The 126,483-nt window shown below is 40.0% G+C and overlaps 6 protein-coding genes across 14 annotated transcripts in view; 4 read left to right on the plus strand and 2 right to left on the minus strand.

Moving 5' to 3' along the window:
- adrb1 (adrenoceptor beta 1) overlaps positions 1 to 3,262 on the plus strand; it is a 5,217-nt gene extending 1,955 nt beyond the window's left edge. Inside the window, exon 1 of the mRNA XM_044177689.1 lies at positions 1 to 3,262. This exon is cut by the window's left edge and continues 1,955 nt beyond it. Coding sequence (XP_044033624.1) covers positions 1,166 to 2,338 — 1,173 coding nt within the window. The 5' untranslated portion in view covers positions 1 to 1,165 and the 3' untranslated portion in view covers positions 2,339 to 3,262.
- Positions 3,263 to 11,964: 8,702 nt separating this feature from the next.
- ccdc186 (coiled-coil domain-containing protein 186) lies at positions 11,965 to 42,056 on the minus strand. Of its 5 annotated transcripts, none has more exons than XM_044177692.1 (16): positions 41,907 to 42,056; positions 39,132 to 40,149; positions 38,534 to 38,660; positions 36,927 to 37,055; positions 33,542 to 33,754; positions 32,858 to 32,977; positions 31,632 to 31,736; positions 30,803 to 30,901; positions 29,467 to 29,553; positions 29,238 to 29,380; positions 27,019 to 27,274; positions 26,324 to 26,513; positions 25,015 to 25,113; positions 24,517 to 24,742; positions 17,954 to 18,173; positions 11,965 to 15,049 (listed from the first exon to the last, which is right to left on the minus strand). In XM_044177692.1, exons 2-16 carry the CDS (start codon positions 40,127 to 40,129, stop codon positions 14,966 to 14,968), a joined length of 3,096 nt encoding a protein of 1,031 aa, XP_044033627.1. In that variant the 5' UTR covers positions 40,130 to 40,149; positions 41,907 to 42,056; the 3' UTR covers positions 11,965 to 14,965. The 5 variants fall into 5 exon arrangements, with proteins under 5 accessions (XP_044033627.1, XP_044033625.1, XP_044033626.1 ...); XM_044177690.1 differs by lacking the exon at positions 41,907 to 42,056 and adding an exon at positions 41,659 to 41,814; XM_044177691.1 differs by lacking the exon at positions 41,907 to 42,056 and adding an exon at positions 41,659 to 41,813 and having other exon boundaries at positions 25,033 to 25,113.
- Positions 42,057 to 42,944: 888 nt separating this feature from the next.
- Positions 42,945 to 58,308, plus strand: tdrd1 (tudor domain containing 1). Of its 3 annotated transcripts, none has more exons than XM_044177696.1 (26): positions 42,945 to 43,088; positions 43,458 to 43,621; positions 43,846 to 43,883; positions 43,979 to 44,039; positions 45,672 to 45,786; positions 45,936 to 46,002; positions 46,135 to 46,215; positions 46,320 to 46,499; positions 46,612 to 46,755; positions 46,994 to 47,159; positions 47,300 to 47,383; positions 48,292 to 48,468; positions 48,558 to 48,665; positions 49,119 to 49,289; positions 50,657 to 50,917; positions 51,303 to 51,434; positions 51,972 to 52,079; positions 52,333 to 52,500; positions 52,863 to 53,222; positions 54,329 to 54,445; positions 54,547 to 54,675; positions 56,217 to 56,384; positions 56,493 to 56,903; positions 57,225 to 57,290; positions 57,441 to 57,484; positions 57,712 to 58,308. In XM_044177696.1, exons 1-26 carry the CDS (start codon positions 43,048 to 43,050, stop codon positions 57,781 to 57,783), a joined length of 3,633 nt encoding a protein of 1,210 aa, XP_044033631.1. In that variant the 5' UTR covers positions 42,945 to 43,047; the 3' UTR covers positions 57,784 to 58,308. The 3 variants fall into 3 exon arrangements, with proteins under 3 accessions (XP_044033631.1, XP_044033633.1, XP_044033632.1); XM_044177697.1 differs by lacking the exon at positions 42,945 to 43,088 and adding an exon at positions 43,140 to 43,371; XM_044177698.1 differs by lacking the exon at positions 57,225 to 57,290 and having other exon boundaries at positions 57,712 to 58,307.
- A 457-nt stretch (positions 58,309 to 58,765) lies between these two features.
- On the plus strand, positions 58,766 to 79,843 carry vwa2 (von Willebrand factor A domain containing 2). 2 transcript variants are annotated; one of them, XM_044177701.1, is made up of 14 exons: positions 58,766 to 58,967; positions 63,476 to 63,537; positions 66,991 to 67,065; positions 67,712 to 67,845; positions 67,989 to 68,098; positions 70,039 to 70,245; positions 74,171 to 74,304; positions 74,634 to 74,763; positions 75,428 to 75,483; positions 75,607 to 75,714; positions 75,840 to 76,418; positions 77,284 to 77,835; positions 78,038 to 78,160; positions 78,474 to 79,843. In XM_044177701.1, exons 2-14 carry the CDS (start codon positions 63,486 to 63,488, stop codon positions 78,602 to 78,604), a joined length of 2,391 nt encoding a protein of 796 aa, XP_044033636.1. In that variant the 5' UTR covers positions 58,766 to 58,967; positions 63,476 to 63,485; the 3' UTR covers positions 78,605 to 79,843. The 2 variants fall into 2 exon arrangements, with proteins under 2 accessions (XP_044033636.1, XP_044033637.1); XM_044177702.1 differs by having other exon boundaries at positions 58,768 to 58,967; positions 70,048 to 70,245.
- On the minus strand, positions 79,664 to 119,219 carry afap1l2 (actin filament associated protein 1-like 2). 2 transcript variants are annotated; one of them, XM_044177699.1, is made up of 20 exons: positions 118,868 to 119,219; positions 105,284 to 105,412; positions 101,373 to 101,438; positions 98,381 to 98,442; positions 90,410 to 90,521; positions 89,222 to 89,305; positions 88,514 to 88,725; positions 86,464 to 86,643; positions 86,231 to 86,317; positions 85,932 to 86,016; positions 85,280 to 85,384; positions 84,753 to 84,964; positions 83,337 to 83,482; positions 83,113 to 83,224; positions 82,152 to 82,385; positions 81,625 to 81,922; positions 81,044 to 81,217; positions 80,768 to 80,955; positions 80,397 to 80,567; positions 79,664 to 80,222 (listed from the first exon to the last, which is right to left on the minus strand). In XM_044177699.1, the coding sequence occupies exons 1-20, from the start codon at positions 118,881 to 118,883 to the stop codon at positions 80,184 to 80,186; spliced, it is 2,712 nt and encodes a 903-aa protein (XP_044033634.1). In that variant the 5' UTR covers positions 118,884 to 119,219; the 3' UTR covers positions 79,664 to 80,183. The 2 variants fall into 2 exon arrangements, with proteins under 2 accessions (XP_044033634.1, XP_044033635.1); XM_044177700.1 differs by lacking the exon at positions 89,222 to 89,305 and having other exon boundaries at positions 118,868 to 119,217.
- LOC122867215 (kelch repeat and BTB domain-containing protein 13) lies at positions 95,562 to 98,069 on the plus strand. The gene has a single exon (XM_044177703.1). It carries the CDS (start codon positions 96,008 to 96,010, stop codon positions 97,523 to 97,525), a length of 1,518 nt encoding a protein of 505 aa, XP_044033638.1. The 5' UTR covers positions 95,562 to 96,007; the 3' UTR covers positions 97,526 to 98,069.
- Positions 119,220 to 126,483: the final 7,264 nt, after the last annotated feature.

The raw sequence follows: 126,483 nt of genomic DNA on the forward strand, positions 1-126,483 counted from the left end.
GTCAATTCAGCAGAATTTCCCATATTACGTGAACATTAATGTTTAAATAAATGTAATCATTTAAATGTCGTGTTGTTTCCTGAGGAGCTCAGTTTGACGGCATAAGCACTGTGTCATCTTTTCAATCACTGCTCTAGACTTTCATTTACAGTCGTGCTTTAATGTAACAACATTTCTGTCTCCGCTGTTGTTTCTTTGTCTTTCAGGTCTTCTTTTCTTGTGTAACCTTGTTTTTGTTGCTGTGTATAAGGTCTTTGTCTGTCAGCCAGTTCACACCTGATGCTCCTCAGCCTCAGTGACTGCTTTGTTCAGTTTGTTGACATCACGATGTTGGGTGGTTCAAAGCACAGAAACCTTAAATTCCTATCTTATGCTGCAGATAATAAATCATCTTAATTTATGTTTTACATGGATTTTAACATGGAACTGACCTGGATACTTTGTTTAGTAATGTATATAAGGAATAGTTTGGCTGTTGGTCAAACCCTCTTAAATTGTGACTTAAGATAAGAGGTTTCATGTAATACAGCTGCTGTGAAGCAAAGAGCCATCTGTGGTTGGCCTGACCTCATGGCTGTGGAATGTATTCTTTGTGATAAAAATATAAAATGGACAAGTGGAAAAACAAATCTTGTTTGTGATGGCAAGTAATAAAAACAGGGAAATCCCTGTAGTTCATAATGCCATGGTGGATTTTGGATTTCCATATTTGGCTTCTCATGTTCCCAAAGATAACAATCACAGACAGTTTCAGGTAGGGGGCTGGATGTGGTTAAAGAGCTGCTTGCCAAAAATGTTGTCTTCCTTACTGAAAGTGTTGTCCATGTGCGCTAACTTATAAAGACACTGTACATGAAACTGAGACTGAATGTATAATTTTTGTTCAGGTTCAGGTGTTGTTTGCTTCCTCATCCTCATTGTTGGGACAATTTGTCCGCTGAGCAGCGTTGATTGGTCCTGAGAAGCAGTGATGTCACCGCCTGCTTTGAGGTCCCGGCCGGTGCAGCAGCTCGATCAGACTCAAGGCGAGAGAGGAGCTCCAGGTGGAGTTGGCGCGCGACGGGAGTAGAGCTGTGGCTCGTGCGACCGCGACAGACTGGGAGGGCTGCCTTTGCACTGCCTTGATGAACTCGACCTGGTCCCGCACACAGCGCAGCAGCCCGTCATGGGGGACGGTGGCGCGTCCATGCCGGTGAACTTCCAGAATGGCTCGGGAAGCACCGATCCAGCCGCGTCCGAGCAGTGGATGGCGGGGATGAGCGTGGTGATGGGTTTGATCGTCCTGTGTATTGTGTTCGGGAACATCCTGGTCATCGTGGCCATAGCCAAGACGCAGAGGCTGCAGACGCTCACCAACGTGTTCATCGTGTCGCTGGCGAGCGCGGACCTCATCATGGGGCTGCTGGTGGTGCCGTTTGGCGCCGCGCTCGAGGTGCGTGGCTCATGGCTGTACGGCTCCTTTTTCTGCGAGTTCTGGATCTCCGTGGATGTCCTGTGCGTCACCGCCAGCATCGAGACCCTGTGCGTTATCGCCATAGACAGGTACGTGGCCATCACCTCGCCTTTCCGCTACCAAAGCTTGTTAACCAAAGCTCGTGCCAAAGCGGTGGTGTGCATAGTCTGGGCTATCTCTGCGCTGGTCTCCTTCCTGCCCATCCTAATGCACTGGTCCCGGGACAGTGTGGACACAGCCTGCTACGAGGACCCTGAATGTTGCGACTTTGTCACCAACAGAGCATATGCCATCTCCTCATCCATCATATCTTTCTACATTCCTCTACTGGTAATGATATTTGTTTACGCCCGCGTGTATAGAGAGGCGAAAAAGCAGCTGAGGAAGATCGACAAGTGCGAGGGCAGGTTTCACAACACCTTAACCGGACTGACCTCCAAGTGCAAGAAGAGGCCGTCTAAAATCCTGGCGCTCAGGGAGCAAAAGGCGCTGAAAACGCTGGGCATCATCATGGGGACGTTCACCCTGTGCTGGTTGCCCTTCTTTATAGTCAACGTCGTGCGGGTGTTTTGCGCAGAGGCGGTGGACAAGGACCTTTTCGTGTTCCTAAACTGGCTGGGTTACGCGAACTCTGCGTTTAACCCCATCATTTACTGCCGGAGCCCGGACTTCAGGAAGGCTTTCAAGAGGCTGCTGTGCTGCCCGAGGCAAGCCGACCGCAGGCTGCACATCAGCTCCTGTGACCTGTCCCGGTGCTCCGGTGGATTCGTCTCCGCTCTGGAGCCCGGCACATTGGGGATGTGGTCGGATTGCGCCGGCTTGGACAACAGTGACAGCAGCCTGGTGGGGACCGCAAAACTGTCTCACTCTGAATCACAACTGTGAAGGAAAACATGAAACTTTTGCTGAGGTGGATTACAACAACCTGGTGACAAAAACGGGCGTTGACTCCTTGAGCATGGGTTTGTTTTTGGGAAAGGTATGCGCAGGAGCCGTACCTTCCCTAGTCTAAGTGGGTCCATTTTATATCCGCATCAGAAAAGTCAAACATCAGGCGAAATCACCAGAAATGTATTTGAAAGCCATATCGAGGCATCAGGACCAATGTTCTTTCCAAGATGCGCAAATCTCGCAGAGATGATCCAATTTGCCTAATAATATCGACCCTAAATTTGTAGGCCTAGTTAGGTGGATCTCATAAATTATAGTTGGTGCATGCACTTAAACAGGATTCAGTGAATTGACACCCTTGTCAAAGAGCGCACGAACGCTCCTGTGGTTTTTATTCATTATTCATTCATTATTTTTATTGGATCAGCAGTACAGTGCTATATTGAGGAGGATCATCTATTAAGGGGAAGTGGGTATCCTATAAGTTAACCCCAGGTTCGTGATGGGTCACAATCCTATTCTTAAAATAACCGCTCAGGCGCACTATATTAAACTAGTTGTTATTTAAAAGCACTGGACATGAGCGAGGCATTTGTCAGAGTGACTGTACTGTAGTCATGTAGTGCTCCACTCACCATGTGTTTTACCTCACAGCCAAGTGCAATTTGTACGACAGGTATTTGTTTATATTAAACATTTATGTAAAATAGACGTGTATTTATTCCGGCTGTCTTTTACAACTAAGAAAGTAAACGTGGGGCTGATTCCCACGCCCGTTGTACATATTGTAGTATGTGATGTTTAGTACTGAAGTGAGGAATTTGAGCCTAACTCTTTGTCTTTCTCCTTTAAGCTTTACATGCTGTTGTGAGGTGGTGTGTTGACTCCTGTGAAATAAAAAGGAACTTTCATTGTTAATTACTGTTTGAGCTTCATTTGGACTTTTATTCTATTAATGATTTAAAGTTTACTGACACAGCTTTTAGCCCACATCAAGCTACAGTAATTACTGAAAATGCTTGAGGGGAAATAATTTTATTTCTTTCCTACTGTTTCCCCCACTTCATTAACAAATAATTTAGGATGAAAATGAAACCTTCAACAAAATTGTGTTTTAACAACAGGACATCGATTTGCACCAATTGATGTGATGTTAAATGCATCTGTGCTGGGTGGGACTGCTGAGAGCAACTGGAATCTGATTGGCCTCTGGAGAGAGCCATGAAAATCAGATTGTTAAACAATGGATTTCATACACATTCATGCACAGTGTATTAATATGATTTTGTGTTAACATGTTTAACCTGCTTATTTCTCAGCCGTGCCCTGATAAAGGTTCATTCATACAGCACATCTGCATTATTTTAAGCACTCTGCACAGGCACTAGAGTACAAATCAAACACTGAAACAGCAGTATTATGGTCAGATTGAGATAATAATGAATCAGTTTCAGAAAAAATTCTATTATTTAAAATGTTTAAGCATTGTTGCTATTTCACATTCTAATTTAATTTGACTATGAGAGGAATGGATTTGTTAGCTGTTTAATGTGTTTTGACATGGTCATAAAGTGAAATGAGCAGAAGTTGCACGTGACTGTAATTTTCAACATCCCAGTTGACTAGTACTCCTTATGACAAGTAAACTGAACTTCATGTGTAAAATCTGTGTAGTCTTTTAAAACCTATTAAGATATGTATTATTTTGTTTATCATTATCATTATTAACTTAATTTTGTCAAACCTGTTGAAACGGTCCAAAATCCAAATAGGCCCAAATGTTATTTTTTTTAAACTCTTAACTGCATAAAGTCTCATTCAGGAGGTTAGATAGCCTACCTCTTGAGTATGCTGTTTGATTGTTGTATTCACCACGTGCCTCACTCTGAAAGCCTATAGAAAATGTTTTAGCAAATATCATGACAGCTGGCTCTTACAGGAGAGATTTCCAGTTCTTTCTGGGGAATATTAATTAGCCCTTAAGCTGGACGTCTTTAAAATGCATTAGCATGATGTGTTCGGGTAATGATGCTCTCCCAGTAGGGCTGAGCCGCACATTTCAATTAGACCAGGAAAACTGAATGGAACTGAGCTCAGCTGTTTTAGCTGATGAACATTGTTTAGATGTGATTGGCTGAACTAATGTGTGTGAATGAGACCCAGCTTTTAGAAAAAAACAACAACAACAGCAGTGCAGCCAGTATCATTGATGGCCTCCTGGCAAAGTCCCACTTCATTATTAAGCATTGTTTGTTTGGCAGGAAGTTTGTGTTTGGGTAGAATAGCAGTGGGCTCACAGATGGAGAAGCTAATCAGCGGCTTAAAGAATAATTGTTTGAAATCGCATGTGTATTAGTGGGCATTTTGGCTGCTCCAAGTCAAAGTAGATGAATTGATAACAACGTGACCTCTGCAGTAACGGAAGTTACTGTTTCAGAAATATGACTGGTCAGTGTTTTACCCCTGGTGCATTATTGCTAAGTGTTTTCTGGAGTATTTGACAATCAAGTTTAACTGTTATAGGCCAAGAAATTTGTTAAATGATACACTGAATAATATTCCTATACATTATTAACTCTATTTTATGCACTTCAAACTTGGTCATGTTTATTTATTATCTAAGGAATATGGGGACGTTTTACAAAACCAGGTGCAACCAAAGGTGCAGTCATTTCCCCCAAGAAAGTCCTCTATTCCCAAGTGTTACGGGAATAGTTCGACATTTTGTGAAGTATGCTCATTTGCTTTTTTGCTTTATGTTTACCAGAGTGGTATCAATCTTCTCATCTAACTCTCGGCTAGAAAGTGATTAAAGGTGGGGTATGCGTTCCAAACCAATACACGTCTTTTTGTCAAATTCAGCAAATATCTCATCACGGTACGCTAGCTGTCCGTTCAGTGTTTACGCCGAAAAAAACACTCCGGTGTTTGTACACAGCCCTGTCTCTGTAAATAGGAAATAAACAAAGTGGCCACACAACACTATTCTAGCCGTTATTTGTGTGTCAGGTAACATTACACGGACATTCAGCTTACTTTCTAGTTTGCCAAGATATGCTGTTGTTGTGATGTTAGCTATAGTAGCAGGAGAGTTGTGAGTATCGTTGTCTGGAGCTGCTGTGCTGGCTCGGGGAAACCGTCTCATCCTCTTTGGCTGTTAGCTTCACACCAGCAGCTGTAGGGACAGTTTTCTAACCCACAACCTAGCTAATGTTAGTTACATTACTTGCTGTGTTGTTGTTCACTCTATCATTTGTCATGGTATTGGATTTCTCTAGAATCGCATACCCCACCTTTAAGTGTATTTCCCAAAATGTATTGTATTTTATCCCATTCAAACTAGCACCTTTTGACTTCAAATTAACATGTTTTATCTCGTTTGTTTAATCCATACAAAAACTGAGGTGTAAAAACGACAATTCACTGTCTTACAAGGGGGTTACGTGCAGGTCTATTTCTTGGGTGGGAGCAGACACTCCAGGAAGTTACTGCGGTCAAGAAATAGAAGGTGGATTTTGTTACCTTTGAGCAGAGCCAGGCTAGCTGTTTCCAGTCTTTATGCTAAGCTAAGCTAACTGGCTCCAGCTTCATAATTACCGCACAGATATGAGAGTGGTATTAATCTTCTCATCTAACTGTCGGCAAGAAAGCGAGTACGTGTATTTCCCAAAATGTGGAACTGTTCCTTTAATTTTATTGCATTTGCTCCTGTTCAAACTCAGTCCAACATATTTATTGTCCATGGAATATGGGGACATTTTACAGGACCAGGTGTAACTCAAGGTGCAATCATTCCCCATTAAATTTCCATATTCCCAGGTGTCAATGCACCCATAAACGTATTTCAAACATGGTTTCACAGCAGAATTAAGTAATTTTCCATGACCTCCCAAAATCACTACATCCACACTGCACTGAAACTTTAAAGGAGTGTTTGGAGTTCTTTCAGATCCTCTCAGGCAACAGGTGTGAGGTTTCATTCAGTTATTACATGGACTGAACCTCCTCTCATCCAGATCATGAATATTGTCTCTCTCTGCCAACCACCTCCTACTGCCATCTGTACTAAGACCAACACAAACATCATAATCATCAAAGAGAATTAAAAACATTCAGACTATGAGACTGCTTTGTGAATCTTAATAATCTTATCTTTTTCCAAATGCTACTGTGATATTGATGCTAAGACACATTTGCTTCATTTTTCAGTGGACAAGCCTTTAAATAATGATTTGCCGGAAGAAGAAAACAACACTGTAAATCAAATTTAGTTGAAGGGGACAAATAGTACATGGCATTCACTGAGCTACTTTGGTGACGAAGGACTTAAAGAGGACCAAACAAAGGACAAAAAACAGGATTTTGACAACAGAGATGAGTAATCAGCTAATTACAGCAGAGATTCAACAGAAACGTAATTATGAAACATGATGCTGTAAAATGTCAAATACTGTAATTTTCTTCAGCAGGTGGTTGGAGGGGATCAAATGTAATTAAAGAATAGTTAACTACAAAAAATATTTATATGTAAAAAATGTATTTCTTTATCCTGTTAACTCCACCACTTTAAAACCAAGAGATGGATTTAGTGGACATTTTAAGAGAAATGTAGCTAATAGGGAAACAAAATTCAAAATCTTATTTATGAATGTACAATATAGCTAAATGACAAACATGAACTTGTGGAGACCCTGTAGCTGGCACACGCCTCTGATGCAAAACATTGATAAAACTCAATTTCCATTGGCAATTAAATGGCTTGTAACGCTGTAAGATAAAATTCCCCTGTGATTTTTTCCACTCTAAATCACGCTGCGAGTGTTGAAGTGCGGTGCCAAAAGCAGGTGCTACGCTTCATGTGTCCATCTGTTTGGATTCCCATGTGAACTTGGCGCTTAGCGGTCTCCATCTGCCGTGCTTTGGCTTGCTTTGATTGTGGCTCACGTAAAGATTGGGCGAATGTGGTCAGTCACGTTCATCATTTGTGTTCAGCTTTTATAATGTAAACTGATGTTGTACTTACAGAAATATGAACTAAGAAGCATAGCACACTCATGACTACACAGCTCCTTTTAGAAACATTCACAATCAGGATGCAGTGAAGTAAGCAATAGCAGACATAACTGAGGTCCATTTTTCCATTTATCAAACATATGCCTCAATATAGTAAAAATCCTTGCATGAGTACTGAACTGGGATCAGATTGTGTATCAGAAACGGATACAAAAAAGACTGCTGACAGATCGCAGCTTGGCATCTTGAAGGTATACACTACTTATATGTACAATGTAGAATTTGACAGTGAATGAAGACGTGATTATATTGCAAAGCAAGTCAAAGCAGCCTTTGAGTGTTGCGTGTTGTGATTTGTTGACTGAGTAGTGAGTTTGTCTCATGAGGGTCCAACACACACCCTTTTTTCCATGGAGTGTTGATTAGCATCTGCTTGAAAATGCAGAACTGATGGTGAGCAAACCAACCAGGTACAGCTGGATGTGCAGTATTCCTCTATTTTCTATTTTCGCACTTTCTCACTCCAAATTTGAAACCTTAGGCACAGTCAGAACATTGACGCACTGTGGCTCCAAAAGCCTTCTCTGACTTTGTTTCCAAATTGTACCTAGGGGTGCCGACCTCATGAGTCTTGACCTTTCAATAAGCTGATGATTCAACATCTGATGGTGCAGGGGTCCTTCTTGGGTTTTTGTGTACAGGATAATAATGTGTGTGTCAACAGAGATGGTCATTAAAGGAGTAGTTTGAATTTCTCTCTGAGAGGCAAATGAGAAGACACCAATCCCATATCTGTCTGTTAAATATGAAGCTACAGCCAGGAGCCACGATATGGTTAACTTAGTTTATCATAAAGACTGGAAACAGCTAGTCTGGCTCTGTCCAAAGGTAACAAAATCCCTCCACCAGCACCTCTAAAGCTCACTAATGAATATGTTTGTTGTTTGATCCATAGAAAAATCCATAAAAACAAAAAACCGCAGAGGATTATGTGCCAGACTATTCCTTGTCCGGGTGCAGTGACTTCCTGATTGTTGTTTTTTTCACCTTTGGACAGAGACATGCTAGCTGTTTTCCCCTGCTTCCAGTCTTTATGCTAAGCTACGCTAACCGTATCCTGGCCCCAGCCTCATATTAAATGGACAGATTTGAGAAAGGTATTGATCTTCTCATCTGACTCTCCTTTTTTTTGCAAAGGTAAGCAAAAAAAGCACATTTTCTTCACCAGCATCCTGTGGCAGACAGTGTGTCAAGAAGTGACTGAAAGCAGGCATTATTACTGAGTCCACTTCTAACCCATGGGTCTCTAACCTACTGAGAAAAGAGTAAGGTGTGCTATTCCAACAGTTGGCGAGTTATCGTCCTTTCACCCAGCTTGCAGAGATCTGACCGCCATCATCACACATGCAAACATTTTTAGATACAGATGTTTGCCATTTAGTCTTTCTGCAGCCCCTAATCCTTTTGAAAGCCTCTTTCTTGTAAAGGATCATGTTAACAGCCCTGGCTAGATTATCAGTCTTTCACAATAACATTGGGGTTCAAGAGGTAGACTTGCACACCCATGATGACTGGCTTCACAGAGTGTTCAAAGCCCTTTGACAGGCCAACCTGAGTCTAAAAGGGGAAAAGTGCCCTTTTGTAAGGCTGCCAGCTGACATTGGGGTTTTTTACCCCTCACAGTAAAGGCCACTGTGTCACACCAGTAAACATCAGTTGGTGCATTAGATCCCCGAGGCCTCCTCAGCTCCTCAATTGTTCATCTGAACTTCTGCTGACCACCTTAACATCCTGCAGCTTCAAATAGGCTTATCAAGAAGACAGAGCAAAAGTGGTGGAAGAAATCCTTTACTTAAAAGTACCAATACAAAATGTACAAATACTTCATTACCAGTAAAAGTCCTTTATTCAAACTCCTACATAAGTAAAAGAACATAAGTATTATTAGCAAAATATACTTAAAGTATCAAAAATAAAAGTGCTCATTCTGCAGAAAAATGAGCCCTATGACATATATTATTATATATTACACTATTAGATTTTTACTGATGCATCAATGCATACGCAGCATTTTACTGTTGTAGGTGGTCAAGGTGAAGCTATTTTTAACTACTGTACAGTTAAGTAGTTTAGTCCACTGGTTTCCAACCTCGAGGTCAGGCCCCTCCAAAGGGTCACCAGATAAATTGGAGGGGTCGTGAGATTATTAATGGGAGAGGAAAGAAGAAAACTAAAAGTTCACTTTTACACATATTTATTCATTTTGGGGGCATTTTTCTAATCTCTGATTTTTTTGAAAAATTCTCTAACAATTATATCAATGAAACCATCTGAGAAGTTTAGATGGGAAATCACTCAATGTTGGAACTGCAAACAACTCATAAACATGTCAAACGCGACTAGAGGCCTAGTAACTAGTGACTAAGAGAGTTTTTTTGTAAGGGGTCACAAGCCACAAAGGTTTTTTTCGGTAATATCTTAATCTGAACACTAGCTAGTAGCTACAGCCATTAAATAAATGTAATGTGTTTCCCTTTGAAATGTAGAGGAACAGAAGTAAAAAGTACCATTAAATGGGAATACTCAAGTAAAATACCGGTACATTTGCACTTAAGTACAATACTTGAGTAAATGTTCTTAGTTACTTTCCACCACTGCAGAGCAATGAAGCTGAACACCAGCCTGTTTAAAAGCCTTCATCCCTCTCAAGGCCCTTGTGCTACCTTTCTTGCTGACTCTTTGCACTCAGTACTGACCCGAGGCTTCGACTCTACTCTTATGTGCCTCCACCATAAAGATACAGAAGACAACAGCCAGACATATGTCATGGGGGCAAGGGGAGATCTGGTTCATGAACCAAAATAAATTTCATTCTCGAATCCATTCACATAGTGCACTCTGCTCAAACCTGCTGCTCTGCACTTTTCATTAATTACAAATCTGAATGAACACGCTAGCATTTTATTTTGTTAACGTATTGCAGCACTGTTGCAGAAAATGAATCCTCTCAATTTCCAGTGAATCATCTGAGGAGGCAGAGCAGGAGAGTGGCATACAATCAAAGCATTACTGAGAGCTTCCACACATAAGAGGGCTGATTTTTCTAATGGGATAGATGGATATATGATTATTCCCAATTAAAAAGGTCTATTTTTGTACACAGACTCACATTAACAGTGAAGTTAAAAGACAATAAGTGGACTGTAATAATACTCATTATAGAGACTCATTCATATTCAAATGTTTTTATCTTAATGTTGCAGCTGTAACTGCGCCTGTGTTGGGATGGAATATAGTAAACAAAAATAGACAGACAAGGACAGGACAGGCTTGGTATCTCTACACCTTGAGAGCTACTGTCATGGTTGCCGCTGCGTCTAAAGGACACAGGCAATGCTTTATGGATTCAAGGGTGGTCATCTAAGCTGATAGGAGAATCCATTATCAGTGAGCTAAAAATAGCCTGTCAGTAATCATTGGCTTGAATTGGATATTTGAACCTGCCCTGTGCCCCTGTGCCTGCAGAGAAAATGGAAAATTTCACCCATGCTTGACAAGAATGTCCAAGGAAGCAAATGTCTTATTTTCCTGCTAAATGACGTATTGTTTTGATGGCAGATGCGATCAGTTGGTCTGTAGGTGTTTTTCATTGTCTGTACATGTGCATGCGTGGGAAAGAATGATAGAGAAATCTCATGCATTTGATGTGTGCAGATTGACAGGGTGACTACTTCAACAAAACTGCTTTTATAACTGGTTTTGAAACAAAAGATAGGACATGGTGACTGCACTAAATTTTCCATGTGAACTAAAACTGAAACAATGAGTTAATTGACTAGTTCAGCACTAACTATTTTGATCACTGATTCGTCGTTTGAGTCATCAAGCAAAAATGCAAAACATTAAAAGAGCGTTCCACTGATTTAGCATTGCACTCCTATAACACTGACTCACAATGAACAATTTTTAAAAAGGGTTAAAAATCAGTGCAGCAGAACCAGAGATATGGTCTTTTCCCCCCAGGTATTATTCTGCCTGGTTAAAACTTGGTGCCTTCATTACCCATAATCCAACTTGAACAAAACAAGAAATTTTAAGATCACACATTGGACTTTGGGAAACTGATTTCTCACTATTTTCCAACATTTTATAGAGCAAACAATTAACTGATTAATCGACAATTCATTCATAGTGACTTTTGAGTTTTGTGACTCCAGTGCCTTTAATAAACTTGCACAAGAATTGTGCTTTCAGTTACACTAAACTGAGAGGCTGTGGAGGAAAGTTCACCCTTGACTTGTTTTCGTTTGTGGGAGTATTCCCAAAACGTTGGGTTTTAAATTATCTGAAAGGCTGCCTGGTTTGATTGACAGTGGTGCAGTGATATGCATGACCTCCAGCACTGCTGACAATTCTGCTTTTGAAGTAGGACGTAAAGCTGCATCCCACAAAGAGTCACTGTGTGAGAGGTTATCTGTGTGTTTCCCAGCTACCTTAATTATACTTCATTCCACTGTAACTGAAAAAACAGAAACCAGGACAACAGATGTTAGTGTCAACCTTATCTTTATGGCAAAAAAATGAAAACACGAGACAAGACCACTGTGGAACATTCAAGAGAAAGTTAAGACTCATCTCTTTTTATTCCCTGGAAACACCATATATACAAACATAATCCAGAATCAGTTTCATTTTTAAAAACATCTCATCATAATTTTACAGAATGACATATTTACAAATGTATATTATAATCACAGTTTGGATATTCCACAAAACAGAGCAGGGGGAAATCATTGCACAGCAGGAAGAAAACAGAAAAATGACAAACTTCTCATTTAATGTCACATTTTGACACTCACACATAATGAACACCATTTCTTCATATCCATATAGTGAAACACGAGGTTCTATTCATTCATCCACACAATGCTGCTGCACGGCTTCGTTTCAAGGCCGTGGAAACGTGTAAAATCTTCAATCAGGATGACTCTTACAGGTGACACACTGTGACCAAATCAGTAGAAGCGTATTAGCATAACTCCGAGAATTATGAAGAATTAATTAGGAAATCCCATGCATAGGTATTTTACTTCTGTACCAGAAACAAACTGCAAAACGAAAACAAAAACTGCTTTTTGTTTTTTCACCTATTCAGCAACAAGCAACTCCTTTTTGCATTGTTTAAGATGCATGAAAACATCCAGATGAATTGATTTTGAAATAATCAACTGGCTTGATAGAAAGAGAAAACAAACAAACCTAAATGTAATGTGATAAAGGGCAAAACTGCATCCCACGTCGCAAAGAAATCAGTTTGGATGAAGTAAAAGTAGAGGTACATCAAACAGCGAGCACCCACTGTGGCAACAGGGAGGCTTTAGACTGCATGACCTCAATCCTGGAAACTTTCATCTCTATTCATGTAGTGGGCCATTTCAACATAGCCTCAGGGTGTATGGGAAGGGCATCGGCCTGTAACCATTCATGACCCATAAAAGCCTGTTTCTGATGGGGATGGGGGGATGGATATTTATCTTTTCTGACAGCTTTTGCAATCAGATCAAATAAAGACCAAGGAAACTTTAGTATTGTTGAATCAAACTAGTTGCCTGCTCTATAGCCTTCATCCTGTGTGTTTGTGAGTGTGTGTTTGTACGATAGACCAAACAGCTGTGAATGAGAGACAGAAGCATAATTGTGTATGGCTGAGAGGTACTGAGCTTCAGGTGTTGCTGACACACTCTGGTGTAAATGCAAATCATGTTTACCCCTCTGGATGGAACAAACTTCATCGTAAAAGCCTATATGCCCTGACAGCTGAAGCATGTACACAAGGTGTAAACACAAAAGCTTGAGAGGTTAAAAAGGCACACGTGCAGCCATGCACACGCACAATTTGAACACTTAATTATTCAAACACCAGCACAGTTGCATGTTGTACATACACAAGCATAAAAACAGACATATAAAACAGTATACTGGCACATAAACACATTCAGAACAAAAAAAGACCAACAAAAAAAAGAAAAAGAAAAAGAAAAGAAATAAATGACAAGGAACAGAATTGCACTTTGTCCCTGGATATATTTCTGTAGGTTCCATTGGCTTTCCTGAGCTACAGCTACAGATCTCCTGTCCTCCCTCTGATTCTTCTACACTTGGTTTACTTCAACGGACTCAGTGACACCACAAAGAAAAAGAGTGTGATAGGAATACCTTAACATTTCTGTCCCCTCCCCCACCAGATTGTATTGTCCACACGGTGCAAAGACAGTTGGTAGCATGTCTGTGCCTGCTGTTTGAAATGAGGAATGATGATGATACTAACAAACCACTTTCAGGGAAGCTGAAACAAACATCTTTAGATGCTCATGTCTAACTTAGAGAAGTTGTTACCAGTTGGTACTAATGAAATGCCTGCATCAGGAACATTTAAACAGATTACAGTGAAGGAAAGGCAAAAGTGTTCAAGGTATTCATTATTTTAAATTAAGAGCAAAGACCAACAAATCTCAAAGAAAGCTTTAAGTGAAAATGCATAATAGAAAACAAAAATGGATAACCAGACATACTAAAATAAAAATTAAATTTTAAGCCAAAAATAAATTAAAAATCACATTCAAAATGGCTAAACCAAAGACCAGCTCTACATTTCAACCATAACATGATATCATAGTTGCCATAGATTTTCTTCAGTTTTACACAGCTTAACATTAGGATACTTCCATGCGTCATGTTGGCTGCATTGACACAGTCTGCTTCTTTAAGTCTAGCACCGGTGTCAAACAGATGGGTGGGTCTGCTGATGTTAGGCAGTTGCTTCCCCAGCTTGGTCATAAGTGCTGTGCAGAGCAAAAGATGAAGAAAAATGCGCAGGTGGCACGCAAGTTCCCCAACAAGCCAGGGCGGATCTGTTTTTCACTTTTGTTTCACATACGGAGTACGCTGTGTAGTAAAACTGAAGAAGCAGTCTTTCAAAAATACACTTGGCTTATTGGCAGACGGACATCAGGAGACAAGTGGAGAGAGCATGCTGAGCGATGATCATCTCATCTCACTTTACTTACTGTACGGTGGAAAGAGCTGTGAGTTGCTGTCAGGAGACAAATGTACCACAAGACAGTCCATTTTTTATAGGATGAATTCATTGGCAAATTAGTGTTTGTCATTTTTTGGACTATTTCCCCAGGTAGAATTTGCTATACATTCATAATTATGGCATCTTTAGTCAATTAGTTTACAAGGCAGTCAGAGTTTCAAGCTCGAAGCAACTGTCATGAAGAGTTTTTATCTTGGCAAGGCTCAGGGGAGACAGATTTAGCCAGAGGAAGAGTTGTTGTGCCGGAGGAGGAAACAGAGGTGGTACAATGTGGATGGAATAATGACAGTTCAAGTAAGTGCAGACATGTTCAGCAAATGGACAGAAAGTTCAAGATGTCCTCCACAAAGCAGCCTGACAACATTCAATTTGCTCCTTCATATGCTAGGAGAATGAGTGTGTGTGTGTGTATGAGTATCTCATTTTGCTGTTTCTTCAAAAATGGTGGGTTGGAGATTCCTCGAGTATTTCTTGGTCCTTCATTTCCTCTTTCCTGTGACATGGTTGTGTCACTTCTTCCTTACTCGGTCCTCAGGATCTCTCTGCTGTTTTATGAGCCTCTCGATCTCGCCCCCCAGCGTCTGCAGATTCTCCTGTTAAAGAGAGTAAAGGCTTTTAGACATTTAATAGGAAATGCATATGTGTGCTGTGTGTATATCAGCAAAATTAATAATAATTAAAAAAAAGTAAAATATGCTCAGGCATTTAAGAGTCAAAAAAGTGCATAGAAATAAAGTGATTCTATGAATACTACTAATAATGTTTTTTGTAGAGTGTGGGTGAAAATAGGACACATTGTTATACAGTATGAAAAAACAAAACAATCATCACAGGCTTGAAAATTGCCAAAGCTAGACTATCCATCAAAGCAATTGTGAAGTCTTAAATTTGGCTTTGTCAGAGTGTTTAGTTTTATTGTCATTTTATTGTGCCCATGTTGAGTGTTTTTATATCATAACTTCCTGCTAACTGCCAATCATCTTCCATCCACAGAAAGAAAAGTCGCTGCCAGAAAATACTCCCACATTACAATTTATTGTCTCATTTAGGTTTTTACGTAGGGTTTCTTTAAGATAAGACTGACACAATATAAAGACTGACACAATGTCCTGTTTGTTTGCAAAATATGAATATATTTATTAAAGCATCTAATGTGCCAACATAAACAAAAGTGCAAATAGAGCAAAAAAAACAACAACAAACAAACATCAAAGAGGCTGTAACAATAGGAGCGTTTGCCTTGTTTATGTGGGCGCATTAGAAGCTTTTAAAAAATACTTTTTTGCTTGCTATTATCTTTATTTTGTGTCACCCTGGGGCAATTTGGAAGCAGTCTTTCTCCCACTATATTTGACATGGATTCAAGATGCCTTTGACACTTTCCAGTATGTAGAAATGGTGAAAAATAAGATGAAATACATGTAAATATAAGTAATTCAAATCCAAAAATACCTCCATAAATACTAAGGACAATGTGGGACAAATGGAACACTGTGGTAAATGTATACATACTCCAGCTGGGTGCTTAATGTAAACTTTTAACAAGGTAAATCTGGGAAATGTGCATATTTCATTGAGTGGAAATAAACTAGTCACAACAGGCTGCTGCCGTCCTGGCGCTACATTTTCTTATGGGTACAGTCTATTATCTGGCCAAATCACCTCTTGAGACAGGCTGCTGTTGTAAACTGAGAGCTGAGAGGTGGAATGGATTCATTCATTTAACACATCAGAAAATTGGTTCAGCTGAAATCCTAATTCAATTAAACTATCAAAAGACCCTCAGGTGCAGAAGCTGGACTAAGCTCACACACACCGAATGAGGAAGAATACTGTGAATATAGGCTTCAATCAACTATTTCAGATCATGAACTAGTGAGGAGGAAAAACATGTCTCAGTCTTAGGGGCACAGTTTCCTTACTTAGCAATAACATCAATAATGCAGGTTAGAAATTAGACCACAATATCCAACATGTCATCTCTCTAAAAACATAGAGAGATAGTTGATAGACAACCTCACCAGCACACTTGTCCTGACAGGACTGTCAGCCTGTCAAATGTAACGAAAAGTCACATTACAGACAATGTGATAGATGCTATGGCTGACTTTAAAGGTTCAGGTGATACGACCTAAAAGGCAGACAAACATCACTAGACAAAAAGAAGCAGCTGGCTTGACATTCCCTGTGCCCTTTAATCCACCGCTACACTGTCATACAGTTAGTAGGGTATTTTATTACCGTCCCTGTACTGTTGTTATTTAAGTGAAGCTGTTAAGACGATATTAATTGACAATATTAATATTGATTTCACATTTTAACTGTGGTATTTCTTTTGTGCAGACTGGGCCTAATTTCTGTAAGCAAAACAAATCCCTATTTGTAAACTTGATGGTTTAATGTTTTATTTTTTTGCTCTTTGTGACCTTAAATCATTAGGATTTGTTGCAGTTAATGTATAAAGCCGTGAAATGATTTGTTTCAGGCCAGAGAAAGCAAGTGGTTGAAGACATTGACTTGACTTGTCAGATGCCTGGTCAAGAACACATATTTTCAGGTTAAAGTCAAATGGTGGATATCCCAGCATGGCAATATGAAGCTTTGCTTTCTAACATAAATGGCTTTGAGAGGAAGATTAGCAACTGCTTCTGCTCAAGGCAAGGTTGGCTATGAGACTTGAGCATGATCACTTTGCAGGGCCTAAGAACTAAATGAGGCTCCTGGCTCCCCATCAGTATCCTGCATGAGCAGAGCAAAGTGCTACAGTAGAGGCGTCCAGGGATCCTGCAGTCTTCTGGGCTGGTGTAGGTGTGAAGTTTTCAGTATGAAAAAAATCTAATTGCTAAAAAAGTCATTATCATTATGTAAGCATAAGCCTGGGACATTAATAGAATCATAAAATACTGAATTACAGTTAACTTTCAAATTCTCAGTTTATTTTAGATACATGCATGAAAATCTCCTACTAACTATAAATAATTTTTGTAAAAGGCACTGATGGGCAAAAAAGATTGATGGAAGTTCTTGAAAAAAATATCAGGGTTGAAAGTATTATACACCATTAAAAACATGAACACTATCGGTGCAATAAGAGCAAATAAACTGAACTGCCATCTCAAAGGAATGCTATATATTTTAGAAATACTGTTGTGCATAGTCTTTCTAATTTATGTGTATTCTAACATAACAAACTGTGACCTGACATTGACTCACAGCAAAGCTTTCTGTATTTGGATTTGACTAAACATGTTTTTTGTACTTTGATAGTCAAGTCACATCAGGCTGTGTGGCTCCAAGGGTGGAGCATGACACTGACACAGCCAATTAATTATCCACTCAGGTCATCTAAGCTTAAACAATTAAGACACTCACTGCAAACTAAGAGGCTTTGAAGGAAACTGCACGCATCATCAATATTACCAACACATGTAAATCAGTTTTTCTGCATTTGTAGCTCAGTACTTATGGAGTATGATGCCTGCTGGGGGAGAACTTACCTTCAGAGTAATGTTCTTCAGCAGTGTGTCCTCCAACACAGCCTGCAGCTTCCTGTTGATTTCCAGCGACAGGTCCAGGGTCAGCCCGCTGTCCGCCGGGTGAGAGGAATAAAGCGAAGCCATGATGCCTCCCCGCCGGCTCAGGTGGGCCTTGTTAATGTCCGACGCCTCAGACGAGAGGGCCCCTGACTCCTCTCTTAGCACATAGCTCTGGATAATTCTACGGGGAAGAAGGGGAGGAAAAGAGTCAAAGGGTGTACTTCAAAGGACGGGAAACGAAGTGAATGCATGGCATCGGGTGGAGACTGTTGAGCAAAGAAAATCGAGAAAGTCGGATTTATAAGTGGGAGCGTGGAGAGGTCCTGCAGAGCAATAAAACCGTTTCCAGCTGCAAAAAGCAGCAGACGTTTCTAGAATAGTAATTCCAGTGGGATGGCTTATTGAACTCATGTGCACGGGATACATTCAGTCATAGTTAGAAAGATTATTATTGTACCAGTCAGAGGAAGAAAGGTAATGAAGACGCGGCATTAAAATGGGTTGCCAGGTTCAATTAATCAACTGCATGCCTGTGTGAGTGTGTGTGGATGTGTGAAAGTGAGATAAATCTTCCTGTTCATAATACATTTTCATCTCAATAACAATACAGTGTTGAGGTAAAGCTATGTTTGTGTCAGAGAGAGGGAGAGAAGAGAATTAATTAGCTTAACAGCTCTAAACTTCCGGTTGTTCAATTTTCCCAGCGCAGCCCACAGAACACTGACAAGCAAGTGTGTTTCAGTTTAGAGGAAAACAGACCCAGAGAGAGCCGCCATGAGGATTCCAATTCATTACTGCCATATACATTATTATCTTTTTCTTAATAGGAGACCAAAGATAAGGGGAAATAATACAAAGCACTACTCAAGCTAAAGGAGAGGGTTAAGGAAACTCATTCATAACATTTTTTCTGTGCACTGCCATAAGAATGAGGATGCTCGGGCTAGACTCCAAGTAACAAAAGATAAACATGTAGAGAGTTACAAAGCTTTTGCAATTGCAGCTGTATTCTTAATTTTCTCTTAACACTTGGGGAGTGTGGGCAGGTGAAGAGGGTTGTGTACGGTCCTACAGACAAAGTCAACAACCACCTGTTAATCTCTTGAGACGGGTGAGTAATCAATATTTTTTTAACCTGCCTTGCTGTATACCTTAAGCACTAACCTGAAACATCAACAATATTCCAGCATTGTTCTACCAGCATTGTTAAATTCAAATTCAGTGTGTGTCTGAGAGTGATTTTTTGATGGTGGGTAACTGCAGGATGAGCTCTGAGCAAAGGGACGTTCCTGACCGTAAGTGAGATTTTGCAGTAAGATTTCTACTCAGTAAAAATCTGTACTTCTCTACAGTCAGATGACTGCCTGACTTGTAGAGCTGAAAGATTCTCATTAGAGGATTCTCAAGAAGATAATTGGAGTGTAGATTCACTGGAGGTACATACCTAAATGCTGCAATTTCTACTACAACTATTACTGCTGCTACTATTACTACTGATAATTATCTAGCTATAAAAAATTAAAAAACAGAAATTAAAACAAGACCATAACTACCACAAACGAAAATGAATGTAAAACGTTTTTTGTACTACATCCATGATATCCCCTTTGTGTGTTGTGATTGCCTCTATTCTTCATGTGTGGCGAATAGAACTGCTCTGTGCAGATACACAATATTACGGTCTATAACAAGTCAATAACTTTATGGATCCAATCTAGACAATTACACTGTCTTCAAGTGGTCGCTTTAAATGTTAAGTGGCCAAGATTTAACATGGGATAATCATTCATCAGGGACTAAGTGACTAAAAAAGAGCCTGCTGTTTAACTATTCCTGTTTAGGAAGTCATTTTATTCAAGTGAACATGTTGTGAAAGAGATCTTGGAAGGGTTGAAAGCATGCCAGTGACTTCTGTTAAAGACATTTCAGAACATACCATGCATTAATAGTGGTGGCCATTACCAATATAAAAACAGCTGAATTGTGTTGCACATACTACTGGGCATGCAGCAGCCTGGGACACTCAAACCTTCTTAAAATGCAAAAGCATTTATCAGCATTTTACCTGGAATGAAGATATTCAATTTGCCAACTGTGTTGGTTGGAGGCTAAACCCAGAAATAATGCATGCATTTTAAGCACTCATACTAGTACTCTATTGACTCTTACTTGCACTCTGTGTGGGAAAAAATAAGTCCAATCTTTTATTATACAGTGACTAAATGTGTTTTCTGGTATTGTAAGTCTTTCACAGACGTCAACCCAATATCTATGCACAACATAAAGCTAAAACTGTATGTTGCAGTATTAAGCATCACAAACTAACAAAGCAAATAAGTCTATGGTGCAAAAAAATGTATTTGATGCAGTAGCTATGTAAGCACTATAAAGACACCACCATCATAAATTATCTCAATCCACGTATGCGCACACACACGCGCACATGCACGCACGCACGCACGCACGCACGCGCGCGCACGCACGCACACACACACACACACACACACACACACCCCCCCCACCTGGGCTTGCACAGACATAAAATGAGACTTACCTCTGACTAGACTTGCAAGGGTCCATATTTGGACCCCAGTTCCATCACGACAGTGTTTAATAAAAACAAAAAAGTGACAGAAATTAAAGATGTGGCCACATGGTGTGCTGAATGGTAAACACAGGACAGCGGGGGGCAGGAATGTGAGCAATCGGAAATAAGCAAGACTATTAGATATTTTTAAATTTATGAGTAGTATGTCCTTTTTTCCCCAGCTCAGAGAGTGAGAGCAATGAGGGCGGCAAGTCAAGCATGCATGAAGTGAAGGTGGCAATTCTGTGTACAGTACAATTCTATGTTGTGTCGGATGGACCATACAACAAAGTCTAGTTCTTAAGGTGACTAAACCTTGTGCCCAAAAGTGGCATGAGAAGATGCAGAAAAAGAAAGATATGCCTGTGGTCTGAAACCCTTTCAATGTTTCAATGATCAAAGCCATCTTAATTGTGCTCAGAACTACACAGGTTAAACCATGAACTTAAAGTTAAAGGCAATTATCAGTTTAATGTTGAAGGCTTTTTGTTCCAGCAAGTACAACTGTATAAGCTCAACACATTTAGATACTTATGATCAAATCTTAATAAATCTAAATACATCCTCTGTATTATTTACAGAACATCACAGGCATCGGCTTACTGTACATATCAACTAAAATCAAAAGTATCAAGAAACTCCAAGCCTGGCTGGCAGTGGGACAGAAATCCCAGATAACCTTGACAAGATCCATAAATATATCTTACCACATTCAGCATGTGTAGATCCATAATAGCCTACAACAGAGCTCATGTTGCTCTGATTTGTAGCTACCAGAGTAAAAGGGATGCTCTCCAGATAAATAACAATCTACATCTCCTGAACAGAAGGCCTCTTCTTGCTTTGTTCTCAACTGGTTTGTATTAGCATAATTTTAATTCAAGTCACAGGACCATTTAGACTTAATAGTCATAAAGTAATAACCAGGTGTGGGTACTGAAGGATAGACATCATTGCCCTTGAAGGATGATGCTGCCGTTTCTGCATGTTTTAGCTCATTTACTACAAATCACATATACTGTATGAACATTGCAGCCAATGACCCGTCTTTGACTTCCTAGCAGCACATAAATATACCACTTAAATACAGCGTCATAGCTACCCAAATTGACCCAGAATACAAATGTTAATTGAAGTAAGCTGCAGATTATATTGTCAGTTTTCTCAACTGCGTAATAGGTGAAAGCTGAACGTAAGAGTTTTAAGCTCTGTGATTGGATGTTTCTTACCGAAATGTGGTCGTGTCTAGATGGTAACCCTGGATTTGCGAAACTCACGCGAGATTTGTACATGTTGTTTCTTCATTGTGTGTGTTCCTAAACTTAACCAAGTAGTTTTATTGCCTATACCTAGCGAGAGTTTCTGCAAATCCAGGGTTACCATTTAGACAGGCCCCCGAAATGCACCTTGGAACTTTTACTTCCTGAACCAGGGATACATGAAATATCTCCTCCCACTTCCCAACTTTATTCTTTGGAAAATAGTGGGTATACATGAGTAGTAAATGGTTACAATCCTTAATAGTAAATGAGCTTAAAGATGCAAAAACACTGCTATGATCATACAACAGAATGGTATCGATGTGGTAATGTAAATCAAACATTAGTCTATTGACTTTCTGCCACTAATTGTCCTTTGTCAGACCCACTAAGCTTCTGCTTCCACATCTCTTCCTTTCATCACCTGCTTCAGGCTTACAGTTAGCTTGTCAGTGCTCACCAGGCTGTCCTGGAGGGATAGGGACAGAAAGGCAAAGAGGACAAATTCACATCCACACATCCATCACATGGGTAGTGTAACACCCCCGCTTAGCAGAGATTTTATAGGGCTAAATTTAGCTCAGCAACCGTGGGATTTGTCCTCAATTTTAACTCTTGAATGTAGGTTGAGGCTAATGCATTCAATCCAAGTGTATAGCTGAGAAACAAATGAGAAGTGGGATGATCCAAGTAGAATCAAGTGAACTAACATATCATCTGTCAACAAGAGCCAAAAGGATGCAGAACTTTAATTAACAGTTTGGAGTGATCTATAGTGATTAGGGATGGGACAATATAAGATTGTATAGCGGATCGGGATTAAAAACACTCAAGATAAGTTGATCGTAGTTAATTTCCATAATCGGGATAATCGTAAATATCCTCATGAGTGACTTGAAAAAGCTGTCTAGCTCGCTAACGTACAGTCCTACATTGATTTCCTGATTTAATTTGAATTTCCTAGGTTTGGCACATCTCACTCTCTAGGAGACAAGGCTAGCAGTATTGCTTGGTGACAGAAAAGTGCCAGTGTTGTTCAGGGTTTTCTTTTTTTTTTACTAAAACGGGTCCAAAGTAGTACAGTTTGACTCTATGCCACAATACCAGTTGGACTTTATTTTTGTTAAATAAATTATATATACTGATGCAATTGATGAAATTGTTGTCTGTTCCATTTGACATCATGGTAGAGAAGGAACAAATAGAGCCCGATTTAAAAAATACAGGTATTATCATGTAACAAAGAACAGACTCACACTATGTTGCTATTATTTATTTATTTATCCTTTATTTATGCAGGGGGACCATATGATTTATGATTACCTTATTTAAGATTGTTTGTTTTTCACTAAAAGAGATGTGTCCTGTGATGCAATAAAAATAATTGTTTCTTATCAAAATAAGTAAGTAATAAAGTGATTCCAGTATATTTTAGTACCAATTTAAGAGTTTTAAGCATATTGTGATGATTATCAGGATAATATCGTGAATTGCAATTATTTTGGCCAGGATAAACGTGACATGAAATTGTCATATCATCCCTTGCCTAATACTGATCAATGAATAAGATTTCACTCATTTTACTCAAGTCCCTTTGGTTGTTATGTGGAAATCTCATATCCATACACCATTTTATCCTGGCACTGGCCCACAATCCACTTCAAGGCCTAACCTATACATGATTAAGGTAGCTCTAATGTCCTTCACACTGTCTCTTTAGTTTAGGTGATGACCATGAATATGGATGGAATGTCATTAAGGATCCATACTGATGCATTCTTATCCCCCGATCAGCTCGACTATGAATAACTGAGTGAAGTTTCTCGCGAATATGAAGTGCGGTGCATGAGTTAGAATCTAAAGATGAGAGAGAGACACAGAAGGAGGTAGGGGGCCATAAACTGTGTGTGTAAGCATATGCTGTCTGTCAAGGTCAGCGGAAGCACCGGTACACCAGGGAGTGAGGTATGGTGTGTCTAAATCTTTGGTTCAAATGTAAAGAAAATGTGTGTCAAACAAAAATATTACATTACACACACACACACACACACACACACACTTTTAACACTTCCGCACAGCTGCAAGAAAACTCCTCTCACTCCTGTGCTACACTGGACTAACATGAGGTGTTGCTACTTTTCTATCACAAATTGTGGCTGTGTTTCCACAGGATGTTTCAGGGTACCAGTATAGAAAGTATTTGTTATTTGAACAAGTGGTGGTGGAGCATCCTGAATCTGCCTGGGAGCATTCTCTTCTCATTAATGAGCAAATTTTTATATTTTGTTGACTCCTCTTGTACAGTTTAATGGCTGCTGGTTGTGGCTTGTTCTTGTGTATCTATTAAACAGGTCACAGTGCTGAGAGGTTGACAACCTTTAGCAAAACTGCATTATTACCGCACTACTGTTACATTAAAACTGCTGTAGGGTCTAAAACACTGTATCTGTTTCTAGTATTTGCATTGCGAGTGCTGTCAATTTCCAAACTTTAGCTGTCCATCAATATTGTTTGAGCACAATATACCACCATCCACTGCACCAGTAAAACTTGAACAGCCTGCATAAAAATGCTCCCAAAAAGTGTATTCAGGATTGTATATTGCAGTAAAAAAAAATTATGAAAATGTTCTGGCCATCTCTTTCTCTGCTCCCTGTACTTTGGTCCATGCCACTCACTTGGTCTTTTTGCGAATCTCCTCCACCAGTTGCTTGATATGATCCTCCATGAACTCAATTTTTTCCTGCTTGCGAGCCAGGGCCTTTTGCAGACGGACAATGCGATCCACAAGCACAGCCTTGTCGACCTCTGGGAAACTGTCCACGACCACCACTGAAGGACCTGACTGGCTTTCTGGTGACCGATCTTCAACACCACTCCCACCATGGCGTGCATTCAAGGAGCCTGAGGAGTGGAGGGAAAGGAGATCGAGATTAATTTAGAAAACTGTTTATTGATGTGACTTTGGTTATGTATCAACAAGCTATGAGCTATTATTTTCCATAAACAAAATAACAAATACTCCTTATATTGCCTTTTCACTGTGATTTCATTAGGTTTTGTAAATAAACACTACCTTTTCTGGAGGGCCATTTATTCCACCAGAGGAAAAACTTTATAGGACTACTATTGGAAAAACTAAAGTCTTTTATGATATGTATGTGTTAAATACTAACCAAATCCCGGAGTAGTACCTGAGGAACTTGAGCGACTGCCCATACTGCTGGCATCCCGGTCGCAGCCTCCATTCTCAACCTGTTCCAGTCTCTTACGAGCTGTAGAAGAAGAGAATGTAAAGAACTGTCAAACAGAGATTAACACCAATAAGTTTGTGTGATAGACATGATTTGAAGTTATCATGCTTTGACAAAATTATTACAGTCAAAAATTCCCCAAAATATTCAGTTCAGTCATATCAACAAAGACAAGCAAGCAAATCTTTGCATTTAATAGGCTATAACGAGGAAATAATTGGTACTTTCACTTAAGGAAACTGTCGATATCAAAAAATACATTTTCTGTTGATCGACAACTTATTGATTCCTCAACTAATCATTTCAACACTAGCCTTGTGTGAGCAAAGTAACAGACAATACTGACTGGGATTATGACATACTGAAAAAACATACTATAGCCATGCAAAAATGAACCGCGGATGATACTAACAAATTATTAGAGGCAGAAGCCCACAAAAAGGCACGATGAAAGTCAAAGCTAAGCATCATTGCTTGACTGAACTGAGTTTTCTTATGAGAAGGTGTCTACCTTAATAAATGTGATGCAGGTTGCTTCTGAAGAAGAGTGCATGCTCAGCAAACCTTCCATGCATAAACAAAGACTTAAAATGAGTGTACTGTAGTTAGAAAGTGCAACTGCAACACTGATGAATGATTACAGGCTGTCCTAAGAAGAATGTCCTCTCTGTCCCATATTCCAACTAAAAGTGAAAAGCTTGTGCATACAAGATAATAGCACTGAACCTCATGGCTTAGGGTTACTGTGTGTGCCCAGAGAAGCAAGTAGGGGAAACTGGCTCATTCTATTAAGTATAATCCCAGCATGAGAAGAACATTAGCTCTCTATACACCACACCTATCTGTACACTCCCATCTCCCTTGTTTCTAATCACCTTGCACTTTCTCCTCTTAATCTGCATGTGTGACCTGACATTAAATCCTGAGTACGGACAGTCTCTCAGTCGAGCCATTCTATATTAAAGATAAGACATCACAGTGAAGTGAAATTAGATGATGGACACAGTGGCCACTTTGAGAGGGCTGAAAATGATACAATGCTTTCGATACCTTGTAATTTAAATAAAATCCCTTTTACAGTAATTCTGACACGGGGTATGCTATTATCTATTAAAATATATGGCTCATAAAAAGGTGTAGTCCTCTTTATCTGCTAATGAAATAGTTACATTAAGTTGGGCACTGTACCATGAAGGAGCTACAGAAATATACTAGAAGGTGGTTTCCTCACCTTGTGTTAGTTGTTTCGTCAGGTCCTTGATGTTGGCAACTTGTTTCCTTTTCTGAGTCACCAGCTCATCCCTCAGCTCTTCAACTCTAGTTTTTAGTTGGGCCACCTCTGTCTGCAGTGCTGACCTCTCCTCCTGCAGTCCTTCCACCTCCTGCTGCCTCAGCACCTCTTCCTGTTTCAGATGCCGTGACTGCAGGATTAATGGAGACGGGGGGGGGGGACAACTGAGTAATAATGCAATAACAGCCATGATAGAGTGCTAAGGTATTGTGACGATGGCTGCTTGTTCCAAAAAGAAAATTCACAGTCTAGCAACCTGCAAATGAACTGAAAATAATGTGTGCAATACTTTTTAAAGATTTTCTCCTGAAGCCAGAAAATATCACTATTCAACGACATTGTATACTCTAGGTCAGACAACTCAGCTGTTACGGAGTATGTCAGAAGCAAAAATAATTTACTCTACAGTACATTTGTTCCATATGTTCCGTATGTTTGATTAATGTAAAAGACAAAAGAAAACCTTTAAACTGAGACTGACAATGGACACAAGAATCACTTCTGTGAAGGAGTTCAGGAAGGCATTCCTACAGGATTTTAGTGAATTGATTTCAGCCATTAAAACCAGGTTAGTTTCAGTCATTTATCACTTCCACATCTCACTCTATCACTCTGTGTGATCAAACTTCCCAGACCTTGTCATCTAGCAGCATGTTGGTCTCTTCCAGCCTTGCTTGGAGCTCTGTGAAGCTGCTGGCGAGTTGATCCAGCTGAGACTGTAGTGCGTTGCTTTCTGACTGGAGCTGGGCGTTCTTGCTGCTCAGCTTCTCAGTGAAGCCCAATAACTCAGCCTCACGCTCCCTGCTGCCTTGTACATCACGCTGGAGGTCAGCCATCTGGTTGGTCAGGCTGTCCACTTCCTCACGAAGAGACGTGATCTCCTGTTTATCACTGTGTGACAAAAAAATGATTGCCACGGTGTTAATAGAGACTCAAATTAAATGAGCATTCACTACAATCTTCCCTTCTTATATGTGTGAAATGTGTATTATTATGTCTATTAGGGATACAATTATATATGAGAATTGTATGACAAACAGAAAATTATACTTAATAAGATACAGAAAATGACATAAGACATATTATTGACACAAAGAGCCAATACAGAAATAAATAATTTTCAAAATTAAGATACAAACTATTGACTTGAAGGACAGAAATGCTTGAAACATGAGTACATTAGATTACATTAGATTTAACTGTTCACTCTTAATTCAATTATATGTCATCAATTATTTAATTCCAATAAGCCAATTCTTTTGCATTCATATGGACTACTGAAGCTACAGGCTAGCTAAAATGACCAGTGACAGTTTGATTCTGATTTACAAAATACCTGGCAAACATGAGCCATACATAATGTGTCAGAATGAATGTCACAATCTTCACTGGTAGTGAAGCTGTCTATGGACCAAAGAACTGGTGGCATCAAACCCTTTTTTTTTTTCTTGCCAACAACTAAAAATGTTGGTGCGAGTGGTGAAAAGAAACGTTCTGCTGCTCAAAAAGAAAAAAAGTAGAGAAGCTTTTGCATAAATCCATTTGGGTTGGCGCCACCGACTTATGGCACTCTGGCACGCACAGAAAGCATTTCAATAAGTGTTTCCACTTATTTAGTTTCTCTATCAAGTCATCTGCACATGGCCGGCAGAGCCACACACCCCACAGAGGGACCCGAGTCCTTTCCTGCCCTGTGTGCTATCTCTGTCCCCGGTCTATCTTTAAATCCTGTAACAAGGTACTTGAAAAAAAATGTATTAAAAAAAGGGACAAGAACTACATTACAACCTGCACAGTTATATCAAATCCAATTATGTTTGAATGGTAATACAGGTGCACAAGTCAAGAAGTGAAACTGGCCTGCAAGTACTTAAATGATACATTGATGATGTAATGCTTTTATTTTTATTTTAGCAAAGTCTAAAGGCCCCAATGTATCACTGTCTGAACTGTAAGATCTTCAGTAGGACAGTCACTGTATCCTACTGTTAATGTCCTACTAAAAATCAATTTAAAACAACTCTCATCATTTAAAAATACACATATGGTAATTAACTGCCTTGGTAAGCAACAAACGCATTTGACAGGACTACTTCCAATTCCTATGACCTTTCCCAAAATGGACTGGGGTTATAGGACAAGCCCATCACAATTCACTGTAGCCTACAGAACATAATATTTGCTTTAGCATTAAGCACGGCATTACCAACAAGATGTCTCACTTTTACGTTTACAGCAAGCAAAAACAGCAGCTATTATAGCTTAATAGCTGGCCTAGCTTATCATCATCTAGAGCGACTGCAGACATCCAGTTATCTTAACATTTTAGGACTTTGATTTCAGAGCTGTGGACATCACACAATGCTGACATTTATTACTGAAGCATAGTACATTTTAAAAATGCTAAACTAATGTCTCACATAGGCTTATTACAGTACATTGCAGTGTGTGAACTATATTCAGACTTCAAGCCAATGAATGTTGACATTTACAGCCAGCAAAGGCTATGCTCAATTAATTCAATATTGCAGCACACTGACTTAGAGGGAGTTAATTATTATTACAATTATTTGTGCAGTAAATACTTATGTTGGAAAAATTATTGTCAGAGTAAATTTGTTTTACACTCATGGCCATCTATATCTTCCAAAAGAAGCACTATATGATGGGGTTGTGATGGGGCAACACCTTAGAACAAAACACAGTATCCACAGCCTCTGTTAATGTATGTTAATTTATAGTCCTTTAGTCATTTCCTTTAGATGAATGACATGCATGCAATATTAGTTAAGTGTATTAACTTTTACTTTCAGTACTCTTCCTGTATGATCAGTGTGAGAGTGTGTGTTTGTACCGCTGATGCTGCTCCTGGAGCGCAGTGATCTCTTCCAGCTTTTCTCTCTGGCGGCCGATCTCAGCTTTCTGCCGATTGATGATCTCCCTGTACTTGCTCAGTTCGTCCTCCCAGCGTGGACGTTCGTCCTCTAGACACTTTAACTACAGAACAACACAAACTTATTAAGCTGAAGACCTGCTGATATCATGTGCACACACAGATGTTTGCACTTATCTGTATGACAAACCTTGGTGCGTAGAGTATTGAGCTCATCCATGCCCTCTTTGTAACTCCTTTTCAGCTCATCAAGCTCTTTGGCCTTCACTCGGTGCACCTGCCAGATGCATTAAGTTCTACATTAGATATTTATCCACTCTTATGGTTTTCAGTCTGCTCATATGAGCAATTTCCATTTCTCAACCTTTGAATCCTAATTCTAAAAAGGTTTCTCCTCTGCCACTTCCGATTGTGATTACTAAGATTTAATACACATTACCAATTCAGTTTCATGGTTTTACCCATCAACTTAACTCTCAGTCACACTTCATGGAATGTATTTTTTTCAGAATTTTTTTAATGAAAAATCTTACAGTAGCATCATTTCATTGCAGAAGGGCATTTCCTGGCAATCCAAGTGTGGAATTCATTAGTTATTTTGCTTATGCACTCATAGCGTATGTGAATGCAAGGCTTAATAATATTTCATCTCAACATACTGTACATCATCAATGGAAAAGTTTATTTATGACAGAATGTCTGATACCACAGAGTTTACGTTAATTCTATTAATCTTTTTATGACCAAATTCCTGACAAAAATGAAAAATAAGTAGGATTAAATAAAAACCTTCAGCTAAAATGAATACACCAAAATTCTAATTAAAAACCTTTAATGACTTCTAAGGCCTGATATTTGTAAAATTCAATTCAGACATGAAGACTTTTTAAGGACTTGTAAGCACCCTGGATAAATGAACCAGACTGTGGAATGATGACAAGAAATGGGTGATTTCTACTGGGTTGTTGTTGAAATGCACAGCTTCATATTGATTAGTTCTAGGCCATTTATTTTTAAAGTGTGATTCCCTTCAGAATGGGGCAGAAAAACAGGCCATGGTGTTTGGACTGAGTTCACGTCTGTGCCTTTGTGCATGTGCATCTGCCTGTTGAGCCTATGTGCCAGTTTGTTACTCATTCCTAGTTAAGGCAATTACACCTCTCAAAATGATGAAAACAGCTGAAAAAAAACCATTTTTACTAGAAGAGCTGGCATCAAGACCATCAATAAAAGGCTGAATAATGGCCTGGCAGAACAGAATTTTATTCAGAACTCTAATTTTGAATTAATAGCAAACCTGCATTACTGTTAATTTATTTTTGGTGGATCACCACATAGATACAAATAGAAACAAAATTCACAGACATGCAGCAAGCATATAAACTACTAATTTATAGGGTAATGCTGCTTAGCTTAACATTTTGTCCCACTCATTGGCCACCTTAAGCTCATGTATAAACACTGATGAGTTCTTGTGTATACATCTGTGTGAGAAAGTGTTTGTATGTGTGCACAGCGATTGTCACCTCTAATTGGTCTGTTTGTTCCTGCTTGTGTTTCTCCAGCTCTCCTTTGGTCTCCCTCAGTTTAGCATCCAGCTCATTAGACTTGAGTTCCTCTGATTCCTGGAGGAGAGAGGGGTAAAAGATTTGAAAACAAGACAATAAGCGGGGTGACAGAGAGAATGCAACGGCTGAAACAGTAAACGATGGGCTGACATAAATAGAGGGCTAGCCTGAAAGATAGAGCTATTTATGAAATATAAGACGTTGGAAAAAGGAAGCAACTGATAGTGACAATGATAAACAAGATATCTGGAGGTAATTCTGGTTTTAGTTCAATTCAACTCCTTTTCTGATCTTATTAGCTATATGGTATAAGTTGCGGTATACTTTCCCTTTTAAATATGCCAATAATTGTCTGTGTATGTTCTGATAACACACTGCTGATGAAAGAATACAGTAGCTCAAGCTCAACCTTTCCACCACAGAAAAAACGTAGGCAGCTCTTTACTACCATCATAAGGTATAAATGAAAATTGCCGTTCACCTCAATTAATCAAATAACATGCAAACAGTGTCATGATACAGCTGAAAGTTTTCCCATCTCATGTGTCACTGACCAATTCGATTTATAGATAAATTTAATCATTTGACCAATTGGTTCGTTCATTCAGAGAGCAGGATAACTGACTGCAGTCCCAGATTTTGATAAGCACACTAATTGTAACACTGCCAAAAAACATGCACTCTACATCCATTCCATGCACACAAATCCATGCACTTTGTTTCTCGAACACAGATATTTTACATTTGCTCAGCAAACCAATATTTCTATGTGATAAATATCACAGACCTGGTATGTTCGGATCATGTCCTGGCAGTTCTTGCGGATCTGTTCAGTCTCTTCTTTGGCCTGGGCCAATTTGGATGTGGTCTCTCTCAGTTTGTCTTTAGTTTCCTGCACACAAATTAACACGAACATGCTTTTGTAATTATAACTAAAAAAAAAAAAGGGGGCATTTCACTTCAAAGCAAAGCCTGTACTGTATAAAGCCATAACCATGATTTGTAAAACATTCCTGTTTTGTGACTTCTTTTACTGGCAAATGCATATATACATATGTACAGACTTACACACACACACACACACACACACACACACACACACACACACACACACACACACACACACACACACACACACACACACACACACACACACACACACACACACACACACACACACACACACCAAAGAGAAACACTAGTGGCTCAGTTCCTGTGGCCTTGGGCAACTACTGAGTTTTCGCTTTTCCCTCTGTTTATAGTTGCGTATTTGCTTGGAGGCAGTTAAAAATTTGTAATAGACATTTTCAAAAAATAGCAACAATGTTAATGATGATTTCCTTGCAGGATCATTACTGTACTATTTTCACCCCATTTCATTTCATCCCTGAATCAAAAGACACATCTAATCATGTTTTTTATGGAGTAGCTGCAGACAAAATGACTGAAGGGGATTCATTTCTATCCTACAAATACTTAGCAGGCGCACATCTTTGACAAACAACAGGGATGGTTTTTAGACTGAATGAAGAAAATCAACATTAACCAAAAATGTAAGTATGTTCTTTCAAACTGATATGGGCAACGTACTGACTTTATGTAGTCAACCATATTAGCCATGTAAATGTGTAAATTTTGCTATCTGTATTTAGTGTATCATTTAATTAAACTTTGACTGCAACATGTTCAGGTTCATACCCACGTCTACAATAGCATCCAAAGCACAATATTATGAACAAGTAAAATATATTTTAGCTCTTTTCTCCTTTTCTTCTGTTAGTTTTACGGTTGTAGACCAATCATAAGAAAAGCTCAACAGTTCTCAAAGATATTTTCCCCCCTTATGTTTGCCTATAAAATATTTTCCCCATTATAGATTACATTTGGACTGTGAATTGTTGTATTTTGTTTGACTACAATTCTGTTGAAAAAGTATACTTAATCTCAACATGACTGCTTGATAGGTAACAGGTTTAACATTAAATAAATACAAAAATAGCACAGTTACATTACCTTGTGTACATCCGCCTCGCTCTTTAATTTGTTCTGGGCCCATTTGACCTTGATGAGATGTGAGTTGATCTCCTCCTTCAACTTTTCCACCTCTCGAGTCAACCTGCCAACCTCGCCTTCCTGAGAACACAGAGATTGGTGAAGCAGGAACAATATCAGAGGCAGCAAACAGATCTTTGGCTGAGCTGAGATACTTATTAAATAACTAGTTTCGATGTTTTTCCCCTGCTAATTCCCCAATATTTACCAAAGTGGAAGATCCAACATACTGCCGAGATAAGACTAGCGTAATAAGGACTAGCAAGATAAAATCTGTATGCACCAAACAATGTTCGCTACATTTTTGAGAAACTGATATGAAGTATAAACACTGATGTGAAGTCAATTTCACTGTAAAGTACACCCATGAGTGGGACAGCTCTGTATGTCTTTAATGTGTCTAGTGTCAAATTATGCTAAAGTAAATCAATTTACCACATTAAACACACTGCAATAGTTCAAATGGATACATCAAAACAATTGTGTGATGTCTTTGCACCGTATATAAAATGTTTTATTTTTGTAAGAAGTTAACTTTCAAGCTAAATGCAAATAAAACCTGAGCAAGCAGAGCAGTTATTGAGTCTTTCTGTCCTGATGTAAACACTTTAACAAGGCACTTGTTGACACTGACACAGTATTTACCTTTACATCATACAGCTGCTGCAGCCGGCCTTTCTCCTGGGCCAGCTGGTTTCCTCGGAGGGCCTGGCGGTCTACCTCCTTGGTGGCTTCCCTCAGCCTCTTCTCCAAACCCTCCTTATCCCGCCTCAGGTCAAGGGCCTCTTTCTCCCCCCGCACATATTTCATCACCATGGCCTCTTTCTCTTGGCGTGCCTCGTCACACTTCTTGTTCACCTAAGATGATTGTTTATATCATGAGATGGGTTAATATATTTTCCCACACTTCAGTCACTGAGCTGCTTATACTGTTGGATCCTTAAGAGGATCAGAAGAAAGTGATGTCTCCCTTAGGAATTGCTAAAAGGAGATGGCTGGGGAGAAGATGTATGGACTACTCTACATAGCCTGCTGCCACTTCAACCTGGACTGGCACAAGTAATGAAAGCTTGTCAGTTGGATGGATAGATGGACCATCTTGCATTGTACTGTGGATGGAAGAGACAACTGCGGACTTAATGTATGTCAGCTTGTCAACCTTTTACAAATAGAGTCAACATGCTTCCACTGCAATATTATGCCAATTTTCTGTTGCCTTATTGCATTGTTTACACTGTGCAATAATAGTGTATTATTACTTTATTATTTAGTACAAAGAAAGCAATGCATCCAGACATTCTTGATCCTATGATTTGCAATTTTGTATACGAAGGCTGAAACCAACAATTATTCTCTTGATTAATTAATTAATTGTTTCATCAATAAAATTCAGAAAATAATGAAAAAAGTCACAATTTCATAACGATTATTTATCTAGGTCCACAAATGATATTCAAGCAGCAAACCCTCACATTACAGAAGCTGGAACCAACCAATTGCCATTTTGAATAAAAAGTGACTCAAATGATTAATCTATAATCAAAATAGTCAAAATAAATTGCTGATTTAATTGAATAACTTTCAATTTTCAACAAATTTTAAACAGTGCTGCTAAGACAATGGCAGACCAGGTTTTGCCGCTGACAAACACAAATTATGTAAAAAAATGTATATTTCTAGAATGTAAAAAACATTTTAGAAAGTTCATATTTTCACTGATTAAGTGCCAGTTTGTCTTTAACTGAAGCCCTCGATCAGCCTAGCACTTTAAAGTCCAGGGCACACTGTGGTACACCTACTATACCGACACCTCACTGTCAACCTAGTGGCTCACTCACAGCTTTCTCTACTCGTCTCACACCGGTCTGTTCATTCCTCATGCCAACTAGACGCACATGTGCCATTTCTTAGTTTGTCAGTTAACAGTTTTATGTTCGTGTCTTCACTTCATGAAAATAGATATAGCCCATTTTGTGCCTCAGGCATCACATTGTACATTTTAAATAAAAACCAACAACTTAAAAAAGAAAGAAATAATCAGTTATGTAGCACAGTTTCTAAAAAATGACATGACCAAATGTTTCAAACCTCAGGGGCTCACACTTGATTAGGAGTGGGTCATTATCTTAATACAAGGGAGTACTGATACAAGGGAAGGACTTAAAAGAGACGACTGAGTGCAAAATCTACCTCGTATTGTTCACTGAACAGTGAAATTAAAAATTGTCAAGTGTGACAAAACTGTCAAGAGAAAAGTACCCTACATGGTTTCAACCAGGTGTGCAAACTATTGGATGAAAAATGTGCTTTCCTGCACTATTCGCTTAACAAGTGATTAAATCTGCAATAACAAGGCTTTGGTGTGCAAAGACCTTGACCATTCAGCTGCTAGTTTTGTGCAAACGTCTTTGAAGAATTGTGGGATTTATTTTTGGCCAGTTGTCAGTAACCTTTACTTTAGCTATTTCAGCTTTTGCAATAATTTAGTTCTAAAGGTGAATACAACATTTTTTTATTTAAAGGTGGTACAAGTTACTTATTGGCAGTAATATTAATGCATAGGAATAAACTTAATTTATAGATAGAGATACTACAGACACTGTAGGAGGAGATACTCAGCCTGTAGTTTGTGTGATAGTGATGCAGCAAATGGGGCCAATAAACAAAAACATACTATACCACAACACAGCACAAAAAAATGTGCAAGTGAATGCAACATCTTAATATATTTCAGACAACTGATTCTTGTCTCAGAACTCTCTTAATTAAACATTGAAAATCCATTTTCTTGTATATGTACAGTATATACAAATACACTTTATTGACGTTATATGTGTTGCGGATGATTAACAGCACAAAGTGCTGTGTTGTGGTGTGAAATGTCTTCATTAACTGCTCAAGTTTGCTGCTGTTCATTTCTCTCTGACAAGCTGCTGCCTCAGTGGGATCTCTATGATCACAGGAGCTGTAGTCTGAGCTCATGTCAATACATTAATAATAAACAGTGTGCATCCCATCCCATCTTGTCAAAAATATATCCCAAAGTATCCTTAAACTGTTTGGTAGGGTTGGGCAATATGACGGTATATACCGTTAGTGTCACTACTATATATTTGGGGCAGGCTATGTAGCAAATCAGGGCTGGATTCTCGCGTGATCTCGCGCATCCTGCTGCCTCGCAAGTTAACGTGATTTGGGCAGCAGGACTGCTTACCACGTTCTCATAACATGAGAGCGACAGTTGGTGGCGGTAATGTACCTCTAAGCCTGTTTTGCAAACCGCCGCAGAAGAAGAGAGTGACAAGAAAACATGGAGGAGGACAGTGAAATAGTAAATACAGAGCAGGAGGCATTTAATTCAAGTGTTGTCTCATGTGAGGCAGTTATTTGTATGGAAGTTCCAAATAAAACAAGAAAATAATCAAATGTGATGAAGTACAGTACGGAATGGTTATTTTAAACCATTTCTTGATTGAATTTATTGTGTAAAATTTACATACAATATAACATGATAGAAGAATATTCTGGCCATATAGCCCACCCCTACTGTTTGGTAGTAATTTCTGTTGTTGCATCTTGTTAAGATAAGAGGATATTTATCTTCACTTCAGCCAAGTATCTCAAGTGTCTTTTCTCAACTAGTCAGGACAGGATAGAGCATCGCTATAATTTCCCTTTTTTTTTTTTTTTTTTTTTTTTTTTTTAAATCTATAGACATGTAAGGGATTCTGAAATTCACTTTAAACTACTTTAACCAATTTAAACATTAAACCAGTACAGAAGTGTAATTTTCTACCGTTGTCTAAAAAAACTAGAAAAAACTGCCCTATGTTGATTTTTTTTTTTTTTTTTTTAAGTAAAAACATTGTAAGTTAACTGACAAACTTGGCCTTAATTCAGCAAAAATAAAGATACTGTAGCAGCCTAAAATGGAACAAGGCCAGACATCCAAACAAGGGTCAGACTGGGGCAAAACTAAGTTGTGTGAGCAGCTTATCAAAGACTCACAGTATCTGAGTCCCAGTTATACCTGTTCTAGCCGGTAAGTCATCTCCTTCTGCATGTGCTGGAGAGCAGCTTTAGCTGCCTGGTCCTGGTGAATTAGTTTATCTCGCGACTCCTTCAGTTCTTTTAGCAGCTCCTCCACCCTGCCCTCCAACTGCAGAAACAGGGAGTATACGGGGTAAGCAACTTGTTGGGCAACATGTAAGCCTGGGCACACCTGGGCTAACCTGCTTCACAGGATGACAACTGATACAAAATGTTGGAGGCAAAATAAATTTAGACAGCACAGGAAGAGGAAGGCAGTTTGGCATTGTTCTATTCCTCGAAACCACATACTGTGACTGTAAAATACGACTGCAAGATAATCCAAAAATAATTACATATGAGAGAGAAGATCTCTGAAGATCTTCTTTTACCTTTTTGTCTGAAATATGATTAGTATTGATCTGACTAGTAATTCTTCTGACAAATGCTGCAGAATAGCCATTAGTACTAGACATTTAATCCATCAAGCCTAAATCTATGGTTGGGAAAAGAAAAGGATCAAAGCATACATTGGGTGTATGTCATAAAAATCCCTCCTACACCCTTTTGCTAGCACAATGCTTAAACAAACACTGTTACCTAGAAAGCATGAATCAATGATCGTTCCTTCTATGGCAACAGCGATGCTAGTGTCCAATGAATGGAGAAGTACTTGTGTTTTGGAGTGCTACGTAGATGGTAAGCTTTGTGTGTTTTTTAAACATCTTGTGTCTTTTTTGCGTGTGTGTCCTACCCTTTTATTTACAGACACAGAATTCACACAAATGAATACAGCCTTTGATGCACATATGGCATGTAGAATGCTAGTAATCAGAACTATGTGTCCTTTTCTTCTCTCCACCAGGCTGCTTTGTTTGACTTCCTTAATTACCAGCTGTACAGGGCTAGACTCCAGACTAAGTGTCACTGTGATTGGTGCTGCTGCACACCATTTGTCCTCTGGTTCGTCCTCTCATTGTACAACAATCAGCATAGATTAATTTCTCAAGCTATAATTGGTCCTTCAGTTTTCCATATATTAAAACGATGATTTTAATATTCTACCTATGTAACAGTTTAAAGTTTTTTTTAACCAAATTAAAACCATATGAATGTTGATTGTATATTAGTCTATATTTTGATTAGAAAATATTATAGTTACAGTTAGTATTAACACACATTTTTGGACACCAATACTTACCAGATAACATAAAGACAAGCTGATCGAGAGTAATGCTCTGATAAGCCATCAGTGTTCGTATACATTTTTAAGGCTACTATGGAGTAGTTTTTCCCCTTTCTTTGAACTGTAACAGTCCCTAACACTGAGCATTATACAGCAAAAATTAAAATATTTGCAAAAATGCAGGTGCTATGTGATCACAATTAGCAGAAATCAATGTTCAGCATAGACAGGAAGTCAGACAAAACATCACAGTGGAGAACTTCCTTGTTGATGAAAAACATATGATAAACAGGCTTCCATTGTTTTTAATTGATTACAAATAGCTTGAGACAGATATAGACCACATCACTTATGTTTGTGCTCCAAAAACAGTGCCATATGACCATGAACAACGTGAATATACCATAAAGAATGAAACTAACCTTTTTAATGGTGGCCATGTGCTGCTTTTCTGTCTCTGCCCTCTTTTTCAGCTCTTCCCTCATGTTGTCCTTCTCTGAACAGATACCCAGGATCAGCTCCTGATGCCTCTTGTTCTCCTCAAGCAGGCTACACACACACACACACACACACACACACACACACACTACCAATTCAGGTCAAGTCCAACAAAGTGCTCAAGAGTTTAGGCTGTTGTTATTAAGGCCAGAAGACAGAGCAGGATAAGCAAATATGTGGGTTATTCTTTGTCATTTACACAAGAAGTTCAGTTTTATTACTGCAAAAAACACTGCTTGGGCTTTAAAACATATATTTTTGTATGTCAGCTTAATCAAGACAGATTTAATACAACGAAGGCGAAAGAAAAACAATAGCAATTAGCAAGTAGGTTAATCGCTTGCTAATCTGACACATTACAATGGAAGCTAAGTACTGTACAAATAGCAGTTTAAAATGATGCAATGAAGGTGGCCTAGTAGATCATCAGCTACTCTAGGCCGCAGATAAATCCGAGACATGGATTACTCTAATAACTGACACCACAGTGCATCAATTGTAACTGATTAAATAACAGTTTACCTCTGAATAGCTTTCTCCTGCTGTGCATACTTGAATTGCACACACTTCTCAAAGACCACCATGCAGCCCTCTTGGTCTGTAGGGAGTCCATTGACAGGTGGGCTTCCTTTCCTCTCACCTCCACTTTTACCCTCAGGCAGCTGACAAGCCAACAGCTCTGACTCTAGTTCATCCAGCAGTGACTCCTGTGACAGCGAGCGCTGGATCTGGGAAATAAGCTTTCGGCTGCAATCAGTGTCATACGGACTTGACAAGGAATGTGAGGGGGCTGAAATGTTGGCACTGGTTTGTGGGCTGGAAGCAAGCGAGGAGCTGACAGTGTTGGAACTGGGGGTAGAAGGGCCATTGAAAATGCCAGATGTGGTTGTCGAGTCGGTAGGGGAGTTTTTGTTAGCGCTTTTAACGGAAGTGGATGATGGACTCTCAGCTGAACCACTATCATTAGCGGGCGATGGCTCTGTGGAACGATTTGTAACCAAGATTGATGGCTGCTCATTACTGTTTGGAGTGGTGGCATGAGAATCTTTCAGTTCATTAAAAGTCAATAAGGTTTCTATTGTCCCTTCAAGAACAGGAGGAGAGCCTTCTACCACATCATCCAAAGTGGTGACTGGGGCCACCAAAGCTCCACCATTCTCATTTGAAAGTGAAGGTATCCTACCTTCCATGGAAACTGTACTGCCATCACAGCCAGTATCAGCATCCAGCTCACTCCCTTCTACATGTTCCTGACTGCATGTTTGAGCTTCCGAATTCGTCTTTGTGTCCGTCTCAACATCTATCGTAGTCTTGATTAATTCACTGTCAAGCTGTGCTTCATCTTTGGCCTGACTGCACTTTTCTGCTTCATCTGAACTGTTGTGAGAGATTTGTTCCTTCTCTTCTACGCTAGATGTGCTGTTATGAAGCTGATTCACCAGCTGCGATCCCACCGACACAGATTCAACCTCGGATCCTTCCATCACGACTGTATCTGAAACAGGACCGGGCTGTTCCATGGTCCCTCTCTGGTTCAAATCTGGAAGAGACAGAGGGAGAAGCAGACACAGAGGAGAGAGAGGGAGTCTGAGTGGGACCAAAGACTAATAAACTGTTTGGGTTTTCATACATCGTGTGACTACAGTTTTTCTGTGAACAGCCTAAAATTCCTGTATGTCACCAATACAGCAGCCCTGTGCTTTTTGTATGTTGTGCCTTACTGGTCGTGAGACACAATCTTATCCTTGTGTTGAGCCAGGAAAAACCCTGACAATAAGCTTCAAATTTCCTCATGTTAGTTCTCTGGTGATTTGCAAGTTTACTAAAAGGAAGACATAACTCAAAGATATGTCCAACACACACACACACACACACACACACACACACACACACACACACTTGCTTTGACACACGCTAAGAGGTGTGGTCCTGTCAACACCTGTGACATAGTTACACTTGTGGGCATGTGGCACAGAACGTCATACAACTAAGACAGGTATTCAAGATTATTACACAGCCCTCACTGCATTTATCTTTCAAATGTATCAATGTCAATGTTTGACTTCAGTTTTGAAGTACACTTTTCTAACTGTGTCTAATATGAAGCAGGGTGAAAAACCATAAAGCATCTAAGGGCTGGTACATGACAGAACACATGATTCCATTCTCATGTTCAGAAGATTAAGAAATACAACTTTTATGGATTAGCTTGATAACACTTGTTCACTTTATTTTAGGGATATGAAGAAAATTAATTAACCAGCTGGCCACTGACCTGTAATGCTGAAACCACGGAAAAGGCTAAAGTAGCCCTGTTTCACTCTAAAACATTCAGTCATGACCCGAACTTCTTAAATAAAACATTCAGCAGTTACACATTATTCCCTTGGACGGAAAAAGGCTTTGTTAGCACTGTGTTATTAATCGCTGAGAGATGACTAAGAATTGCTGGAAGCCAGGTAAACTTTAATACAGCTCCCCGACTTTTTTGTCCATTATACGTAATGGTAGAGGCCCCTTCGTCTGTTAAACCATGTTTCCTGATCTAAAGTCCCTTCAGCATCATTTGTCATACTTCTTTCAATACCATCTTCTCACTACAGTTGTCCCCCTTCTGCCCTATTATCTACATTTTAAGTCTTACAATAAAACCTGGGAGCCCTGTTCTTACCACCATCCTATTGTGATAAATTGAACATAGCTATATACAGTATACAATCAAGTTTCTCATGTTGAGCCGTGAAAGCACAACAGCGAAAACACATGCAATGATGTTGATCCTCTTGTGACAGGTGTCATGCCATAACACTGTCAAAAGTAGTCAACGTAATGTCAATAGCCAGCCTTATTCAAACACACCCTTTAGGTGCCCATGCATATGGTTGGTTACTGTGTAGTTAGCAAGCAGCAGGCCAATGTGCCATTTGTATTTACAGCCGTTTTATTAACACTTCGGTTCATTTAACGTTAGCCCTACCAATGACTTTAGCTCGCTAATTAGCTGTTTAGTTTGCTACGACAAGGAATTAGGAAAACACATTAACATTACCTTGCGTAAAACACAGCATACGCTAAAACACAGCAAACTAACGATGGGTGGTTCAAATGGATTTAACGCTAAACCGCAGACTGACACTGTATGGAGGCACTGCTCACTTTAACTAGCTAAGCTAACGTTGATAAGACAGGCGTTAGCTAACGTTAGCTACAAGTACAGTCAGTTCACACTTCAGCTAGCGCAGCTAACGCTAGCATCTAGCATAAAGGACAAATAAAGATGGTTATATTTTCACCCACCGAAAGCGAAAAACCCATGTTGTAGTTCAATGCAGAGACAACCGAGATAAGAGTGAACTTTGAGCTTTCTGTCGAACCAGCTGATAGCCCCAACAAGTCACTTTGATATGACACATCAACAAATATGGCCACTGCAGGAGAAACGATGAGGTGATATAAACCAATGAGAGCCCAGTGAGGAATGACGTTAGTTTGACGTTAACACACGACAGGTACACCCACCTTATTTTTTTCCAGAAAATTAATTATTATAACAAATAACAAAAAAGTACACACACCAGTAAAGCACACTACCACACACATGTCTCATACCATTGATATGACATATTCATATTACTTGCAGCCCATATATGTTGTACTGACTGATAGAACATTGGTAAACTGGGTACGTTCTTGCCAATTTGATACCAAAGCCAAAATTAAACATGTCTCAAAACTATATATTGTTGAATCTAAACCTTCAGATTTTGAAACTTGCTTTTAAACAAATGGCTTGGGTGTTAAGAACATTTCCTTAATAAAATGCAGTACAAAATCAACATAAATATGAATTAATATCTGATCAGATAATAACTGAGCAAGACTGAGAGTCTGTGCCAACTTTCAGTACTTGATAGTTCTTGATGCTCAGTGTTCTGGTTGGTACACAGTAAGTATGGCTTTGATAACCAGCCCGTAAAATCATAAAACATAATTGTTTGTACTGGTTGACAGGTACAGTAGGATACATAGAGATTTTAATATAAGAATATATTATCTAATATAAGAATGTAGGCATGGAAATTATTTTAACAAATTAGTTTTGAGTATGTGGCTGAACACTCACTGAGAGGCACTCCACTGCATTGCATTTGGTTTTCTATGGTCTTAATAACCGTAAAGGACTTTTTTTTTATATTCATATATAAATAAATAATTAAGATAAGACAAGCCTTTATTGAGCCCCAGAAGGGAAATTCAGGAATTAGCAATAAAGACAGATACAATTTAACAATAAAATTTATGGATACTAATGTCACAACTTAATGTTGTAACACAATATAGAGTCGGTCTTAAAGAATTTGTCTTTATTCTTGACACAGAAGTAGGAAATTAATTTCATCCTGACCTCTTGACCTAGCTGCAATTGAGGCTATTGCGCATGTGCAACACTTTTACTTCTTTACAGACACGTGCACTCAGGTAAAATATTGACCGTGCAATATAAAAACCATAAAGTAGATATATTTATTTGTTTGGGTTTATATATTTAATTCTGTCTCGTAGCATAATATTATTTTAGTTTGTTGTCTTAAGTTTTGCTCAATTATCGCCGTTTGTATTAGCTTGCTAGTAGCTAACCTGACGTTCGTTAGCGAGCTAACTTGTCAGTCATAGACTGTATAACGTTAGTCATCCTGTAACTTACATAACGTTTGGTGTTTCACCGTTGATTAGCTAGCTAAGAATATAGTGCTTTTTAAATGTAAACGAAACTTTAGTGCACTTTTCATGCTCACATAATTTCTTAATAAACGGTCTGACTTTACATAACTTTTATGATGTTGACAGGGCCGCCATGTACCGCTCATATTCTCCAAACCTGGTTCGACCTAACCTGCCCTTGAGGAAACCATCTTCGAGCCCCGTGGCTCTTTCTGCATTGCCTCCTCCAAGACATCTCACCGTGCCCAATGCAACACCAGTGCGCCCCGTGTCAGACGCCATTGGAGACGGTAAATCAATGCCATCATTGTCAGACAACTAGCTAGACGGGCGTCCATTATCGGACACACCTGCCATACCCGTTGTTTTTCCTAATTTGGTCAACTATACACTGCGCACAGTAACTAAACAGCAATAAATGTTAATTCGTGAACATGGTAATATTGTTAGCTACTAAATAACGTTACCTTGAACATTATATTTCACCAGCTTCGTTCCTCTTTTCTTTTTGCAGGTCCTATAAATTCACCAGTCAGCAGGGATACATCTGCAGTATGTTGCAGTTCTTCATCATTGGCTATATCAATGTGTTCTGTTGAAATGAAAGTCCTTTCACAGTTTCCACAAAGTTTTTTCTGTCTTCATAGGTGTTAGGATCCATGCCACCAGCACTGACTGTATACTTCTGCAACTACTGTGGTCAACAAGGTAATATTGTCACCATTAAAGTCACAACTCAATGTGAAGGGGTATGTAAAGTTCCTGCAGCCTTGCACTATGAAGTGCCAACAGTATACAGGTGTTCGACAACCTGCCCTCCACAGATGAAAATCAGACTGAAGAACATTTACAATATGTGTATTAATGAGCAGTAATGCTTCTTAAAGCCACTGGAAATTTGGCTTGAAATAGTAAAAATGCATATATGATATCAAACTTGAGCATCTCATTAAGCGTCCACAAAAATCTGAGTGAAGATAAATGTTCATAACTATTAGAAAACCTAGTTCAAAAATCAGCTCATTTTGCTGTTTAGACCATTTCTCAAGACTGTGTAGGCAGCAGATCACATTTTGATCTCCCTTGGTATGACTGACATCTCCCTAGCTCCATCTGTATCAACAATCTTTCATGGCAGTAGTCAGTCACAGCAATGGCGCAAGCGATAATTAACTTAGTCCAGCCCTACATGTTTGTCTGATTCGGAATCAGATCAGGCCCTGCCATCTGAAAATTTTTCATTTCAGTTGGTCACTGAATGGTGAGTTACAAAATGCTTTGCTATCCATATTACTCCTGAGTAAAATAGTTGCATACACATGCAAAGTTAGCTAAGAAGCCTTTTATTTGTTCTGAATTAATGAATTAATTAATGAAATGCAATGCAATGCAAAATAATGGCTCTGTAGTATTAGCTAGTGCCATACAACGGCCGACAATAGATGCTCTGTGGGCAGCACTAAACCCCCACGGCCGAAAATAGATAACCGCGGACGATGCTCAACACCTGCGGCTGTCAGTAACCTCCCTCGGTTGACACTCAACACCCATGGCCTAAACTAAACACCCGCGACCATCAATAAGCACGTCAGGTGTAAATAGCTGAATGGCTGCCTGTGGTCATTCTCACCTGGGTGCAAATTCTCTGCAGGTTTTAACCCTCGTGAGGGTGGTGCTCCTCTACAAGCGGAGACCACCACAAAGAATGACACATTATCTTCACTGTTGGATGTGTGTGAAAGAGGAGAGAGAGAGATGGATAGATCAAATATAGGTGATATATGGTTAGCTAGCTAATTGCCAAAGGCTAAGTAGAGACAAGTTAGCTCAGACTTTGAGAGGCAGATTTTTATGATTGGATCGCAGAATTAATTGCGTAATTCTCATAATAAATATCAGAGCATAACCATGCCCGATTCAAAACAATATCAGGAAAGTTTACAAAAACTTAAAGGACAGTATTTCGAATTTGGATTGAAACTAATTTCTAATACTTTTTAGATACTATTATGTACATAAGACCATAAATTAATAGTTAGAAGGCTATTGTGGATTTGGGTTTTCAGTGGCTTTAATCAAAGTTTGCTTTTAAACATGTATTTTTAGTCAGAGGTCAGAGGCTTGACAATGTATAAAATATAAGTCCTGGAATGTGCCATGCCTTCATGTATTGATGTGAAATATATCCTGACACTGTGGTGCATAGTATGCAACACATTTCCTTATGGTTGTTTTGTGAATCTCAGCATTCTTGTCAGCACAGCTCGAGTGGCTCTTGTAGCTTTGTATTTAAATTTGGTGAAATTAACAGTTTCTAATTAACTAGTGTTCTCTTGACAGGAAATTTTCGGTGCAAGCGCTGCAAGAAGACACCTTACTGCTCTGTGGTGTGTCAGACAGAAGATTGGAAGGCACACAGACACATGTGCAAGTCTGTTGATCCAGAACCTGCAAAGTAAGCTGGATCAACCACTGGGTGCCACTGACTGTCAGCTGTGACGATTTTTTAATGCTAACAAAAAATTCAATTCCCCAGCAAAGAGTTGAATCATTATATAATGTCCAATAAATAATGTGCACTCACCTGTTTCTCTTAATCTAAAGAGAGAAACCAAAGGAAACCACAGCCTCGCCAGTGGCTGGAGACAGAACTGGCCTGCTTGAGTCTAAGGTAATTGCAGTGATTTGGAGATCTTCTAAAGCAAGTAAAAATTCAAGCTTAAAATTTTCATGATTTCAAATAACAGTATGTAAAAGATTTGTGATAATTTTTTTGTCTATGTTTAACCTCTGTTTATTGAAGCATGGTGATGTATCCAGCATCCAGAGGGTCTATTTTAAGGACTTGCATATGGCTAAAATCATAAAGGGAACTGACATCCAGGTACAATATACCCAGTTTGCCTCAACTGTAAAGACTGATCTAATCAATGTTCTTAAATACCAAAACGCAATGTCTCTTTGTTGTAATTGTGTGTGTGGTTTTAGGCATCTGTTGTTGAGTTCTACAACCCTGGCAGGTTTTTCCTTCTTGCCCAAAGCCCTGAGCTGCTGGAAGCTCTGCAAAGCATCAGCACAGAGCTTCAGAAAACTTATAGCTGCCCTTCAGTGACAACATATGTACCTCATGTTGGAGAGGTTTGCGCGGTTCAGTTCTCCTGTGACCTGGTGAGCAGAGGCCTTCTCAAGCAGTTTGACAAGAGACAGGACTTTTAGTATGTACATTAGCTCAGTCCTTGACTGTGCCACTTGTGTTTGCCTTTATTTTTTTTATGTGTAGAACTGGTATCGAGGCCTGGTCCAGACTTTGGCTACTAACCAGAAGATGGCTAAGATCCTTTACATTGACTTTGGCAATGAAGAGGATGTCCCCGTGGACAGGATCAAGCCCCTGGCTGCTAATATCCCGCCATTTTGTCCATGTGTGAGTGCATATTCACACCACTCAAATTAGTTATATTTTTTAAGCCTCCAATGTTGCCACGATGGGTGTCAAAATATATTTGATGATGATTTTGTTCCATGAATATTAATAATGCACAGACATCCGTCAAGGTCATTACTTTCCATAACACACAGTCTCCAACTACATAACATTCACCCGTTTTGTAGTGTCTTACAGCTGGCATGATGACACCAGCACTCACATCTATTACTTCCAGGCAATGGAGTGCTGTATCGCCGGGGTGGTGCCAGTGGCTGGCAACTGGTCAGGCGAGTGCTGTATTGCAGTGAGACAGCTGTTGGCTGGCAAGACTGTGACTGTTAGGCTGGAGGAAACACTAGAGTATGGTCGCATCCATGCTGTGGATATCCTACTTTCCATGGGTAGGTTATATAAAGTTGGGAAAGCTGAAAAACAAGATCTGTTTATGATGGGTGAAGTGTGATTTGTGATAGGGATACACAGGCAAAAGATTTGTCAAGGTTTATACCCATTAAGACGACTGACTCTCTGTGTCTTTTAGGAAAGCAGGTAAGCACATTCCTGCTTGAGCACGGTTATGCAGAACAGGAAGCAGTCAACGTGACACCAACTGAGCAAGAAATAAGTAAGCCAGCTTCATATGTAATTAACCATTCTATCTCAAATCAGCCCAGGGCAGACCAGGGCTGTGACATACGGGACAAAACTGGGGAGAATCATTAGATATCCCTGCTACACTGCACAGTTTGCTGACATATGTAATATACTCACACCTTTTGGAGGTATTAAAAGTCATGTAGGTCATTTAATTTATACTCCAAACTTTACCAGGTACCCTGGCTAGAATAAGACAATGCATTTAGATTCTGTCAACATGTAATGGGATTTCGTAGAAGAGGTTTCAGTCGTAGTCATCTGGACACTGTTTTCAGAATCAAGACGTTTCGGCCAGAAAACAATAGGCCTGATTACTGGGCCATCATGGAAACAAAAGAAGGGCAGTTTCAGGTGAAACTAGGCAGGGTAAACAGCAGACACTCAGGAAGACTCCTTCCTGAGGGCAGGGCTTAAGCAACACAGAGTAGCTTCAATTTCTGAGTTCGCAGACCATTTTCACAATTGAGAATGACTTGCGGATGGGACCCGAAACGTCTTGATTCTGAAAACAGTGTCCAGATGACTACGACTGGAACCTTTTCTACGATGGAACAGTCCTGGATGAATGAGGGACTACAGCGTCATGTAATGGGATTGTTCAGCATCTAGATTTGTTGTGAATTTACCAATTTAGAATATTTAGAGCAATGCAAGTGCTCTGTCTGTTAAGGCACCACATTTGTGCTTTAAGTCAGTACTGCATGTTTTATGCCATATGAAAATCCTGGACAAACAATACTGGCATAGCGAATTAAAAATAATATTAACCCATTTAGGGTGTGAAAGCCAATATATTATACTTTCAGAGTTCCATTAAAGGTCTTTATACATAAAATAGATTGTATAATTGTAAATATAATTTACAATTTTGTTCAGACGCCATGGTGAGTGCATCCTTGGAGAACTTCAGACGTCTCTCTGATGGGAAGGATGACAACACCTGGGCTCAGCCACCGGAGCCACTAACACAGGCAGTGGGTGACTCCTTCACTGTTGTGGTCACCCACCTCCAGTCACCCAATGAAATTATCGTACAGAAAGTGGAGAATGCTGGTAAGTAGCATTTGTTCTAGTACATGCAGCTTACAGTAAATTTCTGAAATTTTACATGTTCATTTAACTTGAGAGCTTTTGGTTTACAGGAGTAATTCAGGAGTTGCAGTTGAAGCTGAGGGAACACTGCTGTCAGGTCCCAGCCCGCCAGAACTTCAGACCAGCCCCTGGTACAGTTTGCTGTGCCCAGTTCTCAGGTACAACACATATGTACATATTGAGAATATATCACTTTATAATATATAACACTTTGCATTATAAGACAGTTCGGTTAATGAGAATGCGCGCGATGGGTTATGCCATCTACTAAAGAAACAGTGTGTCAGTATTGTAACTAAACAAGCTAATACAGGATGCATAAAATTTCAAACTGTTGACATTTCAACCAAGTTTCAGTTGAACAAAGATTTATATTTGCCAAGAGATTAGTGTATTCCTTTTTATTAAAAAAAAAAAAAGTTTTTATGATTTGAAAATTCCTTGAACCTGAAAGGTCCTCCAACTGACAAAATAGTCTCCTCTGATTTTAAAATGTTTCTACATTCTGTTCTCAAAAGATGATGTCATACAGTATTATATAAATATATACAAATTAGTAGTTTGCCTTGGTAGACCTGCTTTGTGAACCTAAGCTCTGACCTTTTTTCCAGAGGACAAGCAATGGTACAGGGCTAAAGTTCTGGCTTATTCATCAGAGGAACGAGTCTGCGTGGGCTACCTTGATTTTGGCAACTCTGAGGATGTGGATTTAGGCCATCTGCGGCCTATCAGCACTTCACTACTGGCCCTGCCCATGCAGGCTATGCCTTGTGGTTTAGCAGGTAGTATATCTGCTGTAAAGCACATTATAAATGGTTAAACTTTACCAAAGTGTGTTTAACTGTGTTTGATGGCTCTGTATTGAGTCACATGCCTAAATCAATCAAGGTCATTTATTTGTCATTTTACAACACAGGGTTGCACAATGAAATGTAAGTTGTACACACATAGAAGTATTTCAATTTATAATAGAATAAGATGAAATTAAGACAAATAATACAGTTATTTACATACATATATACCTATACACGTATACACCAAGAAAGTAATAGTTCTGTAGTGCATTTTTTGAATTTGCGTCTGGGGGAATGTAAAAAGCAGCAACAAGATAGTGTTGATAATATAGTCGCATCTTAACATTAAACTTGACATCTGGGAAACATTGTCCATCAACTTTGACTACATTTGAGCACCAAGCATCATTGATGTAAACACAGTCTGCCTCCCCTCGTCTTGCCAGAGTCTTGCATTTTGTTGGCGCAGAACTTGGTCCGTCTGCCGAGTGCAATAGCTTGATCCAGGTTGTTGTGATGGAGCCAGGTCTCTGTAAGATGTGGGCACAACAGTCTGATTTCCTGTTGCTGGGTTAGCCTGACTCCTATTTCGTCCATTCCATTTTCCTGCGACCGTACATTTACCAGGATTAGGCTGGGTAGTGGAGCAGCCTTAGGTTTAAGTTGATTTAGCTTAGCTCTTATCCCTGCTGTCTTCCCTCTTTTTCTGGGTCGGTCGCACCCCCTGTGGTGGCGCTTGGTCTAGCTGGAAATCTGGCTAGGTGGTCAAGATGCCGTGAGCAGTGATCATCTCAGTGTCTGCTACACTTAATCCTATCCTTGCGCTTCCTTTTCCAATGATGATGAGTGTATTTCTGTCATAGGTAGGCTAATACGTGCTTCAGCAATAGGTGAAAAAAATTTAAATTAAACAAAATGTAGCGAAGTGTGAAGGAGCTACTGGCCGCCGCATCTGCATGCGCCGCCATCACCATGGTAAAAGATTCTTTAATTATTTTCCTTTCCTTTATTCTGTAGTGTCACTCAATTTTTCATAAGAAATCTGTCTAAAAACGCATTTACCTTTTTAATAGTTATATTGGACAGTAACAGTCACCACAAGGTTGCCTTGCCTTTACTCTATATGCATTAAACATCTCCTTCTATTTAAGTACCTGAAAAATTTCATTGGAATCTCTGACAGTTGAAAATGTCTTGACATACTTTAAGTACTAAAAATTTGAATAAGAATTATATTTGAGAATGTGCTATAATTACTGTTTTTGAGGATTTTATAAAAACTTTTTTGCAAATTTTACAGAAACTTGAAAATGCACGTCTTTCTGAAACACATCTGTCTTTGGGCTGTTTTCCAGGGGTGCAGCCCGTTGGGGAAAGCTGGTCAGAGGACTGCCTTTTGGCCCTGCAGCGAAGGGTATCAAACAGAATACTGCGCATTGAGATCCAGGGAGCGCATGAGGGCAAGGCTTTAGTGGCCATGATTGATGAGGCCAGTGATCCTCAGGCCAATGTAGCCGAGCTACTAAGCTCTGCTGGTTTTGCTGCACCTGCTCCTGTTACCACCAGTAACGACCAGCAGGTTGACCAGACAGCAACTTCTGCTGCGGAACCACATGGTGGGAAGTGTCTGAAATTAATCTCAATTACTGTGATGTGAAAATGATGCCAAGTTCTATCTAAAACACATATTGAATAAACGATTGTTCCTTTTTTGAGAGTGTTTAACAGTAACAACCTTTTTTATAGGATTTTACAGGATATTGAATATTAGGGTAATGTTACTTTAACTGAATTGTCACCTGAGTGGCTGCTGTGCTATGCCATGTAACAGTCACAATTACTCTTCACTCATTGAAGCATATTTATGCAGCTGTTTGAACCACTGCTTTCAACTGAGAACTTTATAATTTTGTATTTCTGAAATATGTAGTGCAAGTGGGCTGACAGTTAGGCCTATATGTACAATAATATACATTTTTGTGCATTTAATGTGCTCTTCAGTGCCTACTCCAGTCTGTGAGCCTCTGGTGTGGTCTTGTACTGAGCTTCCCTGTGACGGCAAGACACTGGCACTGCTAGCCAGTGTTGTGGAGAACCCTGGAGAGTTTTACTGCCGCATCAACAATCCTACAGGTATTGTTGTTCCTTCAGCCTAGAGGGCCACCATTATTGGGTTTTGACAGCAAATGAAGCAAATGTTTGTTGATAGTGCCATTATGAGTACTCCCAATAACAATGCTTTTTAAAAAAAATCTTACCGTTGTATTTTGGAGGACGTTAATGTAGGTTAATCATTCATATATTTCAGCTGATTATCAGTGATATACAGTATGGTTGACTTTGTCTTTTGTCATGTATTTTATGACACAAAGTTGTACTGACTCCACAAAATTATTAGGGATGGGTACTGAAACCCGGTATTAAACAGGCCCCAGGGCTAAATTAATCAAAGACCGTAGTATTGATAAGGTTCTTTTATCAGTACTTTGTAACGTTTTGGTGTAATTTATTATCATGCTGCAGCCTCTCTCCTGCTCACTGTGTCAGGGCTGAGCTCCTCCACACACACACACACACACACAAATGGAGCAAAGTCAGCGATCAGCAGAGCAGAGAGGCCCCATTTTAACAGTTTATTTCATGCATTGTGTGTTTGTGTGTGTGTTTCAGACCATCGGCGGCTGATAGAGCTGGGGGCTGAGTTGAAACAGCATTGTGAGGCGAAGGCTTCACCTTTTGTGCCCAAAGTGGGAGAGCCCTGTTGTGCCATGTTTCCTGGTGAGACTATCTCCTGTACCACTGGTTGTAATAAACACTGTCAGCTCATCAGACAGACTGTCAAAACATGAAGGTTTGATATGTTGGCGTATGTGTCAGAACAGGCTATTTATTGGTTGTGAATCTCTAAGTTGAACACATGATCAGTTAACACATGAAACTGTTTACTAACATCCTTGATCAGATGACATTCAGAATGATCTTTTCTTTTTGTTTTGATTTAGTTGTACATAGTGTGCTTTTTACTCCCCAGGTGATGGAGCGTGGTATCGGGCTATGGTAAATGAGGTGTCTGAAGATAAGGTGTCTGTAAACTTTGTGGACTATGGTTATAGCATGAAAGTGGAAAAGAACCACCTTCGATCCATTACATCCCAACTCCTGACTCTACCCTTCCAGGCAATTCACTGCTGGCTCACAGGTAGTGTGTGTGTGTGAGTGAGAGAGAAGAAACTGTTAGTGTGAATAAGAAAGAGAGGGAGAATGAAAGTGTTTTCTCCAAGTAAATGACATTTAAGTAATTTTTGCAAATGAAATGCTTTCTTATTTACAAGTGAGTATCTTATAATTCTGTTTCTTTATTGGGCATTTGCTATCATTTAATATCACTTCTTTGCCATATTGATAGCCAAGTGATGATTGTTAGAGCATGACTGAATATTTGCACAAATTTGAATAATAAAAGATTTCTTGTTTGAATTTTTCTCCTGGGTTTGATTAAAAAGGGCATAAAACAAGGTTTTAACATTAGGTTTCTCACAAGGTGTGTATTTTGGGATTCAGGTGTGGAGCCCCTGGGATCAGAGTGGAGCAGTGAAGCCCAGCTGTGGTTCCAGACTCTGGTGGATGGCGAGCAGCTCTCTGCACGTGTCCTTTCAGTCACTGAACAAGGCTACGGTGTGGAGCTGGAGAGCAGAGGGCAGAATGTGGCAGCTGCCCTAATTTCTGAGCAACTAGCCAAAGCTCCTGGAGCAATTCCCAAAGAGACACATGCAACCACAGGCTCTGGAGCCAAACACCAAGAGGAAATAAAGGAAAATGAGCACAGCCAAATGCATGTGCAAGCCTCCAGCCAAACAAGAGACAGTTCCAAAGAGACACCAACTGAAGGGCCAACTGCAACACTATCAGGTCAGCTAGAAAGTAGGTGTCCTAAACAGGATCCCCACGGATCCTTTAAAAAGTCTTAAAACATCTTAAATTTAGTTTTTGACATTCATCTGGGGCAGAATGAAGGAGCATTTCTATATTTTTTTATTCAGTTTTTATGTTTTATTTTACCAGTATTTTATATCTCACAACAATGACTATTTCCGTCTACCTCTATTATCTATTTGTTTGTACATTAAATAGGTAGTGTACACTCAGCTGTAGGTTGTGGTAGTATGCCAGGCTGTGATCCGCATTTTAACCTAAAAGAAGAACATGTTTATCCAGCTTCCAATTTGGGGGCTGCAGCGGGGAAAAGGAAAACACCAAGAACGCGACGCCGCGAGCAAGTAATGCAGGCTCAGCCATGGGTAAATGCAAATTCACAGAGAAGTTCCAGAGATTCATAGGAGGCGCAATGTGAACTTTGTTGCAAAACATTTAAATTTGGGACAATGGTAAGCACGGATTCTCACATTAAATGAAACACTATGCTAGCACTCGAAAAAGTATTATGCCCATCGAGTCGTACGCCGCTACTGGTAGTTTGGCTGTACATACTAGAGATGATTTGTCTACTGCGAATATGTCCGCTCCGCAGTGGTGGAATATAAATATATAATATATAAAGTACATTTTCTCAAGTATTGTACTTAGGTACAAATCCGAGGTACTTCTACTTTACTTGAGTATTTTCTTTTCATGCCACTTTCTATTTCTACTCCGCTAGCGTTACATCTCAAGGGCAAATATGCCGCTCTGGCAAAGCCTTCAGGCCCCACTACCATTCATCAGACTACCACCATACAGTATAATTTTCGTTAATGAGAAGGTAGTTATGTTAGCTAATGTGCACTGAATATTTCAGTTAATCAAATTCAATAAAACTCAATAACGGTGTATACTGTAGTCTAGTTTGTCGATTTCTTTTGCTGTGGTAATAGTATTTTTTCCTTTTAGAGGTATTAAAAAGGTCTTAAAAGTAATTCAATTTGTACTTGAAAAATGTACAAAATGCAGATACCCTGCCTAAAGGTGAAATGCAATGGCTAATGATTTGAGGAGCCAAATTGAAATTACGTGTTGTAATCTTGTTTCAGCGCCATCTTTCCCAGTGGACTGGAAGACAGTTGAGCTGCCTCTCAACGAGACCTTTCAGCCTTACGTTGCAGCTGTCATTAGTCCTTCCCTCTTCTACCTGCTCGGTCCCAGCCAGGGTCAGAACACTCACTCTTGTCCCTGTCTGTCACAAGAAGATGCACAAATGGTTAAAATTTGATTCTCTCTCTTGTTGTAATTGCTGTATGTTGTTGTGCAGTGGACCAGCAGAAGCTTCAGGTGGTGATGATGGAGCTGGCTGCCTACTGCAGCAACAACATGGCCTCTTTATCCTCCGCCGTCCTGAGCAGACCAGCTCCTGGGGCTGCCTGCTGTGCCCAGTTCTCTGGTGGGGAACACTTATCATTCCATAAATATATTCTGTACATGATAAAATTATAAATCCAGAGATGAACTTTAATCTGTGGTCTTTCTATCACATTACCAGATAGACATAAGGTGCCTGCCCAAACTGTAACACACACTGCTATAGCATGCAGCTCTTCACAAGGAAGCCAAGAGCATTAGTGTTAGTCCTGGCCTCCATCCCCTCCTTTTTTCTGCCATGTCTAAAAGTAACTGGCATCTGTAAAACCATCACAGCTGTCGAAGAGGCAGGTAGTAAACATAACCAGTAACAAAGTTGCAGTGACAATAGAAGCAAAGCTCTCCACACTACTGTAGACTTGAATTGAGTGAGTGAGCAAGCCTTGTTCAGGGTTTGTAAGGTTTTGCATGACCCCTTAAAGCCACTAGGTGTCAGACATGTATATTATAAGTGAATAACTGAGAGCAAGTGCCTGAATCCATGATGGGTTTCACATCCTAACATGATATTAAGCAAAGTTTTTACAAGAGATAACACAATCAGAAAAAAAGTAATAAATGCAACTTCAAATCTAGCCATGCATAATAGTTAACAATAATAATGTTGAAACATCATATTGATATATCTAGACTTATAGTAAACACTTGTTTTGGCATAAAAGCAAAAAAAAAGGTCATTTTGTTTGAGAATTTTTATGTGACAAAAAATTACAGTTGAGTTCAATTAGGTGAATTAGTTTTCACATCATCATTTATGAGGAAATTGAATCCAGAGGTTTATAGATACTGTCAGCAGGGGAAACCCCCATCACTCAGGCAGCATCATTCTTACATGATTTAATGATTACAGGCAAGCGACCCTGTGAGGACAGACCAGCTGATCCATCATTGAGCTATTCCACTCAGAGACACACAAACACAATCTGCCGCTATGAATTCCCTTCTCTCATTCTCCCATCCAGTTTTTATGTTTGCTCTCTGACTCTGCTTGAGGCCCCACCTGCACTTGTTGCCCCTGCAGACCTAAGCTGGTAATTTGGTGTCTGCTAGTAGATATAATTACACAGCGTGTGCACAGTCGGACATAGGAGCAGATCTTCTTTAAACACAGTATGCAAGTAGTAGACTATAGCCTGGCATACATTCCACAGCTAACAACAGGGTCTGTTTTAATGGAGTTTTCAGTGCCGTCTGTAGGTTGTTTGCTGGTAAAGGCACATCGATTTTTAAGGACAGCTGTCTTCTTTGTCATCTCTTAAAGGCTGGTTTCAAGGCTTTTTTTGGATGCCTTGAGTTCTAATTATCGACAAAATACGGAAGATTAATTTGATTTTACTAAACAGTCCCATTTTTAGTAAATCATTTGTTGAAAATATTGCACATTTCATAGATGCATGAATACACAAGCAGATCAAGGCATTAAAATACACAAAAAACACCCTCTGATGGTAAACAGATACTCCTGTCAAAATATATAAATCTGGATCTGTTAGTGCTAACAAAACTGCCGATGTATAGAATTAAACACCCTGGTTGGACTTTTATTTAATTTATTTTTTTCAGCTGACAGTAACTGGTACCGTGCGGTGGTCCTGGAGGTCGGTGAGAATGAGATGAGTGTCATCTATGCAGATTACGGCAACAGTGAGAAGGTACCATTCTCCCGCATCTTGCCCATCCCCATGCACCTGCTGCAGCTTCCCTTTCAGATCACTCGGTGCACCCTCACTGGTAAGGCAAAAGGGCTGTCATTTTTGTTGACCACAAGTGTTCTTTGTAATTGCTCTGGGCTGTAGCATTTTACTCCCTCATACACCCCTTTTCCTCCTCTGTTTCTAGGTAAGGAGCACTTCCCTGCAGAGATTCCAGAGGAAGTGCAGCAGATGTTTCGAGGCCTGCTGTCGAATGGCGTCCTGGCCACTGTCCAGTCCTTCACTGGCTCTGCTAATGTGGTCTCACTCACTCTGCCCACTGAGAGGGGCGGAGGGAACCTCATAGCCATGATCTTGGATACACTACAGGCCCAGGCCAAGAGTAATCCTTGCCCATCCACCACTCAGAAAGATGACCAAACTGACAGCAGCACATCTACTGCCAGCACTACAGCTGTACCTGACTGCCCTCAGCCCAAATCTGAGACCCAAACGGGGCTGGAAAATCCAACAGCTACCACTGGCCTAACTGTAACCCCAGAGCTGACACCCCAGACTCCCCATCAGAAGAAAAACACTTCTGCGGTGTCAGTCAATGGTTGGTCAAGTCACACTTTTACGGTGTGATTTTTTTAATTAAGTTGCTAGTCTTTACTATTACATCATACATTTAACAAAATGTCCTAGCAAACCCAGTATTTTTTTTATATTGTCACAATTTATGGTATGCATCATATTGCATTGCTTAAAGTGCTTAATTAGGTTCAAATTAATGGAAAAAACAGCAGAGTAATGATTATTTATATCATTGATTTAATCTATTCATTTTTACTAATGAACTGATTCATCAATGAATCTAAAAAAATAAATGATCCAGGATGGCCTATGAGGTTTAGTAAGTGCTGAAATCAAACAGCAGAAAATCCAGTTCAGAAGATTATTGAGCAAATGGAGCCTCCATGTAAAATTGATGCAAAAACTAATGGTATGTATGCATTAAAACAAGAACATGATCTGTGACTACCTAACTGAAACTGTTTTTAAACTTTTATCACACTTTAAGCTTTGTCATACAATTAGTTTGACACTGTTCAAGATGGCATAGCATTCACTTGGCTTTCTATTTGAATCCCAGTTCCTCAGACCTCTGGCTGCTGCTGTCTGAGCCTGAAGACTAAGGTCAGAGCTGGTTTCACTATTTTTGGAAAGCATCTTTGAACTTGTTTGATTTTAATAGAACATTAGTTTTTAGTTTGTAAAGCAAGGAGTTAATGGCCACCTTGCACATACATTACTATGTCATACTTATTAAAACATTAGATAATATTGATAATGAGCAACCTGGAAAAAACTTGAAATTTGAAGTGCAAATGGATAATACTTTTTTTTTTTGTTTCCTTTCACAGATTGACCACCTGGAACAGTTGTTGGAGCTGCAGCTTTCTCTCATCAAGCAGTTAGTGGGACAGATGAAATAAGATTGACCAAGTACATAACTTTATAGTGTTGTTCGCCAACTTGTTGAAATCAAGGATGTTGAGTTTTTTCCGGACCATGTTTCTTTAAAGCAAGTTAACTCTGAATGTGGCCTCCAGAAGCGTCCACCCAATCTGTAATTTTAATTTTGTCACCATATTCCAGAAGTTGCCATCCAGATTTTAATTTTGCATTTTAATTTTATGTTTTTACCCAGTGGTTAAATTCCAGTCACTTTTTCACTTTTTAGGTGTTATAAATATTTGTGGAGGTTTTCGGAAACAAATGCTGACTGCACTTATTAGGTTTGTTAAAGTTGGCAACACACAAAATCAGCAAAAAAAGATGTTCAACCTCATTTATCCAAGTGTGTGTTTTTCTCTTAAGTGTGCTTGTAGGCATGCTGCCATCTGTTCCTTTGTTCATTCCTAATCACCTGTTAAGGTGGGATGTCCAGCCTGATTGATTTATGTTTGACATGTGTTTCAGTTTTTACATAAAGGTTTCTGTGACAAACAGAATAGAAAATTAATGCAGTAAAGCTTTTTTTTGTGATGTTTTGGAGGGCGGAATTTGGACAATTTGGCTTTGTGCAAAGCCAATGTAAAAAGTTGTATTACTTCATGAAACATTTCCCCAGTTCAGATAAGATGGACCTTTACCGCTGCAGCAAACTCGTGTGCCAAATATGAAGAAAAATATACATTTATAAATATTTTATCAAATTAAAATAAGAAAAAATATACATATAAAGAAAATTCGGAAAAGTGAATGGTTAAACCCATGAATCAAAGTACTTATAAATTATAAGCAGAAAGTTACGTCTGTGTCGCATTATTATGACTATATGACAATACGCCTTTTACAGTGTGAATTAATTTCTCTTGGAAATGAAGAAAAAAAATTCTTAACAAGTACCAATTGGAACCGTTTGCAATACGTCTCGGTCCCTCCCTGTCTCCACACTCGCCCTGTGCGGGATGAGAGGAGGACAAATTAGACTCCGCCGGTGCAGGTACATCAGAGGTGGGCATGGCGAGGAGGTGGGGTCGCTGCTCTCCTCCTGCCCGGAGCAGAAAGCCGCGGTAGATCAGCCCCAGAGCGGAAACAAAGAGGTGCGGGGAGCCGGTGAGGACCGCTTGCTGAAAGAAGAAGTTGAAGGATTGTGAGCACTGAACAGCGCATGGTAAGTGAAAAGATTTTGTCGCTTATAGAGAAAAAGCTGGAGTGCGTACATTTTACTACAGGCGTAACGCAGCATGTCATGGCTTCGGATGAACTGGGTTCTTAATTTTGGGTGTTGATTAATGATTTTCCCTGAGGTGTGACATGAAGCCGGCTTCTAGAAAATCAGATGAAAAGGTAACAGTGCAGGGTTGTAAACTAGTCGTTCGTCGACGGATTATCATACAGTCTTATTACATTTCTAAGTTGAAGGTCACACATTTATAACTATGCACCTACAGGTAGGCTACGGTTAACAGCTATAAGCTAAGCATTATATAGCTTAAGCTGTATAAGTTAAGTTATTACATCAGGCTTGAATACAAGTTTATAGGAAAATTGCAGTTAACAAGACCAACAGCAGCGGGTGTAAAAGCATTTCTGAAACTCCGTCTAACTACTTTACTGCTTAAGCAGGCTGTCACGCATAAATTTGTTTGGCTTCTTGAGTAAAACTCGTCTACTGTTGCATGTCCAAGTCATAACCTCTGTCCCATCGTAAACCTGCCTTGACCTTTGACCAGGTTAAGAGTGACCAGATGGAAGATGTCAGACTAGAAGTTAAGCAGCAAGCAAAATAAACGTGTTTAAATGTGATATTTTCATGTTGAAATGGTAGCTCAGGTTTGCCTTTTGTAAGAGCATGGCTGCCCGTGTGTTATCTGCATGACTTTGTCATCAATATCTGCACACAAGTCTTTTAATTTGGGGTGTTGTAATTTATATTACAGATAGGGAGCTTTTATAGATCATTGATCAACTGATAAGCCAGCACCAAAAGTTATTGTGAAGTTTTATTACATTAGATTGGGTTTGTTTTCAATTCAGTTTCCTAGTAGAGAAATGTAATTTCCCACTGGAAACTGGGGCTTTACCCCTGTTTGTGGTTGCCTGCTTGCTTGTGTAACACATTCCCATGCTTAAAAGCATACCAAGTCATTTTGAAATATACTTAGTTGTGGCAGGCAATTGTCACATTGGAAAAAAAGTTTACACATTTGTTCTTCAGTTTTTAAAAGTGGCTTTTTCAGGTGACTCACCCTGAAATAATTTAAACAGTTGTGGATGTTTCTCAAAGTGACACACCTCCAAGTACAGGTTAGGAGATCTTAGGATTTTGTATGAAGTTGGTCCAAAAACTAGTACTGCTTTGTAATTATACACTACAGAGTGGAGGCACTTTCCAGCCTGCCAACCAATTCAAAACAGATGGCACATCCGTGGCTTAGGCCTTCCTTCTTTAAAGGTGGTTACATTTTCAGGAATGTCCCAGTTTGCGGTTTTATTTTAAATGTTATCCCTGTAGATAAGGACTGATAGCCCAAAGTATTAGGTTAATCATCTCAAGTCAGAAATTATACCTTACAAAATGAACCTGCTTTGGCATCATTGTCATTGCTGATTTTGATTTTCAGTGACACATTTTGAGTCCTCAAAGCAAGGTAGGAACATACAGGACTTTGATTCGTGTGTTCTTTTAGGTTTGTTTAGTAGGACCAAACGTCCAGCCAGACGGAGCAGAAAGGTGTTCACTGACAGGCAGAAAGTGAGGAAAGCTGAAAGATGAGGGTTGGAAGGATCCAGAAGAATGCTTGTGAAGAGGGAGCCAATATTGAGACAGGTGTGTGCAGTGCACATGTTTGTGTAATGTGTGCCTTATATGTAGACATGCACGACTGCTTCCCCCTACAAGCGTGTGTGTGCGTGCGTGCAGTTCACGCATTCAACGCTGCTCCCTCCCTGGCAGTAATGAAATCTCTTGTCCTCGCGACGTACCAGCGAGTGCACAAATAGAGCATCAATCGCCCCTGGTGATGTTTATCATCCCTGGGCTTCTCAGACAGCCGCTGCATGTCAGGTCTGCAGATTTATATCGCAGACACACAGACTCTGTCCTGCATACAATTCTATCTCTGTCTTAGAAATACACACAGCTTTACCCGTAGGGATCTCTCTGGCAATCCGACCTCTTTAGCCCACCCCAACACACACACACACACACACACACACACACTACTTTTCAGCCACAGACAGGATATTATGGCCAAGCTTATCTGCAGCCTCTCAACTCCTTATGTGTACCCAGCAATGAATATTCAGAATAAGGCAGGTGGTGTTAATCCCTGATTTAGATGTCAGGCCAATGGAACGGTTAACATGCAGTTATATTGTTCACTCAATTAACAATTAATCAGGTACACTTGTGTAATTGAATATAATTATATGTAGCAGCCTTGCATTAAGTCCTATCTTTATGAAGCTTATAGTTGTTTTAGTTTCAATATTTTTTGCTACCACTGTCCACTGAATCTTTTACTTTTGGGGCCATACTTATGTACAAAAATACCAGATAAAACACCTAAGTCTAACTGTTAGGTGTTTTATCTGGTATTTTTTCTGTCCACCGTTATTAACACAGGAGGGGAACAGAATATTTAAAATGCATGTCAACATCCTTTACTGGAATCGAGCACAGCTGTAATCATTAATTGCGGCCCCAAATATGACAATAAAATTGACTCCACACCGTTGACAGTGTCAACAAAAATGTAACATTATAGATTTCACAGAGGTAGGGTTAGATTGTAGAGGTATATCGGAAAAAAACTGGTAACTCTGTGTATAAATGAATGATTTTCTTGAGGAACTCAGGGGCTATCTGTATTTTGTGGTAAGATCACTGTATTCCAGTCTGAAAGGACAATGACAAACTTTCAGCCTTTTCAGGTAACTTAATTTCAACTTCCAGCTTTGACAGTTTTACAATTTAGCTTCCAGCTTTTTTAGCAGCGTATTTCAGCTCTTAGCCTCTTTAGTGCAGTGCAGTGCGATGCATGATTTTTCAGGCATTTCATTTCAGACTTCTGGATTTTCAGCAGTGTTTTGCAAATTCATTTCAGCTTTCAGCATTCACATGCATTTTCTGCAGGAAATACAATTTGTAGGAATTGTATTAAAATGCAAAACACCAAAGTTTTGTCTTGCATGCTGCACACTTACTGTAGGTGGACCCCCTAAGTGTCTATTATAACCGACCATATATTAATGGGAAAATAAGGTGTATGTATTATATCCATTCTTTAATATTGTGGAAATCCACTTGTGTGATACAGAATGAACTCCAACGGACTTTTGCATGCTCAAGTTTTCATTGATTATAATCTCAAGCACAGTGGTTTTGAAAGGCAGGAAGGTTCTAGTTTTATAGAAATAACTGAATCTTGAAGGGGGGGTGTTGTCCTCAGGGTGGCATTTTTATAATTTGTCCGCATGCCCTTGCAATGATAAACCTTTACACTGGCAACTCACCTCCCAGGTGAACACACTAACAATCACGATGTAGACATAGAGGACGCATTCACACTTTTACAGCCCTCATTACATACATGTGGTCTGACACATTCCTGTTAAAAACATGCTTTCTTACAGGCTTCTTCACCACACACACATCAAAAGGAGATGAAATCTTCATATTGCTTATCTTTCTGACCTAGACAAAACACAGAATGGCCTGAATGCCGGTGTCAAGTCAGTGAAATGTGTGTCTGTGTGTGTGGACACCTTTTTGTATAGTAAAGTGTGTTTTGGTACATGCCAGTGGGTCGAGTTGAAGGAGGGTGCATTGTGGAAAAATTTGTGAAACTTGCTTAGAACAAACTGACATATTTCTCCCCTCTATTTGATTGGTCCGTGGGTTATAATAACCATTGCCAAATTATTCTGATGTGCAGAACTCTTACCAGACTTCAGCACTGAAAGTGTCATTGAAATGCAGATATAGCACAAGGTGCAGTTTTATTAACACCAGCATCTTGGTTGTCCCTCTATGGTAGCTGTCAGTCATCAAGTATCTCTTCATTGAGTTCTCTTTGAAAGGTCAGTGCCCGACCCACACTTTCACTTTCTGTGAAAACATGGTAAGGGTGTGCTCAGGTTACTACTACCGCTTGACTTACCTCGTCAAGTAGTAAATGTGGCCTATGGCTATTGACTTCTTTCATTAACTGTCTGGTAAGGCTACACTGAACTCACTTCTACCCTGTCCTTTTAGCTTTCCCTCCTGTACAACACTTGATTACAGGTCTTCCTATAGAAATAACACAAAAACAAGCATCCAAAATGGAAATAAAAATAGTACTTCAAGCTTCTTGGCTTCTGCACAATTGTCCATGCTCGACATTTTGTCTTTTTCTGGGGGGTCAGGACTCCCAAGGGTTACCAAGATAAATGTCAAGGGTGACAAGATGATTAAAGGGATAAGAAAGAAAAAAAGGTTGTGAATGATTGGATACTTTCACCTGTGAAAAAACCTTTAAATGAATATGAATGAAAACTCACCCTCATGTCCACACTAATGCCATAACCTCTGATTTTAAGGGGTCAACACACAATTTCTCCCACCTCTCCTCTGCTCTTTGGTGTATTTTGTTCCAACTTTTTAAGTGTGTGCCTTTTTGTTTATCATTCCAGGTGTACCGACATGCACCCTGATATCCGTCTCTCCCTACTCTTCACGCTGCTGCTTCTTCAAGGTCGGTTGATTGATTTTATTACTGTTTTGCATTCAGTTTCAGCTGAGGAGTACCTTCTGTACCTCTCTGGTATTCAGAGCCTTTGGATCAAGGACTGTTCTAATTACTGTTTTTGATGTAACCATATCATTACTAATATTTGGTCACTTAAACATTTTTCTTTAGTTATTTAACAAAATTGTTCAACATTTTGGGAAATAAGCTTGTTTGCTTTTTTGTTTGTGTTAATTAACCTCAGGACTTGAACAGGACAGGAAAATGGGCCATTTCAGGGTTAGTGATGAATTAAAGTTGAGATGAATGTTTATATTAGGCGTATATTGATGGGTATAAGTATTTTCTGAGAGAATGAATTCAGTGTAATGTCCTCACAAATACAGTGATGAAAATGTTCAGTGTGTTGGAATTTGTGAGAATATTTGAGGTGTAAGTTTGTACAGAAAATGTGTGAGGCTTCACTGATGCTCCTCTGGTCAACCTGAGATTCTTTACAAGATATTTTACTGCTTAAACCTGTCAAGTCTCCAGCACTGAAGAATTCCCATTATCTTCTCCTCAAAGTGATTTCCTGCCTCCCGTGCTTAAAATGCTGCTTGTTTTCAGGCAAGTCAAATTTTGCATCGCTTTTATAGCGTATTGCCAGGACCTGAGAGTATCGGCATTTGCCTGAGGGGAGAGGCGGGAGTTGTGGGGCAATATAATCTTTGAGTTGTTTTCAAAAATGACAGCTTTAGCACAATCTGAAGTATTTATTACTGGTCGTTTAAAGACTTTGAACTTAAGCAAACCAGACTGTTTCACCTTGTCCAGACGCCCCCCTTTCCTCCTGTTCTGACAACACAGATAACATGTTGCAGCGCTTCACCGGTTAAGATATCCACATAATCCACCCTGTCAAATTAAATTTCCCAGATAGGTAGAAGCTGATCCTAGTTTGAAGCTCTGATTTCAAGGGAATATTCCTTTATATCTACTGTGGGGTTAATGCTAATTAGACGTAGACATTTTCATTCACAGATATTAAATATACACAGTCATTTTGCTAGAGGCTGAACAGACAGACTTTTTGTTCAGAGCCGTGGGGCCCCGCTGACCATGAGAGAGCAGCTTGCCAAGACCCGAAACTTTCACTGTCAGGACGACTCTGGGGCTGGACTGACGGTGGAATTAGGGGCAGATGAAAGAGTCAGGACTGAGAAAAGGTTGGAGCTGAGGCCTCTGGGTTGCAGGTGGTACTTTTCTTTAACAATATGTGTTCTGTCGGATTTTACACTTTAATGTTTCCTGACCTAACGCAGTTTGCTCCTTTCCTCCAATGAATTGATGACGGAAGACATTTAAAGAGGGATGTGAAGTCAGTGGCTCTTTTTTCTCTGACATAAAATGTGTTTTGGTACAAATTACATAGACATAAACGTAACATTTTTTTTGTCAAACTTTAACAATAGAACTGTGAATTGGCTTTACTATTTAAATATTGGTGCTAACTGTATGGGGAGTGGGCCCTCAGGTTGGCTGGTGGCCCAGAAACCACCCAGATTAATTACCAACAAACCCCACCAGAGAAGGTTGTCTTCAACCTCCAGGCCAGAAGAGCAAGACCATGTTTGGTTCTTCCATTCCCTTGCATGATACATAAATAATTGTATGTTGTTTTTTAGGGCTTTTGTCTCATTATGTTTTCATGCGCATGAATATATTTTCTCTCAAATATGTTACTCTAATGCAGCTTTGCAAAATGCTTATAGCAATTTGCTGCATCTCCCTTGCTTTTATCGGTAGCTGTTGCCACCAAGGACCTCAAATGTAGTAATGAAAACACAGGAGCAGGTCGGTGGTGGTCTTTTTTTGAAAGGAAGACAAAGGACTTGTACCACTGCCCTGATGCCCTAACTGTAGTCATGCTTAGCAGAGAACCATCTCTCTGTCCATCAACTGAAGGGGAGACACCACCAGCTGAACATGACTCAGCAGGATGCGTCTGTCTCCTCTCCTGAGCAACACTCACCTCACTCCAACACGTGTGACATCCTCATGTTCATGGCAGATTAAAGGAAATGGCTGCATATGCACTTACTGCTGGAAAGATGTCACAGGTCTCATACTCTGTCACTGACAGCAGTTACCCTATTCCTTATGACAAATAAATCACTAAAAGATTAAAACTAGTCTCTTAAGTAGCAGCTGATGTTTTTCAGAATTAATCATTTAATGTCTTTACTGTCATTTTGTGTTACACTTTTTCCCCAAAACATATTGGATGCCATATTCCATGCCATATTTTTTCTCCCCATCCCTCACTGCACATCTTCAGTGACAGAATGATGAGCAGAGCAGGAGGACAAAGTCAATGTTAGCACTAAATTCTCTGTTGCAGACATGCCCTTATTTTTATTGAACTTTTGCACACCTTTCTTTGATGTGTCTGTCCTTTTGTTGTTTTGCTCTTCTGACACTTGAAGAAGTCACCATAAGACATATCACCTATTTCAGCTAATTAGCAGGCAATAAATCATCATGAGGCGGACAGCCTGAAGCATTACAGCAAAGTTGACGGGAACAAACCGACATTTTCCTCCTGTATTCTGCCTGATGAGAAGGACTGTGCTATTCAGAGAATGGAATCTGTTGTGGAGATGCATGTTTGTAAAATCACTCAAGTGCTCCGTTTAGAGGCATTTGTCAGTGCTGGACAAATGCCTCGGTGACCCGTCGGGGTTACCAGGGACAACAAGGCATGTTCACATGGGCTTTTCAGGAAATCACATGTCCCTTGCTCCTCTCGCTGTACGTGTGCCTGAATAGAGCAACGTCCTTTCAGTGAATGGAGTGAAAGAATGGTTTTCTTCACTTGTCCACTCACATTAGCATTGAATACTTAATTATCCCTCGCAGAAGGGGTCAAGTCAGAGTCAGTGAACTGTACTGGCTTCAGGGACAGCATCCCATTTATTATTTTGTTGTGCTTTTTCTGAAGGCTCTAATGATGGTTTTTGAACAACACTAAGTAGATACAATTAATATGGAAAAGAGTTTAGGTTTACAGATGTGTATAATTTTTTTGCTTAATTCTTTCCTATTTTCAAAGCAAATATGAGAGAACATTTTGAAAAAAATAAGCATAACTTTGTATTGCAGAGATTAGTTTTTTTTCTAGCTTCCTCTACTGTTAATCATCTTTCACCCCCTCAGATTTACCTTGTGGGGGTCCCGAGCCTCAGGTTCGGAAGCATTGCTTTAACGTGTCATATTAGAGTACAGGTAGCCTGGGCACGTTTGTGTCATAAATTATGTTTCTTTAATGTTATTCTTGAAAAACATCTGTGAAGGTTGTGTAGGATTTTGTTGGCCTAACTAGTGTATCTTAATGTCATATGTTGGAGCCATGCATGTGCATAATACTGGGTACGTATGTGTGGACATTTGACTGATCTCTTTGTTTGTTCCTCCTAGTCCAGCAGGGCACATCGGTGCAGGAGATCCAAACCAGCCATGAAAACATCGTAAAGATCAACTCAGCAGGAGAAAGTGAGTACCTTACCAAAACTATGTTCATCATGACAAGTGACAGAATGTGCAGGGTCTGATGTAGACAGAGTTGTACATGTAGTACAATGCAGTTACGTTATAGTAAACAGCTAATAAATTGTGAGGTAGAGTGACAAGACTTTTGAAGAATCCTTGGGTGGGTGGTCTTATTAGCCTGGTGTCTGTGTCACAGAAGAAAGTGTTTGGAGGTGACTTTCCCACAAGCATACAGAAGGAGTGATGGACAGACAGAAGGCACACTCTCCCTGTCTTTAATGACCCTCTTCATGATCAGCTGCACATTCTAACATGACAGCAACACTGCTGATTATTTATGCCACTAGCGAGTACAAACATGCTTGGGAAAGAGAAAGAGAGAGAAAGAGTTTTTGCTTGGTAATGGTTTTGTGAGTGTACTGGAAAAAGAAAATTGTGCTCTGGCATGCTAAGCTGTTTTTCTCTTATGTCAAGGTATTATTTTCATCTGCAACAGCCTATTTGATCACTAACCAGGATAATGCCCGTATAGAACAATGGAATAGGAGCTCTTTGCCAGAAATGCAATGAAGACAATAAATAAGTTTGGTACCTACGTCTTTATCTAGATATCCAATGTGTTTAACTGTGTGTGTGTTTTCATGGGAAGCGATGCAGTGCTCAGCAGCCATGGATGTCCTCTTCCTCATGGATGGTTCTTACAGCGTGGGGAAGGGCAGCTTTGAGAGGTCCAAACACTACGCAATCAAACTTTGTCAAGCACTAGACATTGGACCAGACAAGGTTTATTTTCTTTCTGTTCTCTCTCTCTCTCTCTCTCTCTCTCTCTCTCTCTCTCTCTCTCTCTCTCTCTCTCTCTCTCTCTCTCTCTCTCTCTCTCTCTCATATATGTCAATCATCATTCACATTATTCCACCCTTGTCCAGGTGCGAGTCGGCGTGATTCAGTTTGGTTCCACTCCTCGGCTGGAATTTGCCTTGGACTCATACACCACCAAACAAGAGCTGAAGAAGCACGTGAAGAAGATTTCTTACAGGTGTCTTTCTCCACTTATCTCACCCTCAGACAAGTAATGTTTTGGGAAGCAAAAGACTATAAAAGAGTTTTTATTGTTTTATGTTGATGACACCTGAGAAAGTTCCATTCACTTAAGAAGGCCATGAGATATGGTTGAAAGCTTAAAAAAAGCTAGTAAGTGAACCTTGAGAGAATATTTTATCACAGATATGTGTTCCCAAGGTCAAGAATAAATCTTCATGCTCAGGAGTTTTTATTTGCGCTAGAATGAAGAGTTCCTGTGATCTAAAAAGGTCATCTTTTGTCATCTTTGACAAAATGTTCTCAACTGAAAGAAGCCAGACTTTACCTCATTGTTGGTCAATGCACAGAGAAATAAGAAGTTAACATAAATCTGAAGTTTGGCATAAACAAGAGTAGAAATATTGTGTTACGGTGTTTTTAAGGATTGGTGTGTTCCACTTTTTAAACAGCGTTTTTAGAAACATTCGTCCTTAGAGATGTGTTCTAGGAACTTTATAGGGACAAAGTCATTGGGACAAGTGTACATTTTCATGAGCTTCTAATAAGCGGGAGTCTACTTTTTTTCTATTTTAATTTGAGCTATTTTTTACTTACTGATCTGGACTGGATTTAGTTCAAACTTATGCTGAAAGCAAAACACACATATATACACACACACATTCAGAGGCTAAGTAATACAAATGCTCACTGGAAAGGAAAACAAATTAATTTCAGATTAGACCACTGGATATTGGATAAGCGCATTAACCGAGAAAGAGGAAGGTAATTTGGCTGTGTGCGTGTGAGGTGTTCACAGTTTGGAAGTAACAGTTTGGCTTGCCATCTGGTTTGAAATGACTACCCATGTTTTGAACTTATTAGCTGTCACATCGCCTAAAATCAAACTAGTACCTTAGAGAGTTTAAGTGTGGCAATATACCTTAGGTGTATGTTTATTCATGCATTACTGGTAATGCACTATTTTTAATACATTTAGTGTAGTTTCCTTTCAGAACAATTCTTTATTACTCTACTCTGCTTTTGTAATATATATCTCTTCTTCTGACCAATCATATGAGCAAGTATAGGAATAAAACGAACAGCACTGCAGAAGATACCTCAAAAAGTTTAACATTAAAACGTGTACAAGAGACCGAATTTGACTAAAGACTCAAAAATGACCACAGTTGAATTTGTAGTCCAGTGGTAAAATCCAATTGCCAAAGTAGTTATCTGTGCTAAACTTGCTTTTGAATGTTTTGTGTGTAAGCTTTTAGAAAAAGATGGAATACATAAACCCAGTACTGAAATGGTATAAAAACTGCAAACAGCTGCAAAAGCTAATCATCAAATAATGAGTCTTTATCCATCATTGTTGTTAAAGTTTGCCTTTGCACTACTACTGCACTTTAAACACATATTCACCAGTGTCTAACATACAACTAGTCTAAAATGTGACTACAGTATGTGTTATGTATGATGTATTTTACAATACATTCAGTTGTTGATAGTAATCTACAAAAAGGGAGCTAAGATCTTAAAATCATGCCTGAGGGCCTTTGTGGTTTTGCTGTCACTGATTTTGTTTCAGCAGTCCTTTCTCCTAACAATCATGACACACTGTTAATCTGTTTCTTTGTGTCTAGTGGGAAGACTGAAAGCGGCTCCTGCTCTGAGTGACATGTCTGTCTTTTTGAAAAAATATAATAGGTTTTAAATGGGTTTCTTGAACCCTGGGGTGATGAAACTTAGCCAACACTCAGACAATTCCACGTACATTTTCAGTCCAAGAACTAAAAGAGGAATCCAACCAAAACTGATCTGTGGTTGACTTTGGCAGTGATATGCAGTACATTGTTGACTCTGCTGGCTTCTGTAGTACTGTACATATTCTCTAATTGTTCAGTTTCAGTATGGTTCCAACAGTAACATAAAAAAACACTATTCCAAACTCTGAACTCCCAGGGGAGGTGGCACCCAGACAAGCCTGGCTCTAAAGTACGTGCTGAGGAAGGGTTTCCCAGGCGGCCGTAACTCCTCCACTGCGGCCCGGATTGCCATCCTCTTATCAGATGGGAAGTCTCAGGGCAACACAGTGCAGGTGGCTGCACAGCTCAAAGAGACAGGTGTGGTTTTGTTTGCTGTGGGCCTTCGCTACCCCAGGTATGTTTGATGGTTGGTTGGAAAAGTCTGGACAGTTCACCCCAAAAATACATATTTCTCTCTATCTATCTATCTAGATTGTTTTGGTGTGAGTTGCTGATTTTTGCTGATATCGACCGTAGAGATGTCTGCCTTTTTTTTTAATATAATGGAACTACATGGCACTCGGCTTGTGGTGCCCAAAGCGCCAAAAAACATTTGAAAAACTGAACAGCAATGTCCCTTTCCAGAAATCATGACTGGGTTTCTCAAGATAATCCAGATTTGTTGTGAGTAGTTTCATGTAGGATCTATTGGTAGAAAGAAAATAGTCCTCAAACTCACACCAAAACAATCTAAATGGATAAATAGCACTACAGGTAAGAGGAAAAATATGTATTTTTGATTTTAGAGTGAACTGTCCCTTTTAAACTATCAGAATCAGAATCAGAATCAGAAATACTTTATTGATCCCCGTAGGGAAACTCTTTGTTCCAGTAGCTCTTCTTTACGTCAGTGCACACAGGAGAAAACGATAATTTAAACTATAAACAGGTCCGAAATAAATTAAGTAACATGTTGGTATAAGTATAAGATAAACTAAGTGTCGAGTACCAAGTGGGTTTACTGGTAGATGGTGAAGTACAGTATAAATACAATGTCACTAATTATGTAATAAATAATAGTAAAAGCGGAGGTGCATGTACTGTCGAGAGTAATTGAGGTATATCCGTAACAGTAATAAGAAAAACTAACAAGGGAAAACTAATATTGCACTTGAGTAGTAAACAGAATATTGCACAATTATTATTAAGATGTAATGCTCAATGTCCAGTTTAGTGACCTAGGGTCAAACAGACTAATCCTTAGAGGGAGGAGTTAAATAGTTTGATGGCCACAGGCAGGAATGACTTCCTGTGGCGCTCTGTGGTGCTCTTTGGTGGGATGAGTCTTCCACTGAAGGTGCTCCTTTGTTTAGCCAGCACGTCATGGAGCGGGTGGGAGACACTGTCCAAGATGGCGTGTAGTTTGGCCAGCATCCTCCTCTCTGACACCACCGCCAGAGAGTCCAGCTCCACCCCACAATGTTACTGGCCTTACGGATCAGTTTGTTCAGTCTGTTTGCGCGTCCGCTACCTTTAACCTGCTGCCCCAGCATGCAACAGCATACAGGATAGCACTGGCCACCACAGACTCATAGAACATCTTCAGCATTGTCCGGCAGATGTTGAAGGACCTCAGCCTCCTCAGAAAATAGAGGCGGCTCTGGCCCTTCCTGTAAACAGCCTGAGTGTTCCTGGTCCAGTCCAGTTTATTATCCAAGTGTACTCCCAGGTACTTGTAGTCCTCCACAATGTCCACACTGACCCCCTGGATGGAAACCGGGGTCGCCGGTGCCTTGGTCCTCCGTAGATCCACAATCAGCTCCTTTGACTTTGTTGCATTGAGCTGCAGATGGTTCTGCTCACACCATGAAACAAAGTTACCCACCACAGCCCTGTACTCCGTCTCATCACCACCGCTGACACATCCCACCACAGCAGAGTCATCAGAAAACTTCTGAAGGTGGCAGGACTCTGTGTGGTAGCTGAAGTCTGTGGTGTAGATGGTGAAGAGGAAGGGAGAGAGGACAGTCCCCTGAGGGGCCCCAGTGTTGCTGACCACGCTGTCTGACACACAGTGCTGCAGCCGCACATGCTGTGGTCTGCCAGTCAGGTAGTCCACAATCCAGGACACAAGGGGCGCCCACCTGCATCGCTGCCAGCTTCTCTCCAGCAGGGCAGGCCGGATGGTGTTGAAAGCACTGGAGAAGTCAAAAACATGATCCTCACCGTGCTTGCCGGCCTGTCCAGGTGGGTGTGGATGCGGTTAAGCAGGTAGATGATGGCGTCCTCAACTCCCAGTCGGGGCTGGTAGGCGAACTGAAGGGGATCCAGGAGGGGTCTGACCATGGGCCGCAGCTGTTCCAGCACTAGTCTCTCCAGGGTCTTCATTATGTGGGAGGTCAGTGCCACTGGTCTGTAGTCCTTGGAGCCACTGGGACGTGGCGTCTTCGGCACGGGAACGAGGCAAGATGTCTTCCACAGAATGGGGACCCTTTGAAGACTCAGGCTCAGGTTAAAGACGTGTTGAAGGACTCCACAAAGCTGGGGGGCACAGGCTTTTAGCACCCCGGGGCTAACGCCATCGGGCCTGCAGCCTTGTTCGAGTGGAGCCTCATCAGCTGTCCTCTCACCTGGTCAGCAGTCAGGCACACAGCAGAAGTTACAGGTGGGGAAGGGGGGGAGTCGTCGGTCTGGAGAGGGCCGTTAGCCTGATGGGGAGGGGGGAGCAGAGTACTCAGAGGAGATTGAGGGCCGACAGCAGCTGAGTTAGAGGGGGGATGAGCAGGAGCCGGTGTGTCGAATCTGTTAAAGAACAGATTCAGTTCGTTGGCCCTGTCCAAGCTGCCTTCAACTCCTCTGCTGCCAGTCGGTCTGAAGCCAGTGATGGTCTTCATGCCGCTCCAGACCTCCCTCATGTTGTTCTGCTGGAGTTTCCGCTCCAGCTTCCTCCTGTACTTCTCTTTGGCCTCCTGATTTTCACCTTCAGGTCGGCCTGGATTGCCCTCACCTCCTCCCTATTACCATCAGTAAAGGCCCTCCTCTTGGCATTTAGAATGTCCTTGATGTCTTTTGTTACCCACGGTTTGTTATTTGGGTAACAATGGACCGTCTTGGTTGGGACATTGCAGTCCACACAGAAGTTAATGTAGCCAGTGATGCACTCAGTGAGCCCGTCAATGTCCTCTCCATGAGGCTCACAGAGTGCATCCCAGTTTGTCACTTCGAAACATTCCTGCAGTGTCTCATAGGCCTCCCCTGACCATCTCCTCACTGTCCTTGTGGTCACAGGCTGCCTTTTAACCAGAGGCACATAGCAGGGTTTAAGATGAACCAGGTTGTGGTCTGACCTACCCAGAGGGGGGAGGGGGGAAGAGCTGTATGCGTCCTTAACGTTGGCATACAGCAGGTCCAGTGTCCTCTCCTCTCTAGTAGGACAGCTCACATACTGGGTGAAATTAGTCAGTGTTGTTGAAACACTGACATGGTTGAAGTCACCCGAGATTAATATGAGTGCACTCGGATGTTGAGTCTGTAGATGTGCTATGGCGGTGTGAGTGGCGTTGCACGCCGATGCCGGGTTAGCAGAGGGGGGGATGTAAACAGCCACAACAATGGCATGTGAAAATTCACGTGGCAGATAATATGGCCGGAGTCCCACAGCTAACAGTTCAATGTCCGGGGTACAGATACTCTGCTTGATAGTGACGTGACCAGGGTTACACCATCTGTTGTTGACCAGAACAGCAAGCCCGCCGCCTTTCCGCTTACCGCTCCCGGTGTGATCCCTGTCGGCCCGAACAGTCTGAAAGCCGTCGATGGAAACGTTATGATCCGGGATATCCTGGTGTAGCCATGTCTCTGAGAAGCACATCAAGCTACACTCACGGAACTCCGTCTGACTCGGGCTAACGCCGTTAGCTCGTCCATTTTATTCGCCAGCGATCTCACGTTGCCCATTACGACATCGGTTGTCCTGGGCGCCATGCTGCCCGGCTTCAGCGCGATCAGCTGTTCCCTGGTGTAAACAATGCGGCCAAACAGCTGATCTGCAGCGGTGCCCCGACCGAGTAGCAGAAGAAGAAATTCCACGGCGAAAAAAAGTACAAAAACACTTTCTACCCTCATTTTCGCAAAGAGCGTAGTTTAAATTACACTTACACACAAGTTACAAAAGTTTGGAAGAAAAAAGTAAAGTTAAAAGTTGGAAAAAGTAAGACGACGAGACGGAGCTACAGCAACAGGCAGCATGCGGGCTGGCGCATGCGCACTAATTAAACTACTAAACTACTATTTTTGTTTGCAGCGCAGTCTCTAAAAAAAGTCTGTTTTTCGTTTTCCAGGTGGGAGGAGCTACATGCTTTGGCCAGTGAACCAATAGAGAGCCATGTGTTCTTCGCTGAGCATTTCTACGATGCTGTGAATGGCCTGTACACCACACTGACCGCCTTCTCGATCTGCAATGCTACACCTGCAGGTAGGATTCCTTGACAACACCTTTTCACTGGAGTGCTACACATGTTAATTATCCACTTAAATTATTAGTTTGTTGTCATTGATTAGAAATAATGCATTGTGCAATAGAGGAACTTACATTCTTTTGTGTGTGAAAATTAGGAAATATTTGAGAATCTTAAACTCATCTTAGTTGTCTCCTTCATTGCATCTCTCTCCAAATTCCTTCTATTGTGTTGCTCTCTCTAACTTCTTCCAACTCTTGTCCCCACCTAACTTTCTTCATATCCCCACTTACCCCCTCCCTCTCTAACACCTATCCTTCCCCAATCCTCCCATCCTGTTCCCCAGGCTGTCAGGTGGAGTTGTTTCCCTGTGAGAGGAAGACACTGGAGACAGTGAAAGAGCTGCAGGGGAATTTCATGTGTTGGAAAGGCTCCAAGGGTTATTCCCCGTACACATCTCTCTGTCCGTACTACAGGCAAGTGTACATGAATGCATGAATAATGCAAATATTCTTGTTGTCTTTCTCACCTTAAAGTAAAAAATACAGTCTTTTATGAGAAGATGAATTTTGAATTTTGGCACTTTTTCCAAGAGAAAACTCATCCCCTTATTCACTGAAACCAGAGACACCATTTTAATAGCATAAATCAGGTATAATGGAACCACAGCAGTGTCTGGCAGGCCACAGAAACAGGTTTCTGATTAAGAAGGAGGCTGGTGTCATTCTGGGTCAGACTAGGGGGAAAAATCTGTGCATTGGAACCAAATGTGTAACACTTTGCTCAACTCATTTCTCAATGAACCACGAGTCTGTGGTTGTTCAGTAGGGAAACTCCCATGTGTTAATGTGCTGTGTCTGTGAGAGGGTGTTAATAAAAACATTAACAAAAGTGTTCTTGTGTTTGACCATCCCAGGGCAAATTAAAATGGCCTTAGACAAATTCAATTTCACAGCACATTGCAACTTTACCACAGTGAAATGGCTGAAGGCGAATAGAGCTCACTATCCACAGAACAATCGCAACTCTTCATTTGATCTTCCAAAGTGTTCCTTATTTCTCATTAATATACTCAAACTGCCGAGCAATTTTTTTTTTTTTCACAAAAGCCAAAGCAAGTGAATGTTGTGTATGTTTCAGGTACAACAAGGTGTACAAGAGACACCGGACAGTCTGCCATCGGACTATCTGTCCAGGTAACAACACTGTTCTTTCACTTTCTATCTCTCTTTTAGATATGTCTTTGTGTATGTGCACGTTCATATACATGTATGCAACCTACTTCCTGCCGTTCTCTCTCTCTCTCCACTGCACTGTAGATCCCTGTGACTCTCAGCCCTGTCTGAATGGTGGAACATGTGTATCAGAAGGTCCAGAGGGTTACCACTGCGTATGTCCACCTGGCTATGGAGGAGACCCACACTGTGGTCCGTACACTGTCTTTACTGAGATATTAGCATCGTCCCACTGGTTGCATATTATCTCTCTCTGAAATTTGGGTGAAGACTTTAATGCAGAGAACGAACTAACTTGACCCTCCATCCCTCCTCAGCTCCTGCATTATCACTGGACTGCTCTGTAGACTTACTGTTCCTGGTGGAGGGCTCTGCCACGCTCACCTTGGAAGGCTTCCTTCGCCTCAAGTCCTTCTTAAAGCGCTTCCTGCAGACTGTGATTGGGTCGGATAGTCCCAGTAAAGTCGGCCTGGCAGTGTTTGGTGGAGAGGCCAGAGTCGAGGCCCAGGTGGGCAAGTTCAAAGGGGACCTGAGGGGTCTGCTTAAGGCTGTGGAGGCACTTCAACCAATCGGCGGCGAGACCCGGACAGGCCAGGCACTTCGCTACGTCACACGTCACGGCTTCGTGAGCACGCCGGTCTTTGCAGACGTGGCGGACGATCTGCCCCGCGTGGTGGTGCTGCTCACTGCCACTCCTGCGGTTGACGACGTGATAGAGCCCTCTAAATACGCACGAGACAGAGAGATCTTTCTGATAGGGGTGGGACCAGACTACTTAAAGGGACAACTGAATAATATCACAGGAAATCCCCAGAGGACAATCACCTACACATCACCTGAGTTCAGTGCCAAGATCCCTGAACTCAAGGCTAAGATCTGCAGTGTGGATACACAAGGTACTGAATGACCAACAGAGTACTTTTACTTAAAGGGGCCCTGTGGATTATGTTTATGTTTACATTCAGTGTTATTCACCAAAATCCATTGTGTTTATCCTTGAGGTCTAACAAATGTGTTTAATATATTGTGTATATAATACATTTGCTAAGACAATTTTCCTTATAAGTTTGAAACCAGCATTGTTCATTGAAACATCCATGTTCACTAGCAAGCAGTCTTATTCCTCACTACCTTTGCTGGCACATTGCTACATATCTTGGCACATTACCACCACCTTTAGGTCAATGGAATAGTGTGAAACCATTGGCAGGAATGTGTATGCGTCACCCGTGCACATGCATGTGCATCATTGTGCGCGTGAGACAATCAAAACGAGGACCCACTCAAAAACTGCTCCATTGCGCCACTAGTGGTCAAAAACTGCACAGGGTACCTTTAACATTCAGTGCATATGCAGAATATTCTCACCAGGATGTATATTTTCCCTGATTGTAGATGAATACTTACTGTATACTTAATACCTAATATAATATCAAATTGCTATTAGGATCCAGTTGTTCCAAATGTGAATAACAATGTTATTTTATGGTCATTCATTTTGAGAGGGAGAAATGCATGCATATTCAAGAAATGCCCAAAATATCATTCAAAATCCATTAAAAATCCTTGGATCAGCACTTATTAAAAACCTTATTAAGATATAAAAGATAATATTTAATCTTTAAAATCGTCCCTTTCTGGCTGACATGTAGATTAATAAACCCTCTTGAAAAACTTTTAAATCATGTTTTGCATGTTTCAACTAGCATTAATTGTCTGTATCTTTTTACAGCTTAATCCGTTGTCTTTTTTGTTTTACAGGTTGTCTGGGACAAGCAGTAGACCTGGTGTTTGCCCTGGATGCCTCAGGTGGCGTCGGCCGTGATAACTTTGCCACCCTGCGCGACTTTGTGCGCAGCCTCACCGTCCAGTTCGACATCAACCGCGATGTGGCTCAAGTGGCACTTGTGGCCTTCAGTCGGAGAGCCACCACCGTCTTCAGCCTGGACACCCATGAGACCGGCTCTGCCATCCTCAAGGCTGTAGGTGACACCAGCTACATGGGTGGAGTGGCTTCAACGGGCGCAGCTTTACTTCACATCCACTCCAACGTCCTGACAGTGGCCAAAGGCGCACGGCCCGGAGTCAACAAGGCTGTGGTGGTGGTGACGGATGGTTCAGGCGGGGATGACGCTGTTGTTCCAGCTCAAAAGATAAGAGACAATGGAGTTTCCCTGTTTGTGATCGGTATTGGAGATGTACAGAGTGAAGGGCTGCTGCAGATTGCTGGTTCAGAGGAGCACATGATCTCTGTGCCATCTTACGAGGATCTCAAGTACTTTGAGGATGTGCTGGTACAGATGCTGTGTTCAGGTGAGAATGCAGGGAAATACCAAAACTTTCCAGGACAGCTTGTTCTCTCCTGTTCTATGGAATAAGGGGCTGATAAAGGGGGGGAAAAATGCAATCTCAATATATTGTTTGTGATTTTGTTTCTGTATTTCCTTTCACTAAAACGTCTTTGCAGCTTTTCCAAAAGAAAAAAGATGTTTTATGATACATTTCTTGCTATTAGAGGCTAAAATGCCGGTAAACCTGTGCAAGCCCAACCCATGTATGAATGATGGGATCTGCATCCTGACCGGAGGGAGCTTCCGTTGTCAGTGCCAAGGCTATGAAGGACCACACTGTGAAACAAGTCTGTGGCATTAATGAGTCTTCTTTATTTTTTGCTTTATTCCTTTGTTTCCACCCTCCTGTCTTCTTTCCCTTTTTATAATAATTTCACTATCCTTACTAGTTCCTATAGAACCTTTCTTCTTATCCAGTAATCAGTCAAAGCTTTTGATAATTTTAAACTTTAAACTTTCTCTTTCACTTATCTGGAGATGTGTGTTAAACTGGTTGACTGATCACTCTTGTTACTTGAGCTACTTGATTCTGTTTTAAAGTTGTGATTGCCACTGTCACAGTTACCAAAAAGTCAGGCTTTTTCTGTGGTGTGTCCATAGGAAGCAGCAGGCCTTCATCCAGAGGAGATCTTCCGAGGCCTGTTGGTCTCAGGAAGAAGAGCAGGCAGAAGAAGAGCCACCAAGAGCTCCTGCATCACTACAAACTGCACCGCAGGAGACATGCTGCCTGATACACCATGCACACATAAGCACATGCTGTACACAAAAACAAGTCACTTATGGACACTAAAGAACCAAGGATGTTTGCAGGTACACAATGGAGTAAAGGGAAAACTAATGTTACTGTTTCAATATTTAAACTTGCACTCGAACTTCAACAAGTGCCTTCAAACTATATGTATTTCTACTGCAGTGTCCATTTGTGTCCTAGTTTGTTTTTGTTGGATTTGTCAGCCATCACTGTACTCACTGTTGTGCAGTTGTCTCAACATGGTTCTCTTGTCCATTCAAAGATGTAGACTTTTATATTATAGTGTATATCTATGTCATGATTTTATTTTTATGTATAATCACCACAACCTTTTTTCCTCCTTCCAACCAAGACAAAAACATCAAATTTGTTCCAAGAAATGCTTTATACCAAGTGCCAAATATAATATTTTGACATTCTTCTTTACAATAGGCCCTTCCTAAATTCACTCAACTGATTGTAGTTTGTTAGATGTTAAAAAGATGATTGTTTATTCTCACTAATGAACAAAATTATTTTATAAATATATGTGTATATATGTATTTCCTATTAATTATATTAGTGCTGTATAACACTTAGAAAATATGGCTGGTTTTGTACTTAAACTTATCCTGTACTCTACTAATACCAGTTTTGGGGAAAAGAGAAAAAACTGCATAATGTATGATTTGTCAATCCAACTTTAGTAAAAAGTGTCTATATTTAAACAGTATAATTGTTCCAAATTGTACATTTGAAAGGGCTAGTCATTTAAATTAATTTAATTTAAAATGTAAACGCTTTGAACCTTCAAAAACGTTTTCCAGACGAACATCGTATTATCAAATGACTCCCCTTCATGAATGCTTTATTACTTCATTAATGAGAAGTGACTGAGTTGACTGTAATTACCCTGTTAAATTTTAATGCTGCAGGCTTACAGTGTCCTTTGCATTGTTACTACAGTGAACCTTGAGTCCATTTTCAGCAGACAAGCTGGACTGACAGATGTAACGTTAAAGGCTAAAGGAGACATTTTCATAAACAAATTTAAAGCCAGTATTGTCAGTACATTTTTATTTGAATAAAAAGTGCATTTTTAGCTAGCAATACAAGCCAAAAGGCTGAATAATGGTGTAAATATATTTACATCTTGGCTATCAGCATATATGAACCAAGCAATCTGGAGTGTACAAAATGGCCAATTTTCTGTCTTAAACTAAAGTGGTTTTCAAATGTTTGGCTGTTTTCTTTGTTGAATCCCATTTGTGCATCATTATCAATTGTTAGACTGGCCAAAATGCTACTACATCAATGTCCTCGCTTTAGCAAATGGAGAAAAACAACTTGAAAGTCATTGAAACTAACATTATCCAGTGGTATTTGAGAAGACTGCTCTCTGATTGATTGGCTCTTTATAGTCTTGGCAAAGAGGTGATGAGGATGAAGGACCCAGAGAACTGTGGGTGTTGATTTAACTCTGGTCCGTTAACTCGGCGGTTCCTTGCTAAAGCAGGAAAAGTTGCGTACAGCCGACACAGACCAAGAGAAACTTGTAGATTTGAGAGGTCAAAGGCCATTCAGGTTTCCTTGTAGGTGGAGGATTTCTTCTCCCACTCCTGTTAATACAAAAAAGGATGAAATTTAGGTATTTTAACAGTACTAAGTATATACAATGGAGCTTACAGATACTCAAACTAGGACTAAACTCTAATTCCTGATCCATGTTTCAAGACATATCTTGTTCCACTGAAGCATGTGTGCTTTCAGTATATATAAATCTCTAGTCTCACTTTAGCTTTCTGCAGGACGTTGCCTTTGTTGCCCATGATGGAGGCAGGTCTGTTCTTTAGCGCAGAGGCAGAGTTGACTGGGGAGGCTGGGTCTGCGGTGAAGTTGCTGTTGGAGGGTTGGGATGATGGCGATGATGATGTCTGGGGAGCAGGCAGGGTTGCTGCTTTAGGCTAAAGGTAAAACAGCAGAGAGGTAGTAAGGGAGTGAAGCAAACAGCAGGTCTGACTAGAGAGTGGAAGGCTTGGATGTCAAATATTTCATATATATTCATTTCCTGTGTTCACCCTTATGATTAAGCTCAAGAGTTAATAGATTCTGCTGATGGGGCTCTGACATTCTACATTTATACCAATAAAACCAGTACACTAACCGTGGGTGTGTCCTGGAGGCTGCTGTCCAGTGTGGTTCCCAGTGTGAAAGGCCCTGACTCCACCTTCTTCAGACATTCCTTCACTTCTACCAGGCGTAGCTCAACCTCTACCCTGCGGTGCTCCGCCTCCCGACACGCCTCCTCCTTCTGCTTCAAACGAGCTTCTAATGAGGCCTGCTGCTTGGGATCTGAGGATAACGGACAGCTGTCAGTCACACAGATCAGTGTAAACCTGGTAATCAGAGCACTGATGTGCCACAGGAAGTGCAGGTGTACCTTGGCAGGCATTGAGCTCTTCTTTGCTTTCCCTCCTCTCCTTCTTCAGGTTTGCCAGACTGCTCCTCACCTCCTCCCTCTCTTTCTCCAAGCGGTCGCGCTCATCGATGTAGCGCCGCAGGTCTGCCTCTGTGCGGTTTTTGCCCAGTTTCCCTTCGACTGCACCAGGACATCCTGGGAAATAAAATGGAATTAAAGATTGTAACTTTTGTACATTTTAGCTCATACACAAGTAAAACAATATCCAATATTTATCATGATGAAAATATGCATTCATTTCCTCACTTTGACTGTAGAGGATGCAGCTTTTCACTAGAGGGAGCCATGGTAATGTAAGATTACAGAGAAAGGGAAGCAGTTAAATCTAAGTGCTCATTTCTGCTTTATGTTGAAAATGTACTTTCCAAATATCTTTTTTTTTTTAAAGTGTGTGTGGAGGTGGTGATAGTGATACCAATGGGTTTGACATGCTCACAACACTGCAAGTATAGTGTAGTGTTGAGTAGTAACAAATTGTCTTCTACTTCTCGCTTTTAACACAGGACCCAGCAAACCCAATGTCGCTGTTTATTTGTCCTCACCAATGGTATGTGCTTTGGGCCGCAGGGGTTGAGGACTGTGAGGGAGCCCGGAAGCACTCTGAAACGTTGGGCCTTTGTGGATCTGTACCCCAGAGGAGATGAAGGCCTGTGGGATTCCCAGGCTGGTCCTCTTGGGGCTCTCCTGGCTTTGGGATGAGGTCTTGACTGGCTGAGTTTGTGGCTGCGGTGGAGTAGGAGTCAGGGGGCACTCTTGTTCTGGTTTGCTGGTAGCAGAGGTCGAACTTGTTCCATTTAACACCGGTGTTGAGTCTGGCTCAGTAAGGTTAGATGAAATGACCTGGAATGAACAAATAAAATATAGAATTAAAGCACAAAATATAACATAAATGTAATGTTTTCCACAAAAAATTTAAAACGTAATTTAGTATAATAATACTGTTCTGGTATAGTGAATATGTGAAGCAGTGATCTTTTGGGTTTTTAAACAGCCGTTTTCTCCAAATACAGCAAATATGATTGATAAATATATATATATGTATATGTTTCAATACATCCCTGTTACCTACCTCTTTCATTTGAGATGAGGGGTCCTTCTGGTCCTCTACTGGGACTGGCGAATGTCTAGTTTCTTTGGCAGGGGGCGCTTTACCCCCAATGGACGTATGGAGGAAGGAGTGTACAGGGATTAGGTCCAGGTAAATCCTGCTTTCAGAGTCCTGTTCTGTTCCCACTGAGCATGTTTCCTTATGTTTCTGCAGACTGTTGTTTTCACTGTCTGGCAGGCCGCTCTCTTCAGCATCCTGTGTTACAGGGGAGTAGGAAGTTATGAGATGGAAAGTAGCCAGATGAAGTGAATCCATGTAAAAATGAAACCAAAATTGAAAGTTGATTACAAAACAACAGAGAGGCGGCAGGTTTTATTCCAAAAGAGCACCACACTAGATGATTTTACTGATCGTGTTTTTCTGTTTGAAGGAGTGTTACACCAATCAACATGGATGCCAGGTGTAGAGTTTGACTGAAATAAAAACCTGCACTTTTTCTGACCCCTGTGCACATGATTTGACATGCCTTAATCAGAAAAATCAGTTATCCCATCAAACATGTTTTGCATAAATATTTTTTAACCATTCATTTATTAAATGTTTTTATGTGAACATATATTACTATACATATTCATGGAAACCATTGATTAATCGATTAGTTGATTGACAGAAAATTAATTTGCAATTATTTTGATATCAATTAGCATTTATGTCATTTTTAATGCAAAAATCACTGGTTCCAGCTTCTTAACTGTGAATATTTTACGATTTTCTTAGTCTTCTACGAGAGTAAACTGAGTATCTTTGGGTTTTGGACTGTTGGTCGGACACAGAAAATAATTAATGAAACAAAATGTAACAGCTGGTTTTCCAAAACTAAACAGATGTACAGGAATACTGTATTGATACTGGAAGAAGATCAAGTGTCTCAGTTTTTTTTGGTTCTAGATAACTTGATAGTGCATTTTAATCATGGACATACCTCTGGATCAGCTATTGACGCCACATCGTCATACAGTTCGTCAGAGTTGTGAGGAATGGAGCGTGGGGTGTCTATGTAGGTGTTTGGCTCTGAATACCTCCTCTCCATAAAGCTAGAGAGACACACAAATACGCAGAGAGGCCTCGCTTTAATATTGTGCCTAAGTATGCATACACCAGTGGGGACCAGCGTCCCTTAAAAGTAGACAGAAGTGAGGATCTTACTATAAGGAAGTCTTGGCAGCACTGACGATGCTGGAGATCCTCTCAGCGTTGACGTAGTCGTACGTCAGCTCCTCGGGGTCCGTCTTGATCCCTGTCTGTGACAGCAAGAGGCCCAGCCAATGGCCCATGTCTTCGGACGTCTTAGCCTGAGAGAGGAAAGGAAAGGGTGGAACAAAGTGCATTCAGAACATACCATGCACTTGCAACATCATGAGTTTAAACCCATCTCATGGTTTATGTTGCATGCCATGTGTCACTTTGTAAGCCTTTTAAGAAGTGAAATGTTTATCCTCAGCTGAGCTGTTCTACCCATCTAAGAAATGCTGCAAAAAACAGCAAGACATAGTGAGCATGAGTGTAAATGAGCAATGTCACATGATGAAGTGGTAACACTCTGAGAACAGACAAGTTTTCAGTGTCACTGATGCATATAAAACAGCTCTTTTCAATAACCTAAATTACACCCATAACACAACAGTTACAGAAACAGCCTATTATTAGTATATATTCAAACAGCTCATCTAATAGAACCATATGAAGTGTTTTCAACACATGCTGGTTTTACAAAAAATTCTCAGAATTTAAATAGGTGATAACCTTGTTGAGGTTTTTGTTTGTTTTGGTTAATACTGGTCCAGGGAAGTTTCAATTTGTGAAATAAGAAAAAATAAAAAACCATTATAAGAAAAACAAACAAACAAATGTGTCAGATAGAGCCCTCAAAACTAAACATTCATTTCCATTGCCTATGACCAAATATGCACTGCAGCAGAGTGGTACTGGAAACCTAATGAAAAAGGGCGTAGCATTGGTCCCTAGAATCCCAGTACATCCACACCCTTCACACACACTCACAAGCACACAAACATGCAGACCACCCTTGTGCGCACACATATATTACATAGGCTAAGTTTGATGTCAGCAGAAAGTGATTTCCAAATGAGAACATTTTGAGAAATGCTGACGTTCGTTTTTTTATACAGACATTTTGCCATTCCAGACATGTAAGACTGGTTATTTCTCGGAACGACAGTGACCCGTCCTCTCCTACAGGGTGATGCCGAAATAAGAAAAAAGTCTCACTGAGATTAAAATATCTTTTTCAAGAGTGACCTGGCCAAGAGGAGGCAAACATGAACTGAGTATGTATTGCATCACACCAGATATCATGGTCTACCATCTTCGGTTAACACTAAGTTTGACATCCCTAACCAACAGACACCTTTCACTTTGGTGAAACCATATATTTAGCAATGGTTGGAGAAATATTTGTATCACTAAACAACTATAATTTTATCCAGCTTTTATGGTCATAGCACAGTGAAACTGTTGGATTCAGCTCTTATATTGAATTTCCTTATAAATGTAAATCCAAAACATTTGCAGGGATGTTGCAAAGCAGCAGTGGTTGTCTACCTCTAGTGTTGCCAGCTGTGTGCCGTCCATGTCAATCCTAAAGGAGTACAGGTGCTCAGGGCTGGGGTCGGGCAAAACACTGCAGCCCTCCAGGGTCACAGCTGGCTGGCTCATTTTGTTTTTGCCTTTGTCCTGGTAAAACCATAGCTGACCGTTCTTTATAAGACACCAGCAGGTCCGCCATTGGCTGTTCACCAACACGTTGAGGTAGCCTGACAGAGGAAAGAGGACGTAACTTAATCATGAGGTACCTGTTTCTCTCCCTAGTTACTAATACTGTACATTCATTCTTTAGTATCTAGAGTATTTACTTCGCAGCATCTCATACTGTTTTATGTTACCCAAAACAAGTTTCATGGTCATTAGACCTCACCAATTTTTTTATTCAAGTCTGTTTAATATCATAAAGCCATTTATTATTATTGGTTTTTGCTTAAATCAGAGCTAACAAATTGTTGTGGTGGTGCTATCTTGGTGGCTGAAAATGATCAAATGTACTGTGGCCAAGACAGTAGATCTCTGCTCACCTGAGGTGTCCACACATTTCTCGGGGCTCTCTAATGAGGAGGGTTTTTTCTTGCCAATGTTCATGAGGTTGCTGAACTTCAAACCTGCACTACTTTTTTTCTTCACTGAGGAGGGGAAGAGAATGTTATTAAAACATTTTCCGATACAGCACCATGTTTTGAAATGACTCAAGTCTGCATAGAAACTGAAAAATAAAAATCTAAGGAGCAGTGGTGGAAAGTAACTAAGTACATTTACTCAAGTACTCTACTTAAGTAGAAGTTCGATGTACTTGTACTTTACTTGAGTATTTCCATTTTATGCTATTTTATACTTCTACACCACTACAATTCAGAGCAAAATAGTGTACTTTTTACTCCACTACATTTATTTTATACCTTTTCAGATTATGATTAATAATACAAAATATAATCAACAAATAAATGATGGTGTATTATTATGAATAGATAAGATAGATAAGGCTTTATTGATCCCAAAAAGTAAGCCCCACCTTTACCAGCTGCAACATTAAAGTGATGAACACATTAATGCATCAAAAATATAATATATTATTCAGAACAGTAACAGAGTATTTTTACACTGTTGTGTTGCTACTTTTACTTAAGTAAAAGATCGGAGTACTTCTTCCACCACTGCTGAGGAGTGACTCACCATCTTTGATTTCGGGAGTCTCAGCATGGCTGTCATTGCTGCTGCTGCTCTCTGAAGCCACCGAGTATCTCTCACTCAGCTCTCCCTGGAAGTTCATATTAACATTTTAGTCATTTAGTAGGCATGTTCATCAGAAATACAAATTATGACAAAGGTAGAAAAAATTAAAACTGTTACTGAGCCCTATGGTTCCTATGGTTTAGGTAGAGCCCATCAAAAACTCCTCAGACCTCTTCCACAGGTTGTCTGATCATAGAACGACAGGTACTCTAAAGCACAAAAGTACGAAGTAAGTGTACCTTTGTACAAATGAGCCTTGGGGAGTCAGACACAGAGTGTTGGGGGTCACAGTTATCAGTTGGCTTGGGACTGATCTCCTGAATCACCTAATGAACAAAGAGGAGGTAGATTAATGTCATCATCAAAACTGCAGAATTAATTTTTAAAAAATCATATTATTGTAAAATTAGTCCTTCAGCATATTAACACAGCAACAAGTTGAGTAATGAGAGCTATTTAGAACAAGGTGTACCCTCAGCCACTGCTCTGTCTGCTCCTTGCTCTGTAGGCCCAGCACGATGGCCTCCCCTCCCACTGGAATGATCTTCAGCTTGTGCTCTTTTCTCTTCAGCTGCTTCTCCTTGTAGACAACACTGCAGCCAGACAGACTCACATCCAGCAGAGGTGTCTGCTCCTTGGAGCTCTTATAGCACTGAGAGAGGCAGAGATAACACTGACTTTGTGATTGATTGTAACATATGAGTACATACAGTATTGCAGGGCAGCATGTTTGTGGTGGTGTACAGTATCTTTAGAATGAATTATTTGCCATTTAACAAATATCAGCCATAAATGAAGCAAAAGAGTGCTGAAAAAGATTCCACTCTGATATAACACTATTCCAAAATCCATGCTGTTGGATACCATCCACGTTTTAAAAAGAGGTCATAATCCCTAAATGATTTAGCACAATAGACTTGTTAATCACAGGCTCAAATGATTCCAAACTGACCCTCATGTGGTTTTCTACTGTGACATATTCAGGGGAATTTTCATACAAGTCTATAAATATTTAGACATCCTCACTTAATATGCTCATAGCTCATGGACCACACTTTAAACCAGTGGGTCACCAGCTACTGTGTTATTAATTATTGAAAGGCTTTTGATGATGGGGAAGTGAATCCAGCAAATCACAGTCAAACTGAAATTTAAGTTGAAATTAGTCATACTTTTCCTGGTTTGATACTTTTTAAAGCAGTGAGGTCAATCCAGAGTAATCCTTTTTCACGACAGACATTTGATATGTGAAAGCAAGAAAACCACAGGTGTGATTAATAACATTAAAAGAACAGTTCAACATTATACCACTCTCATGTCTGTGCGTTAAGTATGGAGTTACATTCGGGAGTTGATTAGGCAATTAGCATAATTGCCTGGCAACCTCACTGTGATGACGAGACTGAAAAGTAACTATGCCTGGCTAATGTTCGCCAAGAAATAGTATATTTTTCTTATTATAGTTACAGCATGTAACTCCTTCAAACCACAATTTTTAGTCAGTTTTACACTGTGCTCTAATGGAGATAGTAATTGTTAATTTGTGAGCTTTAGAGGTGCAGTATTTTTTAACTTTGAAGAGAGCCGGGCTAGCTGTTTTACCTTGCTTCTAGTCTTTGTGCTAGGCCATGCTAACTGCCTTAGAGCTCTAGCTCTGTAACGTTATTTAAATCTGCATTAACTGGCCACTTTGGCGCAGCATGACAAACTGTAATCACAACACTGACGTATTATTATCTAATAAAGGTAATATATGTTAGCAAACAGTTGCCTTACAGATCCAGCGGACACAGAGCAACATTAGCATTCATTCTGGTTGGTGTTTGTATCTACCTGAAAAATTGCCCAATATTCCCTCTCCTTTTAGCTCTGTTTTGGTCTCCACCAACTCATGGGAAAAAAACTTTTTTGTTCCACTTTCTTCACCACCAAGTTGCTAACTTTGTCTGCCACTTAGTGCTGGGCCACTTGTGTACAGTGGGTTTATATTAGAGATTTGCACCGATTTGTCCAGAAACAACGCTGATAAGAGTGGTGAAATGCTCCGTAGAGCTGGGGGCCCCTTTAAATGCATGTAGTTATTTGCTTCACTGTTAATATAAAAGTATTGATTAAATCTAGCTTTAACGCACAGTTAAAGTTACAGAGTTGTATTGATCTTTTCTTCTAACTCTTTCAAAGAAAGCAAATTAGTGTATTCCTCAAAATGGTAATGGCTCCTTGGCTTTCTCATCATTCTCAGCCCAAATGAGGAGAGAAACATGATATACTATCCTACTACTACATTGTTTTAAAGGTTGATTTATTGGACTAATATTTTCCATTCTAAAAATAAGTGGCAAAACAAGGACAGCATGTGACAGCTAAACATGGAGTTTAAATATATTTTGAGGGCTTGCTTACTTTAACATAATCTTTTTCCATGTTGAGTTACATTGAACTGTTGTACAAGGAGAATATAAACAAACCCTACCCTTCATAAAACTGACCGTAATTGTTGTACACAAAATTCTTTTACCCACCAGCAGGCGATGGTCTTTGATGACACACAGCTGTTTGGCCCACTGGCCCAGCCACTTCTTCCTCCACAGGAAAGCACAGATCCGAGCGTCCTTCATCAGCTCAATGGACGCCTCCGCTGACGGCCACTGGTGCTGTGCGGACGGTGACTTTCCTCTGGTCACTTCCTCCTCATCATAAGACTCGTATGAACTGCTAACTGCCTCCCCATCATCTAAGAAACAAAAATCAGTGACTAGATGCTATAACTAAAGAAACTATAACAAAGAGGACCAAGGGGGCTGGGGGGTGAAAAGGCATGAGTAGCAGCAATACACATTACACTGTTAAATGAGTTTGAAGGACCAAATGATCAATGGTCTGATTTCTTGATCTTGATAACCTTCTTTAATAGAAGAGGATTTCCTTGCAACAGTCAGGCTGCAAATAAGCTGTTAAAATGTTGATGAAAGATGGTGACAGGAAAAAGATATGAAGATATGATCAAAAGGAAAACAATGAATTGAGGAAATTGAAAAGATGAGACTGATTAATGACTCTTGTCACAAGTCTTGACATGAAATTGTTTGCAAGACGCTGCTCATGCCGGACAATGAGGACTGAGGGCATGCTGATTGGCCTGTGCACATTCTGGCTTATGCCTCAAACAACTGCAAGACCAAGACATGCCATACATAAACACACACATCCAGTGATAGAGAGGTAGGTACCCCTGTTGATAACAGCATAGACCACACTGTCAGAGCTCTGCACTCGCATCCAGGGCCCTGAGAGGAGGCCAAAACAGTCCAGATCTACACAACATCAAAAGAAACAGGAAGAAGAAGAACAACAAGAAGAACAAGAAAGTGGCAAGATTGGAAAAAAATTGTGAGGGAAAATGCCTTTAAAAAATATCTGTAGAAATTGCAGTACATGACAACAAAAGAAGCTCATTGCTTAATTAAAACCTTTTTTAAGCATTTCAGCATTAACCTACATCCATAACAAAAACTTTAAATTAGTCCACTGTGCCAAAGTACATAAGGGAAACTCTATGACAGGTTGTCTTCTGGCTATTGAAAAATTATGCATTAAGTGTTCCTAATTAACCTTATTAACCTTTGTGAATATATCATAATATCATCATCATAACTTGCCAATAATTAAAAGCATTGTTTATTGCTTACATCAGAGATGGTCAGATGAGATAGTTTCAACAATAGCATGCACCCTCTAGCCAATCAGAATCGAATATTCTCCACGGTTGTGGTATGTATTTAACCAATGCAGCAATTCTAAAGATATACCTTAAGTATTTTAGCTTTCAGCATTAGCTGGTGTGAAGGTGTCTAAGTGCATGACATATTATGGCATTGGTCTTGCACTACGTGAAACCACTTTCTCAGACTTTACCACACATTTTTCCTGTGTAGAGTTCATAAGAGTGTCACTATTGTGTCAGTCTGTTTCCATTATGGTTAACAGCACAAGCTTCAGGTTTTCTAAAGAACAACAAACACAACAAAGCAGATGACTGTCCTGATACATTTATAACTGAAACAACTAATTGGTTTGGGTTGGAAAATACAGCTAAAATATATATGAACAGCAAAACATCACCCATTTTATTATTCAAGAAAGGATTCCAAGGTTTAATGACCTCACGATGGTGAGCTAGCAGTACTTCCATGATGAAACAGCCTCAAATGAGGTGGGGCAAATGCTCTTTCACGGTCAAATTTGAGGTATTCCTCTTCACAGGAATGTCTCTTTCACAGTACTATACTGCAGATATCTTTTGCAGTAGTATTGCAGAAAGGAGAGTATCAAGTATTGAATCAAACAATCCTTCAGCTGGGCCTTGCTTTGGGAAGGCCTTGGGAAGAAGAAATATAACACTGAACCTGAGTGCTTACCATTGAAAGTTTCCTCATAGGGCTGAGCCTCCTCATAGTAACTCTCTGAGGTGTCTATACAGGCTGGAGAAGGAACTGCAGGTAAAGGGAACGGCTCCCGACCCACCACACCCTGACAGATGAGAGAAGGATGGGGGAAAAGAGAAAGGGGTGAGGAAATATAAAATGTAACATTTTTATCTAGCAACTTCATTTCAGTGATATGCCCAAGAACCATATAGCCTCCATACAAGTATGTTCAATGAATGCCCCGAAGAAGTAAATATCCTGGTTAACAGCAACAGCAACACACACTCACACACATACACACACACATTAGCAACATGTGTTCTTCCCCCCAGGCTGAACATGTGACTAATCCAGCTGTCACTTCAGGAGTAAGTAGGGAATTCCTCATGTAACCAATCCTCATCTGACCCTGTGCACTAGAGAGTTACATGCTTGCCTTCAGGGAAGAGTGTATGTGTGTGAGCATGGAAAAGAGAGGGAGAGCAGAGCATGTGTGTGTGTGTGTGTGTGTGTGTGTGTGTGTGTGTGTGTGTGTGTGTGTGTGGGCCCTGTGGCTTTCCTGAAATCAATCAGCAGTCTGGATCCACTTCTGTCTTTCTTCTCATCTCCTGTGTGGTAAAGACTGTCTGTCTCTCCCTTCCCATTCTGCTGGAAAGCACCAGACTCTCTGCTGCTTGGCTGCTTTAAATGAGTCTCAATTCATTTAGAATATCTCCATTACTTATATACTCAAACTAAAGTTGGGAGACATCTGTCATCACTGGAGTTGGTTAGGGATGGTAAGTTGTGAATCTTGAAGAATGTCTTTGAATACACCCTACACCCTTTAAACTGTTAAACAAACCATATGTTTAAATTCAGTTTGTCAAATTTAAATGTTAAAAATGTAGAAATTAAAAATGCCTGTTGGCATTTCTCAGCATAGACTCAGCATTAATGATATATTTTTAGTTTATACTACCTAATACACACAACAAATTAATATACACAGCTATGTAGCTATGTGGATTGGGTGACAATATGGCTTTTCTTTAGAATGCAAACAATACTGTAAGCATCATAAATGATAGGAGGGACATGGCATGATCTAGACTATTAAACTAAAAGGTACTTTGAAGGTTTGTGTTTCATCATCTATCAAATGGCAGCCAGTTTTGCTGATCATTTTAGGGTGTTATACATCCACACATCTGCTGAAAATACTGGAGAAATTTAGGAGAAAGCCACGTCATGGTAGTCAGAAGATGGAAGATATGCAAGTTTTGTCTTGATACATACTAGAACTAAGATGACATACCAGCTTTAAAAAATCAGTAGCTAACAGTGAAGATGAAATCTATGTAGTCTTTCCAGTATAAAGATAGAAACATCATAAAGCAAAGAGATGGATGATGGAGACAGACTTCTCCATCATCCATCTCACAGAGGGCGGATTCTTTTGAGGGCGGATTCTTTTGAGGGCGGATTCTTTTGAGGCCAAAGATGTTATGTTATGTAATTGTGCACAGTTTAAGGACCCAAATGCGGAACACATATGCTGAAAATACTGGAGAAATTTAGGAGAAAGCCACATCAGATCCAGCTATTTAGTAGGCAAACACAGATTTTTTCTTGGGAATTGTGAAATTTGGCCAATGGCTATTCTGTAGCCAATTATAAAATGATACATGTCTATTCTTCAAACCCACTTTTGACCCCTCTTTCACATTGGAATTGCATCATCAGATGTCATATTTCAGGCATATTTCAGGCATTGTAAGCTCACTTTGTGTTGAAACAAAAACTTCCCACCAGTAGGAATTTCACTGGAAAACACTCTTGATCTCCTCATCTTGTGACTACAAGTCTCAACTATCACATATCTATGGTGGTAGTCAGAAGATGGGAGATATGCAAGTTTTGTCTTGATACATACTAGAACTAAGATGACATACCAGCTTTAAAAAATCAGTAGCTAACAGTGAAGATGAAATCTATGTAGTCTTTCCAGTATAAAGATAGAAACATCATAAAGCAAAGAGATGGATGATGGAGACAGACTTCCCACAGAGGGCGGATTCTTTTGAGGCCAAAGAAAGTAAAGTTGTTTAAGGTACACTTATCCCTCTTACAGATTATTATGTAAATGTGGCACAAAGGCAAAACTTTGTGCCACACTTTGTGCCTCAGCTGACTTATATAGGATAAGTCAGCTGAGGACACAGCCCACACATACATGTTGCAGAAGTCTGATGGTGCTGGATATATTTTTAAAAGTTTTTTTCTCAAATGAACTCTGTGAAACCCTATGAGTTGAATGACAAAAAGTGATTTCTTAACTATGTTTAATGTTTCCTCCCACTACTGATGTGAACACGCTGTCTGTATTCCTTCATTTTCACTTTATTTTCCCCCAAGGCTGTCGCATTCTCTGTAAGATCACAGAAATATGAAATATTACCCTTAAGCAGAGGAGCTGCATTTATCATGCAAACCATGCCTAAGGGAGGCTGGCTCTGTGGAAAAGTATGAGCCTTCAAAAAGTTGAAGATCTTAAAGTATCTCATAAGATCAGAGTTTGTTTAATTAAGGAGATCAGTTGGTCAAATCTGCTTCGTTTCCCTTCGATGTGGCAATGTTTGATACAGCAAAAGCTATTCCCTTCCTGCAATATAACTCTGAAATCAACTTTGGGAGGCAATGACAAAAATGACAATTAAAGAGAAAAGAGGCAGTAATATAATGTGTTTGGTGGTTACCAGCCTGTGGTGGGTCTTCAGATACCACAGGATAGTGGTAATAGAGTTACTGGCTTAGCTTAGATTTACAAACAAACAGAAAAACAAATCATATTTGTCTGTTTGTTTAAAAATCACAAAATGTCTGATGTGGGCTACTAAAGACAGTCAGATCCCAGTAAACAGAGAATCTCCTGCTCCTGAGCTCTTTTCCCACCATATCGCATCAGTGAACTAACACATTTCCAGTAATATATAACAGATGCAGTAAGCTGTCATAACAACTGGCGTCATGTCATGGGCCACATACAGTCATTGTGACGAAGACGTTGTTTGTGTGATTAGCCTGCATGCCGGGAAGTGGAGAAAAGGATCCACAAAGAAATGTGTGGGACAGAGATGTTATCACTGCAGTTTAAGGAGGGTAACGTCAGTTATACATTATGGAGGTGTTGAAGATTTTTCATAATGCAAGTATCAGCAAATACAAACATCAGAATGAGATATGAGTTACAATTTCCCCTCCTCAAAATGATGCAATCCTAAGCAATTATTTAAAAAAAAAGTAATATGACCAAATATAAACTGAGAAGGCGACACTTATTTGACTGGGTACGAACAGACTTACACAGGTGTAACTTATAACATTAATAATGGCTGCATTCCATTTAGTTATGCCAGTGCAGAGCAGAACCATCGTTAATGATATTAATTACACTTGTGCTTTTCATGCTATGACTATGTCTGCCAAGAGAAAGGTCTCTACCTACTCGTAGAAAAGGTTTCAGTCGTAGTCATCTGGACACTGTTTTCAGAATCAAGACGTTTCGGCTCCCATCCGGAAGTCATTCTCAATTGAGTTCTCTACCTACTATATTTACATCCAAGCATTTCAGCTAACACAGCCTACACAACTGAGCTCCATAAATATTATAAATAAGAGTAATTGGCCTTTTTAGAGGCAGGCCTGGTCTAAGCCTTGATACAGAACAAGATGGACGATGCCACAAATCACAGAGGAACAGAGTGGAATTAGGCCAGTTTCCCAATGATGGAAATAAACAAGCCCTTCGATCTAGAGATCCAATAGAATACATGTCTGACGTTAACATAATACTTGCAGATTAATACACTTTTTTATTTATAGAGTGCTTTTTTTTAAACGATAAATGAGTTCATTTAAATGACAAAATATGAAAAAACTCAACTTAATCACAATAATTAGGGAATAGGGAACATAATAATTAAAATACAGTATGTTATGTCATTTTGTGGTTTTGATACAACCAAAAACTAGACTTAATCTATTTAAATGACCATAAAAGAGATTTTTTTGAGATTATATGACCCCAGAAGTAAGAGAGATAGCTACAAAAGCTCAAGAGCTGACAGGAACTTCATAGGAAAAAGTGATTTTTCTGGGAAAAAGAGTAGAGTTTAGTGCATGCACACACACAACAGCATTAACAGTGAAAACTGCTCCACTGTGAAAAAAACAGCATTTCAGGCATCTGTTATTAATTAAAACAAAGAGCCAGGCATTCCAGAGCAGCAGCAGCCCCCGGACCGCCCACCTACCCACCCATATCTCTATCTTTTTTCATTTTCTATCTCTATTTCACTCATCTCTAAAAATCTAAATCTGCCTGTTGTTTGGGCCAAGGCTAAAGAGGAGTGTAGTGAGCCATTCCAAAGACCAGCTGGACTGATATTAAACAGGGAAGGGAAGGGAACATGCCAGGTCTGTGTCTGTAAGTGTGTTTTTTCTCCCAGACGTCTTTGCAATCACTCCAGTCACTTTAGCCCCTTCTCACACACACATACACACACACATCCTCACCACAGAAACACTGGGTAGAAGGAATGGATCAAGGAGTCAGAGCATAAATAACAAAGCAAGGAGAGGGGCGGCAGAGGAGGAATAGGGGTGTGGTGAAGGGGCTTTGAGTAAAGAGTGGGAAAAAGAGTCCAAAAAACGAACAGTCAGAGGAACATGGAAAATCCCTGGTTCCCATGCCAAGAATCCAGCACAGTGAAAACACACAGACACACACACAGAGAGCATATCTGGGAGCCTGCTGGGAGCTCAGAGCAGAGGAGAAGGTAGTGATAAAAATAATCAGTGTAGAACGACAGTTTCAGGAGAACTCTCTGGGCCTTTGCTATCTCCTCTCCACTTGTAACATAGTATCTTTTTGGTTAGAAACACTTACATAAAATGAAAACTATTCGACTTATATTTGAAGCACGAATGAAAATGGGCGGAAAAAACTGCTCCATTGCATGCTGGGAGGCAGAAAAAATTCACATGACACAGATTTTGCACATACTGTATTTATTTTTCCATTATTTTTTCTTCTTGGGAACACTTTAACCTCCTCTAAACCTTTCATACTTTTGGTTCCAGATTTTGGTTCCCCCCCCATTTGTATGAATAAATGTTTATGAGTAACCAACTTGAAATGTATAAATAAAGAAAATATACATGTATAAAATTTAAATAGTCTTGTAAAACAAAAGTGGATTTAAAGGGGCAATGCTGGCAGATAACGTAATCATGAATAATTCAGCAAATACTTACGCTAGCCAATTACATTGTGGTTATGATAATCACCAGTTGCTGGGAGCCACATTACAGCTTACTGTGCATGTCAACAGTTTTCCTTTCCCTGACTGACGCTTGCGAGTGGCACAGCTGCTATCTATGGTACAACTCTATTTTCAGACCATGCTGACAGGACGCTATGGAACTCTCACAAACCTTTATTTACCGTCCAGTTCTGAGGAAAAAATGGCTAATCTACACTGGAGTCACACACTTTATCCCTTGAGAGCCTGTTGTAGGAAGAGAAAGATCCGGGTTTAAGAGATCATGGAAGTGCCTGAAGGCCTGGGAGTCAACCAGGATATTCATGCCGAGAATGCGACCCTTGATCTGGAGCACAGAGAGCACCATGCGGGCTGGGTGAGAGTGCGGGTAGAGGAGAGCTGGTTCACTGTGGAGCGGGCCTTGTTAGCGACGTGCAGCAACTACTTCTGTGCTCTCTTTCATTCTGGGATGATAGAAAGTCACCAGGACGAGCTCTACCTGAAGGGAGGAGTGCATGCAAGGGGTTTCCTCATTGCCCTTGCTGTCTGCAGGGGAGAGGTCCCCACTATCAGTGACCCGGATGAGCTTGTAGACGCTGTAGAGTGTGCTGCTTTCCTGCAGGTTGCGTGTTTGGTGCAGCATCTTAGTGACATTATTGACTCAGACAACTGTCTCTTGCTTTACCATGCAGCCTCCATCTTTGGGGTGCATATACTCTTTCACAATGCTGCTCTCTTCCTTTGTGATGCTTTTGATGATTTGAAGGAAGCAGCAGTGAGTACAATTCCTGAAGACCTTCTTCAATATTCTCAATCATTGTCTCCTGCTTCTTATATTGCTATAGGCACACACTCTCCTTCAATGGAACTGCTACATGACTCCTTTAGGATTGTTTGCTATCTTGATGAAAAAGAGGGCGAGTGGAAGCATCTGACAAACCTCCCAACTCACTGTAGCACCTCCATGGCTGGAGTGGCAGTGCTTGACAATCGCTTGTACATTGTGGGGGGAGTTTACGGTTATGGTAAGGACACAGTCGACAGCAGCTTCTGCTACCACCCTGAGTCAGGTGTTTGGACTGCTCTTCCAGGTCCCCAGCAACCAAGATATGACTTCACCCTGCTGGGGCACGAGGGGCAACTCTACGCAATTGGCGGCGAATTCCAAAAACGGATAATTTCCACAGCAGAGAGTTACAACATTGAGAAGGGAGAGTGGACATTTATACAACACGCACCAAGACCTGTAGCATCCGCAGCTTGTGCTGTTGCAAGACGGCGGATATTTGTTTGCTTCTGGAAACCACCAGACACCACAGATATCTATGAATACATACCAGTGAAAGACGAGTGGAAACTTGCAACCACCATGATTAAACCTCAAAGCTATGGCCACTGTATGGTAGCCCACAGGGACAATTTGTATGTGATGCGCAACGGGCCTTGTGACGACTTTCTGCGCTGTCTCATGGACTGCTACAACATCACGACAGGCCAGTGGACAGCCATGCCCGGACACTACATAAACAGCAAGGGGGCGCTGTTTACTGCAATGATAAGGGGCGACTCCGTGTTCACAGTGAAACACATGCTAACTCTTGAATACACCATCACTGGAAATGGATGGAAACCCCGTAGGCAGATGAAGGGATTTCCAAAGAGTGGTTCACTGTGGACGTGTTTACTCAGGCTTCCCAAGACGGGACCAGTTACACCACAGCTGGATACAGAAGGGAAGGAAGAAGAAATGTCTTTGCCAGACCCATCTGAGGGATTTGTGGACGCTATACCACAACTGTGAAATTGTGGTATAGCATAGTGGTCTCTAAACTGGAATATAAGTCTAACAAACATGATTCTGGAGATTGCATAGAGACACAAATGTTCTTCATTTAAATGCATTCACTTTCACTTGTACACACACACATGCACACGTGCTGACACTAAGCATTTGTTCTGATTAGCAACAGCTGCTACTGTAGTTTATAATAGGGGAGGCCACTGTGCATGTGTGTGTGTGTGTGTGTGCAAAGTTCAAAGGTATTGACAGGATGTTCTAAACCTCTCATTCTCTGCGTTTTTCCTGAAGTCACACTGGGCCAATTCAGAAGCCACTGGCCTCCCAGTCAACATAAAACACAGCACAGCTCTCACACACTCTCACTTCCCCATGTTTGTTACCCCATGAGTGATTAAATACCTGATTCTGTGGGAGAATATATTTCACATAGCCTCAGGCCTGTGACTCTGAGGGTTGTGGGAAATGTTTTTGGCTTGTACCACAGTGTGCATTTGTTTTAGTATATTAAAAACCAATGCAAGTTCCTGGCAACATGTGACATCAATCGATAGTGCTTTATTTTTAATACTTAAGGTGCTTAGTGATAGTAATGTTCTTGTACTAAAACAAAAGCCTGAAATTCTGTCAATTGCATTTGAAGTTGGAATTTGTCTTTGGGCTCCTTTTGCATACCGTTGAATATCATGATTTCCACTGAACTTTCCCATGTACTTTGTTGTGTTCAGCAGTCCTACTGGGGTCAATTATGCTATTACCATTCCTACCACAGTGGCAGAGGCTCAAAAAGCTGTGTGTTAAGTCAAATCATTTCACATGTTAATGAACTCTGATGGAATCGAGCTGGTAATCACTTACTGCTCTGGGGGGTGGCAGGTTGGGAAGGCTCTTCTGTGGGACCTGGGCATCTGATCTGCCATCTAGGTCATGAAGATGAAGAGTGGGAGATCAGTGAAAAACAGAAATCTTAACTCTTACATTTACATTGACTGTGAAATGAATGTACAGGAATTAAGTACAAATGTTAAGAACTGCCGCAACATTTTTTATTCCACACTATTTCCAGATGTCCCACTTGTCTTTTGTACATATCAGTCCTGGTATCCCTAACCCTCGCTGTGAGCACAGACCCTTCATTGTTAGATTACAGTGACCACATAATCCAAATCAAGGGGAAGCATTTGTATGGTAGCAACAACCCTATTATGCAAAACACACACCACAGTACAGGATCAAGAAAATTGAAGAAGACTTTGCATGAGAGATTAAAGAATTATGGTTTTCAGTGGATTTGACCTTTCATTATCAATGGTCAGTGCTTAATGAACATTAGTGATTCCCAACCTTTCTGGCTTGTGACCTCCTTAAAGAAGTAGTTTGACATTTAAGGAAAATAATGATAAAAAAATAATTATTCACTTTCTTGTAAAGAGTTAGATGAGCAGATCGATACCACTCTCATGTCTATCCGTTAAATATATAGCTACAGCTAGGAGACAGTTAGCTTAGTTTAGCATGAAGACAGGAAGCGGGGGGAAACAGCTAACCTATTTTCAGACCATGCTGGTGTAATGTGTTAATCATTGAGCTTTAGAGGTGCTGGTAATCAGATTTTGTTACCTTTGGACAAAGTCAGACTAGTTGTTTTCCCATGCTGCCAGTCTTTCTGCTAAACTAAGCTAACATTCTGCTGGCTTAATATTTAGCGAAGAGAAATTAGAGTGGTATCAATCTTCTCATCCAAGTCTCTGCAAGAAAGCAAATAAGCTTATTTCTCAAAATGCCTAACTGTTCCCTTAAAACAAAGTTATGTCCACTTGTGAAGAGTTAAAATAATCCATTAGTAGTAAAAAAAAAAAAAAAAAAAAAAAAAAAAACAAGAATAGAACAAAGTCTGAAAATAAACCAGATCTTGTGTGGCAGAAAAAATGTTTTGATCCCCAGTTTGGAATGATGAGTACATCTCTGCCAATACTATGATTGACTAGGCCATTGTGTACTACTTCCGCCATCCTCAAACCTTTCACCTAGTTTCTATTTGAATAGTGATATGGGGATCAACATAAAAATACAAAGGCAGAGCTTTGACCTGATCACTTTAAACATCTTCTCTTTAAATGTCTCTAAGGGTAAGTTTCTCTGTATCAAACTTGAACTGCAGAACATCCTTAAGCATTAGACAGGGAAAAGAAAAGGGCTTGGGCATGTGCACCTCATAACTTTATTGCTCAGGACATTAAGCAAAATTTCCATTCATGTACCTTTGCTGCAAATCAAAGCCTTTTTGCATCATCATGAGTGGTGGGCAAGCTGAACTGAATTACAGCAAAAACAATCTGTAAGTATTCCCACATATTGTGCATACAATAGCAATGAAATAACTATAGCTAAGATAACTGATAACTTGCTCTTTAACTGAAAGAAAAAGTTCAGGTTTATACCACATGATCAATAATTAAGAAACCTCAACTCTCACATCTCAGCCCCTGCTTTCCATCAGTCTCTGTGAAAGAAAAGTTGTGGCTTTGCTAGCATCGCTGCTGAAAATATGTGTTATATCTAGTGCTCACTGAAACCACATTCTTCAATACTGTCCAAACAAAACAGGTCAGTCTCAAATGGTGAGTTACGACGAAATAGACAGGAAATGGGGTGGGGGGTGGGGTGGGGGTTGCTGCTTGTGGCAGTTTGTTCTCATCATCTCCTTCATGTCAAACTGAGTATGAGGTGCAATCACATAACAATTATGCACTGACGTTTGACCAACTTGGACAACCTCAAAATACCAGAAAGAAGATTTGTTTTAAAAAAGTGTAGTTTCAGGTTGCATTTAATTTCACAACGAACATCCTTTACAGAGATAATGCATTCCAATGCTTTGAAATGGTGAGATTTCAGTTATCATAACTAGATTAATGCAGTATAGGTAAATGGATACTCCTAGCAGTAACATAAAGAGTGTCAAACTGAACATGTAGCCTACTTACTTATTTCAAGTATCATATACGATAGAATGTGAAAGAGCTTTGCCAGAGAACTCTCTGAATGTTTTTGGGTTTGTGTGTAATTCTGTTTGTGAACTATGATGACTGATTAAGAAATATGTCCCTAAGCTAAACCTAAACTTAATAATTTTATGAAAATGTAATGCTAACTAAATGCATTAATGTCTTCTAACAAGCTATGCCTGTGGCTCTTTGAGGCTGTACTTAGGCTCAGCTAACATGCTGATAATTAGCAGGTATAATGTTTACCATGTTCACCACCTTAGTTTAGCATGTTAGCATGCTAACATTTGCTAATTAGCACCAAACACGAGGTACAGCTGAGGCTGATAGGAATGTCTTTAGTTTTGCAGGTATATGGTCATAAACCAAAATATTGGACAAATAAAAATTTTGACCTGCTGGTGGCGCAAGACGAAGTTAAGGGATCACCAAAGTCATTAGGATTCACCATGTCTGCACCATGAATATCTGTACAAAATGTCATGACAACCCATCCAATAGCTGTTGAGACAAAAAACAAAAATGTCAACCGCATGTTGAGAAAAAAGTCAGAGGATCACCAAAGTCACACATTCATACCCACTGGGAAACATGAATGTGTGTATACAATTTCATGGCAATCCATCCAACAGTTGTTGAATTATTTCAGTCTGGACCAAAGTGGTCAAACCACCAACATTGGAATTCATAGAGACATGCCGCTAGCATGGCTAAAAATGCTATATTGTGTCATGATCCCTAGTTTTCAATAGGAAGAATAAAATCCTTTTCTTTATAGATTATATTTCAGCTCTGTTTCAGTATCAATATCACTTTGGAGAGGAACCTTTTGAAAACCACACCTTTGTCATCTTTGTCCTTCCCGGTAACAATGACTTTGTTCATGTAGATATACTCCTCGTCAGCACCTGCACAGAGACAGCAAAAGGTGGTTAACAGTTGACTTCAGCATACTTCAGTACAGACAGTTTTACTCTGTGAGTCATTACCACAATCATAATCATTATCTTTAACTAAACAAACTAGAAAAAGCTATTCTAATACCACTAGACAAAACACTAGACAAACACGTGCCATAAGTTATACATGCACATTTTGCATCAGTAGTATAACACATTATTCTTACAAATATTCTGCTACAGTCTCTACATTTGATAATAGTAATAAAAGGAGGAAGGTTGTCCAAATTGCTGCACCTCTTCAGCCCATGAACAGTTATTCTACAGGACAGAGCTCCATGCATGGTTCTCCTATGTAGGAATTACTATAGCTTTAATCAAACTTAACAGACAGTTTGTGCCTGTCAAAAACACAAAAGAACAGTCGTCTCAGTAAAACCCTTGGTGGGACAGGTGAGGACCCAGCTGTTGAAACCTCAAGGGCTCCCCAGACTCATTTGTTTGACTTTAAGTGTTCTCTGACTCCCAGAAAAATATTTTATTGTGAAAAGTTGCCCACCTCGACTATACTATACAATCAGGCTAGTGCATGCTCCTATATTCTGCCAGAGACAAATTTGTTGCCTTAGAATGATTAGTCATCAAGAAGAACATGCATATTTTGCTTCCGATGGAATTTACTTGTAGCACCGATGGGAAAATCTCCTCCTCCTTAGTGCCAAACAAACTTTCATCATGTTTGTCAAAAGTCCAGGATTAAAAGGGAACTTGACCCAAACAAGTGGCCTATTGTGCAGACAGATGGGCCCATTATTGACACCCACCCTCACCGTGGCTGGCATTCATCGGACATTAGTCAGACAACTCCTTGCCTGCACAGATAGAGCACTGTGTCACTTCTATCTTTGAAGTTTTGAAGATCGTACAGCTAAATATCCGATGGAGCTCCTGAGCATGGTCCATTTGCTAAGACCAGTCAAAACATCCAGAGAGTGTACATTATAACCAAAAGTATACTTTAGACTCAATATTTGCATGGCATTTATATTCACAAACAAGAATTAGGAGTGGTCCAAAAGAAACTGTTTCTTTTAATCAAATCAGTTTTTCGTTTTATAGGTATAAAAAGTCAGAAAGTCAGAAAGGGTAATATTTAATTAACGTGAAAAACTTAGAGTCAGTTGTGGTTTCCTGTGACAACAATAAAAGCACAGTGATTAGGAATTTAAGTGCTTGATCAGGTCTGTCATTAGAGACTGAATTTGACTTCTTTTTGCACTCATATGTAAATATTTATGGTCAGTGTGAGCAATGGTATCATTTAGGCAATAAGCGGAGATGATGAAACCTCATGTCATACACCAATGCTGAAGTCAGCTTAGTGAGAAAAGGACTGTGTTTGGTTTAACGTTGGTCTTAAAGTGGTGGAGTAATTACAAGCTGGCAAAGACATCGCCATAACATTGCCACACATAGCAGGCTCCAGCTGTTTAACCTGGTTAGCTGTAACCTGTTATGGGAATTTGTTCCGGAGCTGCAGCACAGTTTTGAGTAACGTTCTTTCATTGAATTAAATATTTTAGCTGACTAAGATTATACCCTGAGAGGAAATCAAACAAAACTCTAACTCTGGGTGATGCTCTGAAGAAGGTTTCTCCTTTGAAATAGATATCATGAGGTGAAACCAAACAACAGCAGAATGAAACAATGTTTTGCCTGTACAGTGAAAACAGATTTTCAGGGAACAGAGTTGAAATGCTATTTATAAACTTCTGCTCAAAGGAAGTGAACATCCCCAGAGGATAAATGCAGCTTCGGAAAAATGATACAGCTTGGAGCCAGGAGAGGAAGTACGGAGAGACGAGTCCAGGACCTGAACATGGAAAAGCATGACTGCTGGTGTGTGTTGGTGAATGGTTGTGTGTGTCAGTGTGTGAGAGACAGAAAAAGACAGAGGGGGAGTAGCAGAACCCATATTGGTTTTTTCAATCCAAAAGTGACAGTGAATGTTAAGAATTGGGTCACTAAAACAAAATGGCGAGTGTGTTGTTAAAAGAGATCTTGAGCCAGTGAGGGTTCTGGACATTTTTACTGTCTAATGTTTTCATAGCTCAAAGTATGCAACTTTTCCCTACATCACACAAAGCTAAGATTTCTGAAGGAGCAGTAGTGTGTCATTCATTATCCCCAATTAATCACACACCTAGGGGCTGAGGCTTGGATGAGGCTCAGTGTAGCACTGGTTCACATCGTAACTAACTGACTTCCAGGCACCGTAAATCACATCAGCCCAACAGCAGTTGCCACATTTTCATGTTGTGTGTCAAGAAAAACAAACTTGTCTTTAGCTGTTTGACAGAAAAGTTAACAGGCCATGCATCATCTTATGATGAAGCAAGAGGTACTTTGTTTGATTATAGCTCGCTTGTGAGCGTAAAACTAATAACCACAAAATAAAAAAATGTCAATCTGATAATTTTGCAAAGGAAGTAGAAATGCAGGGACAAATATTTAATTCAGCCATTATGTGGTTTTCAGCTACCAAAATGGGATAAAAGTGCCCAAATGTATTTGTTAATAGAAGCCTGCAAAAGTATAATTATTACATGGTGGTTACTGAGAGTTTAAAAAAGCAAAATAATACCAGAGTGGGTTGCTTGATAGCTTCTCTTAGGCCAAATGGCCGACAATGTAAGCTCATTGAATTGTGGGAAATGCAGGGCATGACCACATGTTACATAAGGTGCTTTGCATGAAGTCGGACTAACTGCCAGTCAAAAGCTTTTGAATGACCTATATTTATTTGTGGTTAAACCGCAGCCAGTTTAACTGTCATGTAATGACAAATACCACAACATTAGGAAATATAAATAAGGAATACTGAGGAAATGTTTGAGACAGCTTTTTTTTTTTTTTTTTTTTAGAAATGACCAAGCTCTCGTTGGAAATAACCTTCATCTTGATACCTCTAATAAGGCGCCTTTAGCAGATAACATACCTGTTTATTTGACCTATTTGACAATTGACCATGCCTTAGTCAACTAAAAGTACCATTACAATCTGAGAGCTTGCCAATAAATATGTTATCAAATACAAAAATTTACTCATATTTCTTGGAGTTGGAACTCTCCAATAACTTTTCAGCAGCCTTCATGGGAGGTAAATGTCAACTCATAACACAGAGCAGGCAAGATTGTATCTCTCTGAGGAATGAAAGATTGTCTTACAGTGAAATAACCAAAGGGAAAAAAAAGTCTAGTGTCTTTGAGCATTGTGGTTTACACAATCAAACAACATTCTGGGACAACTCACAGACCTTTTCTCAGTTCACTTTTCTAATTTCTAATTTTGGGGTATTTGACACACAGGAAGTAGGCTGCTGTATAAGCCTGCCATCTACATTTCAGTCAGAATTCTCCTCCCCTTTCGCTATCTACGTATTACTGTTTTGTAAGGACACCATCACTGCATCCTGGGCTTAGCGCCGCCCAAGACGATTGGGAGTGTTTTTTTTCCCCTCTACCTGAATGATAATGGCAAGACTAGGGTATTTGCAGTTGCAGTTACAGTTACATTGTGTGAGATTTAACAAAAAAATAGAAGGTGTGCAAAACAGTCTGCCTACTGACTGGTCTGGCACAAGCTATCTGCTGAGCTCAGGCTGATTCAGTGCATGTTTTCCTGACTGAAATGTTTAGAAAACTAAGCCAGTGAGCCTATTAATCAACATTTTTTTAATGCAAATAAGTACTCTACTGCACATATAGCCACTACACTTTGAAAAGTCTTGTCCGTAGTACATTCCACTCTCTGTTCAACAACCAATACTTTTATTCTGAGTTTTTTCTTCATACCATTGGAGGCTTTGTAGGACTGGAGGAGATCGGAGAGCAAGCCCTTCTGGATGGTAGCATTCCCACTCAGGGTCTCCTTGTCCAGGATGAGCAGGAAGCGGTGGAGCTCCATCAGGAGCTGGTCCAGCACTGGAAGCACAAACAGACAAGAGGGTCTCAGAGGTATAGCAAAATAAAAATTCCTTTATGATAAATGGTACTACACATTTCTTGGTGTGAAAATATATAGGAGTATTATTCAAACAATGGCTTTAGACCAGAGCTGTCACAGTTCCCACTGGCAAGAAAAAGAAGAGCCACAAGCAATATAAAGCCTGTGAAGTTTCCAGGCAGAAATATTCAGAATATTATACTTTAATTTATGGCTGAAAACAGGGAGTTCAACTCAATGACTTGTCTTTTAACACAGTGAATTCAGCTGCTAGTTTGTTAGGTATTTCACTCTCACGTCTTGGCTTTTGTGCTTCAAGCTGTGTGCTGTATGCCAACATTTGACATGGGAGAGACTCTTCAGAGGTTTTTAGCTGGCAACAGTCCATAACCATTCAGACTTTATGTCATTCAGTCATTACTCTCATCCAGTTGCTATTGACAGCTGCAAGTCTGTTTGAGGTTGTTTTGGGAGTTACATGGGTTTAGTGAAAGGTCAAGTCCAGCGCAGGGAGGAGTCTGGGCCCGAGTCGGCGGGGGCCACTGTCTGGGTGCAGCCCACACACATCCTTCAGGGGTCAGCGCTGAGCTCACAGCCCTCTCCACTGTGTGGGGAGCTCTTTGTGTTTCCCTTCACTGTTTCTTGGCCTCATGAATAGGCCCCTTGCTACAGTGGGCCTCTGTGTGTGAGCACTTCACCAAAAGACGAGACAGAAGGGGGATAAAGACGAGAGCCTATTAAAGTAAAAGGTGGGGTAATATCAGAGAGGGTATCATACTGTTCTTAAATACTGGAATGTATGAAATCCCCCAGAATGTAGGCCATTACCTTTTGATATTTTTTAGAGGGGTCTCTGTATTATAATCAGCTTTACCATCGCTTGTTTCCACTTGGCTGATGTTACAAATAGACACAAATTTAACCCCAGAAGACAGTCATGCATACATACAATTAAGGTAAAATGTTATTAGTAATGTAAATAAGTGAACTGTTGCAGTACTATCCTCAATTAGCATCAAAAAAGATTCCTTCAATCAGCAGTGTAAGATAGTTTACTGAGAAATTTAGCTCACTATTTATAAATCCCTTGACTCGTCTAATTTCTTTTTTAAACTAAACCTGAAACCAAGTTTGACATTTTAGAAATACACCTTTTCGCTTGCTGAGAGTTAGATGAGAAAATCGATGCCACACTCATGTTTGTGCGTATGTATAGGAGACAAATAGCTTAGCTTAGCATAAAGACTGGAAACAGGTGGAAACATCAGCTAGCCTAGCTCTCTCTAAGGGTTAAAAATACGCCTTCATTTCTGTTGTGCTATTGTGAACGGGCTGGGTTTGCAGGTAGGAAGCTAGTTAGCTGGACGTGCTAACATTTGCAGCTCATGTTGGAGCAGACAAACACACTTAATCCATGCTTAATCCATTCCTTATGCTTTTGTTTTTGTATTTCATAATAATTAATTGTTAATTGTAGATCTCACAATAAAGTTGTTCTTTATATGATATATATATGTGTGTGTGTGTGTTGACCCTCAATGACTGTTTCCCTTTTCTATGCACCATTGCAAGTATCACTGTCTGTGAGTATCACACATAGCTCTATATAGTAATTTATAAAAAACAAACTGCTGTAACTAAAACTGAAATAAACAAAGTTAAAAGTAAAATCAAACTTTTTTGTAAAACAGAAACAAAAACTACCAATTATATGTGAAAATCATCCCTACTCAAGAATGTAACTCTACTCTCCAAAAAATAAAAACAAATCACAAATCATAAAGATAGTAAACTGCTCTTCTCTGAACTCTTTTAAAACTGTCAGCTACTCTGTTTTAGTGGCTCCTTCCGGCTCAAACTGATGGGGGAGTACATATTAATGCCCTCTCCCCTCCTTCCTACACTCCAAAACATCAAAGAACCTCTGCAAAGGGGGAATTTTCTGCAAAGTAAGGTGTCAGAATCCGGTAAACGTTGCCTTTCGGAGATGACGAGAGACTTTCCCAAAGCTCCAGTAAGCTGGGTTGTTTTTAATGACTCCTACTCAAGCTGAGTCAACTTCTGCTGAGAGGCCCCCGTGGTAGGAGGACCTGCACCATGGAAAACATCACTGGTTTGGACACATATAGACCCACACACACACACATAGGGGATGTAAAGTAATTAAAATCAGCTTAAACAATGCTAAAGATCCTTAGAAACTGTTACTGACTCCTCTATGTGTTGAAATGTTACTATAATGATTAAAACCACACACATTCACTTTCATTACATTTCCAGTAGTTGTGTGTTTGCAGAGATTGACTTTGATGGCCTTTTGGATTGGGGGACCCTGGGAAACGGAGTCAGCTGACAGGACAGGGAGGTCTGTAGCAGGCCGTCTCTGTGGGCTACAGGTTGGCCAGATGCCCACTGCACATTCAGTGAGTGACTGCAGCCTCCGCAGCATAAACATTTCACTTCTGTAGAATGGCCAAAAGGAATCTAAGAAGCCATCAGCCAGCCAGAGTGCTATGGTATTTTCAAAGAAATATATTTAGTAAAAAGGGCAGGTAAGAATAAAATAAAAGAATACACTTTACAACATAGAATTTGGATCAATAATCAGTTGAATTTGAGGTTTTCAAACACCTACATCATGCATAAGGGGAATTTCTCTTCCTCATGCCTGAGGTTGTACTTCCTGCTTTGCTTCATTAACAAGAATGTTTTTGTTTGATGTCTCCACTCATATTGTGTTCGATATAGTGCTTTGACAAGTTGGCAGATCAGTAAGATGTGTTTGCAACATCTGATTAGGTGAAGACTGAAACTGAAAAGGAAGGCTGACACTTAAACTGGGAATTTGATCTGATTTATCAGTTCAGATATTATACATAAATGCTTTCTGCAATATTAGAAAGCTACTGAAGTCAGTGCTCATCCCCATCTGTTTACCTCGTCTGACTCTGGCTGCGATAGAAAAGGGCAAATTTGTTCAATTTGGCGGAAATCATTAGCCCTCCAAAAATAACCAACAGAAACTATGAATGTCTTTGCATGCATGTCTATCTATGTCCATCTGTGCATCTGGACTACAAATGATAGTTTCTTTTTAATCTTTAACTGCCTTCAAGCACAGCTGCTAACCTCCTGTCTGTCCTGTGAGGAGGAGGATGATAACAAGGTCTTACTAGAACAAAATGTTTTAATGTTAGCTGTGCATGAAAAATGTGTTCGTGCATCTTAAAACAGTACAAAATTGAAGTTATATCAAATCTTTATTGGATCACATAAAAGGGTAAAACATTATTAAGACTCATAAGGGAATCTTAGGGCTATCCTAAACCAAAACTAACTGAAACAAGTCCTACAATAGGTCAGCTAATGAAATTGACAAAAATAGAACTGCTTTCAAAAAGTCCATGTCAAAGTCATTTCTGAGTAAGGGCTTTTCATTCAAAGAAGAGAAGGAATTGGCCTTGGATCTGTACCACCATTCTCCTTGTTAAATTTGAACAAATATTCTGCTGAACAAGGGGGTCTTGTCAGGATCCTGGCAGCATTTCTTATACTTAGAGGCTTGAGTGAGGTCCTGCATCAACACTGACGGGCCACATCTTAGCAGAGGCAAGCGCAAGCATTTCATTTTATTAAATTAACAAGGCACGCATTGGCTTCCCATTCCAATCAGACTGCTTCCAGGTTAAATGGGGTTGCTGATATGTATTCTACTTTAGTCTCAAAAAATGCTGGGCGAATATATAATCTGACAAGACTCTAATTAGCTTTCCCTCCAAGTGTAGTCTCTATACTGAACAATAACGGGTGTTTGGAACAACACTTGAGCCCTAAAAAGAGTCAGGCATTTCTCTTGTACTCAGTTGACCCAAGTTCTCTAGATAGCAAAAACAAACTCAAACCTTTATTACTTTGCCATCTCTTTCTTTTTTAACGTGTGATTGGTGTGTACTTCTACTTGTCTTTTCTCATTTCTAAAATCAAACTGGCCTCATTTTCATGTTTCCTCTCATCTTTACTTCATCTCCCTTCATCTGTCCTACTTTCAAAACAACTCTTCAAATGCCAGCATATCAATTCATGCTTCAGGAAATATACAGTTTTCACTGATGCAATATTTGTGTTGCTTTCAAGCGTGTTTATGTCTTTGATCAATGGTGGACAAGTCCAACTCTATCTTACAGTGTATCAGTGTGTCTTTCTTACAGCTTAGTGCAGTGAATGGCTGAGTTATGTTATATAACATGCTATCAGCGGGCACACTAGTTAAAAACCTATGTTTAATCACTTTATAACAGTCAGTAAAACAGATAATTCTTAGTTATTTGGGAAAATTAAAAATGCATAATGTAGAACTGCTGACTTTGCGCTGGCAACCAACCAATCACCACAGTGTTTACTTGTTAAACATGAAGTAATGAAGGGACATTAAATCAGACTTAACTGGCTTAGCTAACTGCAAAACTATCGTTCTCTTTCTTGAGCAAGCATTTTGTAAACTCATAAAACTTGTTTACAACACCAGCTATCACCATTACTCATGACAGAGATTAACTGGTAATTTGTTTGAATGTGATTTCATCTGATTGGCACCCTAGTCAAGTAGCTGCTCCAGTATCCTCTATAGAGGAGACAGCAGTTTCAGCCTATTGAACATTGATTGTAATTTCAATTTGCAAACATGCTCAACATCTTAACAAAATTTACCAATGAACAAAGGTGTTTAATGTCCTTCACACTAAAAATCACTGGGTCAAAACTGACTCAACATAGCACCATCACAATACTGGGCAAATTTTACCCAATGGGTTGATTTGACCTAGTGTTAGACACAACAAGCTCAAGTTTGAACATAAAACTGTCACAAATGTACTAGTTAGTTCGCCAAACAATGTGCATATGGCATTCAAAACTGCAAAGGATAAACATATTATTAATAATCAGTAACAAATAGTGACATGAAAGTTTAAAAAGAGCGAAAGTAGATTCTAACAGTTCGCAACCATATACCATATTTTAGTTTGTGTAAATAACCCAAAAGCAATATAAATAACACAAACAACCCACTGTCTTGCTTGGTTTTCTACCCATGGGTACTGGGTAAAGTTAACCCAGTATTGAATTGGTGCTATATTGACCCAAATTGGTTTGTTGGGTTGGTAAACTGTACTTGTATGTTGCCTATTTGTATACTCATCTAAATAAATTAAATTAAAGGTAAAATTAAACAATTCATCATTAAAATTCATGCTCTGAAAAATATTTCTTATGAATAAGACACTTACAAAATTTAAAAGAAACCAATGATTGGTAGATGTAGACTGAAGTTACATCAAATGATACACAGCACTGAGCCTATCTAGTGTCATCTTGTGACTGACAACGACAGAGCTGCATCCCCACCCAAAAGGGAAGTGGTGGAAAGAAGGAGAATTGAAATCAGTGACCAAACGCAACAGTAAAATGTTTTGACGATAGCATGGTTTATACACTGTCGCAGATTCAAGAAAAAACTGACAGAAGCAGAGCAGATTCTTTTCTTATCATTTGTCTCTTAGACACCAAATTTCCAGGGGAAAACACACGAACAACATTGACCTTTGGGTCAGTTTCAATGTACACAACTGGAAGAAGGTGCCACGTATGACTGGATTGTTCCAGCCTGGCCTTTCTCTGGTGAGAGTGGCAGATAATTGGCTAATGGCAGGGGCTGAATAAAGGATCAAACACAGATTTGATTGGTGTTTGATCACTATTGGCAGGCACTGGTCTAACTCCCTGCAACATGCTGGGTTCAGCTGTGGGGCAGGGACTGCGTGGACATGGCTGGATTAATCCAAGCTGTGTTTTGGTGTTATTGCCATAGAAACCTGAATTTAAAAAAGTGGGTGACAACTTGATGATTTCAGAAAAGGGGCTGCCTATGTCTGATAGCAGCACTGAAGGAACTTGGGAAGGAAGTGGATAAAGTGACTCATGAGAGTAGTGAAAAGTGAAAGAATACATTGAAGCTAGAAGCAAGATGGTACATTAAACATTACAGGTAAAAGCACATAAGTCAAACTAAAAGAAACCTAACCTATAACGAGAGTTAGCAAATACTGTTATCACAGGTTTATCTGGAACATACAGCATGTGCAATTAAACAAAATACTTTGCCCTTGTAAAAAGTAAGAAGACATTGAGAAATCTCAAAGGAAAATGTTGATCTTCCTAGCAATCTCAATCTTACTTATTTCACTTTAGGTTATTGTTTTGTGGCCATACAGTTACAGAGTTTTTCTTGTCTGACTTGTCTTGACACATTCACTGCAAACAAAGAGTCATTTTAGATTCCTTGACACACAACACTATGATCAACTCTACTCATCAATCTCTCTAGTCTACAGCATTCATCACGTCAAAGGCGAGCCTCTGTTTTTCCCTATCTTTGACACTTTTCCTTTTCATTCTCTGTTTTAAGAAAGATTCGTATTCATGCAATACATAATCTACTGAAGGAGAAGTAAGTTAATCAGTTGGATTTACTGTTTTAGACTTATCAAGTCTGCAGAGTGAGAGACAACCTGAGTGAAATACAGCATGGTTTAACATAATGATCCTCAGAGCTGAACTCAGAGCCTGCAGGTTTTGGTTCTATCTAGTTAGAAACTAGCTGGAAGGATAGAAACAGCAGCAGCAATCTTAAGTCCAAGGACTCATTCATTCATAAACAATGGGGAGGCAAAACTGACTCAAAATTTGCAATTTTCCTCCATTATACAAATTATGTAAACAGCTTTGTCATGGTTAAAATGTTAACGTGGTTCAAAATAAGATCTGTGCCAGTCTTGAAGTCACTTGAAGTCAGAAAGGAGGTCATGGCTGAGATCTAGTGATATATTGGCTGCGAATGAGTCAGCTCTATGAGACGGCTCCTTTAAGTGAACACCCCCCACCATACTGTATGTGTCTGTATAGAGTTGTGTAATTATTTATTAACCATACTATTTCATATTTCACTATGCTTTTTCTTTTTGGCAGATGAAAAATAACATTTCCCTATAAAATATGCTTGAGGCACGCTGCTATGGCACAACTGAATATTAACCAGGTTTGATCGATGTGAGTAGAACATGAGAAGAAACATAAGCCAGATGTCAGAATCACAATCAGAAATACTTTATTGGGGAAACTCTTTTGTTACAGGAATAGAAGTACTAAGCAAAAAAATATAATACACTATAATACAGGTAAGATAAATTAAGTACCAAGTGGGTATGAGTATAAAATTAAAATAGGTGTAAAGTACAAAGTGGATTACCGGTTGATGATAAGTATGTACGGTATAATAAAACATATGATCCTAAAACATATGTTAAAACATTAGCACTAGGCTCACTGGAGCGATTCACCCTAAGGTGCTGAGCCACAGATTGAAGTGTTAACTTTTACAAAGGTACAAATACTGAAGACAGAAGCTGTAAAGAAGGAGTCACTTATAAAGTGTACTTTCTTTTTCAAGCTTCTTCTCCTTCATCTTCCCTCTGCCTCAACTATTGAATCTTGCCTTTTTTTTTATCTCACGCTTTATCTTTCCCAACACCCTTTTCTTTTTTCCAGTCTTTAGATCTGTGCTGTCTCAGTTATATCGAGGATTACAGCTCGGCCCTTGGAGAAATCAGACAGTTTTTATAGCTGAAACATGCTAATGGGATCTGAAAATCCAAGTAAATCTTTTTTTCTTTTTTCTTTTTTTTTAGGAAGGGGGCCTGGTCTACTTGAGCAACTTCATCTCATCATTAGGATGCAGTGCATGTTACTGTAGTCCCTGCAGATAAAGGCTTGAGCTGAACCAACATTCTGGCTTAAAGCGTTGATGACATGAAGTTTGTGTTTGTGTGTGTGTGTGTGAGAGAGAGAGAGAGAGTGTGTGTGTATTGAGCAAATTCAAAGATGTGGAAGTTTCTTTAACACATTTTTAGAAACTTCTGAGGAACTTCTGTAGCCTGTTGCTGGCTCATTTTAATGACAAATGAAATGTTTACAATGTTAGCAGTTATAATTTAGACAAATGAAACAAGCTGTAAGACAGTTTGTATTACAGTGTTAATGTACTGGAATGTTAATAATGCTGAAAAAAGCCCTTTTAAGACAGCTATGGGTCAAAAGCCAATCACTTTTCTTTAATGATGTATAATGGTGACATAAATGGAAAGTGAAAGTTTAAAGTACCATCTCTTAAAGATGCTCTAATATTTTTATATTAACAGTGGATCAAATGAGGTGTTGATCGTGGTGACGAACCCACAGAGGAATATCACCAGACTCTGCAGTTTCCCTCAGCTCTATGGAGTGTTTTAGCCTCTTTCTTATTTATTTTAGTTTTGGTTTTACAGCCAGCAACTTCATTGTTTTGGTTGAGTTTCTCAACGGCAGGCAGCTGTTTTGCACAAAAAGGCTCAGATAAACCCACTGTACGCTCCATGCTCAGCACCAAATGACAGACAGACAAAGTTAGCGACTAGCTGGTGAACAGAGTGGAGCTTTTAGCCGCTAAAGAGCCAGATAGTTCCCTCAGGAGTTGGTGGAGACCAAAAACAAAGCTAAATGGAGAGTGAATATGGGAATTACATTTGGACAGGTGGACAAATGAATGAATGCTAATGTTGCTCTATATATGTTGGATGTGCAAGTAAGCAACTGCTTGCTAACATTAGCTATATCAACTTCATAAGGTGACGATATGTCAATGTTGTGTTTACAGCTTTTTGCGCTGCCCTCAAGAGGATCAATTAATGCAGGTTTAAAGATACTTTTACATCCAAACCAAGTTTATATCCAAACAGCATTAACTGATCTGTGCAGAGCAGGACAACATGTAGAAAACTCAATGTATGCTAGCTACCAATTATGTTAGATATCTATTTTGCCAGGGATTTACAGTATAACACACAACTCTATAACTCTCTCTCTCCCATTGGGTTTTCTCACAAACACACACAGAGATGAAAAATCTGTCAGTCCTGGGCCATGAGGCAGAAAAGGCTCAGTGTTAATTTTCAATTAACATATGGTGATAAACAGATTCATATTTTAGAGACCATGTTTTTGAGCTTTACAAGGCTCCGGTCTTGGCTTGATGAGAAAGAAAGCAACAGACTAGAAGCAGCTGCTGACAAATAAAAACTAACTAGCAATGCCGCCTCAGAGTCACCCACATAAAAGCTTCTTTGCTTAGTTATTATCCCACAGATAAGTGGCCAGGAGGGCTGCAGGGAAAGTAAGACCTAGCGAGTGTGCATATGTGTGTGATTACAAGTGAGTAAGCTCCTGTTCTCCTGTTCTAAGTAACATTTCCTTCAAAAGAGTACCTGGTGAGAAAAGCACACAATACAGGTCTGATCCAGAGCTCCTGTATCCAATAAACAAAGCCACGATTGATGTGTTGTAAATGAACAAGAGCAAGACCCAGAGGGCAAAAAGGGCCAAACTCACAGCACTGCACTGCCACAGATCAGGAAGACGGTCTTTCTTTTCATCATTTTTATAGCCCAGTCCAGCTTCCTGAATTACCCGCACTCCACTCGCTCCCCGTTGGCAAGTATAGCCCATGACACACATACATGTGAACCGGCAGGCCCCATGCCGGCCCTGACGGCCTACATCTTAGTCTGCCTCTGCTGAGCTTATGGGAGGTCAAACCCACTAAACCCACTGACTCACTACACTGAAAAGTACCTATGAAACTCTAATTTTCAAATCATATTAGTCAAACTGCGCAATTGAGAGTAATTTTGATTGACATGATAACTACAGTTGACAGAGTGTAGGCTATTACAACAGCATCTCTGAAAGCACCACCAGTACTGGGATACACAGGTTAATAAAAAAATAAAAAAATTACTTTCAGCAACAAGCAGTTTTTAACATTGTATACTACATAAAATAATATAGCACACACAAACATATTATGTTTAAAAACTATAGCCATAAAAATTGTGCTGATGGTTACAAGCTGTATTTGAACAATATTTTGTTCATGCTTAAGATGCTGTGTGAATCCGGGCCTTCCTGCCACAACAGATCAACAGGTCTACAGACAAATTACTACAGGACACTATACAAAATATTATAGGAAACCATCTGGAAAGCCTGTGCTGCTCGCAATAATTAAAAGAAAAAGACATCTCAGGTGACAGAGAGGTGGGGTATAATGTGACAGAAAAACCCCCCACACAATTTACCTCCCTCACCTGGGGATGGAGGAGTGCTGCAGCCCCCAGTCTCATTTTTTTCTTCTTTTTACTTGAAAATGTACCCAGGGGTGTGTAATGGGGGGCACACAATGCACTATGGGTGGGCATTGCCCCCCCCCCCCGCTGTGCCCACAACCTCACATAGCCGCTAGCATGGCTGTAGCCTCACGTCTCGTTTTACTACATCAAAAAGTACACACAATGCTGTGCACATAAAGATTTTATTGTAAAAAAAGAAAAGAAAATTAGATCTTCTGCCTTTTCTCTAATAGTCCGTCAACTTTTAAACTAATCCACTGATTCAAAAAGGTCCTTCAATAATGTGTCAGTTTGCCTCCATTTGTCTTACATTTTATTTTGGCAGTGCTTATAGAATCAGATCATTGTTGGAGAAGACAGCTGGTGCTGGAGGCAAGAAAAGGAGCCATCGTCATAGATCTCAGCGCTTCTCTGGGTGAAACCCAGCTGCAAAGAACATGAAGCCATCAGTGAATTCAACACACGCTTTACCCAGAAACCGGTCCACAATAACATGGAAAGCAAAACAAACAAGGGCATGAGGTGGAAGGCACTGATTGACAAGGAAGATAATAAATACTTGCAAAAAAATATAAATATATAAACAAACATATCCATTCCATTTATGGGAATATTTAGGGAAATTACGCTTTTAATTATTTCTATATATGTACTTGTATATTATTTAGGTAATGTTGATTTTACAGGGTATCGTTCTCAAAATATGCATGTATGTAATTCTGTCACTAATTTGTCGGCTGATCAAGATACAGTCAGGACAGTTGGTGTACACAAAGCCAGGTGAGAAAATTATGAATATTTGTGACAATATGATTATTTAAAATGTGGTGGGCTGAAACATTAGCATGTGGACTGTGATTGGATGCTGGCCAGAGTGACCAATGGGCCACTGATTGCATAATAAGTGCTCCAATCATCTCTTGGCTGAGCTGCTGAAGTATACGTCCCCTACTGTAACAATGATTCTCAAACACGTCCCATCACAGCCCCGACGGCTGTTTGTTAAAAACCAGCTCCAGGTGGTTTCACTAATTTGATCCTCATCTCTGGCAGAAGGTGTGAGAATCAGTGACATAAGCTGCTGAAGCGTTTCTCTGGAATGAAACCTGCATGAGTCAGGTTTGAGAAACACGGAGCATATCCAGAATACAAAACAATGCCTTTCCTTGTCATTGGCCTCCTTGAATTTTCCAGTGTTTCCCTTTACTGTACCTCCTCCACTGGCTGCCTGTGGCTGTTAGTATCTAATTCAGTGTCCTGGTGCTGCTGCATACAGCTGCCAAAGGAGTACACTCCAGTCTTTATTTCAACCCCACACACCAGCTCATTCTCTGCACTCTGTAACAACCAGGTGCAAGATCATTGCCCTGCATCACTCGACATGCCCTCAGCTCTCTTTTTCTCTAACGAATTATATCCTCATCACTCAGGTCTTCCCCCCTACCTGCCCTGCAAAATGTCTTCGGCTTATAATTGAAGCTCCTGTCTTAAATTGAAAGTGCAACCATTCTTTAAGCTTTTAAAGCCTAATCAGTTGAAAACAAATGAATGCTAATGCTCACCTTTGAAAACCACTTTAGGTGTTAAAATACTGACACATACTATATAGGCAGTTCAGTCCCACTTTCAACAATCAGAAATGAGAACAAGTGAACAATGTAGCTCCCTTGGTGGATAATCATTGTAATCTCATAAATGCTGAAACATAACAGTAAGATATTGGAGATATTGCATGTGATTAGCTGCAACTTTTCATTATTGATTAATCTTATTTTGTCAGTTGACTAATGGTTTAGTCTATAAAATGTCAGAAATGCTGAGAACCAGAGAATATTTGAATTTTTTTGCTTGAAAATTACTCAAACATGCAGATTAATTCATTGTCAGTCATCTAATCAATTAATTGACTTATTATTTCAGCTCTACATGTGATGGATAGATGAATGAACTAATGAATGAACTGAACACAGACCAATCCAAAGCTTCCACTGCTAATGAAATCCCCTCACAGGAAAAACTGATACACAGAAAACCTCTGCGTTTGGCTGCTTGCAACACTGGCTATTTACTCGGAGAGAGTGTGGGAGTAAACAGACTGGGCCGTCTAATCAGCTGGAGAACGGGAATGTTGCAGCAAGATTGTTTTCTTCCAAATTGTGGTGATCCCATTCCAGTTAGAATAGTCAGCATTGTTTTCAGTCCAGCAAATTGCCTCACCCAGACCAGTGAAGGTGAGGGGAATTCATAGTGTGTTGGTGGGCCACACTTGTGTTTCTCCCATCACTGCTTAGGACCAAAGACAACTAACCTCCCCATGCTTGTTTTCTTTAGATGTTCTGACAGCAAGTTGTGCGACTCATTTCACAGTTCTGGCTCAGCATCTTTGTTTATGTCAATTAGGAAGTATTAAATGGCCTTGCTCATCCCTTATGGACAAATAACCACAGCAATTTAAGGAATGCTGTGGGAACAATGTTGCTGCTATTGGAATTCATCAGTGGCCACAGTGTAAACTATTTGATAGAGCCCAACTGGAGGAGAGGCGGTCAGAGATAAGCCACACATATTCATATTGTTGGTGACACAGGGTGCATTCACTTCTTAGTAGTTTCAGTCTGAGGAATCGGAGGACTCATTGCCCAAAGACAGCTAACAAGTTTGACAAGACAGCCTGCCTATCTTAGTTGGCTACCTAACCCACCCCCAGAGGAATTTTTATTATCAGTATTAGTGGCAGGTGACCAATATCCAAGCCAATATGTGAAACAATGTGCCCTTACAGAATGGACCAATCAGAACTCAAATCAACTTTTCATAAATGTAGATGCCTTAAATGTTCATGGTGGTATCCCAGACTTTTAAACAAACGCCAAAATATCAGATTAACTGGCTTTCTACCTGCTTGTAGCCACATGCAAATGCCTCTAATGAATCCAAAATCAATAAATGTCATAGGATGGTTCATATGTTATCAGGATGTACAAATAAACAGTCAGTCTTGGTGTATTTTATAAACATTTCTCACCGAATACTCTTGTAAATGTGTTGTAAAGCAGTCGTCTTTACAGTGCATTCATAAAGATGCATTGTCAGTAATGACACAGAGACACTCGAGAAGTCAGCAGCTCTGTCTCGTGTAAAATCCTCCTCTCTTACCTTTGTGCTTCTCCATTCCCTCGCGCGGACGCTCGCAGTTTCACCTTCTTATCCCCTCGCTTTCCTCCTCTCATAAAAAATCAAACAATCCGAAAAGTTAGCTGACAAGTTTCTGAGTGATGGGACAGGCAACTTCTGCAGCCCGCCGCTCCCGTTTTCAACAATACACTGACTGACTGGGCTCGACAGACTTTGAGTTTTTGACGGAACAACAGCGCTCTCCTCTCCTCCCAAATCTGCTCTGCCGCACCTCCTCCGGTATGCAGCATCCACACTGCAGCTCTGTTGCTCCGTCAATGTGGGGACTTCCAGGTGTCATTCAGAGGCTCCCATGGGTCCCCATAACAAACTGAGGAAGAGTTTCACTTTCCGTCACTTTAGGAAGAAGTTGTCACGCTGACAGGATGGTGGCACCATGGGCTTCTTTCTACTTTTGTTATCTTCCAAGCACAAATGTACAGGAAACCCTGCAGTCTCAGAGGCATAATTTAAATTAACACACATTTCTGGGGTTCGTTTGGGGCTCAGATTTAGTTTGTTTCCTGTTATAAATCTATAAATCTCGGTTTTGAAATGTATACATAAGATCTTTGAATGATAAGACTGAAGAATTGTGCGATTCCTGTCAGAAATGTGGGTTATTTTAGTCTTTTGCATAAAAAGTCTGCAAAAACACAAAAACACAGTTCATCCGGAAAGAGAAAAAGGTGTCTGAGGACAGAACTCTGACATGGCAGGCTATCGATATTACTACCCATATGCAGATTTAGCCATTATCTTAAAACCATTAGGCGTGTATAGTCTATTGTACTTTTACAACAAGAGAAGTGAAGTTTTCTGGCTAAACAGGAGAACCCTGGCCGGGTGGAGGTATGAGAGGAATGTCGCGCAGAGCAACACAACACACGCCAGAAGGAGATTAAAATGCATGATGTGCACCAGAGTGGTTTGTATAAAGCCTCCACTTGGCAGAAGGTTTTTTATGTATAACCTATAGGCAGTTAATGCTGCAGCTGAGTAGCAAAAAGAGCAAGACCACTTGGTCAGGGGTATTTCCTTTAACACCAGCCAAGATAAACAGCAGCTAGATAATATGGCAGCTGGTAGTCCTGTCATTTGATGCTGGTTAATGATACACTTTCTATAGGCTAACTGCAAGACAGGATTGGGGGGGGGGGGATTTCTCTCTCAGGCAGGGTCCTCTTGATGAGATTGCTGGGACAAAGAGACACAGCTTATCAGGCAATGTGTGATTCTGGATAGTATCTATAGGATCAGGAGCGTGCACAAGAAGGAAAAAGACTTAAACTTGAGATGATTCCAGGAAAATCAATACTACGTCATGCATTCCTTATCTGAACTTGTGCTTGAACTTTGTTTTTTTTTTGCTATTGCATACTCACATGTGACATTTCATATGACTTTGAGACCCCTGTCAGTTCGATTCCAAGTTTACCTCTTTGATTTCTTGTTAAGGCAACAAGTGTTTTATTGATCACACCATGTCTGGGTGTCAGCGATTTTTACATTAAATGATCAATTTCTAGTCAAGAAACACTTCTTATATATTCACCCATCCTAGCTGTTTTCTTTCAGTCAGGGTCCCAGGGTGCTGCAGCCCCGAAGAAGTCGCCAGTCATCAGGGTCAGACAAGGTCAACACAGGCAGTCACAAGTCACGAGTCCCCAGTTCACCTGACTTGTATGTCGCTGACTAGTGGAAGTGAATGGAGGGCCTGGAGGATGCAGCATAAACATTGGAATAGCATCCAAACTCAACATAGACGCAGCAGAGGCTGAGAACAGAACCAAGCTTCCCTGCTGTACAGTAACCTGCCATTGAACAAAATTACAAGAAATGGTGACAAATGGAGACTGAAAAGATTCTGAAGAAGAAGTTCTCTGAAAAGACATTTGAACTCATAAAATAAAAAAAGAACAGCTAATATTGTTAATATTGAGTAGCTATGCTATTTTTCCGTAATGCACACACATGCAGGCCATTCTACCTATGAGCTTCCACGTTTTGCCCATGACTAGTCCCTCTGAAGCAAATAAGTTGCATAGATTTTCCCAGCTTTGATTACAACTAGTAACCCTTTTGTCACGACCCAGTTGCCAATGGGGATCTCTCTTTTGCTGTTTCTTTCACACACCAACACTTACTGATCCAAAGTTATTTATGAGCACTGACAGCAATATCTTTACTGTGTATGCATGTGCTTCTGTGTGTGTTTGAAGAGTTTACGTTATGTGTGTGAATATGAGTTACAAAAGCAGCATTATTTCCACTGGACATTTTCTCATGTGAAAATACAATGTTGTGGGTCAAATTGAACTCACTGTGATTTGTGTGTTGGTGTGATTTTTCTCTATCTAGTAGCTTAAACTCTATTGAAGACTGATTGCCCAGTCCCTGAGAAATAATGGGATGTTTCATTAGTGTAAACCTATGAGTATAAGACCATGTTTATATCCATCTCTGTGGACTGTATTTTCTAATAATAACATTATAAACTGTCTACTTTAAAACCTGCCAAAACATTGTAATATAATATTACACTGTGTATACTTGATAATGAGCCATACCATGTAGCCTTCATCACCTCAGCGCTTTAAGTGTAGGCCTAATAATAATACTAAGTGCTTCAAAATTAAAGTAACACCTACAATGTCAGACACCTAATAGCAATAATGACAAGACAAAAGATACAGTGTATACAAAAGAGAAATACCAAGACTGACAGTTAGTGTAATTCAGAACCAGAGACAAAAGAGATAATAGAGATGGAGGAATCAGTGGAAGGCTGGCACACAAAGATGCTATTGACAAGAATCAGCTGAGTTTGCAAGTCTAACATTCAGGTTATTCCAAATCCTAGGAGCAACCACAGCAAGCAATCAGTCCCCATTTGATAAATTTTGACCGGAAGACAAACAGAAACCCTTCATCTGAGGCTTGTGCAACCCTGTGGCTTTATCAACAATTCACAACTTTATAAAAAGCTTTATAAGTAATCAGAATATTCTTAAAGTCAATTTGACACTTAATTGGTAGCCAGTGAAGCCAATAATGTGGGTTCTTTGTGAAGGTTTCAATGGTGCATTTTGAATAGGTGATGTGAGCAAACATGTTGAGCAAAGACAAAGCACAAGTGTTTCCAACTAAATGTAAAACTCCACAGGGTCTGTTTTCAGGATGGTAAGCTGACTCAAAATGTTGGTAGAGCTTAATTCTGAAGAAACGTCCTGCTTTTGTGTCTTCATTTATTGTAACAAAGGCTGATACAATATTTATTTAATACAGTGGGACAGCTGTATGGTGTCTTTAAGTCTTCAGTGTTTATGTCATAAGCACTTTTGTTTGTCTTCCCTGTGGTTTTAGGAAAAAAGGGTAACTGCGATTATAATCTCATTTTTATTTCTGACTAAATACATCAAACATTTTACTGTATGCAGGACTTGCAGAGGCGTCTTTGCGTATGTATAGAAACTGTGGTATCAAAATTGTGTTGAGTTAACCTCATCAAAAAATGAATGTGAAAGACAATGAGAAATGTGTATTTTGTTTGAGCTGTCATCACATTACCTAAATGTGCTCCGGAAAAAGCTAGTGAGAGGACCTTGAACTGTGTTGTTTTTTTTGTCTGTGTGTATCAAACTACTGTTTCCAAGGCCAAGAATGAACTTCCTCGCTCAATATTTAGTTTTTGTTGCCATGCACGAACACAAAAGGAAATTTGCACTTGAACAAAAATTATCTTTTTTTGTCTTTTGGGGCAACTACTGTAATTATTAAATTGTTTGCCTTCAACCTGAGTTGAGTTAGCACTTTAAACATGCTAGTTAAAAGTCAACAGGTGATGTCACAGTTTTGCCAATTTTTTTTTTCTCTACACTTTATCGTATAGCCTTGTGTGAATGGGGAAAGTGTGAATGTGAGTCAGGCATGATGGCTCAGCATGAATTGAAAACAAGGGTGGTCTGGCCTTTCTCTCCTCCACTCTTATTGTATCTTTCTGTCCACAGCAAAAGAACTCTGTCTTCTTAATCCAGCAGGGGAATTCCTATTGTGCAGCAGACCTTTGGAGGCTCCTGGCTGTACGGGTGGTTTCAGGTCTTGAACATTCAGATTTGGATGATTTAGGGGTCATCATGCTTGTCTGTGTATGTGAGGTATTTGTATGCAGGTGTGGAACAAGGGTGCTAAAAGTTTCTAAGTGGGTCAGACAGACACTTGAACTTTACAATATTACATTTTTGAGTCGAAGGTGCAACTGTGGACTGGGATTCTCTCCTCTTTTCTGCTGCTGATTGAAGCACAAAGAGCATTCCTCAGCTGTGAATCAGAGGACAGAGATCACTGACTCAACTCGAAATTGGCACTGGACCCTCTTTGATTCAGGGGCCTCTCTCATGTTTGCACACATATATACAGACACATAATGCACCACCAATCCCCTAAAAAGAGATGCCCATTTATTTAGGTATTTTCATCTAAAACCATGTGCCTCCTCTTACTCTTACGTCTGGGAATTTCCAAAGAAAGTTGAGTCTGCTGTACCTCCCTGTTGTTTCAAGAACATTTTGACCAAGAATGCAGAGGGCACTGGCTTCAGACACACAACACCTTGTAGATATGGTACTTGTTTCCCTGCACCACAGAGGTGCGTGCACCTGTCTAAATGGCTCTCCTGTGGCTTAAGTAGAAGAGTGTTAAGTCATAGCGCGATAATATTGTTTTTAGTTCGTGTGTGATCAGGTTCATGGTAACCTCTGTGGAAAATAAACAGCGGTTCTTCAGATTTCAAAGTGTGTGAGGCTGACTCATGTGAAGGCTTAGAAAATGTTGAGGTGATGTGACAGCTTGACTCTCCAAGTAGGTTTTATTTGGGGAACAACTGAGAGTGATTTTAGCAGTCTAATTTCCTCACAGTCATGTCTTCAATAAGACCTAGCAGAGGACAGGTATTTAGATTATTTACAAAATATACTAAAGTGTAATGCAATTTTTGGAAAGGATTACATTGAAAATAAAACGCATCACAGATTTACAGTACAAGCAGGAATATACCATGCCCAAAATACACGTTACTTCACTTCTCTGTCACTAATACTAACTGTATTAAAATCATTGTGTCTTAAATATAAAGAGTCTATGTCAAACAGGATGTATACTGCAACAATTCCAATAATTTTTCTATTGTCAATTGTCAACAATTAATCTAATATCTAATATGTAAAATCACAGCTTCCAGACTTCAGAGTCTTCAGATGACACTTTTTGGAGCTGATCCATTGGCACTGAATCAGTGATTTAGTCAGTGAGCTCACAGTACAGTACATGTTGTGTTTGAAATACGTATTATATCCAGATGAAGGCTTCCAGCTGTGAAACAGAAAAGGTCTCTATATCCCAGTAGAATCACCATGGGTGACATGACAACATGTGACACTGTGTGTCACAGTGCCCTAGCAGTTGTTCCATTATTATTATGTCTGTAATGCAGCTCCAGGATCTATGTCTGGATTGTCTTAGTTTATGGAGAGATTGGCTTAAATTTACAAAAAGAGCTGAGTTGTACAATTTGCATTAATTGAATAATGTATGTAAATTTGAGGGTGAACTGTCCCTTTAAATCAACAGTTCATTTTAAAGTTTTATTTCTTTCCTCAATTCCTCTCTTCCTTACATTTCATCCTGCGGTGTCTGTGTTGGTTCATAACATAACTGGGCTGCCATATTGGCCTGGTCTCTCTCAAGAGACTTACTGTATATCTCAGTAGACCATCCTGTGTAAATAAATATAAAAAAGATAAAAAACAAAAAATCCCTTCTAGTGTAAACATTGCTATTACATGGGTATTCATGTGAAGACTTGGTGTCAGAGCGGAATATTAATTTAGCATAACTTTTGCCTAAATATGATAAAACAGTGGTTACAGTCATAGGCCTTTTACTGAGAACACATTTTGAGATGTCCCAGAAAAAGCACAGGTGTCAGTAATAAAATTAACGATGGCTGTATTCCATTTAGCTGCTTCAGTTTCAGGGTCCTGGTATTGTCCATGCTTGCTCACTGTCACACTGTCGTGGCTGACTGGGACACTTGAATAGGACAGAGCCATCGTTAATGTTATTAGTAAAACAATGACTATGACAAGTCAAAATGTCTGCAGTGAAAAAAACATTTCTCAAGTGTGTACAATTATGGTAGCATTTGTAATCTGACACTTGTAATTACTTTTCATTTCCTTCAGTTACGTCAAACAAATTGCAATATGTTTTGGCTCACTAAGTTAGTAGTTTCATATTGATATGACTTATATGATATCACTATGAAACCTCGACAGTCAGAAGAGAAACTTCTTGTCAGTTACCCCTGCTCTATTTCTCCAGCCCTAAACCATAAGGCTGAACTTTTTGTATATCTGTTGTGAAGTCTGTACCCTACTGTCTTACATTTGTGGAGCCATGTCTTTATGTCGCTATGCAACATTGCCACCTGCAGGTTTGGATGTAGAAGTGTGAGACAGCTCCAGATAAGTGAATCTTTCAAACATGCACCAAAATGATAAATAAAGAATATTAAAGTGGAATTCTTGCATACCTGACAGTTAATTATGACTTTTTTTGTTATAGTGAGTAAAAACGTTATTTAGAATATTCCATCCCAGTTTGAATCATGGAAACCTGCACCTCACCTGTCACTTTTTGGGGGTGATTTTGGGGGTGTTTTACAAAATTAACTGGGAACTGTTTCAGAACTTTAGAACAAACTAACCCAGCTGAAGATGCTGGGCTCCATCTGCCACTGAATCACCATCTGTATGATAGACACAAATAGAAGCACATCTCAGTTTCCTCTTAGCCCTGCTGCATCATACAACTGCATACTCCAAAGCCCCAATCTGTCAGACTGCTCAGCTTGGCAGCTTGCACTACCCTGACAAGCTTCACCTAAAACAAAGATAAGTGCTCACTCCGAGAGATGTCTTGCATCTGATGTTAGGGTACAGTCAGCATACAGCGTCATCAAACACATGAATGATAAGAGACTTTATTATAAAGCGCCTGTCACTCCTTAACCATGACCGAATCTTTTCCCAAAATTCCTGAGATGTGCCAGGACCTCAAGTTAGGGTGAGAACATCATTTCTCATAGACAGATTGACGCAGCTACAATGTACTTCAAACACAGATGCCTCTCTGCTTCGGTTAAGTTCAGCAGGGCAATTGTAGCTGTGAAAATTATCTCTTTGGATCCCAACCAAGAGCTGCCCTGCAAGGAGTATCACTGACTATTTTGTGACAATTCTGTTTCTGAGAGCTTTTACTGTCCTCACTGTCACCTCCTTGGTTACAGTGTTCATTGCTGTTAAGAGCCAATAATACAAAATGTATGAATATAAGATAGATACAAATTTTTATTTTAACACATCACATCAAGTTATTTCACTAAATAACATAACTTGTGTGATAATTGTTGAACTGATCTGATATAATGTTTGGCTGGATTGAACACTCGACTGCACAGAGAGGACAGTCAGTGTCTTAAACAACAGAGCCCATATGCAAAAGAAATACTGCAGATTTATAATATATGGCGATCTAAT

Source organism: Siniperca chuatsi, linkage group LG20, assembly GCF_020085105.1.
Source record: "Siniperca chuatsi isolate FFG_IHB_CAS linkage group LG20, ASM2008510v1, whole genome shotgun sequence".
NCBI lineage: Eukaryota > Metazoa > Chordata > Actinopteri > Centrarchiformes > Sinipercidae > Siniperca > Siniperca chuatsi.

Bases quoted from the DNA above. Each gene is read 5' to 3' on its own strand.
- LOC122867215 (XM_044177703.1), top strand. From the start codon at position 96,008: ATGGAAGTGCCTGAAGGCCTGGGAGTCAACCAGGATATTCATGCCGAG.
- afap1l2 (XM_044177699.1), bottom strand. The intron at 88,726-89,221 runs GTACCTACCTCT...TTTGTTTCTTAG, and splicing joins CTATGCTGTTATCAACAGGG to ATGATGGGGAGGCAGTTAGC. The intron at 86,017-86,230 runs GTACACTTACTT...ATGAACTTCCAG, and splicing joins CAAGGCTCATTTGTACAAAG to GGAGAGCTGAGTGAGAGATA.
- vwa2 (XM_044177701.1), top strand. From the start codon at position 63,486: ATGCACCCTGATATCCGTCTCTCCCTACTCTTCACGCTGCTGCTTCTT. The intron at 70,246-74,170 runs GTATGTTTGATG...TTCGTTTTCCAG, and splicing joins GTGGGCCTTCGCTACCCCAG to GTGGGAGGAGCTACATGCTT. The intron at 75,484-75,606 runs GTAACAACACTG...ACTGCACTGTAG, and splicing joins CCATCGGACTATCTGTCCAG to ATCCCTGTGACTCTCAGCCC.
- ccdc186 (XM_044177690.1), bottom strand. The intron at 33,755-36,926 runs GTATAACTGGGA...CAATCATCTTAG, and splicing joins TGACTTACCGGCTAGAACAG to GTGAACAAGAAGTGTGACGA. The intron at 25,114-26,323 runs GTGAGGAAACCA...CTTCTTCTACAG, and splicing joins GACGAAACAACTAACACAAG to CTCGTAAGAGACTGGAACAG.
- tdrd1 (XM_044177696.1), top strand. From the start codon at position 43,048: ATGTGCAACACTTTTACTTCTTTACAGACACGTGCACTCAG. The intron at 50,918-51,302 runs GTGGGAAGTGTC...TGTGCTCTTCAG, and splicing joins TTCTGCTGCGGAACCACATG to TGCCTACTCCAGTCTGTGAG. The intron at 54,446-54,546 runs GTCAGAACACTC...GTTGTTGTGCAG, and splicing joins CCTGCTCGGTCCCAGCCAGG to TGGACCAGCAGAAGCTTCAG.